Genomic DNA, 144,179 nt, shown 5'->3' with positions numbered 1-144,179 from the left:
AATAGTAAAATGCTGATTGCTTTTGGGTTTCAGAAGACAAAACACCTCCCGGTTTTCACATGATAACTAGAATTCTCAGTAGAATTGAGCCCTTATTAATGGCAGTTGACTAAAGATTATTCTTTTGTGAGCATGCTGTAGAGTGCATTCTGCTTGGCCTACGCCTTGTTCCATTATGGAAGAAGTCTCTTTTCTCATACGATCCTTTGTCACTTCAGTTCACTTTTGCCTTCAAGCCTTTTTTCTGCAGACCCTGCCTGTTGCACATTAGGCTTCACTCTTGACATGCTCAAGTTCTGCCTGATGTTATACTTCTTTAGAGAAGGCTAGCTTTCATAAAATCCATTTCTTTTGTAATCTACCAATGCACCATAACTGCTACTGTCCCCGTTCTCAAATTTTTTGTATATTTCCCTTCTTCCAACTGTGAATTGTAAGTCCACTGGGAATTGAGTATAACTTAACTATTGTACCTATATGACTTGTGTCAATTAATAATCGTATTGATTAAACATAGATTTAGCCATACAATATATGATTATCACCAATTTAGGATACATAAAATATAACCAATGACTGGGAAGCTAAACCTTTCAATATTAGTCACTGAGGGTCTTTGAAAGTGGTCGAGCAGATTGCGTGGTGGACCAGGCCCAGTGGGTTCTATGAAGGCTAGTCTTTTCTAAAGAAGCATATCAACAAGCAGAGCTCGAGAAAGTCAAGAGAGGAGCCTAATGTACTTCAAGGGTCTGCAAGGGAAAAGGCTTGAAGAGACAGTCCTGTGAGGAAAGAAGCTTCTTGTGTGATGGGAAGCAATATAGCACTGAAAGTTTACTACCATCCCTTTCAACCAGGATAGTGAAACAGATTGTGAAATATTAACGGAAATTAGACAGGTTAACAAATGTGTAAACTCTATAATAATGGGAGAATTCAATTACCCTTATAACAATGGGGTGAATGTTTCATCAGGGCCGGTTACGTTTATAGATGCTATAAATAACTGCTTTATAGAACAATTGGTCCTAGAACCAATGAGAAGGTGTGCAATTTAAGATCTACTTCTCAGTCGAATGCAGTATCTGGTGCAAAGGGTATTGGTGGTGAAGCTGCTTTAAATTTGAGATTAATCGCTGGAGGGAAAGAAATAAAAGTATGGCAGTAACATATGACTTATAAAAGGGTGACTGATTAAATGAGGAGACTAGTTAGAAGAAATTAAAAGAAGCAGTTAAAAGGGTTAAACTGCATGAAGCATGTGGATTATTTATATATATTATCTTGAAAGCCCAGATAAAATACATTTCACAATTTAAAAAAAGTCAAAAGAAGAGCAAACATTTCCCATAGTCGCTAAATGGTGCTGTGAAAGAGACTATTTAAAACCAAAAAGGCATTCTTTAAAAAATGGAAAGTAGGACCTAATGAAAAAAATAAGAAGATGCATAAGGAATGGCAAGCTAGATGTAAAACACAAATAAAGCAGGCCAAGAGAGAATTTGAAAAGAAACTTGCCAAGGGGGCAAAATCTATTTATTTATTTATTTATTTAAAAACTTTTATATACCGGTATTAGTATGCATACATCATACCGGTTTACAATGTAACTTTAAAGGTAGAAATTACAATGAACAGGGAGGGCGAACAAGGAGGAGTATACAAAGAGCAGGAGGTGGAGGAATTAAAGCAATAAATAAAAACTGCAACGGACTATTTACAGGAATATACAAGGCGTAGGCAAGATACTTGCAGAAGTCGGTGTACTTAATCAGGGTAGGCTTGTCGGAAGAGCCATGTTTTAAGTTTTTTTCTGAACTTGGCGTAACATGGCTCTAGCCTGAGAGTGGTAGGGAGGGCGTTCCATTGTTTAGTGCCTGCAATGGATAGTGCACGGTCCCTAGTAGAGGAGAGGTGGGCTTTTTTCAAAGGGGGAATGGAGAGGGTGCCTTTGTTGACAGTGCGAGTGGGTCATTCAGTGCGTATAGGACGAAAGGGTTCATCCAACCAATTGGAATTGTGCGAGTGGATGGACTTGTGCACTATGGTTAGAATTTTGAAGAGAATTCGGGATGCGATGGGGAGCCAGTGGAGTTCTTTGAGTATTGGGGTAATGTGATCAGCTTTCCTTGAGTTGGTGATGACCCTGGCGATGGCATTCTGGAGCATTTGTAAGGGCTTGGTGGTGGAGGAGGGTAGGCCAAGGAAGAGGGCATTACAGTAGTCCAGCTTTGAGGAAAGGGTGGCTTGGACGACGGTGCGGAAGTCATGTTAGTGGAGGAGGGGTCTGAGTTTCTTCAGGATGTGAAGCTTGAAGAAACCTTCTTTGAGGATGGAGTTGATCTGTTTTTTGAGATTGAGTTGTTGATCTATGATAACCCCAAGGTCTCTTACTGTGGGTTGGGGTGTTATGACGTTGAAAGCTGGATCGTTGGAGATCGGTGGTTTGGGAGGGAGGTGAGGAGAGATAAGGAGCAGCTCTGTTTTGGAGGAGTTTAGAGTGAGGTGGATGTTGGTGAGGAAGTCATTGATGTTGGCAAGACATGTGTTCCAGAAGGCAAGGGCATCTGAGAGAGAGTTGTGAATGGGAATGACGATTTGAACGTCATCTGCATAGAGGTAGAATTTGAGGCCGAGGTCTGTGAGGAGCTGACATAGAGGTGTGAGATAAATGTTGAAAAGGGTGGAGGAGAGGGAGGAGCCTTGTGGGACACCTTGAGACAAGGGATAGAGTGTGGAGTTGGCGTTTCCTATCTTGACGGAGAACTTTCTGTTAGATAAGTAGGATTTAAACCATAGTAGGGCTAGGCCTGAGATGCCTATTTTGGATAGCCGGTTGATGAGGAGGTTATGGTTGATGGTATCAAAGGCAGCTGAGATGTTGAGTAGGGCGAGGAGGTAACAGTTGCCTCGGTCCATGCCTATGAGTAAGTGGTCCGTGAGGGAGAGCAGGAGGGTTTCTGTATTGAGGTATTTACGGAAGCCGTATTGGGCTGGATGCAGAATGTTGTTGCTTTCTAGATATTCTGTAAGTTATACTGCCATTTCAAGCCACATGTCTCTATATTCAAAGCTATAACTTTTGCATCAAAAATAGTAGCAAACTGTACTTTGAGTTTTTTATATAATCAGGATCATTTTTTTTAACACAAGATGTGATTATTTTTATTCACTAAAGTAGATGAAAGTTTTCAGCCTGACAACTTTCTCAGTCCTGACTTTGGGTTGATTGAAGATCTGTGCAGTCAATATGTCGCTGCAGTCCTCCAAAATATGAACAAGTATGAAATCTTTTGTCACTGTTTTTTGAAAAGCACTTTATCAGACCCTATAGCCTACATAGAAACATGGCAGCAGAAAAAGACCCTAGTTGGCCTAACACTGCCACCTACTACAGATATTATCCTCTTTTCCAATCTTTTCTTCACATCCTCTCATGCATACAATAGCAATGCATATACTCTAGAGTCTAGACGTGTATGTAAAATCTTTCATACATACCTTTCAATCATGCTCCCACAAAGTCTTATAAAATAAATCCCTGGATCATATGTATAGCAAAATACACATTCTCTACAAAAACACATGGATTCCATCAAAATCATACATTGTAGCACTACATGGCACTGCTGTCTACAGTATTATAATCACACCTGCTTTTTCTATATAACTTATACTGCCATTTCAAGCCACATGTCTCTATATTCAAAGCTATAACTTTTGCATCAAAAATAGTAGCAAACTGTACTTATAGTAGAATAAATTATACTACAAAGTAGAAATTTGACTGGCAAAATTAAATTATATATATATATATATATGAATGTTTACATATTTTTCCTCACCATTCTGATCTCCTAGAGGCATGGTGTCTGATTCTTAACCCCGGACTGGGAAGAGCAATGTGGTTGGTTCTTGTTCAGTCTGAAAGATAAAAAAAAAAAAAAAAGAAACACATTAGATATCCAGAGCCAAAGAAAATTACAATTCTCTTATTACTGCTCACTTTCAACCTGCTAGCACACATGACACAAATCAACAATGTATGAGAACCCAAAATTTTGCACAAATAGTTTTAACACAAACAAGCCATCATTTTATCAGAGGATGTCCTCAGTACCCCAGTATGAGTCTGGGAGGATAAGCTGGGGAAAAGCAAGTCTTGCTGGCACACATCTAGCTTGTGTTGTCAGTTAGGCCAAGTGAACCAAAACATGATCTGTGATTTCTTTTCTTGTATGCAAGATTAGCACTACAGAATATTTTAAAAGCACTACATCAATTCTTGTTCATTTGACATGCCTAAACCCCATCCTCTGCTGAAATTTTACAATTAAGAACTGCCATTATCTGTGGTTTTGATTTTCGCTTGGCCTAGCTAGGATGGCTATAAATATTTATGGTATACCTTGATGCCTTTATGAGTGTATCCCCTCTTATGAGCAGTCAATGCATGACCTAGTGGCATGCAATGCTACAGGGTAGCCAATGGGCAGCCTGCACAAAGTGGTAGTTACAAACCAAGCAGCAATGGCAAGATTGCATTGAGCTTCCAAGAAGGCATTGTAGTTTCCTGCATAGAGTGACCATGGTTGAAGTCCACACTTCAATGAGCATGGGGAAGCTTCACTAGTTGTGGTAGCTATGTAGCTTATCAGAAGTAGACCTAGGTGTTGTATATAGTGTTGATCTTGTGAGAATCATTGAAGTGGTGACAAGGCCTGAAATGACCTGCCAGTGGAGGTAGTAGAGGTCAATACTTTAAAATATTTTGGCTACGCTTGGGTCTGTTATGGAGGACAGAGGTTTGAAAGGGGTTGAAAATTCAGATAAAATAGTTGCAGGGTGAGGGGTTGGGGTGGGTGGGGAGCTAGTGTTGAGCAGAGTATGGGAGTATACATGCTCATCTACCCAAAGTGGAAGAATCACAACTGGACTGGCAGGATGTTATTTGCTTCATTTACTAGGTTACTATGTAGGAGATGCAAAACTCTAGTAGGAGAATATTTTACCCAAGGGCAGATTTGGAGAAGCACATTGAAAAAATGCCTGACTAGTTTCTACTTGACCAGACCTATCATCTCTCAGCTGTTTGTGAAGCTGTATGGACTTGACTGCATCTGGAGAAATGGATTAGGTTGAGTCACACTGTGACATCTATTTACTAAAGTGCATTAATGCCTTAATGTGTTAAACGCCTGCTTTGGTATCTAAAATGCATAAAAATGGCATGAACATATTTATTATTTCAATTTATAGTCTGCTCTCTCATAGTTTTGCTCAAAGCAGATAACCTTAAGAATACACAAAATACAGTAACAAATGGTAATAGCAATAAGCATTCAATGACATATATAATGGACATCCTTCAACATAAATAACAGAACATTACTTGAAATAAAATAGCCTCCACTAATATTAATCAACTAATGATAAAGCACATAAAACACATTACATAAATCAAATGTATGTTAATGGTAATGCAAAAAAACCCCTAAAACCCTAATGCAGAAAATATTTTAATGAGCTGCAAAGCACGTCAATGTACGTAAACAGCTCCATGCTATTGCAGAGGAATATTTCCAAATAAATTTCTATGGGCTAAAAGCTTTTTACCTGCACTAATTGTCTGTCTGAAAATTGCCCTCCCTCAATGCAAAGTAAAATTGCACAATGCACCTATTTTTCGCCTCATTAAGAGGAGGCTGTGGCCTGTTTAGGTCAGGGGTGGGAGGAAAAGGGTACCCGTAAATTGCATTTTCTGGAAAGTCCACGTGAAAACGTGAAAAGTTCTACCCGCAGCAGATACGCATGACTGTGCATACACATGGCATGTTTCAGAGTGAAAGGATGTGTGCACTTTTACTTTGAGAATCAGCGCATATTTGTCCCAAGGATGACAGTCTGAAGACTGCTCCCCTAGAGAGAGGAGAAAGATACCCCCTTCAGCACGAGCAGGCGTGCTGTGAATAGATGGCTTGTGTACATTTTCTGTAAACATCTACTTAGAAAAATAAACTCCAAGTCCTCGGGTTCCTAAAACCTGTCTGACAGGGTAGAGTTAAGCGCATCTCCTCTTTCCCCGGGGAAGGTCCAGCTCTTCCCTTTGACCTTGCAGGAAAAAGAACCCAATGCCTGTGCTGAATGCGGTTAGGGGGTTATGTAGTGTGTGTTAGTAATGCACTGCTGCTGTGACTCCCCGTGAGTTGCACAGACTGGCAACCATGAGTCTTCTCAACAGGGAAGGTTCCCATCTTCCTGCTTTTGTGGTTTCCTTCTCTGAAAAAAATAGTGTTTGCTCTGATAACCAAAAAGTACTTTTCAGCTCATGAAGAATAGTTTTTATTGTACATGTCCTATACATATTTGTACCAATAAAAACAAAAATAAACAACACCTTCCATACTGCCGTGGGAAACCTAACCATTCTGGGCCTCAGGCTGTGACAGTGATTCACAGGTAACATGAGCGCAAAAAAATATTTTCCTGAGAAGCCAGGACAAGTTGGGGAGCTGCACTATTAACCTCTGAAGAAACTCATAGCATCAGTGTTGTGTTCAGATGAGTCTCATTTCCAAAGTAATCCATCCTGTGTTTCTTGGAGATGGCCAAGACTAGGGGGGCAGGCAACAGGCGACTTTTTTTCTGAAACTGAGTGAGCAAGGAGAATCAACTTCTGTGCTCGGAATCAAAGGAGTCTGCTGCCTGTGTCTGTGTGTGTGTGTGTGAAACCTGAGCAATTTACCCTCAAAACAAGGACACGACAGCGAGAGGCAAAAAACATGACATGATACACACGTGGCATCAGGGATTTTTTCTCAGAAGGTCTTCTGTATCTCCCAGTGCTTGTCAGATATATGCTTAGAAAAGTGTTTTTTTTTTTCTTCTGCTCAGTTTGCCTGGCTTCTCTGCATCATTGCACCTTCTGACTCTCATTTGCACAGCTGACTTTTCTGAGTCACTCCTGTGCTACCTTGCTGAAGGCTTGCCATGCTAATGAGGCAAGTTTTATTTCACCAGAGAAAGTACATGAGTCATTCTAGAAATACATTGATGCTCAGGAGACAATCAATAACACCAAAGTATACCAGCAGCATGGGAGATTTCCTGTGGTGGTTGGACGGATTGGTAAATATAGAAGTTTTATTTTTTTAAATGCAGTGAAGTTATCCTGCTTTGTTGGCGCGCTGCCTGAGAACAGTGTTTCTCCAGCCGGTCCTGGTTTCCAGGATAGCTACAATAAATATGCAAGAGGTTAGATTAGCATACACAGCTTCTACTGCCTGCGGATCTGTCTCATGCATATTCATTGCAGTTATTTTGAAAACAGGCTGGCTAGAAGGCACTCCAGGACTGGCTTGAGAAAACGTTGCTTTACCACACTATTCTTAGAAGCTCAAAAGTGACTGACCAGTTTTTATATTTCTGCTGCCTCAATGATTGCTAGCTTGCTTTGTTGGGAACACTTCCTCCCAGAGAAGGGGAAAATATTTAAATATTGTGCTAATCTTAAACATGCCAGGATGCAAACACAAGGAAGTTGGGTAGCTGCACCCATTCCTGATCAAAAAGCTGTGAAGTCTTCTTCGGAACCAAGGTGGAGGTTTTTGAGATCCGTCCTTTCGGATGTCTCTGAACAGTCCCTCCTCTGTTTTGGCAGCTTCAAGGGTTGACGCTTTGTACGGATGGGGGGGCTCCTGCTTGCTGTTTCAAACCTGAGCTAAATTCACAGGGTAATTTTGAAAGGAACACGCGTGTGCCCATAAACGCATGTATCGGCAAACGAGCGGAGAGACACTGCAATTTTAAATTGTGCTCACAAATACACCCTTATAATTTAAAGTATCCCTCCCATGCGTATTTCTGCTAGGACTTTAGCGGCTTTTACGTGCGAATGCAGGCGGATTTTAAAACATGCTCGCGTGAGGGAAAAATCAGTTTTTCCAAGTAGTCTACCAGTTTGCCCAGCTCATATCAAGGCCTTCCAGATCCCTCTGTTCTTCATCCTGAAAGCCCCCCACTTGCCCTCGAACCCTCGGGCTGTGCTAAACATCCTAAAACCTGAGATCTCCAGACTTATCAGGACCAGAAGTAAAGTTACGTGGATAACAAGCTGACGCGCGCAATGGGCAGCTTTTTTAAAATGTGGATTATGCACATAAGGTTTAGCCCCACCACGGAACACCCATGTCCCACCCAGTGGCGTACCTAAAGTATTTGGCACCTGTGGTGGATACTTCCTTTGGCACCCCCCCCAGATTCACTTATCTGCCCATCCTCCCCCCCCCAGTGATCTCCAGTTCCTCTCTCCCTCACACAGGCTCCCTGTTTCTCTTGCACACACCCCTGCACACAGGTTCCCTCCATTTCTCTCTCTCATACATACACACCCCTTCTCACAGCTCCCTTTCTCACTCACAAACCTGCACCCCCACTCCCATACACACACAGACATCCTCTGACACACACATAGACACAAACACTCTCTTTCACTTCCTACCTCACTCCCCATCAGAAGCACATCAGCAGTTTCCTCCTTCAGCCCCTGCAACAGACGGGGACTCTTCATTTTTCTTGAGGCGGCACGGGGGCTGGTGCGGATCTACTTCCTGCATCCGCGGTGGGGCGGGTGGGGGGCAGTGCTGTCGCTCTTCCTCCTTATTCGGGCAGTGACTGCATGACCTTTCCTTCTTTCCGCCTGCATGGACCCACCGCTTCCTTTTCCGGGACACGGAGGGTGGGGGGGGGGGGGCGGGAAGAAGAAAAGGGTATGTAGTTGCCAGCTCCAGAGCCGTGGCGCTCTAGGCGGCCACCCACTGCGCCCAGCGGCCTGGAGGCCTCTCTCTTCTAGCTCGAGCGGGATGGGCTCCGTTCGTGGCCGCTGACCTCCTGGCTGTCACCGGCGGTGGGCTGCACCCACGCACCCTCCCCTTATTATGCCACTGGCCCCACCCATGCCCTGCCCCTTTTCTGCCTCTTCTTCTTGACACGTGTAGGGGTATGTACGCACTTACTTCATGGCTTCTTAAAATGCACGTGGCTCGCACGAGGCCCGCATACATGAGCAAGTGGCCATTTTTGCACAAGCAACGCTTTTAAAATTGACCCATCAGAGCACAATTTTCCAAGTCTTTTGAGTGGCTAAATTGTGATTTTTATACATGGAAATTGGCTTTCAGAAAATCCCTCTTTCTCAATACAAATAAAAATGTGCAAGTGGCTCCACAGATACGTACGTACAGGTAGCTGCATTATAGGGATGCATCAGGGGAAGATAATACACCCCCCCCCCCCACTGCCAGCCACAGGATGTGACTACCTACGAGAGCTCTCCTTATCCACAAGTCTTTTTGTCTTCCTCCATCATCTTGGGTAGAAGAGCACAGAAGATCTTCACTTAATTCCCTCCACTATCCACCTTTCCCCATGAAATAATCTAAAGAGCCAGAAATACTGACAGTGCGAAATTTGCTCCCCCATCCCATTTGAAGGCAGCTATTGTGAAGCAGGATAAATGTAATAGATTTTATTTTCTACAGAGCTTAGTTGCTTAAAGCAGCTGTACTAACAAAATCAGTTTTAAAAAATGTATTTGGCTGTTAAAGCTTAAAAGTCAAATCATTAGGATTCACCTTTTTCATTCTTGAGGAGATGTTAGACTAGAGGAATGAAGAGAGGATAAGGTAGAGACATTCAAGGTATAAATAATACACAGTAAGCAAACACTTTTCAGGGGACAGCAAATTCTAGAACAAGAGGTAACAGAATGAAGCTCAAAAAGGTCAATCAAAAGTAACATTCAAAAATATTTCTTCACAGAAAAGGTGGTGGTTGCAAGGAATTACATCAAACATCACCTTGGGAATCATTACCTAATACCCCATCAAATTTTCATCAGAAATATCACATATTTTTTAACTGATGTTTAATACATCAGTTAAAAAATATGTGTTTAATACGTCAGTTGTATTTTAATACATAAGTCCAAAAACACAGACTGTCATATTATAACAATGGATTCACAAATATGATAGTCTGTGTTTTTGGACCCTTGTATTAAAATGTATTAAATGTCAGTTAAAAAATATGTGATATTTCTGATGAAAATTTTATGGGGTATTAGGTAATGATTCCCAAGGAGATGTTTGATGTCTAAATTGGGGGGTAGTGACTCTCGTTGTTGGATGCAAGGAATGGCCACTGAGTGGAAATGGTGGAGGCCAAAACAATAACACAATTCAAGAAAGCATGGGATAAGTTCACAGGAACCTTAGTCATGAAGAAGAGAAGGATAAACCGGAGCTCACCCGAGATTTATGGCATTGTAACAGAAAACAAATTAGGCAGATGGGGGGTAGGGGTGCGCCTCATAGCTAGTGCATTCATTAAAATGCATTTAACACATGCGTTTCGAAATGCCACACACAAAGTTACTTTAAAAATAACACTATTATTATACGTTTTAATTCTGTCGCCAATTTAAGTATGTAAATACTGTGGTAAAAAGCTCATTACAGATTATTGCACTATTTTATTTGCAAAGCGGCAGAAGTAAATTTAACTACATCTTTGGAGATGTAGTTAACTGCTAGCCTGCCGATTGGATTGGCACTCTGTCAGTTAACTAAGTAGTGTCCTGGACTTTTTCTCCAAAAGACTGCATCTTCCCTTGAGTCAAGGATATTCTTCACATTCAGAAGGCAAGGACACCCCATCTCTACTACAAAGGCAAGACAGACCCTCAATTGCCAACTTGCAGAGATCTATAAAAATGTTTATTTCTTTCTACATCTCTTTGATTTCCAGCATGATGTTCTCCTTAGACAGAAACATGGTGGATTGTTCCTCCTCCTAGGGCCCTTAGCTTCTCCTCCAGCCTTCGAAGCATCAGTCACTTGTGATTTCTCCTCTGCTCCCTCCAAGTCTCTTTCTTTCATTTTTTGAATAAGCTCCTTATACTTGTTGGATTCACTTCACTGGCAGCTGCAGTATGGGATGACCTCCTCTCTCCTGAGGCAGCGCAAGACAAACTCCTCTCTCCCACAGCTATCAGTTTCCACTTCCAGGACCTATTCGGAGACTGTGACATTGTGTTATTCCCTCATACTGCTTCTGTTGGTAGAGGCTTCACTTTCTGTAGGAGTGACTGAGTCACTGCTACCTAAGACTTCCATCTCGGTGAAGCTTTCCTGTCGGAGGAGCATTGCTCTCTGCTGCAATAGGCTTCTCGTCTCACCTCAGGTCAACCAAACTGTGGTTCTGATTTTCTTAGGGGAAATCAGTTGGAAAATCAGAAGTTCAAATCCGTGCATGCAAAGGGGCAAAACCAGGACTGTATCAGCTTGCTCAGTTCATCTGGGATAAGGTGGCAACCCTAGCTGCCAGTACGACCACATACTTTACATATTAGGGTATGGTGTAGAGGTTTCATATGAAACCGTGTCTTCCCATTGCAAGACAGAGAACAGAGAGAGCCAGAAAAGAGATAATACAAATATCATCAGAACCTTGCAATTGTCTTAATTTCTTTTCTGTATTTTTCTCCCTTTACCTCTTCATATGTTACTTTGAGTAAAGATGTACAATTTTTTCATGACAGTAAAATGTCGAATGCTGAGAGAACAGGACTGTGCTGTTGTGGGGATGCCTTTGTATCATTTCTGTTAACTTTTTCCTTAGAGGTTTTCATTTTTGGAGAGGGGGGAGGTTAAATCTCACCATTGAACCTATGCATTCTCTGCTACTCTCAATGTGGAATATTCCATTTACAGTTTCAAATTCTTTAATTTCATCTTTCTCATATTCGCTAAGGTGGATCTATTGGGCCCCATTTCCTAAACGTTCTCTGCAGCTCTGTGTCTGTGGTAAAATGCTTTTGGAAACAGGACTGACTGGGTAACTGGTCTAGACCTGCCAAGTATTTATAGACAGTTAGTATATCGTCTTTTATCGCTACCCCCAACCCCATGGAATGTAAACACACATAGACATTCTGATCATTCATTTCAACTTATTTAAATCCAGCAAGGACACTTTGAGCCAGTCTTTTCTTTTAACTTCCAAGTATTCTGTGATTTCTAGTTCTGCATATTGTACTGACAAAGCAAGATGACAAATCCACAAATGCTAACAGATAACAGTCTAAAATAGGGACTGGATCAAAGCATCCCTGATGGATTAGATATGAGTGAGAGTTGTAGTCTTGATTTTTCCTTATATATGTGTAACTCCCCACTCTGATTCTTCCATCGGCAAGGGGGTTCTCTGTGTGGGTGTCTGAGGACCCACACAACTCAGCACACCCCACGGTGTAACTTTGTACATGTATTTCACAGGGGGGTTACAAGCACACCCACACATTTTCAAAGTGCATGTATGTACATGCATCTACTTTGGAATGTCTGGCTATACTCTGTGGGTAAAATGTACCCCCAAACTTTAGCCTATGCGGGCAGTTTGAAAATTAACCTCTATATGTGGATATGTGCATGACATGTTTCTACTGGGAATTGACCATTGTGTATCCTGACGATGCTGCATATGGAAGTGGGGGTCTAGGCCGGGGATGGAATGCCAAGGTGCCAGTGACCATGAGGATGATTTATATCTCTTCAGTCCCGATAGCCCTTGCAGGACTCCTGACGGGCTGGGGCTGTATTTGTTTCTGACTAAGAAGTGAAGGATGCCTCTGATGGCTGCAGGCTTTTGTCACCAGTCTCCAGCTGATGATGTGGAGGTGTGTGTGTGTGAGGGGGGGGGGGGGTGGGGGAAGGCTGATCTCTTTGTGCAGATGACCTCAGCAGGTGCCCTATTTGGACTTTAGGCCCCTGGCCTAGCCCCATTTCCTGGCAAGAAGTGGAAGAAGCCCTCAGCCCAGCCAGGGCTCCTGCTAAGGCCATAGTCCTTGAAGAAAACAAACTTCCTTTGCAGCTACCAGAACCACAGAACTCCACCTGGGCTAGCATCATCAGCCGGGGAGTAGAGGAAAAGTCCTGCTGCTGCTGGATGTGAATCACCAATGGCATATCATCAAAGCGGAGCACCAGAGGGGATTTGCTCCTTTGTGCTATGAAGAGCTCAGATGATTTGATGGCCAGATAATTATAAACTGTTGGATTTTTCTCCTTTTCTGGTATCTGTCTGGCCCAATCTAGTTGCTCAGGGTCAGATCCAGATGTGTACAGTGGGGGACCTCCACACTTACTGTGAAGCAGAATGAGTCAGAGCTCTTCAGTGGCAGCTTGCAAGGATCCATTACTTGGGAAACTGGGACAGAAAACAATAAACATTACATACACAGTTAGATGGTTCTGTTCATCGGTGTTGTGCTGGTATGACCAGATGCAATATGCAGGGAGGAAGACTCAGTTCACTAGTACAGGTTACATCTTATCTAGGTAACCATTACAGTCCCAACCCCTCTGATGCAGGGTCAGGTGGCACAACTGGAGAATGTTAATTCCTTGCTCTTTGGGCTGGAGGATGACCTTCTGCTATCATTCCTCCAGCAATAACTATATCTTTGACCTGTTGAACCTTCTACCATCCCAAGATATGTTTCACCATGAGTTATATCAGCTGTACTCCAACTACTTCTCCTATTGCTACAATCACTGGCAAGGCGGATATGCCTCCAACTATATCTACCATCTCTGGGGCAGATGCAATAAGGTGTATTCAGCAGAGTGCAGCATTTTACCCTCAGTTGTATACAGATGGGGATGGTAACTTTTAAACAGCAGCACAGGCATACAAGCTCGCATGAATGGATGCAGTCATTTTATAACATATGCGCTTATATGCATGCATGTTAAAAAATCGGCTGTATGTGCAGTCATGCACGGAGGCAATCATAGCTGGTAGGTGACAGGTACCAGCTGGCAGAGCACCGAAAAGGAAACAATATAGTGAGGTGCCAGATGCATCGAGGGGAGCTTCAAGCAAATATATTTAGTGCTGAGCCAAACCCTTTCGCCGGTTCTGAAGTATGGAGCATGTCTTTGGTGGGCATCGGTGGTCTTCTTGGCTCTTAGGCCGGCCCACTGAATAAGAAGTTGGGTGCACTCCCACAGATGGCGCAAATCTCGTGCCATCAAGTGGGTGGTGGGAGAGGGCACTTTCAAAGGTAAAGGCAGCGGAGGAAGGGGCTGCCACCCATAGATCAGCAAGAAAGATGAGGATTTGGTGGAGGAGGAGACATGGGAGTTCAAAGCAAATTCTGCCCAAGGCAGTAAGGAAACCCAGTCGATTTGTTGAAGATTGACGTAGCTGTGGAGGAACTGCTTCAAGGACCGGTTGGTCCTCTCCGCTTGACTGTTGGCTTGCGGGTGATATGCTGTCGTAAAGTCCAAGGAGATATTGAACTTCTTGCAGAGAGCCTTCCAGTAGCGGGCAGTGAATTGAGTACCTCAGCCGGAGACTATGTGTTTCGGGAGACTGTGTAGGCGAAAAACATGTTGAACAAAGAGCTATGCCAGCTGTGGAGTGGAGGGAAAACCGGGCAGAGGGACGAAATATGCCATCTTAGAAAAACGATCTACCACAATGCAGATGGCTGTCTTGCCTTTAGAAGGAGGTAAGCCCACAATAAAGTCCGTGGCTATATGCGACTATGGTTCAGAGGGAGCTGGCAATGGTTGTAACAGACCCCAGATGGGGCCTGACTGGGGTTTTTGCTGGGCGCAGACCTGACAGGAGTCTACATAGTCTCGAACATCTGCTCTGACCATGGGCCACCAATAGAATCGCAGGAGCGAGGCCAGGGTGCGAGCTTGCCCTGGGTGCCCCGCAGAGCGGGAGTCATGGGCCCAGTGCAGAATTTTGCTGCGGAGTCTGCGGGGAGCTACCGTCTTCCCTAGAGGCATGGAGAAGGTAGACAACAGAAGGACTGCACCAGATCTATGATATGACGAGGAAGATCGACAATGTCCTCAGGAGTGAATGCAAGGGGGTGACTTGAGACATGAGTCCTGGCAGGGCGCACCCCACTGCGAGAGTTGCGAGGAAGCCCAGTCAAATTGCAGCGAGTGCTTCTTTAACCAAGTTAAGCCGAGAACCACTGGATGGATGGAACAGTCAATAGCATGGAAGGTTATGGTCTCCTCATGAGGGCACCTGTGCGCAGAACAAGTGGAATGGTGGTGTGGGTGACTTTGCACAGTAAGGGCTCTTTGGAGATAGAGGAGAGTACGAGGGGTACTGGAGCGAGGCAAGTGGGAATCTGGACGTGTTGCACAAGCTGTTTAAGGATGAAATTGCCTCCTGACCCGGAATCAACCAAGGCTAGAGTAGAAAAACCATACTAGCAAAAAGAATATTTCAAAATAGCTGACGAATAAAATAGCAATCAATAATTAAAAACTCATATAAAAATTTTCCAGATACTAATAAAATATTACAAAACAGCAGACACATTAAATAACATGCAATAATTAAAATGTATAAAGATTTAAAAAATCCCCTACTCTCTATACCTGGAAACTTTTGATTTCCATATGCCCTGAGATTGTCGTGGATTAGCAGGGGAAAAACAAAGAGGGTTATGGCACACAAACTTTCTTGTCTCTCTCTCATATACACAGCACACACATCTCTAATTCATACCCATGCTCTTTCTCTCACATATACGTTCTCTCTCTCTCTGTCTCACAAATACACACACACACACACACACACACATGTGCTCTCTCACTCACACATATGTTCACATCCACTTTCCCTCTCAATCACAGACACGTGCTCTCAAACAGTCACAAACCCACACATATATGCTCACACATCTCTGCTTTCTCTCTCCACATGCTCACATACATACATCTGTTCTCTCACTTACAAACACATGCTGACACACAGTTTCTCACTTACATACAGACACATGATTACACACACACATGCTCTCTCATTTACACTTATACACCTCTTTCAGTCACATACACTCCCTCTCCAGTGACAGATTTAAGATTTAGTAACCCCTAGGTACTGCTGATGCTGAATTCTACAACCCCTGCTGTTACCTCAACTCCAACTTCCCTTCCTCCCTCCCCCATCCATCAAGGTTGGACAACAGGGATCAGAAGGTAAGTCCCCTAGTTTCCCTTGGCAGCTCAGGGGTAAATCCTTTGGCAAAAATTTAAAAATTCTGAAGAAAATTGGAAACATTTCCATCGTAATGATGTCATTTTATGCAATAATTAAAATAATTTATTTTATTTTTATTGGGTGAAGAAAAGTGATCTCAGGTATCAGAACAGGGATGAGACCTCAGGAATAGGGAGATGAAGGGAGGAGGATCATGAATGGGGTGAGAAGAAAAGGGGAGAAGGATGAGAAGAAAAGAACGAGGGTTGGGAAGAATTGAGACGATTAGGAATCTGAGATGGAGAAGAAGAAGGTGAGGTTTTTTTGGACTGAGGAAGGGGAAGAGGGAGTTGGAAGGGTTTGGGAAGTAGGTTCCAGGATCTGGGAAGAAGGGAGAGGTAGGAAGGAAGGATGGAAGGAAGGGAAGTTCGAGGGTCTGGTTGATATAATCCAAGACCTAGGGAGGAAGGATTTGAAGTGCAGTGGGTGGGGAGGAGAGGAGGGAGGTGTCCCTACCATGTTCGCGTCCAGCATCTCCTTGCCTCCCCTCTCTAACATCCCGTCCAATTTGGCGGCACCAGTCCTGCTCTCCTACCCTTGTTCCCCTCTCTCTCTCACACACACAAACATACGCTCCCCCCCACCCCACTCCCAGCTGATGCCCCTCTCATCCCACCTTCCAATGATCTCTACTCAGCCCTTCCTCATCTCCCCAGAATGATCCCCTTTTGCTCTGCCTGCTACAGGCTGTCCTGTTCCCTGAATGCTGCCTGGAGGAGAGAGGGGCTGGATCAGAAAACATTTGTGGCCTTTGTCGCTGTTCCCTGCGACAAAGGCCACAAATCTTAGCCAGCCTGATGCCCCCCAGATTTCCGCTGCCCTAGAGGCACAGGCCTAGTGTGCCTAGTGACAAATCCAGGCCTGCGTATTCCTCTCTCCCTCATTTCACTTTTTTTCCCCTCCCTCTGGAACTCAGGAGCAGTCTGAAGCAGTCGCAGCCTCCTTCGGGGTGGGTTCGTGCTGACCTTCCTCTGGCCTCCTGCTCCTTCCCGTGGGTGCAGTGAGGAGAAAGCTCCTGATTATATGTCATCTACTTTAGTGATCATGCTTAGGATCTACTTTGTATTTTCTGATACTTGGTTATTAGACTCTGATTTTGTTACTTTGAATCAACTATGTGTGGAACATAGCCCTAGCATTGGGAAGAAAGGTGGTGGTGGATTAAACTTATATTGCGAAAAATTTAGGTGTGGTTAAGATAAACCTATTGGTTATAGAACATTGTGAATTACTTCTTCTGACTTCCCATGTTTGGAGGTCTACTATTGTTTTATTACCTTCCTGGAATGCTGAATATAAATCTCTCACTAATTATAGAACATCTGTACCACTCTGCATTTTGGGTGATTTTAATTTTATAGGAACCTCTTCTTGCTTGAATGCTTGTCAAATTTTATGTACTATGGTAGCTTCAGGCTATAAGTAAGTTGAACATTTAACGATTCATTCAGGTGGAAATATTCTTGATTGCATTTTTATTGAAGAAATTGCTTTGGACAAGAAACTTTTTTCTAGTCTGAAGAATTATATTATTACCTTGGTCTGATCCTTGTTTTATTTACTTTTTCTCCTATTCAGAGTTCAACTGTTCCTGCTTTGGCCTGCCCTTTACAATCAGAGCGCAGTGTGATAGATTTAGCCCCTCTTTCAATTTCAGTGGTCTGATGCTGATTTACTATTTGATCAAAATTCTTCTGAAGAGCTTTTAGATTATTTTAATACTACTGTTGCACCTGTTAAGCCGTACACTGTTCAGAGACGTATTAGATAGCCTCATTTAAAACCCGGTTAAAACGTGCTGAGAAGTGATGGAGAAAATCTGTCAACTCTGAAGATAAAGATGAATATACAAAATTATTGTTTCAATAAAAAGCCATGAGTGATGCCTGTTAAGAGAAATATTATAGCCCATGGTTGCAGTCTGCAGCAAATCATCCTCGAATGCTGTTCACTATAGTTCAAAGAATGACTGCTGCTCCTACACCTACCAGAACATAGTAACATGGTAAATGATGGCAGATAATGACCTAAAGTCCCATCTGATCTGCCCAGCAGCAATTTTATGTGCATTTACCCAAAGTAGATCAAATTCCCACATGGAACCCAACCCCTAGTCCCATTGTGTCCCCTGTAGAGTTGCAATTGCCGCTTCATGCAAGTTTCCCAATGCCATGCCTTTGATGAGGTAGTTACAGAAGCATTAGCTTCATATTTTGTAGAAATAAATTAGAAATTAGTTGTCTACCTAAACTAGTAGCTCCTGAGGTACATTGGGCTAATTTTCATCCAGTCTCTCTCTCCTACTGAGATTCTCAAGATAATTACCATGTTAAAAACCTTCTACTAACGACTTTGATTCTTTCCCTAGCTGGCTAATCATATCTTGCCCAGAGTTATTTATTCCATTTTTTACACAATTTGTTTCTTTTTCTTTGGAAGAAACAATTGTCTAGGCTGTATTTAAAAAAAAAGCTATAATTTATCCCAAGACAAAGAAAGGCTGATCTCAACAGTGTAATTACAGACCAAATTCTAACTAAGCATTTATAGCTAAGGTTTTAGAAAAATAGTGTGAAGCCAGCTTCAGGATGTTTTAGAAGATATGTTACTATTGGATGCTTCTTGATACAAACACTCATGGGACAGAGACTCTATTGTAATCTACTATTGATTACTTATGTCAAGGATTAGATCATGGACAAACTGTTTATTGATAAGGTCAATATTCAAAAGCAATTTAGACAGATAACTAACAAGTTGCCCTTCTAAATGGCAAATGTGGCATTTTCATCCACTTATCTGTCTAAATTACAGTCAGATAACCACTTATCCAGCTATAATTTAGCCATATAAAAAAGAGACATTCCAGGGGCGTTCCCAGGAAGGGATGAGATATCTAGCTAACCTAGCCAAATATTGAGATTATCCGGCCTTGTGAGGCCTGATAACCTTTACTGAACCTGATATCTTCAAAAGTTCTCCATTTAAGCAGTGCTGTCATCAGAAATCGAAAGGTAGAAAATAAAGGGGACAGAGGGCCAGTCCCCTCCCTGCCCCTCAAAATATCATACAAAGGCCCTCTCAGACCGTGGTCTCCTTACCTCCCAAAATCTTTTAACGGCCAAGATGCTCCCTGTCCCGGTTTTTTTTTTTTTTTTAATTGACGTCAGCATGTAAGAGAGGCAACACTGGAAGTGGAAGCCTAATGTAATGTAATTAATGCTTCCAGTGCTGCCTCTATTACAGCAGCGCCGGTGGCCCCAGGAGCGGGGCAGGGGATCCCTTGCTCCCGGCTAGACAAAAGAAGGAACTGGGGGATGGGAGGATCGGGGAAGAAGGGGGGGAGGGAGAGTATCCATGTCAGTTAGCATCCTTGCTGGTGAGTGGGAGGCAAGCTGATATGTCAATTTAAGGAAAAAAAACACACAGGGAGCCTCTGGGACAAGGCCCAAGAGAGCCTTTGTAAGATATTTTGGAGGGAAGGGAGGGAATTGGCTCGCTGGCCTCCTTATTTTCCAGTTTTTGATTTCTGATGACAGTGCTACTTAGTCGGATATCTTTTAGATATACAGTTAAGTGCAATTATCCAGCCACCAAGGCCAGATAACTAAAAATGCCAACCTGGCCACATTCAAACATAGCCAGTTAGTTTTTTTTGTTACCTGGCTATATGGAGCCGGATAAATTCAGGCTGGTATATTCAGTGGGACGTTTATCTCGCTGAATATATGGGACAAGTTAACTGACTATAGTTAGCCGGATAGCTTGTCCACTAACCGGCCTATTGAATATAGACCTCTCTAGATCTATTTATTTACTCACCCAGTTAGTTGAACTTGGAATAGATTTACCTATCCTAAACTGTTTTTTATCATTTTTGTCTGAATGCTACCAGCAAGTTCTTTTCGGCATAACAGTTTCCAGCTGGATAATTTCTGGATTCCCACAAGGGTCCACTTTGTCGGCTACACTTTTTAGTATTAATGTGTTACCATTAACTAAATCGATTGCTGCCTTTGGGGCCGATGCAATATTATTCGCAGAAAGCGGGCACTGACTTTTCAGCGCCCGCTTTCTTAACGCACACATGGCGCCCGCAAGGGAGGGCGCCATGCAATACGCAAATTAGGGGGTCGCGCTAGCAAGGAGGTGCTAGGGTCGCTAGCTCGACTTTAGCACTTCCTTGTTAACGCGACCCCGCGGTTACTGGCAGTCTGCCGGTTATGTACACCGATGCCGATAAACTCAGCGTCGGTTTTCATAACTGCAGTCAGCCGGTTATGAAAACTGATGCCGAGTTTATCAGCGTCGGTATTCATTATTGCAGCCGACCAGTTATGGAAACCAATGCCGAGCATATCGGCGTAGTCTTCAAAGCAGCCGGCAGAGATTTTTTTTTCTTTCTTTTTTTTTACTTTTAAAAAAGTGCAGAAAAGCAGTTTTTTCTGCTTTTCTGTATTTTTTTTCAGTGCGCTCAGCTATTAACGCCTGCTCCAGGCAGGCGTTAATAGCTGAGCGATAAATGTGCGTCTGAGACTCACATTTATTTTTTTGCATTTGGAGTGAATGAGTAATAGCCTCGTTCACATGCATTTGCATGTGATGAGCGCTATCCCATTCACTCCGCATTGGACGCGGGTTAAATAGGCGCTAATCCCCCTATTGCAATAGGGGGTGGATTAGCGCCTATTTAACCTACGTCCAACAGTGGGTTAAACAGTACGTTTGGCTGAGCGCACTGTATTGCATCGGCCCGTTGAGATATAGTATTTTTGTTTATGCAGATGATATTTTATTAATATTATCTGTTAGCCCATCTGATTCTGTTTTTTCTTTAAATATTTGTGAATGTTTAGGAGCAGTTTCTACATGGATGACTGAAAAAAAGCTTGCCCTTAACCTTAACAAGACTGAAGCATTGTCAGTTGTTTTCCTCTTTCGGCTGATCTGACCTATTTTAAATTAGATGATGTAGCAATTCCTATTTTATCTGAAGTGTGTTATTTACGGATAAATTTAGACTCAAATAAAAGCAGTGCTTAGAACCGCCTTTTATATTTTAAAAATGTTCAGATGAGTTAAGCCCTTCTTTCACCATCTTTTTTTTCAAAATGTTGATGAGAAATAGTCTTATCTCATTTAGACTATAATAATCCTCTTTATTTAGGGCTTCCTGTTCTTTAGTTAATACAGAATGCTTCAGCCAGATTAATTACTGGATGTTCACGCTTTGACCATATTAGTTCAAGCTTATTTTCATTGCACTGGCTGCCAGTATCTAGTAGAAAGGAGTATAGCATTGCTTCTATGACTTTTAAAGCTTTATATAATGACGCTCCTCATTTGCATTCTATGCTAGCTGTTCATACTCCTGTTCTTTTTCTGAGATTCGCAAATACATGTGCTTTTGTTGGATCCTCATTTAAAAAGATGAGACTAGCCTAAACTAGAGCTTGATCCAGGACTGGTGCAAGCGGACATGGTGCATTAGGTGGACCTTCGCTCATGGCCCCACTCTCCCCCAACTTACCTATAGGTGGCAGCTCCAGCACAGCACTCCCCCCAACTGGCAGAAGTGGCTACGGTGCAGCGTACGCTGCGGAGCGGGGGAGTGCGGTACAGTCTCAGAGATAGGCAGGACGCTACACCGAGAAGCGGGGAGCGGAATGTCATAACAGAAGTATACAAGGTGCTGCCCCGAGGAGCAGGGGAGCGCGGCTCAGTCCCACGTTCACAATGCGCTGCCCTGAGGAGCGGGGGTGTGGCTTAGTCACAAGCTGTGGCAATGGGCTGCAGAGCGGGGTACACCAGCGCTAGGTCTCCAAGAAGCAGAGCAGTGAGGCAGTGGCCCGCAGAGTGTGGCACACCACGCTGAGTCTCCACAAGGCAGAGTAGATTGGCAATGATCCCAGAGCGGGGTACACTGAAGTAGCGACTCATGGGTAGAGTAGTTCAGCAATGGTCCACAGAGTGGGGTACACTGAAGTAGCATCTCACGGGTAGAGTAGTTCCTGGAGCAACCCCGAGGAGCGGGGGTGATAGCAGACAGTGTCCGAGGCGCTGGGCCCTCTGAGGAGCAGGTACCCGAGAGTTTCTCACACTAGAAGGAGTAGGAACCAGGAACCAGCATCCTTAGTGAGAACAGCAGGATTCAGCAAGGAGGGAACTCGTTGCCAAGTCGATTAGAGCCAGGCCCCGATGAAGCTTAAGAGTCCAGGGCTAGTGACGTCATCAAGGGGAGACGCCGCTGAGGTTCCTGCCCTGGTGTCCATAAAGGAGGGCCATGGAGTGCGAGCACGTGCCTAGGAAGGCCCGGGAGAGACATGGCAGTCACGGTATCCTTGCCACCCTGGGGAGTCCTGGAACGGAGCCATAAGGGTCGGAGGCGGCTAGCCACAGCCATGAGTCTTCCCAGAGGAGAGAGGGCAGCAACACATAAAGTGAGTAATAGCGGTCATAACAGTACCCCTTCTTTTAGGGCCCCTCCCCCCCGGGGGTTTGGGTTTTCTTGGATGTGTGGCGTGAAACTGCCTGATTAAATCCTTGTCAAGGATGTTGGCCGCAGGCTCCCAGCTGTTTTCTTCAGGCCCAAAGCCCTCCCAATAGAGGAGATATTCCTACCTCTTTCCAAGCTTTCTGACGTCCAAGACATCTTGCACCTGATAAGTAACATCCGCTTCTAACGACAGAGGTTGGGGCTCAGGTGGTTTCTTAGAAAAATTGGACAGTACCAGAGGTTTGAGTAACGAGATATGGAAAGCATTATGGATTTTAAGAGATGCAGACAGTCGAACACTGTAGGTAACTGGACAAAGCCAGTGGAGCACGGGAAAAGGCCCAATGTATCTGGGGGCGAAGTGGGCCGATGGTAGTTTTAGACGAATAAAATGAGTGCTGAGCCACACTTTGTCTCCTGGGTTAAATTGCGGAGCTTCTCAATGATGGGCATCATAGAACTTTTTAGATCTTTGGGTGACTTGCTGAAGGAGTTGTTTGGTGTGGTCCCAGAGTTGATGCAACTCCTGCGTGGTAGCCTGCGCCGCTGGGGACGGCACAGACAGTGAGAGCAGGAGAGGAGGCAGCGGCTGGTGTCCATAGACCACCTGAAAGGATGATGACTCAGTGGATGCGGACTGGTGGGAATTTAGAGAAAACTCGGCCCATGGCAGAAGTTCGGACCAATCATTCTGCCGTGAATTTACAAAAGCTCGAAGGAACTGTTTTAAGGTCCTGTTTGTTCTTTCCATCTGACCATTGGCTTGGGGATGATAAGCCAATGTGAGGTCCAAAGAGATTTCAAACTTCTTGCAGAGGGATTTCCAAAACCGGGCGGTGAATTGTACTCCTCGATCAGAGAGAATATGTCTTGGGAGTCTATGGAGGTGCAATATGTGGCGGATGAACAGATTCCCTAGTTCTGGAGCCGAGGGAAGGCCAGGTAACGCCACAAAGTGAGCCATTTTCAAAAATAGGTCCACGGCGACCCAAATCGTATTGTTGCCACTTGAAGGAGGAAGGTCCACAATGAAATCTGTGGCTATGTGCGTCCACGGCTTGCTGAGCGCGGGAAGCGGTTGCATGAGACCCAAAGGATGACCCGTCAGAGGCTTATGACAAGCACATGTGGGGTAAGACTCAACATAAGCTTGTGTGTCCTTCTTCATAGTGGGCCACTAATAGAACCGTTGGAGAGTGGAAAGGGTTCTGCTGTTAAGGAGTTGTGAGCCCAGCGGAGTATCTTTCAATGGCATTGTTGGGGAACTACCGTTTTCCCTGGCGGCACAGTGAACGTGGCTGAAAGGAGGTCTTTGGCTGATCAATGATGTGCCCTGGAATGTCGGGGACATCTTCAGTGACAAAAAGACCGGGAGAGTGCATCAGCACGACAGTTTTATTGGCTGGACGGTATCATAATAGAAAATTAAATCGAGTAAAAAAAAGGGACCTTACGGGCCTGTCGATGATTTAGGCATTGAGCACGGTGCAAATACTTGAGGTTCTTGTGGTCGGTATATACTGTAATCTGATGCTGCGCCCCCTCGAGTGAGGGATGCCATTCCTCGAAAGCCAGTTTAATTGCCAATAGCTCCTTATCCCCAATTGCATAATTATGTTCCACTGCAGAAAAGCATTTTGAGAAAAATGAGCAAGGGTGTAAGGTATGGGTGGCCAAATACTGGCTGAGTACTGCTCCTACGCCGACATCAGAGGTGTTGACCTTGACGATGAAGGGCCATCGGGGGTCTGGGTGGCGCAGTCATGGCTCCTGAAGGAAGGCAGCCTTAAGGTCCTGGAAGGCGATCATGGCCTCGGGCGACCACTGAGATGGATTGGCACCCTTACGAGTCATGGCCGTGAGTGGAGTGGTCAGCATAGCATAGTGATGAATAAATGATCTGTAGTGTTTGGTGAAGCCAAGAAATCTCCGCAGGGCCTTGAGGCCTGTGGGTTGAGGCCAGTTGCTGATACTTTTGGATTTTTGGAGATCCATCCGAAAGCCTTGGCTAGAGACTACATAGCCCAAGAAGGGAATGGACTCTTGTTCAAAAGAGCACTTCTCCAGTTTGGCATACAACTGGTTGTCCTGAAAACGCTGAAGAACACGGCAGACATCCTGGTGATGGCTCTGAAGGTCTTGAGAAAAAACCAAGATGTCATCCAGGTAGACTACGACACATCGGTAGAACATGTCTCTGAAGATCTCATTCATCATATTCTGAAAAACCGCTGGAGCGTTACAGAGGCCAAATGACATCACAAGGTGTTCAAAGTGGCCATCACGCATGTTAAATGCGGTTTTCCATTCATCGCCCTGGCGGAGTCAGACCAAGTTGTAGGCCCCTCTAAGATCTAATTTGGTGAAGATCTTGGCTCCCTGAAGTCTGTCAAAGAGTTCCAAAATTAATGGTAGAGGGTAGCGGTCCTTCAAAGTGATCTCATTTAAGCCAAGGTAGTCATTGCACGGCTGGAGGGAGCTGTCTTTCTTCCCCACAAAGAAAAAGCCTGCTCCAGCGGGAGACTTGGAGGGCCGGATGAAACCCTTGGCTAAATTTTCTCATATATATTCCGACATGGCTTGCGTTTTGGTCAAGGACAATAGGTAAATCCTACCCTGAGGAGGTTCGGTGTTAGGCAGCAAATTTATTGCACATTTGAATGAGTGATGCGGGGGTAGGGTATCCACAGCCTTTTTGGAGAAAGACATTCGCATATGAGGAATACTGCAACAGAAGGTCCGGAAGAGAAGCAGAAGTGGTTAGGCAAGGTACAGGTAATACGACCTCCAAGCATTTGTCATGGCAAGAGCCACCTCACTGAGATAGTTGTAATGTGACCCAATCAAACTGTGGGATATGCAGCTTTAACCACAGCAGTCCTAGGACCATGGGGTGTATAGCTTTATCCAGCACGAGGAATGATTATGGTCTCTATATGTAGAGAGCCGGTACGGAGCTGGATAGGGACTGTGGAGTGAGTAACCTCACCTGGTAGATGTTCGCCATGAATGGAGGAAAGTAGTAAGGGCACTAGGGAGCGGATGGTGGGGATTTGGAGATGTTCCACAAGTTGCCTCAGCATAAAGTTCCCACTGGCCCCAGAGTGCACCAAAGCCAGTGTATGAAACTTTTGAGCGTCAAATTTGATGGAAACTGGCAAGGTTAATGGAGGAGAGGGTGAAGTCAGGCCTAGGAGCAGTCCTCCGGCAGAACCTAGGCCTGGGAGTTTCCCGGACAGACGGGGCATGAAGCTATGGCATATCCGGGTTGGCCACAATACAAGCAGAGCCCTGATTGTTGGCGATGGCGTTTTTCTTTCGAAGAAAGCCTACTTCAACCCATCTGCATAGGTTCTTCTCCTTCTTTATTCTGAGCGGTGTTGGACTTAGGAGAGGGCATACGTCAAATTTGGGGTGCACTCGGGGCCATCCTTCTGGATACTCTAGCCTCTTGAGAAAGTTCTCGAAGGCAGCAATCGATGCGACCAGCAAGGTCTATCAAAGAATCCAGGGATTCAGGAAGTTCCCGGGCCGCTAGTTCATCTTTGATCCTCGGGCTTAGGTTTTCGAGGAAGATAGCATGTAGGCAGTCTGAATTCTAGTGAAGTTCAGATGAAAGGGTCCTGAACTCAATGACATAATCGGTCAAAGACCTGAAGCCTTGTTGGAGATGAAGAAGGGAAGACCCGGATATGGTTTTCCGACCTGGATCATCAAAGATGGAGCGAAATAAGGTGAGAAATCCAGGCAGATCTCGAAGAACTGGGTCTGCTCGCTCCCAGAGGGGTGACGCCCAGGCCAAGGCCTTACCATCCAGGAGTGACAGGATGTCAGTCGTCTTGGTCACATCTGGGAAATATGCAGGTTGTAGGCAAAAGTGCATATTACACTGATTCAGGAAACCCCTGCACATCAGAGGGTCTCCTGAGAAACGTGGGGGTGCTGGCAAGGGCACAGTAGGCCAGAGGATCGGCGTGTGTATAGCAGGGTTAGGTTTGGTAGACGTCGAGATGGAGTCCAACCGGTTACTCAGGTTATTTATGGCTGCTGCCAGAGTTTCCAAGAATTTTTGGTTGCTCAGAAATTCGTTGAGCCAGGCCAGGAATGTCCTGAAGAACCGAGACCTCTGCCAGGTCCAAGGACTTGGCAGCCCATAAGGATTCATAGGTTAGTGGGCCCTTGGCCCAAGGTGAGAGATGGTACCGTCCACGGGGAGGAGCCCCACTGAGCCTCACTGTCGGGAGGCAAGGTCTGAGCAATAGTTGACACAGCCCAGCGAGTACAGGAAGAGCAGGAGATTGGGGTGTGGATGTGGTTGCCAGAATAGGTCCCCCTAGTGGTAGAGTGCTGAACAGGCCCTAAGGAGTGGGGAGTGCTGGGAGGGTAAGAACATAAAAACATAAGAAATTGCCATGCTTGGTCAGACCAAGGGTCCATCAAGCCCAGCATCCTGTTTCCAACAGAGGCCAAACCAGGTCACAAGAACCTGGCAAATACCCAAACACCAAGAAGATCCCATGCTACTGATGCAATTAATAGCAGTGGCTATTAGCTAAGTAAACTTATTAATAGCAGTTAATGGACTTCTCCTGCAAGAACTTATCCAAACCTTTTTTGAACTCAGCTACACTAACTGCACTAATCACATCCTCTGGCAACAAATTCCAGTGCTTAATTGTGTGTTGCGTGAAAAAGAATTTTCTCCAATTAGTCTTAAATGTGCTACATGCTAACTTCATGGAGTGCCCCCTAGTCCTTCTATTATCCAAAAAGAGTAAATAACCGATTCACATTTACCCGTTCTAGACCTCTCATGATTTTAAACACCTCTATCATATCCCCCCTCAGCCATCTTTTCTCCAAGCTGAAAAGTCCTAACCTCTTCAGTCTTTCCTCATAGGGGAGCTGTTCCATTCCCTTTATCATTTTGGTTGCCCTTCTCTGTACCTTCTCCATCGCAACTATATATTTTTTGAGATGCGGCGACCAGAATTGTACACAGTATTCAAGGTGTGGTCTCACCATGGAGCGATACAGAGGCATTATGACATTTTCCGTTTTATTCACCATTCCATTCCTAATAATTCCTAACATTCTGTTTGCTTTTTTGACTGCTGCAGCACACTGAGCGTAGTTCAACAAAATGAGGGCTCCTTGATGTGCCCTCACCATTTCATGCCAGCCTAAGTGCCACCAGAGAGTGTGCTTTCTCAGTATCCACGCCAGTGATCTGGAACTTGTTTCCGGAAGCACTACGGATGGCAGATAGTGCAAAGTCCTTTAAGTCCCTACTAAAAATATGGCTGTTCAGACAACCTTGTTATTAAGTCCGCAGATGATTTTTTTTGTCTTATTTTGTCTTTGTATTGTCTTTGACTATGACTTCTGATTTTATGTAAATGATGTGATTGTAATTATGTACATTGCCTAGGACATGGGGGATCAATAAATTCAAATGAAATATAAAGATAAAGATTTAAAAAAAGGACCATACAGACCAGTGCATTTGGCTAGGGAAGAACTTATATCCAGCCTCAGCCCACCGAGCCCGCAGCTGGTCCATCTATCTCCTCTTCCTAAGGCACAACCACTGGGTCTTCTTCTTGAGATCCTCAAGCTATAGAAATGAATAGGATGAAAAAGTTGAATGTGCACTATAACTGTAACAGGGACTAGCATAATGGTATTTCATAATGTAACCTATTGATGTCTAAAATGGGTAGCATGGCTCTTTGCACTACATTATTGTACATAGAAGTGATGCGATGGCACCTACACCAAAATTATTCCTGCAAGGACAGCCTGCATGAAGGGCCCTAATATCCTAGGACACTATTAAGGCAGCTATGCCATGCAGGTAGTGGGAATATGCATTTTCTTAAAAGGGACAGCTTTGTGGAGTATGAAGAAATATGCAACAGGCCCTAACAATGTATGAAAGTTTATATATAAGTATTACGGACAGAATTGTCCAAAATATAGCACCTGAGTAAATATGTTTCTTTGTCTAATGCTATGCATGTCAAAAAGCATATTTTAATATACAAATAACATTATAAGGGCAAATATAATACTCATTTGATATATTTTGGACAGTTCTGGCACTAATGAGCCCCTGGCACCCCCCATGCAGCACCTATCCACCTCCTGCCACTAAAGGCCCCCCCATCCTAATTCTCCCCCCCACATGCACCACTTACCCCATGTGTGTGGGAGGCTCCTCTGTTGATGGTGGTCACAAGTTCTCACACCATCATGTGGAAGGAGGCAATCCTCATTGGATAACACTAGGGATGCTGAGCCAGTGATGTTCTTAGTGATGAAATTAGGCAGGCATGGAGGAGTGCTTACGAGGGCGACCCCTAGGGTGTGGAGCCACAGACAGAGTCAGCACAGAAAGTATGACGTAGGCTTTCCCAGGACCCGGGGAAGCCTAGGGGTCTCTGGCAGTGCAAGAGAACACAACCCAGAGGAGCGGGGGAGTATGGTACAGTCCCAGAGATAGGCAGGACGATACCCCGAGAAGCGGGGAGCGGAATGTCCTAACAGAAGTATACAAGGCGCTGCCCTGAGGAGTGGGCGATCGCGGCTCAGTCCCAAGTTCACAATGCGCTGCCCCGAGAAGCGGGGGCGTGGCTTAGTCACAAGCAGTGGTAATGGCCCACAGAGCGGGGTACACCAGCGCTAGGTCTCCACGAAGCAGAGCAGTGAGGCAGTGGCTCGCAGTGTGGGGCACACCACGCTGAGTCTCCACAAGGCAGAGTAGAACGGCAAAGGTCCGCAGAGCGGGGTACATCGAAGTAGAGTCTCATGGGTAGAATAGTTCCTGGAGCAACCCCGAGGAGCGGGGGAGCTGGCAGACAACGTCCGAGGCGTAGGGCCGTCCAAGGAGCGGATAGCCAGAGATAGGAGCAGGGCCTCCGAGGAGCAGGTACCCAAGAGTGTCTCACGCCAGGAGGAGCAGGAACCAGGAACCAGCGTCTGTAGCAAGAACAGCAGGATTCAGCAAGGAGGGAACTCATTGCCAAGTCGATTAGAATCAGGCCCCGATGGTGCTTAAGAGACCAGGGCTAGTGATGTCATCAAGGGGAGACGCCCCTGAGGTTCCCGCCCTGGTGTCCTTAAAGGAGGGCCATGGAGTGCGCGCGCTTAGGGAGGTCCGGGAGAAACATGGCGGTCAGTGGCGTCCTCGCCGCCCTAGGGAGTCCTGGAATGGAGCCATGAGGGTCAGAGGGGCTAGCCACAGCCGCAAGTCTTCCCAGAGGAGAGAGGGCAGTGACACACGAATTGAGTAATAGCGGTCATAGCCATCTGCGATCAACGGTCATAACAGAGGGAACCAGAGAATAAAAATTGTATGTAGTCTGTCAATGATTTTGAAAGTTAAGTGGTCCTCTTCATAAAAAGTTTGGGAATCCCTGCTAAAGATTTTTAATCTGCTAATATTTCAAAATAAATTCTGATATTTACCCAGAAAAATGATGTAATTTCTTTCCACTGATTTTCTCCCTTTTTTGTTCTAATTGTAATAAACACTAATAAAGTCCCAGATAAAAAATAAAAATGAAGATCTCTCTATATATCTAGTACACTCGGCACCCTCTCTAACTTCATGCTAGCACATCTGCACCTCCCCAAGGATCAGCTCGAACCCAGCAAATCCAGATCCCCACTCCCCAGCATCAGCAGCCAAGAAAGCAAATAGAATGCTAACAATTCTCAGGAAAGGAATGGAGCACAAAATAGAGAATACCATAATTCCTCTGTATCGTTCCATGGTACGTCCTCATCTTTAGTATTGTGAGCAGTACTGGTCACCACATCTCAAAAAAGATATAGCAGACTTAGAAAAGGTACAGAAAAGGGCGACTGAAATGATAAAGGCAATGGAATGATTCCCCTATGTGGAAAGGCTAAAGAGGTTGGGACTCTTCAGCTTGGAGAAGAGACGGCTGAGGGAGATATGATAGAGGTCTATGAAATAATGAATAGAATGGAACATGTAAACATTGATGGATTGTTTACTCTTTCAAAAAGTATGAAGACTAGGGGACAGAAAATGAAGTTACTAGATGATACATTTAAAACTACAAAAGATAATATTTTTTTACTAAAGGGATAATTAAGCTCTGGAATGTGTTGCCAGGATGTGGTGAAAGTCGTTAGTGTAGTTGCATTTAAAAAAAATTTGGACAAGTTTCTGGAGGAAAAGTCCATGAAACATTATTAAGGTGGAGTTGAAAATATCCACTGCTTATTCCTGGGATAAGCTGCTTGGAATCTATCTACCCCTTGGGATCCTGCCAGGTACTTGTGACCTGGCTTGGCCACGGCTGGAAACAGTTACTGGGCTTGATAGACTGTTGGTCTCACCCACTATGGCAAGTTTTATGTTCTTATGTTCTTACATGTGCCTTTCAGCAGGTAAATTCACTGGTATTTCTTTTGTTGAACCCATGTTAATTAGTTTGTCATACTCATCTGATATTTGCAAACATTCTCAAGCATGCAGATGTGGTTACACTCACGTTGTTTGCTTTGGTTAACATCACAAGCACAGGTGCTAGAGAGTGTGCATTGGTTACTGGCAAAAGTTGCTTCTCTCTATCTACTATCTTTGGGATAGAAACAAAACTGCAATTACCATCTGCCCTAGCTCCAAAGTAGAGGGTAGGAGAACGTAGATTGTTAAATTAAGCATAGATAGAATAATTGATCTGCTCAAAGTCACAGCTGGCTATAGTGATGTGATTTTAATTTACTGTTTGTACAGTTTTAAATGTCAGAGGTTAGAATGTGGAAGAGTGCTTGGAAGGGGTATATGGACTGTTGGGGACCTAGAGCAGATGCATTACCATAAGAGACAGTTGAGAGATAGACATAGATGGGTCAGTTTCAGACTGTTCCTATGTACTTTTTACCTATGGACTATGCATCAATTTTCATTGAGAGAGTACCCAGGTAGTTTCCCTTCGAAGGTTGCCCTGGGTAGAAAATGCCCTCAAACATTTGCATTTGCTTTCTGTGTGGGTACCTTTTCCACAGAAAAGAATGTATTTCAAATTGAAAATGAAATCTCTGCTCATCCTTTGTGTTTCCCTACCTAAATGCAGCCCTGGGAACATCTCTAAATGCAGCTAACGTTATATGCTGTGTGGAGCACTGCATAGATGTCTAGCCATATTGAGGAAAGGCAATTTTCATGTGTAACTGGTTTGAAAACCGTCCTCAGATCAAACTACGATGCATTAGGTAAAATGTGCAGTCACGCTTCTTTTATTAAGATCAGCAGAAGAATTATTCAGTGTAGGCATTGTTCATGAACTTTCACAATCAGAGTTCTATTCTGCCAATATATCTCTGCTTCATGTAGGGAAGGAAGGTCATAGCTGATATCAAGTGGCCTGGGTTGTCAAAAATGCATTTAAACACTATGACAAAGGCATCACGGTCTGAAATCAAGGGGTCCCTGCTTTTCCCAGAGTGGGGATGCCCAAGCCAAAGCCTCCCCAGTCAGTAGTGACATCATGGTATTCCACTTTTGACTTGTGGTCAGTGAAATGGGAAGCCTGCAGAGTAAAGATTATAAAACACTGATTCAGAAAGCCACGACAGGCTTTTGGGTCTCCTTAAAAATGCAGAGGGGTTTTCCACCTGGGGCTCCAAATGCATGCACTCTGCAGCTGCAAGGGGTGTAGGAGCAGAAGGAGGCCCTTGTTGCGATGGTGATCCTGAGACCCCAGCGGAAGGGTTTCAAACTAGCACATTATCTTGCAGCTGCAGGCTCGGTTCTCCCAAGAGTTGGGTCGGCTCCTCCAGGAACTCACCTTGGGCTATCAAAAGCGAAGCCAGCTTAGTGCGGTCTATATTGGCCAGTGAGTTGCTTCAGAAATGAGTGGCCTAGTACCAGAGGAGTCAAATCCAGGCCACCAACAATATAAGCACTTCCGCCTAGGCTAGCCACTGAGAAGTGGGCTTTGACTCTAGCACACACACAGGTCTATCCAGTACCGAGCGGTAGGAAGAGCTGCGTTAGTGCCTGCGGCACCCGCAGTTGCCGCACGCACAGTGCAGCTCACCTACCGCTCGATCCTGAACACTAATTTTATTTAAATGTAAACCGCGTCCGTGAAGCCTTAGGCCCGCGCAACCCATTTTACTGGATAGAGGGCCTATACAGTATCCTGGGTGCGCGGGCCTAAGGCTTCACGCCACGCTGGTATCTGTCATTTCAAATGTCATTTGAAATGACAGATACCAGGAAGTTGGGTCCGATCGGATGCAAAAGTAAGTTGCTTCGCCGCTGTCATCTCTCTCCCCTCCTCCCGAAGCAGGGCGTGAAAAGCAGCCTTGCTCCGGGAGGAGGGGAGAGAGATGACAGCGGCGAAGCCAAAAAAAAAGCGAAAAAAGCAAAAAAAAAACGAAAAAAACAAAAGGTAACCCTGACCTGACCTGACCTGACCCGACCTGGTCCCGGACCCGACCCGACTTACTTTTGCAGCCGTCCGGCCATCTGTAGAAGATATCGTTGTTCCCCTACCTCCCGGGAAGATGGCTGCCAGCACGGGGGAAAGCGGCCCCTGAGCATTCAATTTGCTGCTCAAGACGTGACGTCACGATGTTTGGGGGAAAGCTTGCCACCTACCCTTACCCCTGCCTCTACCGCAGGGGTCAGGGTAGGCGGTAAGTTTGCAGGTTAAACGCGCGACAAACGGCAGGGAAAACTAGCGATAGTCAGGGCGTGGGTTACGGGATGCTAGGGAATAGCTAATTCGCTCGTTTGCATGCAATATGCATGCCGCGTGCGGAAGGGGTTGCCCGGGGAATTTGGGATGCGGTAGGAATAGGTTAAAGGGGATTCGTGATCGCAGGAAGGGCTAACGCGGCCGGAAAGTGAGTAGAGAGCCAGTTAGGGACGGGGAAACCGCGGACGCACTTTACAGGATAGACCTGACAGGAAGTGAGAGGCCTGGAGTAGGGCGAGATGCAGGAAAAAAAAAACCAGGAATTCAGGAACTCAGAGATAAGAACAAGCAGGAGCTCTGAATATAGAATCTGAAAGCAAAGAAGTCTTTCAGATGCAGGAAAGGAGCCAGAATACAAGGACTGGAAGGTAGGACCGAGTTCTGGAAACTGACAGATGAACTGACAGGGTGAAGCAAGGAGTGCTGGGTAGAAGTACTGTCTAGATCAGGGATGGCAAACGCCAGTCCTCGAGGGCCGCAAACAGGCCAGGTTTTCAGGATATCCACAATGAATATGCATGAGAAAGATCTGCATGCACTGTCTCCATTGGATGCAAATCTTTCTCATGCATTCTCATTGTAGATATCCTGAAAACCTGGCCTGTTTGTGGCACTTGAGGACTGGAGTTTGCCATCCCTCGTCTAGATAGTCCCAGATAGCTCACAGCACCACCTGCAGGTCAGAGGAGAATACAATAATGGATCCTTTCAGTTGTCCAATTTTTAGTACCCAAGGCCCATTATGTTTAATAGAATACATCACCTGCATTATGTCTTCTGGCTATTACCATCACATCATGATTATAATAAATTTAATTTTATTTATGTAGAGGTCCATAATCAAAAGCCTTTTAGATGGATAACATAATAGCTATCCTCTAAATGGCTTACCCAAATATATTCAGCTCTTATCCAGCTAAATTCTAGCCAGGTAACTAGTTAATCGGCTAGAATTTAGCCGGATAAAAAAGGGGGTGATCCAGGGAGGGGTTGAGTTATCTAGCTAACCTAGCTGAATATTGGGTATATCCCATTAGGTTAGCTGGATAACTTTAAAACTGCTTCACAATAGGGACGTGCAGGAGAAAAAAATTTGTTTATGGGAGTTTTTTCCCCACAAATTTCAGTTCGTGGATTGTTTGATTCATTTTCATTCATGAGAATTAAAAAAAAAAAAAAGCCAAAAATGGAAAACAAGCTCTCCAGTGGCCTCCCACCCCGGATCCCCCCGGCCCCCACTTACCTGGTTCAGTGGGGCTCTGCTGGCTTCGGCCTAGGCCCAGGCCAAAGCCTCGGACTTACGTAGGCTGAGGGTGCAGTAAGTCACCATGACCTCGGCCTACTCAAGGCTGAGGCTTTGGTCTGACCCAGAGGCCGTGTCCTGACACTGGGGCATTGACATGGATCCAGGCCTGATGCCACAACCTGATCCAGAGGCCAGATCTCAACACCAGGGCCTAGGCCTGCACATAGGCCTGCCACCATGACCCATCCCAGAGGCCAGGTTCTGACACCAAGACCTCAACCCGGACCCAGGCCCAATGCCACAACCAGACCTGGAGGCTGGGTCCTGACACCAGGGCCTAGGCCCTGACCCAGGCCCAATGCCGGGGCTTCAGCCAGGAGACTGGGTCCCAATGCCTGGGCCTCGGTCCAGGTCAGGCCCAGGCCTCAGAGCCTCTTCTTTGGCCTCTTCATCATTGCCATACATCAAAATGGTGCCATCCACTGGGGTGAATGCATGGGAGTTAATTAACTCTGGCGTGACCACAGTGGACGGTGTCATTTGGCTTGCAATTGCCAAAGAATGAAGAGGACAAAGAAGATGCTCAGAGAACTAGGATTCGAGGCCTGGGCCTGACCCTGGACCAAGGCCCAAGCATTGGAATCTGGCCTCCTGAGCAAGGCCCTGGCATAGGACCCGGACTCCAGGCTGGATCATGGCATGAGGCCTGAGTCTGGGCCCTAGCCTAGGCCAAGGCCCCGTTTTCAGGACCTAACCTCTGAGTTGGGTCACGGCGTTGGGCCTGGATCCAGGCCTGTGTCTGAGCCAAGGCCTCAGCGTCAGGACCCAGTCTCCTGGTCGGATTGCGGCTTCGGGCCTAGGCCTAGGTCCCAGTGTCGGGACCCGGCCTTAACTGGATACCCAACAGATAAGATAATTTTTTTGTTGTTTATTTTTTTCGGGGTCTTGGCCAAGGCTTCAGCATTGTGCTTGGGTCTAGGCAGGAGCCTTGCTTTGGGCCTCAGCCTATGCCCTAGGCGAGGTCCCGGCTTCAGGTCTAAACCTAGGCCTGAATCTTTAGTTTAAAAAGAAATGCATGAATAAGATTCATTTCATTTAGGGGGTCCCGGATTCATTTCGGGGCCCCTGAATGAAACAAATTAGCCTTATTTGTCGCATTTTGCAGTTTGTATTAAAGAAAAGCACATCCCTACTTCACAGGAGGTCTAAGTTATCCAGCCTCATGAGGTTGGATAACCCACTACTTACCCAGATATCTTTAGAGATATCCAGTTAAGTAACCCATCTTTGAAAAAAAAAAAAGTTATGGACCTCCCAGCCCTATGACCACCCCCTACCACCACATGAATCTACCCCCCTCTCCCCTCCATGGCACAAGAAGCTGCTGGAAACTTTACAACTTTCAAAAGACATCGCTGCTGGCCCGGCCTTCCTCCCTCCCTTCCCACAAAAGATACTTACCTCCTCTGCTTCCCCCCCAGTCATCCCCTCCACCATGACTGATAACCTCTCAGTCACCCATTAGCTCAAAGAATGGCCCCTTTTCTGCGTGCCAGGATTGGTATTGTCAGCGATCCCAGCCGCTTGCAGCATAACTTAGACTATTACCTACTTGTAGCCGGCTAACTTTAAGCAAGTATGTTCAGTGGGTCGTTTATCCTGCTGAATATAGTGGACAAGTTATCCGGCTACAATTATCCTAAAAGGCCTATTAAAATTTGGCCTCACAGTGGCTTCATTCTAAGCTCAGGCTACAGCAAATCTGTAGGACTGAAATGGTTAAAAATGTGTTTACGCACTTTTTGTTCCACCTCAGTGATGGGACTAATTCAGTTGCTGCATTGAATGGAACATTAGCTGTTAGTGCATTTATGCAAATTTACTCTCCTCCTATGAATGTGCATGTTAATTTCAGCTGCCCATGATTGTGTTGATCATTAGTGCACTGCAAAATGAAAGGAAAACATTGACATGGAAATTGCCCTGAATTGAACCAAGAGATATTGGAAGTAGGTGATGCAATTTGTATGTGGACTGCAGTAGCAGTAATTCATGGTGATTTGATAGATGATGTGCTACATTAAACTGTATTTCTTTAAAATTAATTTAAATCAGCAATAGTTTATAATCCTGTAAGGGTCAGGTTAGGTTATGTCAGGTTGCTGAGAAAGAACTGGGGGGGTGCTCCTCTGTGATGATAAAAGGAACCAGTCCACTGGATCACAATCTACAGACCTCCGGACTGGTGATTCATGATTTTGTTTCTTTGAAGTTCCATCCTGTGGTTCATGATTGAAATTGTGATCTGTGGATTGCGTTGGGGGATTTTATGAGTACTAGCATATAAGCCTATGAAAAATGATGGGAACAAAAGCTCCCTCATGACAACATTTCTCATAAACACTCTTCTGTTTCGCAGCAGTCTTTCTTGGTTTTCTCTGTCAGCAACATCAATTTTCAGGCTCTCCTTATCTCTTGTTCTTGTCAAGGGCACATCCAGCTGTCCATGTGCAAACACTGGTTCCTCTAAAAGTACTCTAACTTCATCAAATGTATGTCCTTGTGATTTATTCAATGTAATCACAAAAGCAGGAATCACAGGAAACGCTTTCCTCTTCAAAAAAAATGGTAAATTTGTTTTGCTTGGTGCTCCACATAGAGAGCTCCTAAAAAGCAACTTATACTACTTTCTTTTAACATGTTCAGCTGCGCTGGATCCCTGTGCAGAGAAAAGGGTGAACCTCTACAGAGAGATGCGTACCCAGAGTTCCATATTCCAAGAGTTTTTCTGGCTAAGCTCGGGACTTAGCTGGAAAAATGGCGGGCTTGAACAATTTCACTGTACTGAGCAGTTCCTATTTATTCGGCTAAGTTTTTACCCAGATAAAACATATCAGATAAATTGAGGGCCTTTCGGAAGCGTTCAGGGGCAGGTCTAGCTTACAGAGTCATTTTTCAAATCGCGTTAGGGCCTTATCGTTGGCGTCAGGGCCCTAATGCCCACGATAACGCCCTAACGCATGTGATAAATAACTCATCGCAAGATGCGAATGCAAATTAAAAAAAGTTAGTCAAATGGGAGGAGTTTGGGAGGAGTAAATGAAAATAAGGGGCGCTTAACATTGAGTGAGATAGTGTGATGCATGCTATCACTGGATTTAATGCTGGAAATAACTACACCATTTTTCCTGGCATTATGATGTGCGTTATGGCCAAAATGGCATTTGTAATAAATATCACAAATCCTGTTTGAGAGGGAGAGGGAGAGGGAGAGAGAGAGAGAGACAGAGAGAGAGAGAGAGAGAGAGTGTACCTCTGGGGTGACACACATATTAGTCATCTTTTTATCTCACTGTAAAAGGGGCCATTCTGAACTCAGGGTGAGGTTTTGGTGGTGGGCTAGGTTTTGGGGGGCAGTTTTACATGCACAGTCAGAGGTACAAACAGCACAGTAGATATCAGTGAAGATTTTATGTGATTTGGAGTGATGAAAGTTATAAAAAGAAGAGATTTGTACAATGTACTCTTGACCTAGCTTCATGCACTCTCTACCTAGCTACTATAAAGCTAGGTCAAGAGTACACTGTACAAATCTCATGTATGTGTAACTTTCATCACTCCAAATCACATAAAATCTTCACTGATGTCTACTGTGCTGTTCATACCTCTGACTGTACATGTAAAACTGCCCCCTAAAACCTAGCATACCAACAAAACCTCACCCTGAGTTACTAGTTGCCCCTTTTACAGTGGTATAAATAGTTTTCTTATATGAGAGCCCTAAGTCTCTCTCTCTCTCTCTCATATCATGTTAAAGTAAACATAGCTATGTGGTATCAGGAATAATACCTTAACCACATCCCTTTTTTAATCGCAGGTGCTATTTTTCGCAATTTTATAGCAAAATGATAAATCTAGGGGTAAGTTGGATATCATTAGGATGTCTGGTCATGTCATAGAGCAGTTCTAAAGATATCCAGGTATGTGTACCTGGATATCTTTAAAACTACCCAGATATATTCAATGTATAGCCCGGCAAATTAAAAATAAAACCTCAAGGACAGCAGGCCTAATCCTCCATCCCCTTCCATCACTCAAAAATATTTTAAAAATCATAGGGAGTAGCACCTGATCCTCCTGCAACCCTTCAAAATAAACATTAAAAGTTGGTGCACGTCACCTTCCCACCAGACTGGCAAACCCTATACTCACCATTATGACTCTAACAACTACGTTAGTAGAGTACCTTACTAACAGGCCGATACAGTACAATGCGCTCCGACGGAGTGCACTGTTAACCCGCGTTTGGACGTGCGTTTTCGACGTGCTAGCTTTACCCCTTATTCAGTAAGGGGTAATAGTGCGTCGAAAACGCGCGTCCAACTCCCCCAAAACTAATAGCGCCCGCAACATGCAAATGCATGTTGATGGCCCTATTAGTTATTCCCACGCGATTCACTAAGTAAAATGTGCAGCCAAACTGCACATTTTACTTTCAGAAATTAGCACCTACCCAAAGGTAGGCGTTAATTTCTGCTGGCACTGGGAAAGTGCACAGAAAACCAGTAAAAACTGCTTTTCTGTGTACCCTCCGACTTAATATCATGGCGATATTAAGTCGGAGGTCCCAAAAGTTAAAAATAATCAATAATAAAAAAATAATAAATTTAAAATCGGCCCGCTGCTCGCGGGTTGAAAACTGGACGCTCAATTTTGCCGGCGTCCGGTTTCCGAACCCATGGCTGTCAGCAGGTTTGAGAACCAACGCTGGCAAAATTGAGCGTCAGCTGTCAAACTCGCTGACAGTCACCGCTCCTGTCCAAAAAGAGGCGCTAGGGACACACTAGTGTCCCTAGCGCCTCTATTTACCGCAGGCCCTAATTTAAATATTTTGATTTAGTGAATTGCGCGCACAGGACATTGGCCTGTGTGCGTGCTGGGAGAGCGGGCGCTCGCCCGCTCTCCCGTGAACTTTACTGTATTGGCCTGCTGCTTTGTTGTTGGACTCTTCTGCTTTCCTGGCATGTCCTTGCAGTTTAAGGGGTTATGCATAGAGCGTGATGGTGAGGATAGTGGTTGATAGTACGGCAATAAGGTGGGAGGGTGGGTGGAAGGGGCATTTGTCTTCAAATATCATGGGGAGGGGGTTTTGGGCTGGCATGGCCTGCAACCTTTTGAGGTTTTATATTGGGGGCGTAGTGGTGGTGGTAGTGGAGGGGTATCAAGTACTATGCACCAACTTTTTAAAACATTTTGTGGGGGTGGAAGAGGATGGAGGCATCAAGCTTTGCTAGACTAGGGAGGCTGTTCTTTTTTTTTTTTTTTAACATATCCGGCTATATTCAGCATATAGCCAGTTAAGTTTAAAGTTATATAAACTTACTCTGATAACTTTATCTGTGTATATTCAGAGGGACGGCCAAAATTCACTGAGTAAAGTTATCTGGATATTCAGTAGGATACTTCTCATGCTTAAAATCTATGGCAAGTTATCATTCTAAATTTAGATAGATATGGACTTTCAAGAGTCCACAAATGTATTATATGATGATTATACTCAGAGTTTAAGATTTATTCCTTATCTCCACATTAAAAAAGCAAATATAATTAGAGACTTCTCACCTTAATAAAACAGAAATGTGAAGAAAGAACAAAATAAAAAGCTACAAGACAAATCACAAGAGAGATTGCTTTCTCTTATCATACTAAAAATGTCATTTATATGACAAATCCAAGACCCAGTGTTCTCTGTATGCATATTCATGAACTAATTGGATACATATTTAGGGGTAGATTTTCAAAGGGGTACGCGCGTACGATACGCGCGTACCCCCCGAAAACCTACCCCAAACCCCCCCTGCGCGCGCCGAGCCTATTTTGCATAGGCTCGGCGGCGCGCGCAAGCCCCGGGATGCATGTAAGTCCCGGGGTTTGCATGGAGGGGCGTGTCGGGGGGCGTGCTGCGAGTGACGTGGCGTTTTGGGGGCATTTTGGGGGCGTTTCGGGGGCGTGGTGCCGGCCAGGTTCGTGGCCAAGGCCTCCGGACCAGCCCCCGGGTTGGGTGATGGCACGCCAGCAGCCCGTTGGCGCGCGCAGATTTACGCCTGCTTTCCGCAGGCGTAAATCTGCCAACAAAGGTAGGGGGGGGGGTGTTTAGATAGGGCCGGGGGGGGTGGGTTAGGGAGGGGAAGGTGAGGGGAGGCGGAAGGAAAGTTCCATCCGAGGCCGCTCCGATTTCGGAGCGGCCTCGGAGGGAACAGGCAGCGCGCGCTGGGCTCGGTGCGCACAGGTTGCACAAATGTGCACCCACTTGCACGCGCCAACCCCGGATTTTATAAGATACGCGCGGCTACGCGCGTATCTTATAAAATCCAGTGTACTTTTGTTCGCTCCTGGTGCACGAACAAAAGTACGCCCGTGCGTACATTTATAAAATCTACCCCTTAGCTTCTAACATTCCAAGAGAACACTATGAAATATTACTCAGTTTGTACCTCTTGGAGACACAGATCTCAAGATTCAGTTTTTGAAAACTTGATGCTTAAGGATATTTCCAAATTAAAATGGGAATTTAACAGCAGCAAGTTGCTTCATACTAATATCTGTGATTTCCAGGGCAAGTGTTAGACATGCTAAGGCCCAGGGCAGAAACAAAATAGTGAGTTAATCCTGGATCCTCTCCCCGAGCCTACTTGAGGCTCATGGGTCTTTGAAAAGGGGCCATTACAGAGGATACTTCCATTGCTAAGTGTCTACTTGCACTGTGCACTTTGACCTCCGCTGCTAACTCTGTCTGCCTTTCCACTGTGTCCTCTCCTGCTGCTTGAAGGAGCTTGCCTGCTCTGACCTTGCTGGGACCATTTCGTGATTTGAGGCCACAGGGCCTTGAAAGGAGCCGGACTACTGGTGTGCCCACCAGTAGAAGTCCTCGGCAAAAAGCCCTGTCCTTTTCCTTGCCCCTACATGAATGGTTATATTGGTTTAGTTGTACTTTTTACTGCTAGATTTATTTTTTTGTGCCGTGAACTGGACTGGGTATACTCCTTATTTGTAGTGGCAAAAGAGGAATAAGAGCATTGGCGATAGTTGCATCCCTGTTATTTGGCATTGGGGTAAAGTACGAGTCTTTCACGAGGAACGAGCATAGATGATTTAAAGAGCATTCTTCCATTTCTCTATACCCCTTCCAACTAATTGTTATTCATCTTCTGATTATAAAGGCAGCTCACCTATGCTTATAGCTTATATTAACATCTGCTTAGTTAAAAAGAAAGCAGACATCATTTTTGCCTTATGAATGGATTTACATATTGATTGTTACAGAAGCTTTGCATTCTGATACTGATTCTGTGATTCTGAATCAATTGTGTCCTAATGGAAATACTTATTTGCAACAAGCTAGGCAGACTAGGAGAGTGGGCAGGGTGATTCTGAGTTATAAAGCCTCCTTAGATCTTTAGTGTAATTTTTCTGATGTGGGGCATGAATGTGAGAGTTTAAACCTAAAAATATATGATTAAACCTTGGCAGTAATTTATTGTTCCCCTGGGCACAATGTGGGGAGAGGGGAGGGATTTATTACTTCTTGTTGTACTTTGGACATTGAGGCGTGGGCCCTTGGTCGCTGCAAGAGATGGCACCTCCCACAGGACGGAGCCCTGAGGGGACTTTCAGCGATAGGCTAGCTCTGAGCAGAGATGGACACAGAGAAGTATAGCTTTTATTATACTGCAATGTAGATGGTGGCCCAAGGAACGGGTAGTGATCCCAGCCAGGAGAGGAGATGTCTGATGGCAATGTTCCATTCAGAGGGCTGCCAGGTGGAAAAGACAGTTCCACAGTCTCACCAGGTCCCGTGAGGAAGAGGGGTTCGGTAGTGGTCCGCGAAGCGGGGTAGGCCGAGAACCCAGGCCTAGATGGAAAGGCCAGTGAGAGTAGATCCGGTAGTGGTCCGCGTTGTGGGGTAGGCTGAAGATCTGAGAAGAGAGGTGAGACAATGCAGAGACAGAACTGGAGTGGTAGTCCTCGCTCTGATACTGGCAGTTGTAGAAGCAGAGATTCCCCTGAGGAGCGGAGGTCCGGGATGAAATAAGGCCCCCAAGGAACGGGTACCTTAGGCATCCTTGAAGGTGGTAGGCAACCCCGGAGGGTAGACAGGAACGAGGCAAGGCCCCCGAGGAGTGGGTACCTTAAGCGTCCTAGCTGGTAGCCGATAATCCAGGAGGGTGTAGAGGAGCGAGGCAAGGCCCCCGAGGAGCGGGTACTTAAGTTGTCCAGGAGCGAGAGTACCCAGAGCGGAGGCATCTGGTAGCGAGGAGAGATCAGCATGGAGGATTCCTTGCTAACTTATATCTGTATTCGTGAACCGAGATTAAATACCAGAGCTTGTGACGTCATGCGGTTCCTGCCTCCGAGGTTCCTGCCATGACACATGTAAAGGACAGGGCTGCGCCCTAGGTGACTCCGGGAGAAAGATGGCAAACACAATCGCCCATGCCAGACTGGGAATGCCGAAGGGGTCGGCGTGGAGAAGCAGAGGCAGCCATCTTCCCAAACTGAACTGAATCAGGTAGAAAAAAGGTGAGCAATAGAGGGCGCAGCCATCTGCGACCGACGGGCGCAACACTTCTTTTTGATATTATAACTTCATTGCATCTTCAAAATGATAAGTTGCTGTTAGTTGATTATTTTAATATTCTCATTGATAGTGGAACAGAAGGTTTCTTACAATAATTGTAAAGAGGTTTGGGAACAATGTTGAGGGGTTATTGATCTTGATGTTTTAAAGAATGAATGGAATAAAAAAGATATCCTAGTTCATGAATCTGTTGCGGTCCTGGCTGCGAGCACCTCGACCAGGCCCTTACCTCCTTGTTCCCGGACCTGCTCCCGCCTCCGGAGCCCTGGCTTGCGGCCTGTTTGGTGGCGCAGCCCTGCTGGGGCTGTGCCGCCGCAAAGGTGCCTGAAGACGCCCTGCTCCTAGGCGCGCGCGCGCACCACTTGGGCACCTTTCTAGCCCGTTTCCCTTCAGTGGTGACTCCGCCCAGTTCCTGACATCAGACGCCGCGGCCTTGATAAGCCGCCGCGGCCATCCAGTCCTTGCAACGGGTTAGTTTCCCGGTTTCCTGTTGCGCTGTGCCACGGAGTGACTCGTTTGGCGTCGTCGCTCCGTTCCTGCTACAGTATCAACGTGGTTCCTGCCTGCCTGTTACAGTACCTGCTTGGTTCCTGCCTGCTTGCTACAGTACATGTTTGGTTTCTGCCTGCCTGCTACAGTACCTGCTAGGTTCCTGTTTTCCTGCTTCAGTTCCTGCCTGGTTCCAGTACCTGAGCCCTGCTACAGTTCCTGCCTGGTTCCAGTACCTGAGTCTTGCTACAGTTCCTGCCTGGTTCCAGAACCCGAACCCAGTTACAGTATTACTACTGTCCTACTCTGGTTCCAGTTACCTGTCCTGATCGACGACTCGCCTAAGTCCCAGCGGCCGGGCCCCTACAGGCTCCTCCCGGGGGGGCTTCGGCTTCCAAGGGTGAAGCCACCTAAGTCCCAGCGGTTGGGCTCCTACCAGCTGGGACCAGCTTCCAGGGTGAAGAGCATCTACATCCCGCCTGTACATCTGCCTCCCGGCCTGCTATTCATTAGAGACATTGCCCATCTATTCCCAGTCTCCGGCAGATCGGCCCAAGGGTCCACTAAACTGAGACTCCCACAACAGATTGCAAGGCCATGGACTCGGCGGATGCACCCGCTCCCTCGGATCTGCCCGGGATGGCCCGGCAGATGCTATAGCACCAGAGCTGCATTGATACTTTGGCAGCCACGGTGGAACGGCTATCCTGGAGTCCTTACCTCCCGCTGGCAGGGTCCTTTTCGGTGACTCAGTTACCGGCACCCTCCCGCTACGCTGGTGATTTAAGGACCTGCCGCGGCTTCCTGAACCAATGTTTTGTATGGTTCTCCCTGTTGCCTCGGCAGTTTCCCTCGGATGCGGTGAAAGTGGCATATATCTTGTCCTTTCTCGATGGGAAAGCCTTAATATGGGCTTCTCCCCTTTGGGAAAACAATGATTCTTCGCTAATGGACTTACAACAGTTCATCACGAACTTTCGCCAGGCCATGGATGAGCCCGCCCGAGTAGCCACGGCTACGTCTGATCTGCTGCAACTTAGTCAGGGGGCTCGCTCCTTGGTAGTTTACGCAATGGAGTTTCGGACTTTAGCCCAGGAAGTAGGTTGGCAAGATGGTAGACTTAAGGCCATCTTCCTGCAAAGTCTCTCCGGATGCATTAAGGATGAGATTGCGGCTCAAGATCTGCCGGAGGACCTCAACACCTTGATTGAGATGGCTGCTTGCATTGACCGCCGCCTACAGCAACGGGCCAAGGAGCAGCGCTCCTCTCGCCACAGTCCGGCTCGTGGGCCGAGACCTGCACCCCCTCCTAAGAGTTCTTGTCCAGACGCTCCCACTTGTGAACCCATGCAGCTGGGATGGGTCCCACTTTCTACTGAAGAAAGACAACGTCGCCGTTCGTTGAAGTTGTGTTTATATTGTGGCCAGAAGAGCCACTTCTTGGCACGCTGCCAGGAGCGTGTGGAAAACGTCAAAGCCTAGGAGGTCGGGAGGAGCTCCTCCTAGGCTGTGCTACAGCTCCTCAATGTACAGTTCCTGTTACTCTGGAATACCCCAGAGGATCTTTTGAGATGATGGCGTTCCTGGATTCCGGAGATGGAGGTAATTTTATCCTGCACGACCTAGTCTCCCAGTTGCGGATTCCTACGCATAGATGGGAGGTCCCGTTACGAATTACCTCTATCCAGGGGACGCTCCTTCCTGGTTCCGTCCAGATGTCCACGGCACCCATTACGGTCCGCACCGGGGCGATCCATTCGGAGGAGATAGCCTTCCTACTGTTGGATAAGGCTGTCCACCCTGTGGTGCTAGGGTTGCCGTGGTTACAGAAACACTCGCCCATGATTCAGTGGGATACCCTACAGATTGTTAAGTGGAGTCCCTTCTGCCTGGCTAATTGTATGAAAGTGCCTAAGACTCCCGCACTTCCTTTGATGCACTCTGCCGTGGGTCCCCCTGCACCTTATGAGGACTTCACGGATGTATTCTCCAAGACCAAGGCGGAGATCCTTCCGCAGCATCGTCCGTATGACTGTGCTATTGACTTGCTACCTGGTACTATGCCCCCCCCAAGGAAGGGTTTATCCCTTATCTATACCTGAGACCCGGGCCATGTCCGAGTACATTGCAGAGAACTTGGCCAAGGGGTTTATCCACTCGTCCAAGTCACCTGCAGGGGCAGGCTTCTTTTTTGTCAGCAAGAAAGATGGCTCACTGAGGCCGTGTATAGACTATCGAGGCCTAAATTCGATTACCAAATGAGATCGCTACCAGCTCCCATTAATCCCGGAGCTCCTTGATCGGCTTCAGGGAGCGAAGATTTTCACAAAGTTGGACTTATGAGGAGCATAAAACTTGGTCAGAATCTGTCCCTGAGATGAGTGGAAGACCGCGTTTAATACCCGAGATGGGCATTACGAGTACCTCGTGATGCCTTTTGGCTTATGTAATGCCCCGGCGGTGTTCCAGCACCTGATGAATGAGGTGTTACGGGACCTTCTGAACACCTGCGTAATTGTTTATCTCGACGACGTGTTAGTCTACTCCCAGGACCTGCCGTCACACCGTCAGCATGTCCGTCAAGTGATCTGATGGAAAGAATTTTACATTCACGACCACGTCCACACAAAGTTCCGTCTTCATTTTTGTTGGATCTCCTCAAGCTGGTGTTTAAAAATTTTTTTAAATTTGATGGGACATTTTTCTTACAGATTCAAGGGGTGGTGATGGGGGCTACAGTCGTCCCCGACATTGCTAACTTGTACGTTGCTCAGTTCGAGGACCATCATTTGTATCCTTCCACGTGGTTTGCTAAAATGTTGCTTTATAAATGATACATAGATGACATTTTTTTCATCTGGTCCTCATCTTTTGAGGATCTTCAGAATTTTTTACAGTGGCTTAATAATTTAAATCCTCATTTACAGTTTACAGCTCACTATGATCAAAGATCTATTTCTTTTCTGGATATATGGGTAATGCGTGAGGGAAACATTATCAGCACGACTTTGTACCGTAAAGATACAGATCGCAATAATTATCTGCGTTATTCCAGTTTCCACCCCGTTAAACTTAAGGAAGGATTACCTATATCTCAATTTCTCCGATTACGGCGTATATGTTCCACCACTGAAGAATTTCGGACACAGGCACTGGACTTGTTTGTGAGATTCTCCCAGAGAGGTTATCCGAGATCCATATTAAAAAGAGCTTTTAAGAGAGCTCTCTTTGCAAATAGATCTTTGCTATTACAGTACCAACAACGTCCATTTTCTCAACAACTAACATGCACTTTAAGATACTCTGCCCAAATCAATGCGGTAATAAATTTGTTTCGTACCCACTGGCAGGTTCTGGCACTGCATGAGGTGTTCCAGACAGGTCCAAGATTTGCATTTTTTAGAGGGCAAAATTTGCGTGATATGGTGGTGCATTCCACCTTTACCTCGATGATAGAACCATCTGGGAGTGGGGGTCACCACATCTGTGGACACTGTGATATGTGTGCCCTTTCATTGACTGGTGAACAGTGGCGGGTCCCCCATTTGAATATGACAGTGGACCTAAGGTCTTTGACAACGTGCGACTCTGAGGGAGTAATATATGTTATCCAATGCCCGTGTAGTTTGGTGTATATGGGTAGAACAAAGAGACGGATCAGAACCAGACTAATAGAGCACAGAAGTTGCTTGAAGACATCTAAGATGGCTGCTCCACTAGTACAGCATTGTACACAACATCAACATGTTTTTTCTGATTTACGGTGGCTGATTGTGGAAAAAGTACAGTTGAGCTGTAGGAGGGGAGATATACAATATTGTTTGAACAGACGCGAACATTATTGGATCTATAAGTTGAAATCGATGGACCCATATGGATTGAATGAAAAGATCAATTGGTACTCCCTGATTTAAATAAAGGATTATGAAGGGTGATTGTGTGAATGATTCTGGGATAGATTTGATGTGAATGTATAATAACAATTTTTTGCGCCGGACTGCTATACGATTCAAAAGAAGACCTGATAGTGGACTAGATAGTCATGAAAGATTGGATTATGACGACCTGGTTGGAAACTTGTTTGAAGATGGTTGACACCTCTCTCTTTTTTGAAGATGGTTGACATCACTTCCAGATTCATGCCGATGTACGACCTGATAGAAGACTAACAGAATGGGGAATAATGAGTTAATACGACCTGATTGGGAACAGGGCTCGACCTAATTGAGAACATCTATACTGCAGGAACTTCCGGTTCGAGTACTTTAAAAGGATTCAGTTGTTGCTGTGTTTGAAAGAAAGGCGAGTCCAAATCGGGACCGCGTCTACATTCATTGGATTAAAATAGCTGCTGGCGATTATGAATGTTTACTTGATGAATGCCCCTTGAATGTCACGGAATAAGCGCGAAGGACTCTTCCTCTGAAGCAGGACCCCGATGGTGGGGGTCCGAAACGCGATCGTGTTGCGCTATGCAGATGAGTATCACTGCTGAATTCGATTTAAATCTATATTGAAGAAGTGACATTGTTGCTATCTGACTCTGATTAGTAGTATCAGACTGTTTGAATTTTGGAGCTTTCATCTGTTGTTTGGAAGAAAATATTCATGATAAAACGTAAAAAAATTACAAAAAAATATATATAAAGTAAAATGGACCTGAGACCATAAAGAGAGTCTGGTTTGAATGCCTTGCCTCTATGAGTAGTGGTCCTACAAAATATATTTCTTGAAGTGAGACAGCTTGAATAAGTTTATATAAAAGAGATACCAGGTATACCATCATTTTTGATACGTTATTATGTATTCTTCATGTATTCGGACAGTGGTGTCCAAAAAGTGGACTTGCTGAGTGGATTGTTCTAGGCTCAGGTTGATGGTGGGGTGTTTATTGAATACTTGGTTGAATTCTTTTAAGTTATTCAAGTGTGTGCATCCAGTAGGGATATGCAGAGGGACCGCATACGTTACTCTTGGTATTTGTATTCATGGGGGAGCAGATACGTTGCATTCGGCAAGGGGGCCCCCGATCCATTCATGCGTTCCATTCTTATTTGTTTCCCAGCTAAAATTTAATTAACTACAACCCCCCACCCTCCTGACCCCCCCCCCAAGACTTGCCAAAACTCCCTGGTGGTCCAGCAGGGGTCTGGGAGCCATCTACTGCACTCACGCCGTCGGCTGCAGGTATTCAAAATGGCGCCGATAGCCTTTGACCTTACTATGTCACAGGGGCTACCAGTGCCATTGGTTGGCCCCTGTCACATGGTAGGAGCAATGGGCGGCTGGTGCCATCTTGTGCTCCTACCATATAGCCAGATACTCTTGCTGTGAGAATGTTGATCTGGAGACAATGGGGTATCCAGGGTTCCCTGGTTTATATATTTTGGGTAATAATAATAAGTACCTGGATGAGGTTCCTGGGGTGGTTCCTGGGGTGTGTCCAGGTTGAGGTTCCTGGGGTGTGTCCAGGTAAATCTGTTGGTGTATTCTAGTGGGGAATCCCTTCAGATGATTGGTAATTCCTTCTGGTATTCTAAAAGGATTCCCTTTGTTCAGAGTGAATTTGGGGCTTCTCCAAGGTGATTATGTGGAATGAAGATGTAGCTGTCAACCCCTGTTGGGTTATACAGCAGGGGAAGCGAAATTTCAGGTGGAGTGCTCTCCCAAGCCCCGAGTAAATAATTGAATTTGTAACAGCTAAGTAGAAGATAACCAGAGGACATTTTACTGAGAACGAGCAAGATCAGGAGGAGAAACTGTGCCTGGCTTGGAGTTCAGTGCAAGGCTGAGAGTGCTTAATAACCTAAAGAACAGGGAGCGAGCCTTCTTAGAGCCTTTTTAAGGACTTTGTGAGTACTGGAAACTAGGGATGTGAATCGTTTTTTGACGATTTAAAATATCGTCCGATATATTTTAAATCGTCAAAAATTGTTAGAACCGCGATACAATAACAATTCCCCCGATTTATCATCAAAAAATCGTAAATCGGGGGAAGGGGGAGGGCGGGAAAACCGGCACACTAAAACAACCCTAAAACCCACCCCGACCCTTTAAAATAAATCCCCCACCCTCCCGAACCCCCCAAAATGCCTTAAATTACCTGGGGTCCAGAGGAAGGGTCCCAGTGTGATCTTTTACTCTCGGACCTCCGGTGCGTTGTAGAAATGGCGCCGGCGCTACCTTTGCCTTGTCATATGACAGGTCAAAGGTAGCGCCTGCGCCATTTTGTTTTTTGTCCCCCGACGTCAGGAGCGTAGGAGATCGCTCCCGGACCCCTGTTGGACCCCCAGGGACTTTTGGTCAGCTTGGGGGGGCCTCCTGACCCCCACAAGACTTGCAAAAAGTCCAGCGGGGGTCCGGGAACGACTTCCTGCACGCGAATCGTTTTTCCGTACGGAAAAACGATTCGCGGTAGGAGATCGCTCCTGGACCCCCGCTGGACCCCCAGGGACTTTTGGCCAGCTTGGGGGGGCCTCCTGACCCCCACAAGACTTGCCAAAAGTCCAGCGGGGGTCCGGAACGACCTCCTGCAGTCGAATCGTGTTGCCGTACGGCTGGCGCCATTTTGCCGGCCGTACGGCACCGGAGGTCCGAGAGTAAAAGATCACACCGGGACCCTTCCTCTAGATCCCAGGTAATTTAAGGCATTTTGGGGGGGTTCGGGAGGGTGGGGGATTTATTTTAAAGGGTCGGGGTGGGTTTTAGGGTTGTTTTAGTGTGCCGGTTTTCCCGCCCTCCCCCTTCCCCTCCCCCTTCCCCTCCCCCCCCCACTGGACCCCAGGTAATTTAAGGCATTTTGGGGGGGTTTGGGAGGGTGGGGGATTTATTTTAAAGGGTCGGGGTGGGTTTTAGGGATGTTTTAGTGTGCCGGTTTTCGATTTACACGATATTTAAAAAACCCAAACTGCGACGATACGATTCCCTCCCCCTCCCAGCCGAAATCGATCGTTAAGACGATCGATCACACGATTCACATCTCTACTGGAAACTGGGACAAAAATATGAAGGTAATACACTGTGTTTTTGGGTCTGGGTATTTGATTTGAGTTTTTTAACATATATATATTCCGCTTTTCAGTACTTCAAAACGGATTACATTTAGTTATTACTCTGTCCCCACCGGGCTTACAATCATCGATAGGAACATAAGAATATAAGAAATTGCCATGCTGGGTCAGACCAAGGGTACATCAAGCCCAGCATCCTGTTTCCAACAGAGGACAAACCAGGCCACAAGAAGCTGGCAATTAACCAAACACTAAGAAGATTCCATGCTACTGATGCAATTACTAGCAGTGGCTATTCCCTAAGTAAACTTGATTAATAGCAGTTAATGGACTTCTCCTCCAAGAACATAGCCAAACCTTTTTTGAACCCAGCTACACTAACTGCACTAACCACATCCTCTGGCAACATATTCCAGAGCTTTATTGCACGTTGAGTGAAAAAGAATTTTCTCCAATTAGTCTTAAATGTGCTACTTGCTAACTTCATGGAATGCCCCCTAGTCCTTTTTTATTCGAAAGTGTAAATAAAAGGGATGCGCAGAAGGAAAACATTTGTTCGATTCATTTTTCATTTCGCTGGGACCCAAATTCGTTGCATTAGTTTCATAGGGGGAAAAACCATTTCGTTGATTAGTTTTATTCATTTTTCCATTAAAGACAATGGGGGAAGTATTTGCAGCCTATTTTTGGCTGCAGAATTGGGATTTCTTTTAATCAATTCTGATGAAACTTCTGGGGAGCAATCATCAGAACGAGAAAAGAGCTCCAAGGTACATAGACTGTGGCAAAGTGGCACCAAAGTGGCATGAATAACCTAAGGCACTATAAAGGGGAAAAGGGGTACCAGGAGTGGCAAGAGTGCTTTAACAGAGATGCAAAGCAGCAGCGAGTGTGTAAAAAACACATCACAGCTTCAAAAGAGAGCACTGATAACAGATGCATGAACCCTCAAAGGCAGCACGACAGGCAAAGCAGCAAGACAAGTGGCATCAACATCGTACAGCACAATGAAGAGGGAACACAGCAAGCAGAAAGAGTGTCAGAAAAAAACACAAGGCGCCGATAAAGGGAGAAAGCAGCAGAAATACTAGCACCAACACACTGAGGAATCATGATAGTGGCAAGAACACCACAAGGAGAAGAGTGAGTTGTCTGGTGTATGGCAGCAAGGCAGAGTGGCAGAAAGTTGATAGGGGCAGAACAAGCTGGCAGAGTGGAGGTAGTCAGGTCCCTGTGGTTTTGATAGGGGCAAGACAGGCTGGCCCTGGGGAGAGTTCCCTTTCCTTTGTGCAGGAAAGGGCTCCCTAGAAAGGGTTGGCCCCTAGAGTGGAGCACGAGCCTGGGCAAGTGTGATGTGTCGACGTGGAGGAGGTTTCCATGTGAATAACGGTTCTGGTTCAACATGAGTCAATGGGTACTAAGAGATAGGCTGGCTACATCCGGGGAGAGTTCCCTTTCCTTTGCGCAGGAAAGAGCTCCCTAGAATGGGTTGGCCCCTAGAGTGGAGCACGAGCCTGGGCAAGTGTGATGTGTCGACGTGGAGGAGGTTTCCATGTGAATAGCAGTTCTGGTTCAACATGAGTCAATGGGTACTAAGAGATAGGCTAGCTACACCCGGGGAGAGTTCCCTTTCCTTTGCGCAGGAAAGGGCTCCCTGGAATGAGTTTGCCCCAAAAGTGTGGTGGTTCCGTTGGCATCTAGTGAATACCCAGAAGCTATTAACTGCTTATGCACTTCAGCTGATGACAAAGGAACTTGAAGAGCTGTCAGAAATAAGAAAACTGCTACTTAAGTCCAAATCTACAATATCAACCTATGTTGACTTTGTACGCTACACAGTGCCTCTGTAAACTATGAGAACACAGAGGATGAACTAGAGTGCAACTACCACCAGTTTTCTGTAGCTAGAAACATTAATGTTGGCACCTAAGAAAGATTTAGGGAAAATGGCCCTTATTACGAAGGTCATGAAAAATATTGAGCATATGAAATATGCAAGCTCCAAACAAACATCTTAAGTCATCTTTTTATGTTCTTACATTCAAATGTTGCAAAACAGGTGTTGGATTTGTGGCATATTGTGGACTCTTGGCCGAAGTGGCGATGACTCCTCCCAAAGTGAGGGGCCCCGTGGGGAACCACAACGATTGGCTATACTCTAGTAAGCAGACACTGAGGAAAGAAAGCTTTATTATACTGCTGTTGAAGAGTTGAATCTTGCCCAAGGAACGGACAGTTCTGTAGACCAGCGATGACACAATAAGCTCAGACAGTCTCTGTAGTTGATGGACTCACCCAGATGTAGCAAAGGTGCGGCAGTGTTCCGCAGCACGGGATAAGCCGAGCACCTGAAGGGTGGAATGAAGAGAGCTGGAGCGTAGTGATACTCACAGAGTAGCAGTGCTGATAACTTCCTTTGGTAGTTGAATGAAGAGAGGGACCTGAGGTCTGAGATGCAGGATACCCTGAGTAAAGTAGGCCCTCGAGGAGCGAGTACCTAGGAGCATTGAGGGTTCCTGAAAGAAAGCAGACAAGACCCCCCGAGGAGCGGGTGTCCTTAAGGTTAGGCAGATTAACCCCGGAGGGCGAGTAGAAGCGAGAGGCCACCGAGGAACGGGTACCCAGAGCTTCCGTAGGAGCGAGATACCCCAGAGGGTAGTGTGGAATCCAAGCGAGCAGCTTAGAAGCGGTCAGAGATGCAAAACCGAAGTCCTTGCTAACTCGTTGAATTGGAGTGGAGCGGAGGTTTAAATACCTGGAGGTACTGACGTCATGCGGTAGGGCCGCCACCGAGGTTCCCGCCATGATATATTAAAAAACGTAAGCAGCGTGCACGCTCGTGCCCTAGGAGGCCTCAGGAAGAAGCATGGCGGACGGGGACGCCCATGCTGTCTCAGAGACACCGAGGGTTTCGGCAAACAGCAGCAGAGGCAGCCATCCTTCCGAGGGAGGAGGAAAAGGGTAAAAGAGAGGTGAGGCAGAGCGGCTGCAGCCGTCTGTGACCGACGGATGCAACAACAGGAAAAAGAATATTCTGTAAAGACGTGATGCACAAATACATGAAACTGAAATTAGAATTACTAGAACTAAACTCAGACAGGCACAGCGTTTGGGGTCAGGCCCTTGTAGTGACGTAAGGGCTGGACAGACAGGGACAGCGTTTGAGGTCAGACCCTTGTAGTGACGTAAGGGCTGGACAGTGGACACTGCAGACAGGCACAGCATTTGAGGTCAGGTCCTTGTAGTGACGTAAGGGCTGGATGGGCAGTCACAGCGTTTGAGGTCAGGCCCTTGTAGTGACGTAAGGCCTGGACAGTGGACAGACAGGCACAGCATTTGAGGTCAGGCCCTTGTATTGATGTAAGGGCTGGACAGACAAGCACAGCATTTGGAGTCAGGCCCTTGTAGTGACGTAAGGGCTGGACGGGCAGTCACAGTGTTTGAGGTCAGGCCCTTGTATTGATGTAAGGGCTGGACAGACAGGCACAGCATTTGGGGTCAGGCCCTTGTAGTGACCTAAGGGCTAGTCAGTGGACAGACAGGCACAGCGGTTGAGGTCAGGATCATGTGCTGATATTATCTGGAGCATATGAGGCAGTTGGAGCTGCTGCAAAGCTTTAAATTGCTTTTATTCATCTTGCCCTTCACAGGGAAAATTTGGAAACCCAAGCAAAGGCATGTTTATTTTCAAAAACACTAGCATTTCCATCAGCTTTGGTGTCAGCCTTGAGCGGTGAGGGCTCATGATATCCCCTGTCATTGAAAATACATGTTCACTGGGCACACTGGTTGGTGGACATGACAGATATCACTGAGCCACTTTGGCTAGGTGTGGCCAACAGTGGACTTGTGTGCCCAATCTGCCAGCGGATCTGTCTGTCTATGGGTTCTGTGAGATACAGTGTCACTGACATTTGTGCTGGTGCCTCCTTTGCTTGCGTGAGCTGAGAGTCCTTCTTGCCAGCTGCTTTCGCTCTAGCCCATTCCAGAACACATGCTTGTTTAAGGGCAACATGGCTTTGGCATACTAAAGTGGAGGAGGAAGTATTAGCTCTCACTGACCCTTGTTTGTACCATTTATGTTCCCGATGGAAAGAGATACTGTTTTATGTTTATTTATGAGACATATGGTGGAGAAATTCTATGGGCAATAGATATGGATTTATCCAGATCTTGCAAAGGAAACCCAAATAAGAAGGCAAGAATTTATTAAATTAAAATCTGAAGCCTTGGTTAGGGGTGCCAAATTCTTTCTAAGTTACCCCGGTAAATGTGAAATTTGGTTTAAAGAACATAGATATGCCTTTTATGAGGTAACCGCTTTACAGGCATTCCTAGATTCTCACCCCCTTAATGCAGAAGTTGGTTAGAGAGCAGAAGTAGAATACAGCTGCTATCTCTGTTTACTGAATTAATCTGTATCTTTTGAATTTCCTTTGGAAAAACTGAATGTTGTGTTTAACTGAAAAGTATTTGTGAGAATTATCATTGTATGTTTATATATCAGTATTCATTATAATTTTGGTATAATTATTGAAAATCCATAAATAAAAAATTTTAAAAAAAAGTTTGGTGTGTGCACATACAGAGGTCTCAGTTGTAGTATACATCAAGACACTGCACCATGCGTCTGTGGGCAGTTTTCCAGACTCACATACGGGCCAATTCAGTAAAGTCCATGGGAGAGCGGGCAAATGCCCGCTCTCCCGGCGTGCGCACAGGCCACTCGCCTGTGCACACGATACAGTATTTAAATGAGGCCCAGCGGTAGAAACGGGCAAAAGGAGCAGCGGCTGTCAGCGGGTTTGACAGCCGACGCTCAATTTTGCCGGCATCGGTTCTCGAGCCCGCTGACAGCCACGAGCTCGGAAACCGGACGCCGGCAAAATTGAGCGTCCGGTTTTCGACCTGACAGCTGCCGGCCGACTTCAAAATTTTTTTTTTTCTTTTACTTGTTTTACTCTTCGGGACCTCCGACTTAATATCGCCATGATATTAAGTCAGAGGTGCACAGAAAAGCAGTTTTTACTGCTTTTCTGTGCACTTTCCCGGTGATCGAAGAAATTAGCGCCTACCTTTGGGTAGGTGCTAATTTCTGAAAGTAAAATGTGCGGCTTGGCTGCACATTTTACTTTCTGAATCACGCGCAATACCTAATAGGGCCATCAACATGCATGTTGAGGGCGCTATTAGGTTCGGCGGATTGGCCGCACGTTTTCCGCCCCTTACTGAAGCCTGAGGCATCATAGGGCAAGCTGGAGTCAGGGCCGGTGGCAATCTAGAAGCAGTGGCAAGCAAGGCTGAAGTCTGGATGAGAAGAGAGGCAATGGAGTAGTCAGGCAATGCAGAGGTCTGGGTCTGAAGAGAGGCAATGGAGTAGTCAGGCAAGGCAGAGGTCTGAGTCTGGAGAGAGGCAATGGAGTAGTCAGGCAATGCAGAGGTCTGGGCTTGGAGAGAGGCAACGGCGTGGTCAGGCAAAGCAGAGGTCCGGGCTTGGAGAGAGTCAACGGCGTGGTGAAGCAAAGCAGAGGTCACGGTCCGAGGAGGCAATCCGAGGGTAGTCTGAGGATCAGGAAAACAGGAACAAGGAAACTGGAAACAGGAGTCAACGAGGATTAGGAACCAGGAGAATCTCTTAAGAGGCAATGAGTACTCAACCAGCAAGGAGACCTGTTGCAAAGGCAATCCTGGGAAGCGGAACCCGGGCTTATATACCAGAGCTCCGCTGACGACATCATCTGGGGCCGCGACTTGGCTCCCACCGTGGGCCCTACTTAAGACACAGTGATGTGCGCGCGCGCTTCTAGGGAGGGGCACGGCGCTGAGTAGCAGTGTGTCTCCGCGGTCCATGCAGAGAGGTCGAGTGCAGAGCACAAGGATCAGTTGCTGAGCCGGAGGCACCAGGGGCAGCTCGAGGATGGAGCCCGCGGCCTTCAGCTGCCAGGGACAAGGGCCCATGCACTGAATTCACTTGAGAGAGGTGAGGGGACCACGCCGCGGGTCTGCCGTGGCCGGCACGAATAACATATGAGGTCTAGAAAAGCTCTTTTGCTTTTGTTTGCAGGACTGGCACCCCGGTGATTGAGTCAATCTTCCAGGTCTGCGGGTGGACCTTTCCCTTCCCAAGGATATTGCTGAGATACTGGTCTTCTTGCCCTCCCAAAAAGCACTTCTTAGGCTTGTCTGTCAGTCTTTTGTCAGGCCTGGAGTTGGCTTAGATGTATATCTCAGTCCGGGCTGAACAACATGATATCATCCAGTAGGCGGCTGCATAGCTTTGATGTGGGTCCAGCATGCAATCAACCAAGTGCTGAAACATTGCAGGGTTACCGTGGAGACCTAAAGGGAGAAAGGTGAACTTGAAGAGTCCACTTGGCATTGAGAATGCAGTCTTTTTCTTTGCTGCTGGCATGAGAGGCACCTGCCAATACCCTTTTGTAAGGTCCAAGGTAGAAATAAATTGGGCTGACCCCAGATGCTCTATCAGCTCATCCACTTGGGGCATCAGGTCTGAATCAAGCTTTGAGACCTCATTGACTTTTTAAAGTCAATGCAAATCTTGATGCTACCTTCTGGCTTCAGCACCAGTACGATGGGTGATGAAATGCCATTGTTAGATTCCTCTATAACTCCTAGTCAGAGCATTTCCTTCACTTTGGCCTCAATGACATGGCATTTGGCCTTGGGAATCTAATATAGCTGCCACTGCATAACAACTCCAGGAGGTAGAATGATGTCATGCTGTACCAGGTGGGTTCAATCTGGTAAGTTCAAGAATATCTCCTTGTTTTGCTCCACTAGCTGCTTTAAGTCAGCTTTCTGTGTGGTGGAGAGTTGCTCTCCAAAAGGAACATGAATTTGGTCCACTTTTGGAAGACCTTTGGGCCAAACTCCTCTTCTCATACCAGACTGCACACCGGTGCAACCCACTTCTTCAGAAGGTTTACATGATAGATTTGAATTTTCTTTCATTTATCTGGCTGGGCTATTTTGTAATCCATGGGCCCTATTTCCTCCAAAACTTCGTAGGGCTTGCCAATGGACTAGCAATTTTCTTTCTGAAGATGGGAGGAGGACAAGGATGTGATTCCCCAGCTGGAATACATTTTGGGCAGTGTGGTGATTGTTAGCTTAGGCTTGGGTAGCCTGAGCCTTCTCTGGGCATAGGAAAGCCACCTCCCCAGCTTTTTTAGGCAATCCTGCACCAGGAGAAAGTAGTAAATTAGGTTCTTTCCAGGGTTCATCTCATCTTCCCAAGTTTTGGGAGCCATGTCCAAGATTCCTCTTGGTCACCTCCCATATAGTAACTAAAGAGGGGAAACCCCATCGAGCTCTGAGTACTTTGCAGATTACAAACAGCACATAGGGTAGCATGAGTCCCAATTCTTGCCATTGGTGTACAGAGTTTTTACCTTGAGCAAGGTATAGAGTTGTTTTATTACCTTAGACACAAACAGGGTCCCCTGATCTATCAGTATTTCCTTGGGCAGCCTAAGTCATGAAAAAACCTCCAATAGGGTGGTCACCATCATCTTGGTCTATATATATTCAATAACAGTACTGCCTCTGGATATGTCATGGCATAGTCAAAGATGACCAGGATGCCCTTATTTCCCCAGGTAGATCTCTCTAGAGGACCCACTAGGTCCTTATCCACCCTCTCAAAATTAGTCATGATAATGGGTATTGGTATGAGAGGTGCCACACATTTGCCTGCAGGTTTTGTGAGTTGGCAGGTAGGGCAAGACTGGCATAACAACTGGACTTATGTAGGCCCGGCCAATAAAACTGTGCCAATGTTTTCTCTTGGGTTTTCTCCTCTCCCAGGTGACACTCTAAAAAGTGGTTGTGGCTAGTTGCAGGACCTTTTGGTGATATGGTTTGGGAACTAGGATATGTTCTATCAATTCCCCCTCCACACTTCCCAGTGTGACTTACTTACTTACTTACTTATTTATTTATTTATTTATTTATTTATTTAACAGCTTTTAATATACCGGTGTTCGTGCGGGCACATCACGCCGGTTTACAATAAACTTGAAAAGGAGGAAAGTTACAAAAAACAGGGGGTGGGTAATGGAGCAGGAGCGAAAAAGGTGGGGGAGAGAGAGGGAGAAGGTAAAGGAGGAAGGATAGCAGCTGAGAAAGTAGAGGAACGTAACAGTATTTACAAGAGTGACTAATTGGCGTGGGTTAAACATAGTAGCTTAATTATAACGGTTAATGAGGAAATATAGTGTATATAAAAGGATATAAGCTTATTTACAGCAGTTATAGCAGGTTATAAAAGATAGCTTATTTAGCATTTAACATGGTAGAGTAGGTCCCCTTTCATTAGAAAATAAGGAGGAATAGGGTCCTTAACTTGTTCTTCAGGGGGTAGCTTTCTGTCCACCCTCTGTATTTGCTCCCTGACCCACTTAAAGAACTCATCCTCCCTCTGGGCCATCTGAAATTTCCGGGTCACCTCAATTTTCCCACTCAACAGGGATGGGTATAAAATTCATGATAGGGTGCTGCTCTTCCCCTGACTCTGACCCTTCCTCCCTGGCTGACCCTGAATTAATAGCATAACTATATTTTTCCTGTTGTTGTTGCCTCTGGGATTTAGGTCTTTGAGTCTTTATGATATAGGTTGGGATCTTCTAAAGTAAAGAATTCTGGAAATGCCAGTTCTTCCATGTGGGGTGAACCCAATGCAAGCTGGTTTTACAGGCTCTCAAACTTCGGACAGTCCCTTCTTATCACCATGGGGTAGGGTAGTCACTTTTATTTGGTTCTGGGTGACTTGGATTATAAGCTGCACATGGCTTGTGGGTTAGGCCGGCCATCACAGTTGGTGATTCAATTATTAGAAATGTAGATAGTAGGGTGGCTGGTGGATGTGAGGACTGCCTGGTAACTTGCCTTCCTGGTGCGAAGGTGGCAGACCTCACGCGCCACCTAGATAGGATTATAGACAGTGCTGGGGAGGAGCCGGCTGTCGTGGTACATGTGGGCTCCAATGACATAGGAAAATGTGGGAGAGAGGTTCTGGAAGCCAAATTTAGGATTTTAGGTAGGAAACTGAAATCCAGATCCTTCAGGGTGGCATTCTCTGAAATGCTTCCTGTTCCACGTGCAGGTCCACAGAGGCAGGCAGAGCTCCAGAGTTTCAATGCGTGGATGAGAGGATGGTGCAGGGAAGGGGGAAGGGGAAAGGGGAGACTTTTCCGAAAAGATGGGCTCCACCTTAACCAGAGTGGAACCAAGCTGCTGGCACTAACTTTCAAAAAGGAGATAGAGCAGCTTTTAAACTAGAACAAGGGGGAGATCCTTGAAGGATACTAATGAAACAGGAGAGTTAGGGCATCCCAACAGTAAGGTTCCAATAAAAACAAATGTAGTCCATGTGCCTATATGTAAAAAATCACCGAAGCTAATGATTTCCAAATTATCCCTAACAACTGAAAAGCAGGTTGTTAATACAAACAAAAAACACACTTTGAAATGTCTGTATGCCAATGCCAAAAATCTAAAAAGTAAGATGGGAGAGTTAGTGTATAGCAGCAAATGATGAGATTGACATAATTGGCATCACAGAGACTTGGTGGAAGGAGGATAACCAATGGGACAGTGCTATATCAGGGTACAAATTATATCGCAATGGTAGGGAGGATCAACTTGGTGGGGGTGTGGCACTTTATGTTCGAGAGGGTATAGAGTCCAACAGGATAAAGATCATACAAAAAACTAAATGCTCAGTAGAATATATATGGGTAGAAATCCCATGTGTGTTGGGTAAGAGTATAGTGATAGGAGTATACTACTGTCCACCTGGACAAAATGGACAGACAGATGATGATATGCTAAGAGAAATCAGGAAAGCTAACTAATTTGGCAGTGCAATAATAATGGGAGATTTCAATTACCCAACTAATAACAGGAAGAGTCAATAATGTCCACCATAACCAAATTCTGACAAAATCAAGGTGAGACCAAATCAATTTCTTAGTGATAGCTACAGAAGGTGTCAGCAAGCCTGACGTTGTGTGACTTAAATCAGGCACCAACCGGTCCTCTCAATCATTCACCTTCTTATATTTTTATTGTGAACAATATTTTTATGAAAATTTTTCTTTTTTCTTAAAAATAGTCCTCCATTGTTCAAATATAGACTCTTAATTTGTTACTTTGATATATAATAGCCCAACACGGCCAGTGTTTCACCCTTAAGCTTCTTCAGGGGCAAATGGAAGGCAATTGTAACAGAGTCTTTATCCCGTTCATCAGGACATCACGTCTCAGCGTCCTCCTCCTGTTTCCGTTTACAAACGCTGAGACGTGATGTCCTGATGAACGGGATAAAGACTCTGTTACAATTGCCTTCCATTTTCCCCTGAAGAAGCTTAAGGGTGAAACACTGGCCGTGTTGGGCTATTATATATCAAAGTAACAAATTAAGAGTCTATATTTGAACGATGGAGGACTATTTTTAAGAAAAAAGAAAAATTTTCATAAAAATATTGTTCAAAATAAAAATATAAGAAGGTGAATGATTGAGAGGACAGGTTGGTGCCTGATTTAAGTCACACAATGTCATGATTGCTGACACCTTCTGTAGCTATCACTAAGAAATTGATTTGGTCTCACCTTGATTTTGTCAGATTTCAATTACCCCAATATTGACTGTGTAAATGTAACATCAGGACTTGCTAGAGACATAAAGTTCCTGGATGTAATAAATGACTGCTTCATGGAGAAATTGGTTCAGGAACCAACAAGAGAGGGAGCTATTTTAGATTTAATTCTTAGTGGAACGCAGGATTTGGTGAGACAGGTAACGTGGTGGGGCCACTTGGCAAAGTGATCATAACATGATCAAATTTAAACTAATAACTGGAAGGGGGACAATAAGTAAATCTACAGCTCTAACACTAAACTTTCAAAAGGAAAACTTTGACAAAATGAGGAAAATAGAAAAAAACTGAAAGGTACAGCTGCAAAGGTTAAAAGTGTTCAACAGGCATGGACATTGTTTAAAAATACAATCCTAGAGGCGCAGCCCATTTGTATTCCACGCATTAAGAAAGGTGGTAGGAAGGCAAAATTATTACCGCCATGGTTAAAAGGTGAGGTGAAAGAGGCTATTTTAGCCAAAAATAATCCTTCAAAAATTGGAAGAAGGATACATCTGAAGAAAATAGGATAAAACATAAGCATTGTCAAGTTAAGTGTAAAACATTGATAAGATAGGCGAAGAGAGAATTTGAACTGAAGTTGGCCGTAGAGGCAAAACTCATAATAAAAACTTTAAAAAATATATCCAAAGCAAGAAACCTGTGAGGGAGTCGGTTGGACCATTAGATGACCGAGGGGTTAAAGGGGCTCTTAGGGAAAATAATGCCATTGCAGAAAGACTAAATGAATACTTTGCTTCCATGTTTACTAATAAAGATGTTGGGGAGATACCAGTTCTGGAGATGGTTTTCAGGGGTGATAAGTCAGACGAACTGAACCAAATCACTGTGAACCTGGAAGATGTAATAGGTCAGATTGACAAACTAAAGAGTAGCAAATCACCTGGACCGGATGGTATGCATCCTAGGGTACTGAAGGAGCTCAAAAATCAAATTTCTGATCTATTAGTTAAAATGTGTAACCTATCATTGAAATCATCCATTGTTCCTGAAGACTGGAGGGTGGCCAATGTAACCCCAATATTTAAAAAGGGCTCCAGGGGCAATCCGGGTAAGTATAGACCAGTGAGCCTGACTTCAGTGCTGGGAAAAATAGTGGAAACTATTATCAAGATCAAAATCGTAGAGCATATAGAAAGACATGGTTTAATGGAACACAGTCAACATGGATTTACCCAAGGGAAGTCTTGCCTAACAAATCTGCTTCATTTATTTGAAGGGGTTAATAAACATGTGGATAAAGGTGAACCGGTAGATGTAGTGTATTTGGATTTTCAGAAGGTGTTTGACAAAGTCCCTCATGAGAGGCTTCTCAGAAAACTAAAAATTCATGGGATAGGAGGTGATGTCCTTTCGTGGATTTCAAACTGGTTAAAAGACAGAAATCAGAGACTAGGATTAAATGGTCAATTTTCTCAGTGGAAAAGGGTAAACAGTGGAGTGCTTCAGGGATCTGTACTTGGACCGGTGCTTTTCAATATATATAAATGATCTGGAAAGGAATACGACGAGTGAGGTTATCAAATTTGCAGATGATACAAAATTATTCAGAGTAGTTAAATCACAAGCGGATTGTGCTACATTACAGGAGGACCTTGTGAAACCGGAAGATTGGGCATCCAAATGGCAGATGAAATTTAATGTGGACAAGTGCACATAGGGAAAAATAACCCTTGCTGTAGTTACATGATGTTAGGTTCCATATTAGGAGCTAACACCCAGGAAAAAGATCTAGGCATCATAGTGGATAATACTATAAATCATTGGCTCAGTGTGCTGCAGCGGTCAAAAAAGCAAACAGAATGTTAGGAATTATTAGGAAGGGAATGGTTAATAAAAAGGAAAATGTCATAATGCCTCTTTATCGCTCCATGGTGAGACCACACCTTGAATACTGTGTACAATTCTGGGCGCCACATCTCAAAAAAGAAATATTTGTGATGGAGAAGGTACAGAGAAAGGCAACCAAAATGATAAAGGGGATGCAACAGCTCCCCTATGAGGAAAGACTGAAGAGGTTAGGGCTGTTCAGCTTGGAGAAGAGATGGCTGAGGGGGAATATGATAGAGGTCTTTAAGATCATGAGAGGTCTTCAACAAGTAAATGTGAATCTGTTAATTACACTTTCAAATAATAGAAGGACTAGGGGGCGTTCCATGAAGATAGCAAGAAGCACATTTAAGACTAATCGGAGAAAATTCTTTTTCACTCAACGTACAATCAAGCTCTGGAATTTGTTGCCAGAGGATGTTGTTAGTGCAGTTAGTGTAGCTGGGTTCAAAAAAGGTTTGGATAAGTTCTTGGAGGATAAGTCCATTAACTGCTATTAATCAAGTTTACTTAGGGAATAGCAACTGCTACTAATTGCATCAGTAGCATCGGATCTTCTTAGTGTTTGGGTAATTGCTATGTTCTTTTGGCCTGGATTGGTCTCTGTTGGAAACAGGATGCTGGGCTTGATGGACCCTTGGTCTGACCCAGCATGGAAATTTCTTATGTTCTTATGTCCCTGTGGATGCACGCCAGGGTCACTGTTTTTCTGTAGCCAAGTCTGGTCCATTTTATTAGCTCTTTTCAAATGAGTGTCTTCATGCTTCCAGAATCTACCAAGGCCTGGGTTGGAAAGCCCTCTACCTCCACAGGAATCAAAAAAGAGGAGACTCCATGGCTGGGAACAACCACGAAATTATAAAACTGTGATGCTATGAAGTTAATGCCCATTGCCTTGTCTCCCCTGAGAGGACAGTCTCTGGTGAAATGGCCTCTTTATCTGCAACTGAAATAAGGCAGACTGGGAATGTTTTGTGGTTGCTGGGGTCTCTGACCCTTAGAGCTTCTATACCCTCTCCCCAGGTGAAATGGTTTCTCCTGTATCCATAGTGAGTCCAGCATGTTCTGGGCCTGTTAGTATGCCTCTGTCACTTCCAATGCCTTTTCAAAGATAAGGTTTGGGTGTTGTCACATGGACTGCTGCATAGGGCATTCTATGGTGTCTAGAAACTGTTCCAGCAGACCTGCTTTGGCCATCTTCACCCTGGTCTTCCCTTCTGGGTGCAGCCACTTCCAAGCGACATCGTTGAGTCTATGGAATATGTTCTTTGGGTTTTTTCCCAGGTTGAAGAACTCCCTGCCAAAATCGCTGTTGGTAGGCTTCTGGGATGAGTCCTGCTCTTTCTAGGGTTGCGGCTTTGACTTCCTGATATGTGGCCCTCCCTTCCAAATTGGTGGTTTGGAAGGCATCTTGACTACTCTCAGTGGATAGATTCCTAGATAGACAGTCTAACTATCTTCTGGCCAGCAAGCTAGTCGAGTTGTACATTCAAAGCTTTTCAGGAAACAATTGGGGTCTTCTCCTTAAGTAGTACCGGTAACAAGGGAGATGGTCTGGTTACAGGGGATTGCACTGCCTGTGCTATATGGGTTAGCACTGTTTGCTGCTGCATAACTTGCTCTTGCAGTGACTGCTGCTAGTCTATTTGCTTTGAACAGTGTTTTTCAGTTGTTGCTGCCCTGCCACTAGGAGCAATACCATCTGCTCTATTATCCCTGCTTTTCCAACTGCCTCCAAACTGTGTATCACTCCAGGTGAAGGAAAAGAACAACAACCTGCTAGCCTGTCCAGCCCTTACTTACTGCTTGAACCCTGACTGCACAGGCAGGGCTAGCCCCCTTGGCGTGTTGTAACTTGGGCTTGGCGAGTGAAACCATGAGGCCCCAAGAGAAAAAAATATTCTATAGTTGTTTTTTTCTGCTGCAGCTGAGAGCTTCTATCTGCTTTCTGCTTAGACAAGAAGGTCCCACTACTGCTACCATATGCGGTAGCTGGGAGTGGTCTTGGCTTGAGAACAGCCACAAAGTTTTAATTACTGAAGGGAAAAAAGTATATAAACCAAAGGTTGCTTACCTCAGCAGTCCTTACATGCAGCTCTGAAAATATTAAACATACTTTGTCTATCTGTATGCCGGCTTCCTGCCTGTACCCTGGGGCCTCTCTAACCCTTCTGGGCCCTGACTCCTTATAGTATGGTGAGGGAATCCTCCCTTCACCCAGAATCCCTTTTGGGTTTGGTTTTTAAGGAGGAGCGGGCCAGATAGCTGTCGCTGGTCCCTTAAGGTGTTCTGAGGGAGTTTCTTATACACTCCCTCACATTTGCTTATTGGAGAGAGAAAGATCTTTATCTCTGTGTCACCATGAGAAAACAACAGACCAGTAGAAAAATGCTACTCAGGATTTAAATAATGGCCTTTACAGTAGCAAAAATCTGAAAATAAAGGAATTCAGTTTAGATCGTTCAGGAAAGGAAAGAAAAATGCAAACAGGAAAATCATTTACTGTTACTTTCACTGGTTCCGAACAACAATTTAACAAAAAAAAAATTGATCAAATGTTAGGGGTTAAACTCAGCAGAATTTCAGCAATTTGTTCAACTTCATCTGCATTTTGTAACTTATTACTTTTAAAATGCTAAAATGTTCTAGTTGTTTTATGAAACCATTTGGAAATAAATGCATCATTTGGCACGTCTCAAACTGCAGTTTGCAAGTAAAGCCCCTTGGGTATTTCCAAAGGGAAATCAATGTTAAATAAACACTGGATAATAACAATTATTAAACTTCTGACTCATTCGTTCTTGGTTATGATTTGAATTCCCCTGATGCAAGCTGTGTCACGATTCGCACTGAATTTTGCCAAGAACTTGATGTTTCCAGTTGTTTCATTGCGTGCGTAAAAAGGGTTATTTCCATGTATCAAGGTAAGTGTTTTGTAACCACTGGAAATGGAAGAGGTTGGCTCAGGATTTCAGAAATGAACAGGACATTTTCAGAATAAGAACAGGAACCCTCCCTCTAAGCCATGGAAACACGATAACTTTTAACTGAGGCTTCAAAGCCTCAGCTGGGGACTGCCAGGCTATGCTGCTCTGATGAGTTTGTTTCTATCCTATTATATCATATTTTGCTTTTCTTGGATTGGCCAGAGCCTTGTAACAGTGCAACCACTTATTATTCTGCATACAGTGAACTAGAAACAGATGAGCATTTTCTTTCCAGAATAATAATAGTAATGGGATTTCAAAGATGAGGTTATGCATCAATCCTTTTTGTATTCACATTCTTTCATCTCCCACTGCACCCCCAGCATTTTCCCCAGCCTGAACAAGGTACTCATGCCCCAGTGTTCCTTCGTATCAACAGGATAAAACATTAGATACTGGTACTGGCTACTTTTCAAAATTGTTCTTTTTTTTTTTTACGATTAATAAAGCAAAGAGTTCTTTTCATTTGTGCACCCCAGGCTCCATTGCCGATCTGCTTCTTTTAGAAGGATGAGTCTGAGGCCTCCTCTAAGGCATGCACAGGCTGGTTAAAGATGTTAATTGAGAGGATGGCCAACACCCTTCCATCACTCAAATGGAGACAGAAAGGGATTGAATCTACAGCATGCATGGGATCTACAGCCAGAAGTAATTTCTGAATCATAGTTATCGTGGCAAGACACTGCACTCCAATTAACTGAATAGACACATTCTTAGAAATGTGATCTTTCTTTCTCTTTCTAAAGTAAAATGGCTGGCGTGTTGGGTATGTCATAAGACTGCTAAAGCTATGAACTAAAGAACAAAAGAACAAAAGAAAAAGTGGTGCTGCTGGGCGGAGACTTAGAAAAAGTGCTTTTACAAAACAAAATTCTGACAAAGGAATTCTCTAATGCTTGCATAATTGCATGAAGGTTGGGACCATGTGCAAAATGGTATTTTGCTTGGCAATAGAAAGTTTTAGATAAAATGGTGATACTAAATAGAAAGTAAATAGCTGGGTTGATGCCAGCAGGCTACAATTATCCAGAAACCAAGTGGTCGGAGTTAGCAGGTTGATAGTGGTCAGGTGCTGACCAGCAAGGTGACAAGGAGAAAACAAAAGGAGGATAAATAAAAAACAACCCAGTGACACAGCAGACAGTGGGTTAGCTAAGGGGTATATTTTCTAAGGCTATCGCAGGCGAAAAGTCTCTTTTCGCGTGCATAGCTTGCCAGGGGCGGAGTTGGGGCAGTGAGGATGCAGACACGGTGCTATCTTTGCTGGCGGTGTTAAGGTAAGACACGTTATCGCCACCAGTAGCGTGCCCAATAGCGCCACCTTTCACGGTGGCGCTATTGGGTGCGAAAGCCAGCAGCCATCAGCAATAACACCGGCTTTCGCAGGCCCGCTCCCCCCTTCACTCCCCCACCTCCTATTATCGCCGGGATTCACCATTCTCTGCGAGAATGGAAAGTCCCGGCCTAAATGTTCATTTTTGCACCCCACATTTGTACCAGGAAGCTAAAAACTCTCTGGAAGCTGAGTTGGAACCCAACAGGTTGGTGATGGCAGGGTACCGTTCCACAAAATCACAGGGATCTAGGAAGCTGGATATTTGGGCAACAACCTCATGAGTTTTGGCATCTGCTAGATTTTTACAAAGCTTGGTGGTAAGACTTTGAGGTGGTGAGAGAGGGCTGTGTGTTGGATTAAGCATGGGATCATGTATGCTCATCTACAGTAGCTGTAATGGTGGAGAATCAGTGAGAGAGAAAACAGAAACTAAATGGGGTAAGTGGTAATATCTTACTAGTGATCAAGCTTCTACACTTTGTAGCTGGAATACTGTATATTAGAGATGGTTCGGGCTTTGTTTTCGGCCTGCCGCAGGAAATGTTGTATTTCCCGTGGTTCGGGCTTTTGAAATTCGGGAGACCCAAATTTTGGGTTAGTGCGTGCTAACTCCCATTAGTGCGCGCTAACTCCTGTTAGTGCGCGCTAACATTTTAATGTTAGCGTGCACTCCCATTAGTGCACACTAATGGGGAGTCAGCGTACTAACTCCCATTAGTGTGCACTAACCTGAAAACTGAATTTTCCCAAGATTTCAGGAAAATTTTCCCAAGATTTCAGGAAAATTTGGTTCAGTTTTCGGGTTCCCCGAACCAGGACGAATTATGCAATTTTGTTGAAATTATCTAATTCGTCCTAAACGATTGCACATCCCTACTGTATATCCCAACAATGTGGACAGGAGTAACAGGACAGACTGGATGCCACACTTATTCTTTTCTGCTATCATCTAATATTTTACTATGCAAATCAAGGCAAGATTTCATAATGAAATTGCAATCCATGTGAAGGCAGTTTTAGCAGACACACAGAATGAGAATAAATCTCTAGAAAATAAGGCTCACAGAAGCCAAAATTCAAAGGCATTTAGCCATATAACTTACAAGTTATCTGGGAAAATGCTGACTTTTTGAATATAGGGGCACTTATCCATATACAGTTTAGCTGGATAAGTCATTATCCAGCTAAGATTTAGATAATGTTAGAGGCATTTTGAGGGTGTTCCGGGGTGGAGCTGCAATAGCCAAATAAGTTAATCAGCTCTGTCCAGATGCGAGTGGCAGGAGTTTTCAGTTATCCTTGGTAAGTTACCAGCATGGTGGTCAAAGCAATACTGTGAACACTAGACTGGCAGCTTACGTGACCAGTGTGGCTGTCAAAGGAATACAAAATATGCCAGGAACTGGATACAAGATCTGAGTTCTTGGACCACTGTCAAAGTTTGAGGATAGATGGGGTGGTGTTTGGAAGGTGGAGTGGGAAAGGTTGAGTGTAAGGAAGGGAATGGAAATAAAGATTTTAGCAGGGGTGGGAGAGGAGGAGAAGGAAATGTTTAGAAATTTCTACAGCGCAGAGGTGCTATCAAGATTTGTTTGTTTTTTTTTTATTTGAGAGCGGGAGGTGGTGGAAGTCATATTGGGCTTAGAGGCCTGCAACTTTATTTAGAGTTTTGGGGGGCTCATTGATCTTTGAAGTGTGGATGGATCAGGCCACAATGACCATGCACAAGCTTTTAATACAATTTTAAACATATTCTTTGAATATCATCAATTCCCAAATAACTTTGGAATCTAACCAGCGATGTTCAAATCTAGACGATTAGATGGCAAGTTATCCGGGTAGTTTTTTTCAGATCTCTGTGGGGTAGATTTTAAAAGAAGCGCGATCAGCCTACTTTTGCTTGCGCATCAGACTCAAGCAAAAGTACGCTGGATTTTAGTAGATACGCGCGGAGCCGCGCGTATCCACTAAAATCCTGGATCGGCGCGCGCAAGGCTATCGATTTTGTATAGCCTGCGCGCGCCGAGCCGCGCTGCCTCCCCCCGTTCCCTCCAAGGCCGCTCCGAAATTGGAGCGGCCTCGGAGGGAACTTTCCTTTGCCCTTCCCTCACCTTACCCTCCCTTCCCCTACCTAACCCACCTGCCCGGCCCTGTCTAAACCCCCCCCTTACCTTTGTCGGGGGATTTACGCCTCCCTCTGGGAGGCGTAAATCCCCGCGCGCCAGCGGGCCTCCTGTGCGCCGGGCCGCGACCTGGGGGTGGGTACGGAGGGCGCGGCCACGCCCCCGGGCCGTAGCCACGCCCCCGTATCCGCCCCCAAAACGCTGCCGACACGCCCCCGAAACGCCGTGACGACCGGGCCCGCCCCCCGACATGCCCCCGACACGCCCCCCTCTGAGAACCCCGGGACTTACGCGAGTCCCGGGGCTCTGCGCGCGCCGGGAGGCCTATGTAAAATAGGCTTCCCGGCGCGCAGGGCCCTGCTCGCGTAAATCCGCCCGGTTTTGGGCGGATTTACGCGAGCAGGGCTCTGAAAATCCACCCCTATATGTGGGAATATTCAACAAGATGTTTATCCTGCTGAATATCCCTGTTAACTTTTCCAGTTAACTAGCTTGATAAGTTAGCTGTTGGAGGTTTCTTTAAATATTGACTCCTTTGAATTCATATTGGGGCGGATTTTAAAAGGCGCGCGAATAGCCTACTTTTGTTTGCGCTCCAGGCGCAAATAAAAGTAGGCTGGATTTTAGTAGATACGCGCGGAGCCGCGCGTATCTGCTAAAATCCTGGATCGGCGCGCGCAAGGCTATGGATTTTGTATAGCCGGCGCGCGCCGAGCCGCGCAGCCTACCCCCGTTCCCTCCAAGGCCGCTCCGAAATCGGAGCGGCCTCGGAGGGAACTTTCCTTTGCCCTCCCCTCACCTTCCCCTCCCTTCCCCTACCTAACCCACCCGCCCGGCCCTGTCTAAACCCCCCCCCTTACCTTTGTCGGGGGATTTACGCCTCCCTCTGGGAGGCGTAAATCCCCGCGCGCCAGTGGGCCTCCTGCACGCCGGGCCGCGACCTGGGGGCGGGTACGGAGGGCGCGGCCACGCCCCCGGACCGCCCCGGGCCGTAGCCACGCCCCGTATCCGCCCCCAAAACGCTGCCGACACGCCCCCGAAACGCCCCCGACATGCCCCCCTCGGAGAACCCCGGGACTTACGCGAGTCCCGGGGCTCTGCGCGCGCCGGGAGGCCTATGTAAAATAGGCTTCCCGGCGCGCAGGGCCCTGCTCGCGTAAATCCGCCCGGTTTTGGGCGGATTTACGCGAGCAGGGCTCTGAAAATCCGCCCCTTGGTGTAGGGAGACCTGTTGCTGAGGCAAGGAAGGGTTGAGCCTGTGATATCATCAATGGGTGCTGTGGGAGATTTCCTGCCACAGGCTCTTTTACTTATGTGCCATCGAGCACATGCACACCTAGGAAAGCTTGGCAGGAAGGCGGTGGCATTCTGCTGCGGAGAGCATTGGCAGCAGAAAGAGAAAGAGAGCTGGTGGTGTCCTGATGGATGGTCTGGACCCGGAGGTGAGTACGTCAGTCCCCGGGAGGAGCCCGCAGACTGTCAAACATAACAGTGTTATAGGACAGCATTAAAGAAAGTGTTTGTTGCCATCTAATAGTGTTTTCAATGGGATAGAAGTCACAAAAAATAAAAAGCTAAGTTTAACTCCCAAAGGAAAAAAATGAGATTATTTGATCCAAAGCTTTTCTTATTTCATTTTGAAGCCTTAGGAAAAGTTTTCACTGAACAGGGCAATAAGAAGCCTACTTACTATCAACTACTATCAGCATTCTAGTTTTTAGTTGATGATATTATTTTGCTATCTTATACACCTGTACGTTGTAGCATTTTTTATAACTAACTCCTGTACAAACTACCTATGTAGAGGTGTTAGATGCAGATATGTTTTCTTTACTTTATAATAGACTAAAACACTAGTTTGATTTATTACTCATTGCAACATTTTATGCTATTATTCTTCAATAGAAAATCTACGTTGGATTGATGGAATACAGATCTTCAAAAGGCAAACTAATGTACTCCTTTTATGCCTGTTGCAGGGTTAGAGATTCAATAAGTCCATCTCTTTTCTTCTTCCCTTGGACTAAAGTTGCTCATGAACGCACCAACTTTTATGTGATCATTATCTGATCCTGGAGGGTATAATAAATGAAAGATTGAACTGATGAACATTCTCATCAGTAGATTTTTGTAGGGCTGCTCGTCAATGAGTCTTTTTACTGCCTATTGTGCTGCAATGGCATTCTTATGTGCTACAGGATTCAGAAAATTAAATGCAAAAGCATTAACCTTTTAATCTCAATATAGAGGAAAGAATAATAATGCCCCCCAGCAAGTACATCTATAAAGAAATAAAAACCATTTAAAATTATAAGTACCAACAAGAGAGCAGGTGGTCAGTTCTGCTGTCTCAGGCTGTGTAAACAATAAAGTTCCCAAGATTATATAGCACAGCTGACTAAGGGGTTTATGTACTGATGGTCATTAGCACGGTGCCTCGGTTAAACACACATTGACATGCATTAACGTTAATATTAGCTAACATCTATATGTAAAGCTACCTCAAAGTGTGCTATTTGCATGCATGTGAGGACTGCCACCATTCCCCTGACAATATTACTAACACACATACAAACTAAAAAAACAAAAGCAAATAATCTAAATCAACTCATATACAGTCCAGTGTTAATAACTAAGTGGCAATGTGGCCTAACTAACCCACCAAAGTTAACTGTACCTCAGGAGCTATAGATAACCTTGGTGGAGACGATCTGTATTAATGTGTGGCCGAACCCTCACCATCACCCTCTGCTGAAAGATCAGGATCTCTGGGATCCCTAAATACTAGCCCCCTATGATATAGCAAAAACCCTCTGGGTCGTGTTTCTCCCTCCCCCCCCCCCCCCACCACAACAAATGAGCCTCTCGGGGAATGGGGGCGTTCATGCCTTTCAGGGAACTGGGATGTCTCTCCTGGGTGCAAGTTCAAGATTCCTGCTATGCTGGTTGGGGGGATGGTGCTGGGGGCAAGGGGCTGGAAAAGGGCCACGTTTATTTTGGCAGATTCAGGGGAGAGGAAATCCCCCATAGTAACACATTCTTTCACTTTGGGCTGATCAGTAGGGGTGTGAATGGAAAAAAACAAACCCTTTAGTTTTATGCTATTTCATTTTGTTTGTCATTTTGTGTCACTTCATTCATTTTGTTTCACAAGTTATGCCACTTATTTCATTATGTTGTTTGTTGTGTATCCATCCATTTTTGACTATAACATTGGGGTTTTCCATCCAAGTTTTATGAAACGTGCAGGCAGATATCAACGGCAGAGGCAATACTACTCCAAGGCATTATTAAGGGGCAAAGTATCATGAACAGTGTTTCAGGATATGTTTGATCCCTAATAATTAAATCACAAGCGGATTGTGATAAATTGCAGGAGGTACCTTGTGAGACTGGAAAATTGGGCATCCAAATGGCAGATGAAATTTAATGTGGACAAGTGCAAGGTGATGCACATAGGGAAAAATAACCCAAGCTGTAGTTGCACAATGATAGGTTCCATATTAGGTGCTACCACCCAAGAAAGAGATCTAAGTGTCATACTGGATAATACTTTGAAATCATCAGCTCAGTGTGCTGTGGCAGTCAAATAAGCAAACAGAATGTTAGGAATTATTAGGAAGGGAATGGTAAATAAAACGAGGTGTTAGGATCCCCGAACGTGTTAGACCGCAACCGGGTACCCTCACCTGGGCGGTCAGGTGGCCCATTCCTGCTTCCCTTGTGCTGCCTCCTGCTGCCGACGCCAACCGCCGCAGCAGCGGCCTGCTCTCAAGGTGTCCCCACATGCCACCAATGCCGAGCTCGGCGCTCGGCTCCCTAGGTGTGAGCACCTCTGCAGTGAATTTAAAGGGCCAGCAGCGGGAAAGTTCCCTCCGGCCTGCGTTGATGACGTCAGGCAAGGTGGGTATATATATACCCTGCCCTGCCACCACCACTTCACCTCAGCAATGGGTCCTACTCATCCTTGAGTGCAAATTGTCTGCGTTCCTGATCCCTGCCTAGATTCCAGCATTCCTGCCTTGCCTCCTGTTCCTGATTCCTGGTTCCAGCATTCCTGTTCCTTGTTTCCAGTCCCTGCCTTGCTCTTCGTCCCTATGGAGTGATCTTCTGGTTCTGACGCTGCTTTGCCTTACTCTGCTTGACCTCCATCTGCCCTGACCTTCTGCCTGACCTCTCGACTCCGCTTGTGTTATGCCTGTCAGTCGCAGACGGCTGTGACTACCCAGGCTCACCTCTTTCTTTCTGCATTGTCGATTCTGGGAAGAATGGCAGCCTCCGCTAACCACTGCCAACCAGCCCGGCATCCCCGGGACAGTGTAGGCACTCCCGACCGCCATCTTGTTTCCGGAATCACCTAGTCGTGCGTGCGCAAGGGCCACCTTTGTACATGTCATGGCGGGAACCTTGGGGGTGTCCCCTCCGGATGGTCAACCCGCTACGGTACTTAAACTGACTGGCCCTATGCTTCACGAGTTAGCAAGGAGTTCTATCATTGCTGAATCCACTCTATTCTTGGACTTCCAGTTCCTGTTCCTACTTAGCATTCCGGGGCCCTTCTACGTTCCTGGCTATCCACTCCTCGGAGGACCTTCCTGCCTTGGACCGCTGCCTCTCCTGCTTCTCGGGACACTCTCCTGGAGCCACCTCCTGTGAGTTCTTTACTACGAACCTCTACGACATCTTCCCTACTGAAGATTCTCTGCGGTGTACCCCATGCCTCAGGCCACTACTGTGTCTTCCTCAGTAGGAGTCGCTCCAGTATACCTGCACTGCAGGTTGGTGCCTCATCCACTACAGTATCTTCTTCGAGTTCCTGCACCTCAGACTTCCTCATCATCATCACCTCTGAACAGACAACCCTGTCGTACCCCACTCCGCGGGCCACTACTGGATCTACACGTCTGAGGTATTGTTACACTTCAGAAGGGATTTCCTGGCATACCACACTCTGCGGGCCACTACTGGATCCCCACATCGGAGGCATCACCCTGGGTATATCTCTCTGCTCAGAACTGTACTTTTATTGTATCTCCCACTCCGCAGGCTCTGCTTTCCTTCATTCATAATAGAGTCTCCATCTTTAGCTGTGTCCTACGCCACTGAGACCGTGCCTACCGACGGTGAGGCCCACAGGGCTCCTCCCTGTGGGCACGGACACCTCTCACCTTGGCCCAGGGTTCACATTCTTACAAAAACATAACAGCTTGTTTGCTGCCTGTCCCGACCCTGGTTCCGCTTGTCTGCTGCCTGCCTCAAACCCTGGTTCATCCAACACTGCTTCAGCTACATCTTCTAGTTCCACGCCTTGAGAGACCCGTGCCTAAGTCCTGCCAGCCCCGGTACCCAAGGGCTCAACCTGTGGGGAACGAGGGCTTGTATAGCTGAAGGTCCATTTGGGTCTTCCTTGCCTGTACCGCCTCCAGACGATGAGGACCAACAGGGGCCCTCTCCAGGTGTTAGCAACAACCTCATCTTGGCTCAAGAGTCCACCTTTCCCAAGAGGAGGATGTCATAATGCCTCTGTATCGCTCCATGGTGAGACTGCATTTTGAATACTGTGACCATTCTAGTCTTTCCATCTCCAGAAAGATATACTTGTGATGGAGAAGGTACAGAAAAGGGCAACCAAAATGATAAAGGGGATGGAACTGCTCCCCTATGAGGAAAGACTAAGGAGGTTAGGGCTGTTCAGCTTGGAGAAGAGGTGGCTGAGGGGGGATATGATAGAGGTCTTTAAAATCATGAGGTCTAGAATGGGTAAATGTGAATCAGTTATTTTACTCTTTCAGATAATAGAAGAGCTAGGGGGCACTCCATGAAGTTAGCATGTAGCACATTTAAAACTAATCAGAGAAATTTCTTTTTCACTCAATGCACAATTAAACTCTGGAATTTGTTGCCAGGGGATGTGTTAGTGCAGTTAGTATAGCTTGGTTTAAAAAAGGTTTAGATAAGTTCTTGGAGGAGATGTTCATTACCTGCTATTAATCAAGTTGACTTAGAAAATAGCCACTGCTATTACTAGCATCAGTAGCGTGGGATATACTTGGTTTCTGGGTATTTGACAGGTACTTGTAGCCTGGATTGGCCACTGTTGGATACAGGATACTGGTCTTGATGTACCCTTGGTCTGACCCAGTATGGCAATTTCTTATGTTCTTAAATGTTACATTAGGAAGAGGTATACTTGAAGATACTAGATGGCCAGATGAAGGCTGAACCAAAGCTGATAAAACCATGCATAACTGGAGAGGCATCTAGGTATGCAGCTGTAGCATGCCTTTCTACATGGATATTAAGGAGAAAGGCATGGAACAAAAACACCAGAGCAGGGATACAGGGCTAGATGAAGAACAGTCACACTGGAGCAAACTGCAGAGCTGAATGCAAGTCAGGAACAAGGACAGATGAGCAGAGATTCCAGATGATGTATCCCAGGAACCTCTTGATGGTGTGCCTCTCTTACTCTCACCAATCAGGGCACACCCTGTGCTGAACCAATGGGATCTTCCAATGGTGCGTCTCCACCTGGCAACTGAAAGGTAAATATTCCCTGTCCTTTCAGTGCCTCTGTATATCCTGTGGCTCCTCTTTAGTTTCCTGGCCTCTGCCATCTATGGCCAGTAGTGCAAATCTCATCATCCCTGTGAGCCCCCCCCCCCCCTCCCACCCTACCCCTACTGGCCTCTCCTGGGGCTTCAGGATCTGATTTATTCAAAGATTCTTGGTGGAAGCATCTGAGTATGTTATGCATATGTATGTTCCTAACCAGCTCTCATCTGCGGTCTTCTGGATTATATGCCTTCCAGTCTTCCTGTTAATATAATTGTCCTCTAATGTACCTGAAGCCCAGAATCTGCTTGATAAGGAATTCTTGAAGTCTCTTGAGCAGGTCACTCTTCCAGAAAGAAAGCCCTTGTGTTCAGGCCCCCTAGAGGGAAAGTTCCTAAAGTCAGGCAGCCTACAGAGTGAAAGTCTCTGGGGGGGGGGGGGGGGGGTGTTGAGGAATTGGAGCCAGATTGACTTGGAATGGAGGCTGTGGCATCAGCAAAACTGGACTTCGGCATGGCAACGCCTCAGGCATCATCTAGACTTGGATATGGCAATGCTTCTGAAATCAGAGTTTTTGAGGGGTTTCTCATCGCTTCTTGGTCCCTGCGCATACATTATATATAAAATGCTTTGAACTTCAGTTCAGACAAGGAGTGAATTCTTCTAGATGGAACCTCCACCCCTGTATGCAAATCTATTAGGCAATTATGAACTCTGTGAGGGGGTAATTTGTCTGCAGCCACTTGTCAAACATGTCTCAAAATTCTGAGTATTTCTCAGGTGAAGGTCCCACCTCCACATATGTTCCATTTGAATTAAGAATTGAGAAAATTATCTTCACTTCTGTAAAAAGGTCAAGGAGTGGATCAAGCATTTCCTAATTGATAGTCTATGGTGGATCTGGTTTAGAGTTTTAAAAATGTTATTGTATATTTATTAGTATTGATATTTTAGGGCCTTATTTTCCAAGGCTATCGCAGGCGTGCGCTACCTTCGCAAGCTATCGTAGGCTTGCGCTGTTAGCGCAAGCTTGCGCTACCTACATCGAGGCAGAGTTGGCCCCAGAAGAGGAGGAGTTGGGGCATCACCGGGGCCGACTCTGCGACGACGGCACGGACGGTGAAAAGGTAAGGGCCTTTTCGCGTCCTATTTCACGCCCAATAGCACCACCTTTCACGGTGGTGCTATTGGGTGCGAAACCGGCAGCGATCGCAGTGTAGTGGTGCGATCGCTACTGGCTAGCACAGGGCCGCCCCCCCGTTTCAACCCCCCACCCCCATTAGTGCAATTTTCTAAAGTATCGCAGGCCTGCGATACTTTAGAAAATGAGGCCCTTAGTGTTGGTAACATGTTTTTATTGTACTCTGTCTTGATTTGATAGGAAAAGCAGGGTAATCAAATTGTAATAAATAAATATATTTAACACCTGAATACCTGCATGATCTTTTCTGCCTCATTGTCCTTCTGTGCTAAATTGGAAGGACAATTCTGTTGGCAGAAGGTTGGAGGTGAAGGTCTTCTGGTGCATGTTTCACTGAATGTGTACAGATCATGATGTTCCAGTAATCTATTTGTTTATTTTTCTTCCATTTGATATCTCATCACAACCTCGCAGCCCTGAGCGAATTACAACGCACATTTTGCTGATGTCAAACTTGGTGGTAGAAGACCAGGAATGATTGGGAATTGCTCTTGTCTCTTTGGAGGAGGACCTCCACAGAACAGTTACATGGGGACTGGGGAGAAGAGGGCTCTAGACCTGGCACTAGCTTCCTGGCCCAGGGGTGAGAGGGCTGAGGGAGCCCTTGGAGGCCCCAGCTGGAACTGTCTTAGCCCAGCCCTGAAATACCCTGTCCCTGTCCCTGTCCCCTGCTCCTGCTCCCGAGAGGCCCCTGGGATCTGAAGAATCAAGGGGGGGGGGGGGTAGACCTGGTTTCTTTTTCTATTTTTAATAAAATGTATATTTCAGTTTGGAAAATGAACTGAACAGAAACAAACATCCGATGAACAGAAAAATGAATATCCTCGCTCCCCAAACCCTAAACAAAATGAAAAAACGAACCAAAAATATTTGCTATGCACATCTCTAGTATGTGTGCTACTGAAACTGCACGTAACTTTACCACAATTAAAGAGGGTAATTTCCAGTCAGACCATTTCCCTGGGTAAATACCTATTTACACTAATAAACGCCTTTGAAAATTATCCTCATTATGCATAGCTCACTAGTTCATGCCTTAAAATGCACATTAAACTTTATTGCATAGGCCCCTTTATTATACATTTGTTCATATTGTGGGAATACTTAATTACTCATTTACATAAAAAAATTAACATATTTTCTTCCACTGCATGGTAAACTTCATGGCATGTACGCTCCACTATCTGAAAGCAAATTGGTGCAATAATCATTAGGGCATAAGCAAGGTATATATTTTGCTCTTTAGGTCTTTTTTCCATGCGATAATGATGTTATCATGCTTCAATAGATAGACCCCTGAAAGACGTTTGCTAGAAAGTCTTGTCAGACCAATCCCACGGGTTACTATGACTTACAGAAACAAAACCTGCACAATAGGACTGCAGCATCCCAACTCTCCTAGCATGTTCATTTTTCATGAGAAATAAGTAAATAACAACTGCGTGATGTCATCTGCAAAGAGGTTACTGATTAGTGGCAAGGGCTGTTCTTTTATGTAGAGGAGCAAATTGTGTTTTACATTTTCCTGACTAGGTAACAACAGCCATGGTTACTGCATGGAGTTTACTTTTGACGGATGCAAGTAATGATGGGTATACCCAACAGATACAAGCTCAGTGTAAGATTATAAAAGAAAAAGGCCAGAGGTCACCTACAGGGGATGTCCTGAGGAAGTGCCATGGGAGGAATAGTCTAGATTTTGGCATGATCTGCATGCAGTGTTTTCCTTTCAACTGTTTGGAGTCAGGGGATGAGACACTACTAATGATAGTCAAATAATTGCTTTTTGGAATGCCAGAGAACTTGCTGCATAAAAGGGTTTTCTCCCATATTGTGCTTACAATGACAAAAAAAACCATCTTTTTTTTCATACATCACGGCTAACACCATACATTTCTTTCCTGCTGGTGTTATTTCTTTTTTTTTTTTTTCTTTAGAAGATTCATGGCAAAAGCTGTCTCAGCAGCATCACCAACCATTCTGCAGTAAATTCCACACATCATCTTTTGCTGATAGCTATTCAATGAAGTCTGTCGTGATGCTGCTGATCCATTTCATTCTCAATTCGGTTACAAGGATTTTTTTTGACACTGTATGGCCAATGCACTAAAGTTAGTGTGCATACTAAGGCTATTGAGCATGCAACATATCTCCCCATGCTATGCATTAATGGTTTAGAGTTTAGGGATGACAGTGGGTACATGCTAAGAATAAGCTTGCCCTCCATGCAAATTAAACAATATCATATGCAAATGAGGCTTTAATGTGCATGAAAAAATAGTGTGGTTGCTCCACATGCTTTTTAACACACACTCACTAAGACCTAAAATTTACCACCTGCCTTGGACCAGATGTTAAATTTTTAGTGTGCAAACTGTTACGCAAAATCCCCCTTGCAAACTGGCTCAGAATGAAAGGACTGGTATGCAGGGAGGATTTTATCTTCTCCAGTCCCTGACACAAATAGCAAGGAGCTTGTTGGCTCCAGGTTAAACCACACCTCAGCAGCTTTTAGTCCCACCTGGAACCCCTCAGCATCAAGTAACCTCCCTGCATCCTTCAGTAACCCCTGAAATCCCTCCCAGATTCAAATAAAACACCCCCCGCCTCCCAGCAGAATATGCCCCATCCAAAACCCCCAGGAATAAAATATCCCTTTGCTTCTTCCCATCTCACCTGACAGCAGTCATGAAAATGGCACTAGTTGACATTGCACTGTACTATGCTCCACACTGTACTATCCTCCCAACATAAACCCCACTGCACGGAAAGGGTGGCGGATGCATGGAATACCCTCCCAGAAGAGGTGGCGAAGTCGAGAAAGGGAATGGAATTCAAAAGGGCATGGGGCAAACACAGAGGGTCCCTGCTGGCTAGAGACTGGAAATGAAGAAATTGGGTAACTTTTCTATTGCACCTAACTTTTACTTTGCTGCTTGGGGGAGTGGCAGCTGCTACTACCCTTAACAGAAGGCTAGGGGGTGGCCTGTATGGAGCGCCAGCTGCTGCCACCCCAATAACACAAATAAATAAATAAACTTGCCGGGCAGTCTGGATGGACCTTTCTTGGTCTATATCTGCTATCATTCACTGTTACTATGTTACTATGTTACTATGTTCTTGCTTAAAACTCCTGAAGAATGGGAAAGCCTACTAGGGGAGGGGGTTTGTTTCTTGATGCTGGGGGAGAGGATTTTGGGAAGTAGGCACAATGAGGAGGCAGGTGTTTACCTTAATGGTAAGGGGGTTTCAGGTGGACAGAAGGCTGCTGAAGAAGGGAGTGACTTGATGTTGGGAGGAAAGGGTTCCCAGTGAATGTGTGTGAGTGTGTGTGTGTGTGAGTGTGTGTGTGTGTGTGTGTGTGTGTGTAGGAACATTGTGAGGGCTTAAGATGCTGGGGAGAGATTACTTGATGCTGAGATGCTACTGGTTGGGGTGCATTGTTAATGCTGGGATGATTCCAGGTTATGGGGAAGGGTTATTTCTTGCTGAAGAGTTGGAAAGGCTGCTGGGAGTTACTAGGTACTGGGACATTACTTGATGCTGTGGGGCTTCTGAGTGGGGGGGGGGGCAAGACTGTCAAGGAGGTTTGCTTGATGCCTGGGAGGGGGCTTCCAGGTGGGATGAAGGCCGCTGCTGAATTAATTGATGCTTGAGGGTTCTTGATGTTGGGGGGGGGGGGGGGGGAGGTGGTTCTGGGTCAGGGATCAAGTCTGCCATGTGTGTGTGTGTGTGTGTGATACTTGCTGGAGTTGTGTTCCTGATGGGTGGAGTCTGTCAGTTTGTTCCTTGATGCCATTGCCAAGGATGGTTACGGGTAGGGGAGAAGTCTGCGACAGGGGGCATACTGGGGCTTCCAAGCCCCTGGTTACATGTGTAAGGGTGGGAAAAGATGAAATGCCCTGTGCCACCTGGCCCTTTCACTTTGACTTAGTACTAGGGATGTGAATCGTGTCCTCGATCGTCTTAACGATCGATTTCGGCTGGGAGGGGGAGGGAATCGTATTGTTGCCGTTTGGGGGGGTAAAATATCGTGAAAAATCGTGAAAAATCGTGAAAAATCTAAAAATCTAAAAATTGCAAAACCGGCACATTAAAACCCCCTAAAACCCACCCCCGACCCTTTAAATTAAATCCCCCACCCTCCCGAACCCCCCCCAAATGACTTAAATAACCTGCGGGTCCAGCGGCGGTCCGGAACGGCAGCGGTCCGGAACGGGCTCCTGCTCCTCAATCTTGTTGTCTTCAGCCGGCGCCATTTTCCAAAATGGCGGCGAAAAATGGCGGCGGCCATAGACGAACACGATTGGACGGCAGGAGGTCCTTCCGGACCCCCGCTGGACTTTTGGCAAGTCTCGTGGGGGTCAGGAGGCCCCCCACAAGCTGGCCAAAAGTTCCTGGAGGTCCAGCGGGGGTCAGGGAGCGATTTCCCACCGCGAATCGTTTTCGTACGGAAAATGGCACCGGCCATACGCGTATGGCCGGCGCCATTTTCCGTACGGAAAATGGCGCCGGCAGGAGATCGACTGCAGGAGGTCGTTCAGCGAGGGTTCCGGCGCCTCGCTGAACGACCTCCTGCAGTCGATCTCCAGGAACTTTTGGCCAGCTTGTTGGGGGGGCCTCCTGACCCCCACGAGACTTGCCAAAAGTCCAGCGGGGGTCCGGAAGGACCTCCTGCCGTCCAATCGTGTTCGTCTATGGCCGCCGCCATTTTTCGCCGCCATTTTGGAAAATGGCGCCGGCTGAAGACAACAAGATTGAGGAGCAGGAGCCCGTTCCGGACCGCTGCCGTTCCGGACCGCCGCTGGACCCGCAGGTTATTTAACTCATTTGGGGGGGGTTCGGGAGGGTGGGGGATTTAATTTAAAGGGTCGGGGGTGGGTTTTAGGGGGTTTTTGTGTGCCGGCTCACGATTCTAACGATTTATAACGATAAATCGTTAGAATCTCTATTGTATTGTGTTCCATAACGGTTTAAGACGATATTAAAATTATCGGACGATAATTTTAATCGTCCTAAAACGATTCACATCCCTACTTAGTACAGGGGATTTCGATATGCAGCATAAACACACTGCACTTTTAGGTTTAGCAAGAGCACTCATTTTTCACTCCTGCTTAGTGGGTATGCATAAACATTTGGTGCCTTCCAAGCTTTCCTAATGCTAGTTTTAGTACATAGGCCCCAGTGCATGTTAAAAAACCTAGCTTGCCCTTTCATTGTGGACAATCCTGCCATTCTGCAGGCTGCTGCTGAGGCGGCTGAGTGGTGTCCATTCTGTTGGGCTGAAGATTGCAGCTTATTTTTAAAAAGAGTAACATTTTTCTATGTAACCCTCCCCTTTCATGGGGTGTAGCAAATTTAGGATGTCACAAAGTTCCCCAGGCTGCTCTTTTATGTCCCAGACCTCTCCTTTATTCATATCTGCCTTGCAAGAGGCCCTGGAGACTCTGGGTGGGGGGCAGTATTAACCTTCTGGGCCCCCTTGCTCAGTCATGGACACAGTTATTAAATTCACACTCATCCCACTCTTTAGGACCAGTGGTCAGTAGTATTTTTGAGTAGGAAGCATGTTTACTGGGAAGTCAGGTAATAACCACAGAGTCCAAGAATGGTGTTCAAAGAACATTTACCTAAAGTTTGAAAATAAGAATCGACGTCAGTATGGAAAAAAATTAGGAACAAACAGCATCAGAAAAATCATAATAAAAAAAGCAATAGACTCTTTGTCCATGGTAAATCCCCTAGTTGTTCTTCTCTCAACTGAACCCATGTCCAACTCTAGAATTTCTTCCCCTTGAAGGGTAGGATAACCTCTCTCAAGTTCCAGCATGAAACAAGGGCTGGAAAGATGACAAAACCCCTTTAAAAAAAAATAGATCTTCCAAAACAGATGACTCCAACAGTCACTTTCAAGAACCTCAAAAGTCCCCTAATCTTCACAATCTCCAACTTCTGCCCTTCAAGATTTCATCAGTTTGCCCTTCTCTCTGGAAATGGGTTCAATCCAAAAACCTCAGAAAGATCTTCCTAAACTCCAAGACTTTCACAGTCTCCACTCTCCTTGATCAATCCTTGGGAAGAAAAGATCAACTACACCGCAAACTCCTCACCCTCTCCAGTACCTCCTGACTCTGGTTCTGAGCATTGCTCCAGGGGCAATTTATACCCCGAGGCCACGGCCCACTAAAAGGTGGGGTAGAAACAAGGGGAGGACCCCCAAAATGCAAAAACCTGTAGATGAATAAAAGGGCAAAATATTGGTGGCAGGCAAAGCCTGGTCACCTCTATTTTCACCAACATATGTACTTGATATTATTCCCAATAAGCACAAATTTGAAGACCTTTTTTCTATACTATTCTCTGCCATGGTAGATATCAAGGAAGATGGGAGCAGGATTAAATATTGCAGAAGAGGATGAGCAGATGATGATCTGAGCTCGCGCGCAGCTTTCTGGTCCTGTTTTAAAGCTCTTATTTCAAAGTATTTAGGGGTTTGTTGACTTTTTTCAATAGACTATGCAAGAATATTTTAAAGCAAGTTACGAAAACGAAGAGGAGAAGAAAACATTATGCTTTATGCTTTTTTTCTTTCTCCTGAGATATATTGGGATTCTGTAGCACTGCTCTCATCTATGTAGATTTCAAGTCTTTTATTGATGTCAGTTTAATTAACCATTTTGAGATTAAAGATATTAATTATACCCATGTGTGCTATACTTGTTTTCCGTCTTATACTGTGCTAATTTTTGTGCCTCAGACAGCAATACTGAATGAGATATGGGTGTTTTTTGTGATCAGTTCCTGGATTTGTTTTATTTTATTTTACATAAAAAATCTCTATGTCAGATCCAAGATGGCAATTGTTTAACTGCTGCTATGGGAGTCGGCATTTTTCTTCTGTTTTATTACTCATGCTGAAGCACAGGGGAAAGACTATGATGTTCCCTGTAGCTCCCCAAATGTCATCCATATAGTGGCCACTTCCGTTGAATCAGAGGATCAATCTTCTTGGAGAAATTTGCTGGGGGAAGAATTACCAGCGAGTTCTCTAGAGCCTGATGTGTCAGGGCACAGAATTAAAGATCCCTCCACTTCTGCCTGCCTTGGAAGATACGTCTGGGTACAATGCAGTTGGATGACATCAGTGGTCAAGTCCCGGTAGGGGGTGAGCATTGCCGGAGAAGCTGGAACATGTAGCATTCAGCAAGGAATGCAGTCTACAGATCCTGAAGGTTTGGAGTTAGAATGGAAGGCAGATTGGCAACAGTCTATGGTCAAATGAAGTCTCCTTGGACAGGAAACCCTTCTTCTTTTGCACAGTAACAATAGGCCTCCCCTTTTTCGGCTGAAGCTCAAAAGACCTTTGGGAAGCTATTGTAAATCTTCAAAAATGTCTCTCAGATCAGAATTTACAACTTTTTTGGTTAGTTTCATGATTCTCTTATTAATAGGATTTTGGAGACTGAGGTTACAGCTTGTAAGAAGCAATTAGATATTCTGGAAACTAGGATTGAGAAAAATTCTGAGAGCAAAGTTCATTTAGTGACTGATGACATTAATTTACATAATAGTGGAGAAACTGGAGATAATTGTGAGACATTGTACATTACATTTTATGAATTTTCATAAAATGGCAATGGTTTCTCTTTTGGATAGGCTTAAAAGATATCTTTTTGAAATCTGAAAAAATCCTGGAGAATTCCCACCCTCCAATATCCAGAGTTTATTACCTTTCATCTTAAAAAAAAAAAAAAGAAGCAGGGGATCCTTTACAGATCCCTCTGCTTTCCTTAGATTCTTTGGATTTAATTGACGCATGGGATAAAACTGAGGAGAAAGAAATTTTACCTACAGCTTTAATTGAGGACTTTGTTCTTGACCCTAGTAGGGATTGGATATTTGGATTTCTGTGCGGTGGTTGTATAGTTTTGGATTAATTTCCATGCAAATACGTTATTAAGAATCAGAATCAACTCAGTTGACTTTGATTTTGAGCACTAGGCCTGTTGATGCCGCCCTGTCATTTCATCACCACTTCCTTCATCCATTTCTGTGTATGCTTCAGATCATATCCACTAGTAGTTATTTATTGATCTAATAACAGCTAAATCTTTGTTGTTTTATTTAGGTTTTTTTTCCCTATTTTTTTTTTAATTGGATATTTTTTTCTTTTATGGGCTGGTATGCACTGGGATCTAATTTTTTCCTTATTTGTGTACTATTGTATTATACAGTTGAGGGCAAATTTAAACCCCTCCCCCCGCACGTAAAATCTGGGGGTTACACGTACGGCTGGGCCTTGTGCGTGCCACCTGCATTTTAGAAGGGGCCTGGCCGCGTGTAACCCCTGTTACACGCATAAGAGCCAGGCCACGCAAAAGAGGCAGTCCGGGGGCAGGGAGGGACGGTCCAGGGGCTGGGGAGGGGTGGAGCTGGAGGTGGCCGATATAGTGGCCATTTGCCGCTGTGCCGGGGGATCACGCGCTGGCAGCCTGCAGGCACGCGCAACTTACGCCAGCTCAGGAGCTGGCATAAGCTCTTAAACAAAGAAAAAAAAAAGGTAGGATTTTGTAACGGTCGGGGAAGACAGGGGAAGAGGGAGGGAGTATGGGCAGGGGGTAGGGAACTGGGAAAGGCCATGATGCATCGCCGCGCGAATTTTGCAAAACTGTCTCCCCTCTTGTGTGCGCCACGCGCACATACGGTGCACATACGTGCGTGGATTACAAAATCTGGCGCATGTGCTTGCGGCCCGCTGATTTCATAACATGCGCATGCGCATGTTATAAAATTAGCGCGTCCATGTGTGCGTGCCGGGTATCATGCGCACATGGACACGCGCATGCACCTATTAAAATCTACCCTTTGATTTCTAACAAGATTTATTTCATGGTAAATTGTTATAAATAAAGAATGAAGAAAAGAAGCTCTTTTGTAGGAAACTTAAAACTGATTTTAATCCATCATTTGGAACCCCACCCCACGGAGTGACACACACACACACATACACACACACACACACTTCCTCTGTGTCTCTCTCACAATTCAAACATGCTTCTTCTAACTCTCACCCACACACATGCTTCCTTTTTCTCTAACACATATGCTTCCTCACTATCACACACTAACACAGGCACCCTCTCATACACACACACACACACACAGACACCCTCACATGCACAGAAACCGTCACATACACACAGGCACCCTCTCATACACTCATACGTGCACACACACACACTCACACCCTCTCATACATTCCTACACACACACACACACACACACGCACCCTCTCAAACATACGCACACATACAGACACCCTCACATGCTCAGACACCATCACATACAGACAGGCACCCTCTCATACACACATACACACACACACACACACACCCTCTCATACACAGGCACTCACTCTCACAGGGCCAATCTCTCGCTCTATCACACACATTTTGGATCTCTTCTTCGGCTGCTGGCTGTGGTGCAGAGCAGGGCCTCCATCTTCTGCTGGCTCCAAGGAAAGGCTGGCGGCAGGGCCTCTTCTTCTGCTGCCGACTCCGGAGAAAGGCCGATGGCAACACAGGGCCTCGCTTTGGCTGGCGGGGTGTAGCAACCCTGCCAGCATGATACTTCTCCGCGCCACCGCGTGACCACGGCATTGGCAGCCTTCCCCCTGTTATCACCCGGGGACTGCCCCCTCGCCCCTCCCCCCTTAATATGCCTCTGAGGCAGAATAGGAACCGTGATGAAAAGGGCACCTCCTTCACTATTCTTGCTGCCTCCTCTGTCAAGCACCACTTAGCGTGAGTAGCAGTGTCTCACTGAACCTGTCTGCTTAAAGATACAGGGGCCCAAGAGCTGGTGGCATTTGAAGCACTATAAAATAGAATTGCTAGCAGTCCCTTTCTGTGCCTTTAAGGGGATGATTTGATCTGATGCTGCTGCTCAGGCAGAGTGGTGCTTGAAAGATAGAGCTGCAGAGACGGAGAAGGAGGAAGCATCCCTTTCACCATGCTCCTGCATCTATGGGCTGCCTACAAGGTAAATCAGGGAGTGTTTGGATATGATTTATTTGATTACAAAAAAAAAACCTCATGGAAAATAATGATCACTTTGGGGCGGATTTTCAGAGCCCTGCTCGCCTAAATCCACCTAAATCCGGGCGGATTTAGGCGAGCAGGGCCCTGCGCGCCGGTGCGCCTATGTTCAATAGGCCTACCGGCGCGCGCAGACCCCGGGACTCGCGTAAGTCCCGGGGTTTGGCGAGGGGGGCGTGTCGGGGGCGGGCCCAGTCGGCGCGGCGTTTTGGGGGCGGGCCCGGGGGCGTGGTTACGGCCCGGGGCAGTCCGGGGGCATGGCCACGCCCTCCGTACCCGCCCCCAGGTTGCGTCCCGGCGCGCTAGCGGCCCGCTGGCGCGCGGGGATTTACGTCTCCCTCCGGGAGGCGTAAATCCCCCGACAAAGGTAAGGGGGGGTTTAGACAGGGCCGGGCGGGTGGGTTAGGTAGGGGAAGGGAGGGGAAGGTGAGGGGAGGGCAAAAGAAAGTTCCCTCCGAGGCCGCTCCGATTTCGGAGCGGCCTCGGAGGGAATGGGGGTAGGCTGCGCGGCTCGGCGCGCGCCGGCTATTCAGAATCGATAGCCTTGCGCGCGCCGATCCAGGATTTTAGCGGATACGCGCGGCTACACGCGAATCTACTAAAATCCTGCGTACTTTTGCTGGCGCCTGATGCGCCAGCAAAAGTACGCCAATTCGCGCGGTTTGAAAATCTACCCCTTTATATATTGTTTTGCATATTCAGTTACTTGATTTATGAATTTGTTTAATTCTACTGGTCTTGATTCCTAGAATGTGTGTGGGTTAGTGCTAGCCAGTAGCCAAGAGAGGTGGCAGTTCCAATTGCTTTAGAGTAGCATAGACATTCTAAGACTTACTGTTTGCATGGAAAGAATTAGTTTGTACATATTGGGGTAGATTTTCAAACCGCGCGAATTGGCGTACTTTTGCTGGCGCATCAGGCGCCAGCAAAAGTACGCGGGATTTTAGTAGATATGCGCGTAGCCGCGCGTATCCGCTAAAATCCTGGATCGGCGCGCGCAAGGCTATCGATTCTGTATAGCCGGCGCGCGCCGAGCCGCGCAGCCTACCCCCGTTCCCTCCGAGGCCGCTCCGAAATCGGAGCGGCCTCGGAGGGAACTTTCTTTTGCCCTCCCCTCACCTTACCCTCCCTTCCCCTACCTAACCCACCCGCCCGGCCCTGTCTAAACCCCCCCCTTACCTTTGTCGGGGGATTTACGCCTCCCGGAGGGAGACGTAAATCCCCGCGTGCCAGCGGGCCGCTAGCACGCCGGGACGCGACCTGGGGGCGGGTACGGAGGGCGCGGCCACGCCCCCGGACCGCCCCGGGCCGTATCCACGCCCCCGGGCCAGCCCCCAAAACGCTGCCGACACGCCCCCAAAACGCCGCGCCGACCGGGCCCTCCCCCCGACACGCCCCCGACACGTCCCCCTCGCCAAACCCCGGGACATACGCGAGTCCCGGGGTCTGCGCGCGCCGGTAGGCCTATTGAACATAGGCGCACCGGCGCGCAGGGCCCTGCTCGCCTAAATCTGGGCGGATTTAGGCGGATTTAGGCGAGCAGGGCTCTGAAAATCCGCCCCATTGGGAACTGTATCTTAAGGGTTTATTCATAAAATGTCAAGTCCCATCAGTGAGTCTCATGGAGGAGTAGATCTGCCAGTTGATCATTCCCTGTTAAAGTTTATCTGTTGAATAAGTGATTTCAACAGGTTAGAAGTGGTAATCTTGGACCTGGTACTAGTGCATGAAAAGCACAAACGTTTTATAACAACAGGTTCCTCAGGAGCTGAAAATAAATGCACATACACAGTCTCCACTTGCCATATAACTATGTGATCAATTAAAATATCCTTCCTGTTTCTTTACAGTCCTGACATCACTGACAAGTTGCAGAATGACTGAATTTACTCTGTGTGGCTCCTTAGAAAGGGCCCTGTCCCCACAGGGCTTTCAATCTAAGTTTTTGTACCTGAGGCAATAGAGGGTGAAATAACTTGTCCAAGGTCACAAAGAGCAGCAGTAGGATCTGAACCCTGCCTTTCCAGGTTCATACCTCACTGTGCTAACCGCTAGGTTCCTCACCCACTCCGCCTTATGAAGAATGTCCTAATTCCAAGAAGCCAAGTCATCACCTCTTTGCCCTCTCAAAAAACACAAGTCACATTCTAGTCTATGCTATTCTGATATTTATTGTACTGCCTTCCTCAAGAAGACCCAAAGCAGTTTGCAACATATAAAACAATACAGTATAATAAATACAATAGCAATAAATACAATAAAAATATCATAATTCAATACAAATTAAAACCCCTGCTCTAACACACCCTGTCCTCTCCAACAATACCATCCATATCCAGGCACTATACCTAGAACCTCTTGCATTTAAGTTTGGATTTCTTTGCCCTATTAGTATGTGATGATAATCTACAGGGTAAAGTCAGTTAACATACCTGAGTTTAAAACAGGTTTGGACAAGTTCCTGGAGGAAAAGTCCATAACCATTATTAACCAGGTAGACTTGAGGAAAGCCACTACTTATCCATGGGCGAAAGCAACATGGAATCTATCTACTATCTGGGATCCTGCTAGGTATTTGTGACCTGGATTGACCACTGTTGGAAACAAGATGTAGGGCTTCATGGATCCCTGGTCTGACACTGTATGACAAGTTCTTATGTTCTTAGGAGAATAAAGGATGAAGTAGAAATCTATACAGAAAGAGGACAATCTTAGACACAATGGATTCTACCTCAATGGTAAGTATTTCTGATTGCTTCTCTGCCATGGGTTGAAGTTTCTGCTTTTGCTTTCCAGGGCGTGGAATGGGATTCCTGTCCTATTTCTGGATTGGTTAAGATGTGCCATGCCTGGGGTTTTTCACTGGAGAGGAGGAGTGGTGTCCTTTTACTTATATTTCATTTTACAATTATGTTCTTTTTTTCTATAGTTCAAAGAGTCAAGGAAAGGGAACTGAATGATTGAAGAAATGGTCAGACTATTTTTAAAGGATGACAGCAGTGATTCATTGGTTGAGGGTTATTCCAATCATGATGGTCCAGACTTTCCAGGGGGTGATGACTGCTCTGAACCTGAAGACTACATTTCCCATGAAATGCTCAACAGCATTAGCTGGACAAGTCTGAATATTGCCAGTTATCCAGTTTAAAGTTAGCTGGATAAGTAGCTAGGCTCCAGAACACCTCTGTCCAGCCCAACACTTAGCAGGCTATTTAGCCAGATAAATAGCTATCCAGTTAAGTGGCGGCTGCCGAATGCAGCCAACTATTGAAACACTGCCACTTAGCCAGATAAGTCCAAACCTATCTAGCTAAATGGCACTGAATATAGATCTCTATGTTACTTTATAATAGGTGAATGTTAATATAGTGCAACACAAATGGCATACACAGCTGAAACAAATTTCCATAAACTCCAGTGTAACTTTGTGATGATACTGCTACTGTTTACTATTTTAAATTCTGACTCCATTTGTTGGGATGCTAGTAGTACGGGTCTAGTAGTCCTGTTGGTTCTGGAGAAAGCTGGAACCTTAATAACTAGCTCGTAATAGCACTTTAAGGACCAACACAAAGATGTTGCAATACCTGATCTTTCAAGACCATTCCAGAACAGGAAGAAGAAAGGTCTTGTGTGGTCTCAGAAGTTCATATGCTATATTTTTGGATTATTGTTAGGTTGATCCAATAAAGGGCATCGTGCCCTGCACAGTACCTTTATGTTGTCAGAAATATGATCAGAATTCTCTTATGTAAAAAAGAAAATGACCAGCTAAGAGTGAAACTAGTGTTGTGTTCTAATGTTTACCAAGGTAGAGTACGGCTGACTGACTCACTAACTTTTTCTTATTTTTTGCTCCTGCTAATCTAGGTGCTTTCCACATAAGAAAGCGACTTTACTCGACCCTGTTGACCAACTTTACAATGTGGCTTTTGTGTACTGTTGGAATGGAACAATGCATACTGTAAATATTTGAACGAAAGGTGTGGGAGTGAAATGTTTGTACCTGCTATCACTGTTTTTATCTCCTTTGGCTTTATAACCACTCATTGTAAAGTCATAGAAAGGATTGCTTGGCATTGGCATGATGTTGTGTAAGAAGATTTCTGCTCATTTAGTGCATCAGGTGATCTGGCTTCCTTTGCACTGATAAGAATTTCATAACATTTTTCCAACAACTGAATTTATTTTTATTTAAAATCGCTAGTACTTTAAAAATAACCCCAAAGACCACCCAACTCACCTTCATTTTCAAGAAGATACTTCAGAAGTAGTCTTATGTTTTCTGACACCCTTCAACATCATAGACATCTACAGCATCACTTTTACTAATGGAGAACTGTAATTTACAGTTGTGCTCATAGGTTTTCACACCCCTGGCAGAATTTGTAAGATGTGTAGCATTTTAAGAAAACATGAGTGATCAGACAAAACATGTCTGTTATTTTTAATATGCTTCAGATTAAACAATTATGCATCACATAATAGCACAATCATTAAACAAACCATTGCAATAAAGGAAATAATAAAATGGTCCTGTTCAAAAGTTTACATACCTTTGAATGTTTGGGCTGATAATATACACAAGTTGACACACACAGGTTGAGAGGCAATGCAGGGTAGGTATCCATGTCTGTACCTAGTTTGATTGTAATTAGTGTCTGTGTATAAATAATCAATGAGTTTCTTGGATCTTGGTACATTTCACCCAGGGCGGCACTCACTTTGGTGGTTACTGAAGCATGGGGGAAGCAAAAGAACTGTCAAAGGATCTGTGAGCAAAATAGTTCAACTTTATAAATCAGGATAAAGATATAAAATTATATTCAAAGATTTGAAAATGCCAATCAGTACTGTTCAAACTCTGAACAAGAAGTGGAAAATTGTGAGTTCTGTTAATACCAAGCTATGGTCAAGTAGGCCAAGAAAGATTTCAGACACAACTGGCATGAAAATTTGTCGGGATGCAAAGAAAAACCTACAAAGTAACTTCTACTGAAATATAGGATTCTCTGAAACAAAATGGTGTGGGTATTTCAGCATGCACAATAAGGAGATACTTGAACAATAATGGGCTGCATGGTAGAGTTTCCAGATAAAAGCCATTGCTGCACCAATGGCACAAAAACAGCGCACTTACAATATATCAAACAGCACCTAGAGACGCCTCAAAACTTCTGGAACAAAGTAATTTGGAGTAATGAGACCAAAATAGAACTTTATGGTCACAACCACAAATGCTATGTTTGGAGAGGAATCAGCAAGGCCTATGAAGAGAAGCACACCATCCCTACCGTGAAGCATGGAGGTGGATGTTTTGGGAGGGTGTAAGCTACAGCGGCACAGGGAATTTAGTCAAAATTGTTAGCAGGTTGGATGCGGCATCTTATCATAAAATATTGGAGGGGAATTTGCATTAATCAGCCAGGAAGCTGCCCATGGGGTACACTTGGAGTTTCCAACATGATAATGATCCAAAACATAAGGCCAAGTTGACCCTTCTATGGCTGCAGCAGAAGAAAGTGAAGGTTCTGGAGTGGCCGTCACAGTCTCCTGACCTCATCACTGAGCCACTTTGGGGAGAACTCAAACATGCAGTTCATGCTAGACAACCAAATAATTTACAGAATCTGGAGGCTTTTTGCCAAGAGGAATGGGCAACTTTACCACTTGAGGATATAAAGGGCTTCATTCACAGCTATCACAAAAGACTGCAAGCCCTCATTGATGCAAAAGTGGGCAATACACAATATCAAGAACCAACAGTTGAATTTTAAAAGCCCTACGTGCACTAAAGCTGGGAAATACGTGTGTGCATTGGCCCAGCGCATGCGCCATGAGGTTTTAAGAGACACCCGGGTACGTGTGTAAAATGTATTTCAGAAAAGGGGTGGGGTGTGGGTGTGGTCTGGATGGGGCATGGGTGGGGCATAGGTATTCCAGGAAATATGAATGAAACCAGTGCGTATTTATGTACACCAGTGTGAACCGGGGTCCCCATCTGCGTAACTTTACTTCTGCTATGGATGGCGTGTAAGTCATGAAACAAAAAAGTCTAGGCTAGTCAGCGGGGTTTTAAGGGTTGGGGCTAATAGGATAAAAGGGAGGCAAGTTAGCTAGGGGGTTTAGGAAGTCCTCTCCTTTACTGGGGCAAACTGGGAATGAGCTGGAGAACCAAGGAATTGCGTTGGAATGCGTACCTACTAAAATCCCCCCCACTTATGTGATCGAAGTGGCATTTACACGCACATGAGCACATCAATATAAAATTGTGCGCACATGTATATGCATATAGACCATTTTATAACAGGTGTGCATATACGTGTGTATGCTATAAAATCACCACGTCCACGTGCGCGAAGCGGCAAACACGCGCACATGTGCTCCCGCATGCGGGTCTTAAAATTCACCTTTAAAAGGGTATGCAAACTTTTGAACTGGAGCATTTTATTATTTCCCTTATTGCTATGGTTTGTTTAATGATTGTGCTACTCTGTGATGCATAATTATTGAAACTGAAATGCATTAAAAATAACAGACGTGTTTTCTCTGATCACTCACGTTGTCTTAAAATGCTACACATCTTATAAATTCTGCCAGGGGTATGTGAACATTTGAGCAGAACTGTATTTAATTCAAAAAATATATTTTCTCTGCATCCATGACTCAGCACGTCAGAAACCCCCTTGCCACCCATTTCTTCAGCAAGACCCTGCTGTCAACACTCACACAGTGGCTACCTGATGCACTCAGTCAGATGCTTGGAGAACAGTCTGCTCCACTCAGATCAAAGCCCCAAATTATAGACAAGCTTTATTTTCTTCAGATGATGTGCAGAGCTGTACTCCCAACTCTCAACTCCATTTTTGAGTCAGCTGCTATAAGTTGGAGTATTCATTTAGGGCCAGATTTGAAAATTCTCAAAAATATGCAAATAATTGCTAGAGACCTTTTTTTAAAACAGAGACAGGAAAGTTTTGTAAAATGAAAATCACTGTTGTGCAAGGAATTGTCATATTGTGCCAGACATTTTCACATATGCTTGGCCAGATTTAATATTCTGGGTATGCACAGGGCAAAAATAAAATGCAAAAAGTATGCAAGTCAGTTGCAAAACAAATGGTTGAATTAGTCAACCAGTATACTGCATTAACTTTCATGAGGCTGCTATTACAAAAATATCTGAGCACTTTAATATAGAAAACTAATTTTAAGAATGTAAGAAGTCCATATTCAGCGTCACTTAGCGGGTTAAGTGGTGGGTGGGGTGGAGGCTTAACTGGGAGGAGTTGAGTTAGCCAGATAAGTTATCTCACCTGTCCTAAAATTAGCCAGATAAAGTTATCTGGTTAACTTTTTGATAGCCGGGTATATTCAACAGCTTGGCCATGCCACTGACTAAGTTAGCCGGATACATTTATTTAGAGCTGACCTCCGCTATGACCAGGCTTAGCTGGGTAGCACAGAATGTGAGAAAAGCAGAGCTACCTGGCTAAATTTAAGCCCCATCCCAGAACACCCTACGTTGCCTCTTATTTATCTGGTAATGACTTACCCTATTAGATTTATTTATTTATTTATTTATTTATTTTTAATTTTTATATACCGGAATTCCTGTATGCAATACAAATCAATCCGGTTTACATGTAACAAAAAGGTTGCCCTGGTCTGGGAGGTTAGACCGGGGTTTTTTACATATCTATTCAGTAGATCATATCTATTCAGTGGGACAAACTTGGGGTTTGTCCGGCTAAGTCAGAGACTTATGCAGCAAACATTAACAATGGTTCTGGCCTTGGTCTACTGGTGCCATTTCCAATAGTGACAATGGCAGGGTAAGAGCAACTGGGGTTCACTTCTACTCCATGAAGACATTTTCAATTAGAAGGTAAAAGGCTAAGAGTCTGAGGTTGGTGGGAGGCCTGGCAGTGCTTTTTTTCTGTCTGCAAACTAGACATTTGTAACCCCGGGCCCCTTGCTGGGTTACCAGTAAGGCCTGCGATCATATAAAGGAAGGCAGTTAAAGAAAAATAATTGGGGGAGGGGAGGGGATCCATTCATTTGACAGCCCCCCCCTCCCCCCATCACAGAGCTGTAGTGGATATCCCCTGTAAGAGGTTTTAGAGCAGGGCTCTGGGGGCAGTCTTAGTTGGAATTCAGAGAGGAAGGTTGGACTTTTCTTGAGTTACATTTTGGGCTTACCTGGGGCCTTGGAAGCCATTTGAGATCCTCCAGAGTGGGTTTGGGCTCTCCTGCTGTGCTCTCCTGCAGAGGTATAAGGAATATTTTGGATTTTGGACGCTTTTCGTGGTAAGAGTCCTGCTGAACACCCGGGCCTTTCCGAGTCACAGGGATTGGGGAACCTTGTGTTGAAGACACCCACGGATAGGGAAGACCTGCCCATCCGAGGTGGTGACCAGGTGTATCCAGTGTTATTTTCTTTTCGGGGACAGAAGAAGTTGTATTTCCAAGACCTGGGAGGAAGCATTTTCTTCCCCTCTTCCTACCCATCAGTGAACCTATGAAGTCCATCCAGGATCCCTTCCACCAGGGACCCTCCTCAAGATCAAGGACATCTGTGAGTAAAAAATCACCTGTAATTGGAGGACACCCATTTGGAGTCTTCACAACACCCTGGGGAAAGAGAGAGAAAAACTCACTCTCTGTGTAAAGACAGATTTTTGACACCTGGGAAAGGTTTCCTGCTCACTTAACCAAAAGGAGCCACTGATTAGCCTAATCCAGGAGAGTGGTTGGATTCCCGGCCTTTTCAAAGATTCTTGCACAGACAGAGAACATAGAACTTTGCAAACCAAGAGAGAGATTATAGAGAAAGCTGTGGAGCTGGAAAATCATATTTATTGTGCCACCTACCCAGAGTTGTTTACAGTAAAGTAGCACCTTTGGACACTAATCCAGTGGACCCTGCATCTTATTTGGGGACACAGCACCCAGAGTATAAAGATTCACCTCACCCAGGGAATTCAAGAGAGGAAGTCAGTCACCCCGCACTGGGACCTGTCAAGAAGAATTCACAACTTGGGAGTCAAAGAGAAGAAGAGCTAAGCCCTACCCATGCTGGACTTGCACACTAGTTTACTTTGATTTTATTTTATTTAATTTCATTTGTTTGTATTTTATTTTTAATTTTCAAGAAATGAAATAAACAACAAATGGAATAAAAAACTGAAAAAAATAAAATGGAAAACAACAAAATGAAAAATATGTCTGTGTACACTGCTAAAAAGCTTCCATTTCCCCTATGTACCTGGATTTATCTGGTTCCAGTAATTTATTACTAGTTCTCCCTATCATCAATCACTGTTTTCTGACTGGCTCTATGCTATGGCTTTCCAGAACTACCACTCCCACCAACCTCCTGTCTGATGTAATTTCACTTTCTTGGCTTAGGGCTACCTGTCTCTTTTCACACGCTGCCCTATACAGCTCAGCTGAAAAAGTTTTCCAAATCCTGTGGTTACTTCTGTCTGTGTGAGGTGCTTGAGGTTCATGTCGGTGGGGAGTCAGCAGCTTCCCTGCACTCACCTGAGTTCAGTGTTTGTGTAGGGCAGTGTCTTACCTCCTCAGGTCTCCCAAGAACTCCTCTGACCTGCCTGAATTTATGCAGCCAGTCGCGGTGATGTTGACGTCGGTGGGGAGGAGTCAGCAGCTTCCCTGCACCTGCCTGAGTTCAGTGTCTGTGTGGAGTAGAGATGAGCTTCGTTTTTTTCTACCGGGTCGTTTTTTGAGTCGGATGCTTCGGGGTAAAGTTCGTTTTTCCTCGGTTAGTTTTTTGGAAAAACGAACAAAAAACTAAACGGGGAAAAACGAAATGGGCCCAAAAAACAACTCGGGAAAACGAAGCTCAAAAAAACCCACCCCAAGCATTAAAATTTACTTTAATACATGTCTGTGTGGAGTAGAGATGAGCTTCGTTTTTTTATCCCGTTTCAAAAGCCCATAAGCGAACCTTTACAACGCTGGGAATCTTGCCTCACCACTATAAACGCTTTGTTATCTGAGCTCCACCTAGCTCTAAATACATCCAAAACAGAATTACTCGTCATCTCTAATCAGCCTGAACGTTTTACTCTCCCCATACGACAGAACATTCCACAGAACACAACCACAGTCCTCTCCCAGCCCCAGTTTGTAAGAGACCTAGGCGTCCTCATAGATCAACATCTAAACTTTAAACCCCACATCAAAGCTCTTCTAAAGGGAGGTTTCTATAAACTAAACATCCTAAAAAAACTTAAACCCCTCCTCCACACACACGATTTCCGGACAGTCATACAGACCACCATGCTCACGAAACTAGACTATTGTAACTCCCTGCTACTAGGACTCCCTGCCACCACCACCAAACCCCTGCAGATTCTACAAAATTCCATGGCTAGAATTATAACCAGCACTCGGAAAAGGGACCACATCACCCCCATCCTTAAGGACCTGCATTGGCTGCCCATCTCCTTCCGCTCACAATACAAAACCCTCACCATCCTTCACAGCTCCCTACATAAATACAACCACACCTGGCTCGATGAAATGCCTCATTACCGCTCCTCTGACCGCCCCACAAGAACTACCCGTACAGGCACTCTCCACACCCCATCCCTCAAATCAGCACATTCATCTCATACCAGAGGGAGAGCGTTCTCCATCGCTGGCCCCACCCTCTGGAACTCCCTCCCCACCCTCCTACGCCAAGAGACATCACTCCAAAATTTCAAGAAAGGAGTCAAGACATGGCTTTTCCGACAGGCCTACCCCGACACAAACCAAACTTAAATCTCTCCTCCTCAGCCCCTCCATCAGCCCTTCCCTGCTCGACCATCTCCCCCCTGCTCCCCCTCCAGCCAACCCACCCCTACCCTCCTTCCCTCCTAACTCTCCCAATGACCCTCCGCCTATTGGCCGCCCCCCTTCCCATTAGTCTACCACTTACCCTTACCCATCCAATCTCCTTTAAATAATCTCTTTCCGAGCGAATTCCCGAGAGAATTCCATCGCCTAGTTAATACTGCAGTCACTCAACTCTTCATTATTTCCCTCTTAAGTTAATGAAACCCGTACGTAAGCTACTGGTATCTTTTCTTAAGTTATTGACTCCTATGCATTTTTTCATCTGTACATAGTTTTCCCTCCATTCTTATTTAATTTGTTTTTTACTTCATCCTCCTTCTACCTTGTCCCCTTCCCCTTCTCATCCCCTCATATTGTTAACTGTTACTGTTACTTATTATTATTATTATTAATATTGTTACTGTTATACTGTATTTTCCACCTGAGTTCATTGTAAACCGGCATGATGTGCTTCACGAATGTCGGTAAATAAAAGTTAATAAATAAATAAATAAATAAATAAATAAATAAATACAACGCCCCCCCCCCCACCATCCCGATCCCTCCCCAAGACTTACTAACATCCCTTGTGGTCCAGCGGGGTCCCGTGAGTGATTTCTCCCTCCGTGCCATTGGGCTATCTGGCCTGCCTCGCATCAAAATGGCCCTGATAGCCTTTGACCTACTATGTCACAGGGGCTACCGGTGCCATTGGTCAGCCCCTGTCACATAGTAGGAGCAATGGATGGCCGGCACCATTTTGATTACTGGCAGCCGACGGCGAGATCGCTCCCAGACCCCCGCAGGACCACCAGGGACTTTTGGAAAGTCAGGAGGGTCCCCCAAGACTTGCCAAAAGTCCCTGGTGGTCCAGCGGTGGTCCGGGAGTGATCTCCTGCACTCGGGCCGTCGGCTGCCAGTAATCAAAATGGCGCCGATAGCCTTTGCCCTTACTATGTCACAGGGGCTACCAGTGCCATTGGTCAGCTCCTGTCACATGGTAGGATCACAAGATGGCGCTGATGGCCATGTGACAGGGGCTGACCAATGGCACCGGTAGCCCCTGTGACATAGTAGGTCAAAGGTTATCGGCACCATTTTGATGCTAGGCAGGCCCGAAAGCCCTCGCAGGACCCCGCTGCACCACGAGGGATGTTAGTAAGTCTTGGGGAGGGATCGGGATGGTGGGGGGGGGGTTGTATTACAGTACATTTTAATGCTTGGGGTGGTTCTTTATTTAAAAAAATAAAATGTGCCCCTCCCCCCATACAAACCCGAAAAACTAATTTTCCTCATAGTTCGGGGAAAATCAGTTTCGGGATTCGGGGACCCCGACCCATGACGAATTAGGCAATTTCATTGAAATTGCCTAATTCGTGATAAACGAAGCACATCTCTAGTGTGGAGTAACATCTCGCCTCCTCAGGTTTCCCCCTCTGTCCCAGTTCTGGTATCGCTTCTGGGTCAAGCAGTAGTTGTTCCTTCCTCACACTTGTGGCTTGGACCCTCCAGAGACTTTCTTACTCCATGAGTTCTTTCCTCAGTTATTGGCCCCTTTCAGAAGCCAAATACTCACTTTTATACTAGTCATAAAACTTCAACCATTGGTCCACTTTCATGCTTGCCACTCACACACAACACACAACACACAACACACAACACACAACACACCTTCACTGGGGCTGTCCAAGAACATTATCTTGAATTTTCCCAGTTCAAGAAATGGGATAAATTTGTAACCTTTATAAAAAAAAACACCACACTCTGGACATCCCCTTGGAAGAAGAGCCACCCACTAAGTATCCTTCCACCAAAATCCTTTGCTCATGCTTACCCAGACCACAATCTTCCTAATTGTAAAGTACCTCAATCTACATTTTTAAACTTTAAAACACTGTAAACATCCTCCCATGGACCACCGTTTTTTATCTCCACTGGGGCCAGCCCCAGCCTTCCTGGTTGCACCTCAGTCTGGCCTCAATAGTTGCGGATGGATGCTGCCATGACCCGACACTCTGCAGAGATGGAAGAATGCCTTCACACTCAGTCCCACTTCCCTAGGGGCATGTGCACACTGACATCCCTTCTCTTAAAGGGCCAGTGGTGAGAATTCAGCTAGGGCACACCCTTATGACATTACTAGTGGGGCAGTACTTACAGCTCTCTCCTGCACTCCACAGATGCCTTGGCAATGGGTCAGCTCTTCCTGGATTAGTGTATTGTGTGCAGTCCTGCCCTCATTCCTGTTTTCTGCCTCCAGCCTTCGCTGTGGTCTCCTGAGTCTGTGTCTTCTGTCGGTGGTTCCCATCATCTGTGGTCAGTTCCTCTCATCTGTCTTCGGTGTCTCCTCATATCCCTGTGGTCCTCATCCTTCTCCTCATCATCTTCATTGTGGATTGATCTTCTGGCTTTGACTCTGACTGGACCCTGACCTTGCTTCTTACTGCCTGCCTCGACCATTGCCTGGACACTGACCTTGCTTCTCGCCGCCTACTTCCAATCATGGCTTGGAGACCGCACCTTGAATACTGTGTACAATTCTGGTCGCCGCATTTCAAAAAAGATATAATTGCGATGGAGAAGGTACAGAGAAGGACAACCAAAATGATAAGGGGAATGGAACAGTTCCCCTATGAGGAAAGACTAAAGAGGTTAGGACTTTTCAGCTTGGAGAAGAGACAGCTGAAGGGGGATATGATAGAGGTGTTTAAAATCATGAGAGGTCTAGAACGGGTAGATGTGAATCGGTTATTTACTCTTTCAGATAATAGAAAGACTAGGGTGCACTCCATGAAGTTAGCATGTGGCACATTTAAAACTAGTCGGAGAAAGTTCTTTTTCACTCAATGCACAATTAAACTCTGGAATTTGTTGCCAGAGGATGTGGTTAGTGCAATTAGTATAGCTGTGTTTAAAAAAAGAATTGGATAAGTTCTTGGAAGAGTCCATTACCTGCTATTAATTAAGTTGACTTAGAAAATAGCCACTGCTATTATTACTAGCAACAGTAACATGGAATAGACAGTTTTTGGGTACTTGCCAGGTTCTTAAGGCCTGGATTGGCCACTGTTGGAAACAGGATGCTGGGCTTGATGGACCCTTGGTCTGACCCAGCATTGCATGTTCTTATGTTCTTATGTTGCTGTGCTCTGCTTGCCTTGATCTCCACTTGACCCTGGTCCTGCAGATCTCTCAGCATTCTGGCCAGCAGCACTTCCCGCCTGCCTGGACTTCCACCACTGCAGATGCCCCCACCTGACCAGCCAGCCCTCAGCACCCGAGTGTTCATCCAAAGGGGAATGTGTAGGCTGGTATTGGTGAAGCTCCAGTTGGGCCTCTGCTTCCTCCAGCTCTGCCTGCCAATACTGGGGATCTGTGGAGCTCCTCCCCACAGGTAGCACCAACTTCCCCTCAGTCCAGGGGTCCACAACTGCTACAATAAGTCTATTTAAACATAAAAATACAGGATCAGTGCACCATTTAGTGGCACCTGTGCCACATCTACGAAGCAGCATCTCCAGTGAACATATATTTACTCCTGACAGCGGCAGGAAAGGATACATTCCTATCAGCTGCAGCAAAGCTATTGTGTTGCTTCTAGTTTTCTCTTGCATTCTTCTCTGCTCCCACCTTTTCTCTTTAACTATTTCATCTTTTATTTCTTCTGCTTTCTCTTCCCCCACAGGGTTTTCCTTCTCTGCCTTTTCTGAAAGTGTTACCTTGATTCAATTCTCCCCACCTCCCTCTTTTTGTGGCCCCTGATTCGTTCTCTTCTCCTTTCCCCTTTGCTCTTTGTTCTCTACTCCTGTGAGTTCACTTGTGTCTCGTGCTTGCCCAGTGACCATTTTTTCTGTTTTTTTAATGACCATCTCTCTTAGATGTGGACTTTCAACTTGTTAGGCCCCTCATGTGTGCCTCATTTCCTCCCATCCTTCCTCTTGCCTTCTGCAAACTGAAGTTCTACAATAGAAGCATTTAATCACTCATCATGGACAATAAACAAACAATACAACAATTATGGATTGGACCTTTTCCCCTACTTGAAAAAGGCAATAAAATTAAAGCGTTGAAACCTTTCTGCTTATCCATGAACAGGGTTAATATAATAATAATCTCAGTTATATAGAATGCATTTTGTGCTTATGAGGCTTCACTAGAGGAAACAAGTTTTAATTATATGTTTTAGGAACTTGAAGATGTCTTTCCAGTTTTTTTTTTAAGTTTTGTGATTGCTTTTAAAATAATTTAATCAATTAGGCTATACATTTGTTCTTCAGATGTTTAAACACCGCAGTACCATATTCATGATAGACATTCATAAGCTTTATGCAAAAGAACTCTCCATACTAAGTACTTAAATGTGTCAGGTGGATAGGGCTAGGATTCTTTCACATGACTTGCCTACTCTTCAGCTGAGAATTGTCTAAAGACGGTGTTATTATCACATTAGTTGAGAGCTAAATTCTTTTTTTATATGGTGGGCTGAGCATAATTGTTCCTTGTAATAGAATTTGAAGGTATAATTTGCAAGACACACAGATCAAGGATGACAAAATAATGGAAAAAATAATTCAAACCTTGTGGGTTACACTGCTTCAATACTTGTTTCTAATTTGTGACAAACATAGATCTTCATGTTTACTAATTAAACTTTCAGGGTTTTCTAATTTCAAATCTAGGGAAAACATTATTTCTTTTTTATGCTTCCCAACATGAGGGATGTGCAGAAGAAAAAAATGTGTTCATTCATTCGGTTTGTTGGGACCCATATTTATTTCATTAGTTTCAATATGAATTTTTTTTTTCATTTATTCATTTCATTTGTTTTCCATTAAAACCTATGGGGGAAGTATTACAGTCTATTACAGTGATTTTATTTTTTATCAATTCTAATGAAACTTGTGAGAAGAAATCATCAGAAGGTGGAAAGAACTGCAAAATATTTACAGTGTGGCAAATGGCATCAAAAGTGGCATAAATAGTAGCCTAAGACTCCACAAAGGGGTACCAGGCTTACAGGACTGGTGGGAGTTCTGTAAGGCAATGTGAGAATGCAAAGAAGCAGCAAGAGGAGGAAAAACACCTCAAGGTGTAAAAGAGGGTGCCAGCCCAGCAATAATGTCATGAACACTTGATGGCATCACGAGAGGCAAAGTGGCTCCAAAAGTGGCATCAGCACCCTATGGCACCTTGACGGAGGAATGAAGCAGAAAATATGGCCAGAAAAAATCCCAAGGCACAAATAAATGGACCAAGAATCAGAAAGAGTGGTATCAAGATTGCAAAAGCATAGGAGAGGTGCACTGCACAGCAGCACCCCAGATTGGCAAGGAAACCTCAAAGTATAAGAGCTGGAGTATGCCAGGAAGGTAGCGTGGTAGAAAAAAAGCAAAGAATCCCAAGGTGTAAAATCTGCACATGGCAGCAGGGCCAAGCAGCACAAGGATGAGGGGATGTAGCACTAAGGCAGAGTGGAATGGGAGATGTCAGTCATTCCATTGGAGCATATACAGGCAACTATATTGGGGGATGCCTCTTCCTGATGAAGTATTTTATTTATTTATTTATTTAGCTTTTTTTTTTTTTTATATACCGAGGTATAGCAGAAATTGCCTTCACTCTGGTTTACATTTACAACAACCTGTTACATTTAAAGCATTTAACAGAAAAAACAGAAACTGGTATAGAACAATAACTTAATACCAATCAAGACTCTGCACCTGGCTGCACCTGGCTGATCCAGCAATCCACTAGAATATGTTTGTGTCACGGAGTAAGCCACACACATCATAGGTAGGTAGGTACCCAAGTGCACAATGCAGTAGATCTGCAAGCGGACCATGAAATCAGTTACAGTTCATGAAGTGGTGTGGCAAGTGTGCAAAAGAATGGCTAGCCCTGGCAAGAGCAAGAGAGTAGTGTGGTTATTGAAGTGTGGCCCAACTGGCGGTGTTGGGACTCATCATTGTTGTGTTGTGGCCCTTAGATTTGGTGTTCTGAACAGGGAGGAAGCATCTGTGTGGTTGTTGAATTGTGTCCCAATTGCGCTGTTGGGGACACAGCAAGACTTGGCTTTGGTCTGTTTTGGCCCTTGGTTTGGCTTTTCAGGCCTGGAAGGCAGCAGCATTGTGGTTGCTGAAGTGTGGCCCAACTGGCAGTGTTGAGGACAAAGCAGGACTCAGCATTGGTGTGTTTTGGTTTTGGATTGGCTTTTCCAGTCTAGAAGGCAGCAACAGTGTGGTTGTTGAAGTGTGGCTCAACTGGCAGTGTTGGGGCACAGCAAGACTCAGCATTGTGATTTTTTAGCCCTTGGATTGGCTTTTAGGGCCAGGCATCCAGCCTCCTTCTGGTTGGGTCGACGCTAATTTCTTAGAGTAAAATGTGCGGTTTGGCTGCACATTTTACTTACTGGATCCCGCGCGCATACCTAATAGGGCCATCAACATGCATTTGCATGTTGAGGGCGCTATTAGGTGCCGCGGGTGGGCCGCGTGTTTTCCTCCCCTTACTGAATAAGGGGTAAGGGAAAACACGCGTCCAGAGCAGGCTGACAGTGCGCTCCGACGGAGCACACTTTACTGTATCGACCTGATAGTCACATATGTTTCAGAATGTGCGAATATTTTGCACTGCAATGAAATGAGTACATTTTCAATAGAGTTATGTGCATAAAATGAGCATATATATATATGCATGTAAGTAGCTTGTATTCATGTACATGCTATTTCATAAACATCATAAGTAAGCACATATTTTCGGTTTTGCATATACATTTACCTGCACAAAAAAAGGGGTGGTCTAGAAGTGTTCTGGGGCAGGGCTAAGAGATAGACATGGAAGTTGCTATTTTATAAGAGATGTACATTAATGCATTAGGTAACTCATTCACACAACTTTACACCTGCTAATTATATAGAGCAACTGATCAGACCCATCTCTTGTCTGCTAATTTTGGGTCAGAAAGCTGGGTGAACTGGAAGGAATTCAGGGTGAAGTACTAGGAGATTCTCAGTGATCTAGAGATAGAGTGGATGAACTGGCTGAGCTAATGGCAAACTGGTGATTTCAAATACATGCACATATTTCAAAATATACCTACTTCTGCATATAAATCAGGGCTTTATGTGTATATGTTATATCTTTTATTGTGTGTAAAATATACATGCAGATGTTTACAAAATAGAGAAAATTTGTGCTTTCATTGCATTGCAAAATATTCAAGCATACTAAAGCATATGCACATATTGTTATGCCCGTTGGTCTCAGATGGCTACAACTACTAATGCTCACCTCTTTCTTTGCTGCATTGTCATCCATTGGAAGAATGGCGGCCTCCGTCAACCACCGCCGACCAGCCTGGCATTCCGGGGACGGCGTGGGCGCTGCCGACTGCCATCCTGTTCCAGGAATTACTTAGGCGTGTGCTGGCAGGGCCACCTGTGTACACGTCATGGCGGGAACCTCGGGGACGTCCCCTCTGGATGATGTCACTCATCTCTTGTACTTAAGCTGGCTGACCCTTCTTGCTGAATTCCGGTTCCAGATTCTACGTTGGGCGTGAGACACTCTGGGTACCCGTTCCTCGGGGGCCCTACTTCGCCTCTGGTCATCCTCTCCTTGGAGGATCTTTTGCCTTGGACTATCTGTCCTGCTCCCCAGGACATCTCCTGGAACTACTTCCTGTGAGTACCTATTCTATGGACTACTACTACCAAGCCTCGTTGTGGGATCCTCTACGGTGTACCCCGTGCCTTGGGCCACTACTGCTTCATCCCAGAAGAAACCACTCTGGTATACCCTGCCTGCAGGTTATTACTGCACCACCCCTACAGGAACCTCATCGGGGTTCCTGCACCTCGGATTACCTTCTCATTACCACCACTGAGACACATCTCTGGCGTACCCTGCTCCGCGGGCCACTACCGGATCTGCACATCTGAGGTATTTCTACACTACTGCAAGACTTCCTGGCGTACCCCACTCTGCGGGCCACTACTGGATCTTCACAACAAGAGGTATCATCCTTGGGTATACCCCTCTGCTCAGAACTATATTTATACTGCACCTCCCGCTCTGCGGGCTGTGCCTTTTTCTTCTCTTAATAAAGACTCTATTCCACAGCTGTGTCTGACACCACTGAGACCATGCCTACCAACGGTGAGGCTCACAGGGCTCCTCCCTGTGGGTGGAGACACCTATCAGCTCGGCCCAGGGTTCACACTTTTACAAGCCATAACACATATGTTGGGGTCCGATATACATGTATTTTATAATCTGCACAGATTGATAAGCGCAGATTATAAAATACTATAGAAGATCCCACCCTGCCCCTCCCCACCCCTTTAGTAAAGCCCCGGGACTTATGTGTGTCACTGGGCCTTTATAAAATAGGCCCAGCGTGCATAGGGCTTTTAAAATCAGTCCCTAAGAGAACAGGGAATTTAAGGCATCCCAGTAGAGAGGTTGCAATAAATGATAATGTGGACCAGGTGCCTTTAAATAAACAGCAGACAGAACAGAAAGATTCCTAATTACCCCTATTAACTGATAAGCAGGTTGTTAATACCAACATAAACATTCTTTGAAATGTCTGTATACAAATGCTAGAAATCTAAAAAATAAAATGGAAGCGTTAGAGTGTTAGGCACTGGATGAAGAGATTGATAAAACTGGCATGTGAGAAACCTGGTGGAAGGAGGATAACCAATAGGGCACTGTAATACCAGGGAACAAATTATATGAAAATGATAGGATGGATCAAAATTGGTGCAAGGGGTAGTACTATATTATAAGAGGGAATTGAGTCAAACAGGATACCAGTTCTTCAGGAAACAAAATGCAATGTTGAATCTTTATGGATAGGAATTACAGATAAAAAAGGAAACAAATTAGTAATGGGGGTGTATTACTGTCCACTTGGCCAGAATGAACAACAATGAGACGCTAAAAGAAATTAGGGAAGCTAACAAAATCAGCAGCACAGACATAATGGATGATTTCAATTACCCCAGTATTGACTGGGTGACTGTCACTTCAGGACATTCTAGAGAGTTAAAGTTCCTAGATGAAATAAATGACTGTTTCATGGAGCAGCTGGTACTAGAGGTGTGCATCCGTTTTCCACATATTTGTAATCCGCAACTTATTTTGTTATTTTGTCCTATCTGTTAAATACGTGGGGAGGCGAAACGCATCACGACTCCCCACGTATTAAACAGATTTCTGTTTTATTCGGCCTCCTAAATAAAAATTTAAAATCCCCCACCCTCCTGACCCCCCCAAGACTTACCAAAACTCCCTGGTGGTCCAGCGGCGAGTCCAAAAGCCATCTCTGCATTCTCACACCCACGTCTGCCGGTTTTATCATGACGCCGATAGCCTGTGTCACAGGGGCTACCGGTGCCATTGGTCAGTCCCTGTCACATGGTCACCGGCGCCATCTTGTGCTCCTACCATGTGACAGGGGCTGACCAATGGCATCAGTAGCCCCTGTGACATAGTATGGGCAAAGGCTATCAGCGCCATTTTGAGTCCTGGCATCGGACGGCAGGTCGCTCCGGGACACCCGTTGGACCCACAGGGACTTTTGGCCAGCTTGGGGGGCCTCCTGACCCCCACAAGACTTGCCAAAAGTCCAGCGGGGGTCCGGGAGCGACCTCGTGCACGCCGGCCATCCGATGCCAATACTCAAAATGGCGCCGATCGCCTTTGCCCTCACTATGTCACACATAGTGAGGGCAAAGGCGATCGGCGCCATTTTGAGACGCAAAGGGCAAAGGCGATTGCCTTTGCCCTTTCATGCGGAAGTATGGAGAATTCCATAAGTTGCCCCGTGACATAGTGAGGGCAAAGGCGATCGGCGCCATTTTGAGTATTGGCATCGGATGGACAGCGTGCACGAGGTCGCTCCCGGACCCCCGCTGGACTTTTGGCAAGTCTTGTGGGGGTCAGGAGGCCCCCCCAAGCTGGCCAAAAGTCCCTGTGGGTCCAACGGGGGTCCCGGAGCGATCTGCCGTCCGATGCTAGGACTCAAAATGGCGCCTATAGCCTTTGCCCATACTATGTCACAGGGGCTACTGGTGCCATTGGTCAGCCCCTGTCACATGGTAGGAGCACAAGATGGCACCGGTGACCATGTGACAGGGGCTGACCAATGGCACCGGTAGCCCCTGTGACAAAGGCTATCGGCGCCATGATGAAAAACCAGCACCGAGGGTGTGAGTGAGTTCCTGGACCCCCCGCTGAACCACCAGGGAGTTTTGGTAAGTCTTGGGGGGGTCAGGAGGGTGGGGGGTTGTAGTTAATTTTAATTTTAGCTGGGACAGGAATTTAACTCGCCGTAGTAACGTATTGACAGATCGGCAACTTATGGAATTCTCCATACTTCCGCATGAAACGGAATTGACCCCCCACGAATACGTATCACGAATGCAACGAAAACTTTTTGGCTGCACATCCCTAGCTGGTTCAAAAACTAACAAGAGCAGAGCAGAAACTATTTTAGATCTAGTCCTTAGTGGAACATGGGATTTGGTGCAAGAGGTAACAGTGTTGGACTACTTGGCAATTGTGATCACAACATGATCAAATTTGACCTAATAACTGGAGGGAGGACACTAAAGAAATCTATAGTGACAACATTTAACTTTCAGAAGGGTAATTATGATAAAATGAGGAAAATAATAAGGAAAAAACTTAAAGGAACAGCTGAAAAGTTAATAGTTTACATCAGGCATGGACATTGTTTAAAAGTACCATCTTGGAATCCCAGACCAGATGTGTTCCATGCATTAGAAAAGATGGATGGAAGGCTAAACAATTACCGACATGGTTAAAAGGTGAGGTGAATGAGGCTATAATAGCTAAAAGAACACCTTTCAAGAAATGAAAAAAAGATCCAAATGAAGAAAATAGGAAATGGCATAAGCACTGGCAAGTTATATGCAAAGCATTGATAAGGAAGGCAAAGAGAGAATTTGAAAAGAAGCTTGCCATGGAAGCAAAAACGCATAATAAAAATGTTTTCAGGTATATATGAAATAAAATGCCTGGAAGGGAGTCAAAGATGATCAAAGGGCAAAAGGAGCACTTAGGGATGAAAAAGCCATAGCAGAAAGACTAAATTAATTCTTTGCTTTGGTATTTACTGAGGATGATGTAAGAGAGATACCCATGCCAAATACCCAGCAGAACTGAAATAAATCTCAGTTTACCTGGAAGATGTACTAGAGCAAATTGACAAACTAAAGAGTAGCAAATCACTTGGGCCTTATGGTATACATCCCAGAGTGCTGAAAGAACAGAAAAATGAAATTGCAGACCTGATATTAGTAATTTGTAGACTGTCAATAAAATTGTCTATAGTACCGGAAGATTGGAGAGTTGCCAATGTAATGTCGGTTTTTTTTTTTTTATAAAGGGTCAAGGGATGATCCTGGAAACTACTACAGACCAGTGAGTTTGACATCTGTATCATGCAAAATGGTAGAAACTATTATAAAGAGCAAAACTGCTGAACCGAAAAAAAGGCAGAGTTTCATGGGACAAAGCCAACATGGATTTAGCCAAGGGAAATCTTACCTTAGCAATCTGCTACATTTTTTTGAGAGTATAAATAAACGTGGATAAAGGTGAGCCAGTTGATATAGTGTATCTGAATTTCCAGAAAGCATTTGACAAAGTCCTTCATGAGAGACTTCTTAGGAAATGAAAAAGTCATGGGATAGGTGGCAGCATCCTATTGTGGATTGGGAACTGGTTAAAAAGATAGAAAACAGAGAGTAGGCTAAATAATGAATTTTCCCAGGGGAGAAAGGTGAGTAGTGGAGTACCTAGGGATCTGAGTTGAGACCACTGCTTTTTAATATATTTATAAATGACCTGGAAATGGGAACAGTGAGTGAGATGATTGAATTTGCTGATGACACAAAATTATTTGAAGTTGTTAAATTCCAAGAGGATTGTGAAAATTTGCAAGAGGACCTTGCAAAACCAGGAGACTGAGCATGCAAATGGGAATTGAAATTTGATGAGGTCAAAAACAAAATGATGCACCTAGGCAAGAGTAACTCAAAATTATAATTACACATTTGGAGTCACCATTCAGGAAAAGGATCTAGGTATCATTGTTGATAATACATTGACATCTTCTGCTCCATAAGCAGCAGCAGCAGCCAAGAAAGCAAAGGGAATGCTAGGAATTAGGAACGGAATGGAGAATAAAAGAGAATATCATAATGCCTGTGTATTGTTGAATGGTGCAACCTCATTTTGAGTACTGTGTGCAGTTCTGGTCACCATATTTCAAAAAAGAATAATGCAGAATAAGAAAAGTTACAGAGAAGGGCGATCAAGATGATAAAGGGGACAGGCTAAAGATGTTAGGACTCTTCAGCCTGGAGAAGAGATGGCTAAGGGGAGATATGATAAAGGCCTATAAAATAACGAGTGGCGTAGAACCATTAAATGTTAATTGCTTGTTTATTCTTTCAAAGAGTACAAAGACTAGGGGACACACTAGATGATACATTTAAAAATAATAAGATAATTTTTTTTTTTTACTCAATGCATTATTAAGATCTTGAATTTGTTGCCAGAGGATGTGATGAAAACTATTAGTGTAGCTGCATTTCAAAAAGGTTTGGACAAGTTTCTAAGGGGAAAATCCGTAAACCATTATTAAGGTGAAGTTGCAGAAATCCATTTCTTATCTCTGAAATAAGCAACATGGAATCTATCTATCCCTTGGGATCTTGCCAGGTACTTGTGATCTGGTTTGGCCACTGTATGGCAAATCTTATGTACAAGCTACTTATGTGCTAATTTTTTACATTTAACTCCTTTGAAAATGTATTCATTTGTGTTTATGTTTAAAATAAAGAAAAAAACCAATGAACACTCTTATTCTAGTTAGAAGATAGGGCTGGGGCTTCCTGCCACTGGGATTTGATCTTCTGGATAACTTGGACAGTGAGGAGGCCTGGTCCTGGCAGTAGAATCAGAAAGGTACCTCTGGTACTTTCTTTTCAATATGGTGGAAAATACCGTATATATTTTTTTATTACCTTTCTTGTATGTTAGCATGATTGTATGTGTGTGTCTGTCCATTGGTGTGAATGAATGTCCTGTTTGTTTATAGTGTATGTTTGTTTGACAGCATGGCTTCTTGGTCAGTTTAATGCATGTGAGTCTGGCTGCAATGTCCTACATTCACATTGATTGTCTTTTGATATACTGTAAATTACACATGCTCATAGTGAAGCGTGTCAGCTGTGTATTCTGTTTTTTGAGGGGCTGCTCAGTCCTTTTGTGGTATATTGGAGTTCATAATAATTGATTATGCCGTTATTTTATTTTAGCTAGTATACATCCAATAGATTTTGTGTGCACCTGAATTTGTACATGTAAGTTAAACAAAGGTATGCACATGACCGTGTGTACATTTACATTGAAGTGTCTGCAGATTCACTATATTTCTTTGGAATTTAAGAAAAAAATTAAATATTATGGGACCGATATTCAGCCGTGGAGCAGAAAATTAAGTTAGTCAGATATAGGGCCTCATTTTCTAAAGTATCGCAGGCCTGCGATACTTTAGAAAATCACGCTAATGGGGGGGCGAGGGGTCGAAACAGGTGGGCAGTACTTCGCTAGCCGGCAGTGATCGCACCGCCGCAGTGCGATTGCTGCAGGTTTCGCACCCAATAGTGTCACCGTGAAAGGTGGCACTATTGGGCGCGAAATAGGACGCGAAAAGGCTCCTTACCTTTTCACCATCCGCACCTTCTTCGCGGATCGGCCCCGGTGACGCCCCTACTCCTCCTCTTCTGGGGCCGACTCCGCCCCGATGACACTAGCACACGTTTGCGCTAACAGCGCAGGCTTGCGCTGATAGCGCAAGCGTGCGCTAGTGTTGGAAAATGAGGCCCATAGCTATCTGGCCAGCTTAACGGGGATATCTGAAAGTTAGCCAAACTTTAGGACAGCCCTAACTTATACAACTAACTCTACTCCGCTCGGAAACGCCTCCTGTCCGCCCCTGGAATGCCCCTGACTTATGCGGCTAAATTCTAGCCGCAGAAGCTTTGAATATAGCTGGGAGACCTTTAAATGGATAACTTTTCATTTATCCATCTAAAAGGCTTTTGAATATTGACCTCTTCGATTCTAATGTCTCCCTTCATTTGTAAGTAATGTAATTATCCTAGAACTTGATATATTATTTTCTTTTTGTATCTAGGCTGACTGTCATAACAGAAGTGGTTTTCTGAGTGTATACCACTGTATTGTGCTGATGGATCAGAAATGTGAGAGGCACTGTGATGCAAATGCTATCGTCACTCAATTAGTAAGATGGTCAATTAGCGCACACCATTTGTATTTTAACCAATTGACTTCTGAAGATGGCACACAAGAAACTGATTGTTTAGCTGTTCAGCATCTGTTTATCAGTAAGCCATAAGGTATTTATAATTTTGGAGGATCAAATACACTTCGGAACTAAAACTTAGGCACAGAAAGAGAGAGATTTATGAGCTCCTCTTACTTGAAATGTCTTACTGTGGTTATTGAAAACATTAGCCTAGCTGTCTCAGAAAAGTAAGGAAATATTGCATGAGTCATTAATTATTACCACTTGCATGCGAATTGCTAAACCCTGTAGCTTAATAGTGTCTGCGAGTGTGGTTTGTAATTGCATGAATGGCACAAAACGAGCATGCCAAAGTTGTTCTTAAAAAGCTATGCCAGGAAGTCCCTACTAAGGAAAATAAAACAAAAATAAACAATACACTCAGGAGGCCTATTCATTACATTGTACCAGTCTTAGAGGCATTTTGGCCATTCAGCATTTGGCACTACATGCAGGAAATTCCTTCTTGGGCTACACAAATCAATAAAGTGATCTCATGAGCATCAACATACATTATGTTCCTTCTCTTTTTTTACTTACTTATTTTAGACTTAGAGTGAATCAGTATTACTTGGATTTGAGTAGTGGCAACCTGGTGAACTGCGACTCTTTCATGAACTATGGGCTCAATTTATTGAAATTCAGGCCATGGAAAAATTTCTGGCAGAAAGGCAGTCATTGACTTTGACAAATTAAAACAGTCAAATCTTATCTTAAACAAAATTGTGGCTCAGAGGCTCTGCATGTCTAAGGAAGATTGAATAAATGCCCTTCCAGGCTTTTATATTGGGTTTTGCACCAATTCTTAATGGGAAAATTCACACATACTTTTCCTTTGAAAATTGTCCAGGGGAATAAATACTCGCAGAGGTTAGAACCTGCCTTTTTGTGCATAATTTTTCCTTGAAAACTCTGTGCATACAGGTGAATTTTCAAAGTAATAACATATTACCATACAAATTTTCAAAATCCATTTACGTATGTTAAGTGCATTTTGTTGCATCAGAGGTGGACCCTTGGGCAGAGGTAGGGTTGACACAATCCGTAGGTAGGGGCCTATGGGTCCCCACCATTGGCAGGCGGAGTGGGCTGATGAATGGAGGCCAGCTGGCGCTTCACCAATACCAGCCCTCGTTCCCCGTGGGTTGAGCCTTTGGGTGCCGGGGCCGGCTGGACTTAGGTGGGCCTCCATATGTCATCGTCGATGAAGAGATCAGCCCAGAGACAGCTGGAGAGCGATGGTACCATCTCATACTGGACGAGGTAGTGTCCCGGAGACTCGGGCGCCAAAGGAACAAAGTCAGACAGGGGGTGCCCGAGCAAAAGCAGGCCGAAGCCTGAATAGGCCAAGCCAGGAGGTAGGCTGAAGAGGCGTCATGGAACAAGCTTGAGTCAGGGCTGCCGGCAATCTGGAAGTAGTGGCAAGCAAAGCTGAGTTCTGATCATGGAGATAGTCAAACGTAGTCAGGCAATGCAGAGGTCTGGGTCTGGAGAGAGGCAACAACATAGTCAGGCAATGCAGAGATCTGGGTCTGGAGAGATGCAATGACGTAGTCAGGCAATGCAGAGGTCTGGGTCTGGAGAGAGGCAATGGAGTAGTTGGGCAATGCAGAGGTCTGGGTCTGGAGAGAGGCAACGGAGTAGTCAGGCAATGAAGAGCTCTGGGTCTGGAGAGAGGCAATGATGTAGTCAGGCAATGCAGAGGTCTGGGTCTGGAGAGAGGCAATGGAGTAGTTGGGCAATGCAGAGGTCTGGGTCTGGAGAGAAGCAACGATGTAGTCAGGCAATGCAGAGGTCGGGGTCCGGAGAGAGTCAACGGCATGGTCAGGCAATGCAGATGTTGCGCTGAAGGTGGACGCTTGGACCGAGGCCGGGTTGATGCTACCCTGTAGGAGGGATCCTATGGGTTCCCACCATCGGCAGGTGGAGTGGGCTGGAGGACAGAGGCCAACTGGCGCTTAACCAATACCAGCCCTGGTTCCCTGTGGGTTGAGCCTTTGGGTACCGGGGTCGGCTGGACTTAGGTGGGCCTCTGTAGGTTGTTGTTGATGGAAGAACAGGGAGGTCAGCCCTGAGGCTGCAACGGTGAAATGAAGGAGTCCCAGAGACCCGGGTGCCAATAGAAGCAATGTCAGACAGGGGGCACCCGAGCAAGAACAGGCCGAAGCCTGAGTAGGCCAAGTCCAGAATGTAGACTGAAAAGGCATTGTAGAACAAACCAGAGTCAGGGCCAGTGCAGAGGTCGAGGCTCAGAGAAGATCAGAAGCGTAGTCAGGCAATGCAGAGGTTATGGCTCGGAGAGGATCAGAGGCGTAGTCAGGCAATGCAGAGGTCATGGCTCGGAGAGGATCAGAGGCGTAGTCAGGCAATGCAGAGGTCGTGGCTCGGAGAGGATCAGAGGCGTAGTCAGGCAATGCAGAGGTTGTGGCTCGAAGAGGATCAGAGTCGTAGTCAGGAAATGCAGAGGTCGAGGCTCGGAGAGGATTGGAGGCATAGTCAGGCAATGCAGAGGTTGAATCCAGGAGACAAACGGAGAAAGGGCAGGAAATCAGGAACACGGAGAATCACCAAAGGCAACGAGTAGCAAGAAGACCTGTTGCGAAGGCAACTAGCAAAAGGCTAGGCCCGGCCTTATATACTCGGCCCCATGACATCACTGCAAGAAGGGCCAGCAGCCTTAACGTACCACGGGCCCTTTAAATATTCTGGTAAGGCACGCGTGCGTGCCTAGGGAGCCAAGCCTGCACAGGAAGTGACCGCGGCGGCGGCCCTGCTGGGCCGCAAAGCTGCCAACAGCAGACAGGGCCACCGCAAGGAAGGCAGCATTGGGGATGCTCCCTCCACGTTGGAGAGGGACCAGAGCCTTTCCTTGGGCAGGCAATGAGAGGTGAGGAAGGCCGGTCACGGGTACCGTGGCCGGCCGACGTAACAGCAGAGGTCCAGGCTTGGAGAGAGTCAACGGCATGGTCAGGCAAAACTGAGGTCTGGGCTTAGAGTCAATGGCGTGGTTAGGCAAAGCAGATTCAAAGTCCGTGTAGGCAATCCAAGGAAAAGTGAAGAGCAAGAACGTAGGAGCAAAGGAATCAGGAACCAGGATCAGCGAGGAACAGGAACACGGGAGTGAGACGAATCTCTCAGGAGGCAACGAGTACTCGACTAGCGAGGAGACCTGTTGCAAAGGCAAAGCTAGGGAGCGGAGCCCGGGCTTAAGTACTGGTGCTCCACTGATGTCATCATCCTGGGCCGTGGCTCGATTCCTGCTGCGGGCCCTACTTAAGTTTCAGTGATGCGCATGCCTAGGGAGGGGCGTGTTGCCGAGTAGCAGCGTCTCTCCGAGGGCCATGTGGAGCAGTGGAAGTGATAGCTGGACTGGGAAAGCAGGGTCTGTAGCTGAGCCGGAGGTACCAGGGGTGGCCCGAGGATGGAGCTGGTGGCCTACCACCACCAGGGATGAGGAACCAGGCACTGCAGTTACTGCAGAGAGGTGAGGGGGCCATGCTGCGGGTCTGCTGCGGACGGCACGCATAATACTTTTAACGTGGGTAAAACCTATGGACAATTCAATGGCATACATTGTAGCAATTTTCAAAAGACCAATTACACGGGTAATGTTCACTTACATGTGTAAAACCTAGATTTAAGTGTGTAAATGCTTTTGAAAATCAGGCCATTAGTGGTGAAAATGTAAAACTATTTTCATTATTTAATTCCTCACTTTATCCCCATCCGTAAGCATACCACCACTCAAAGTGGGTAAAAGTACATGTATCGTATAATGTACTTACTGTTACCTATATAGAGAGTGGATATTTTTCAGAAAGCCCTTTTACTTGGGTAAGTAGCCATCTACATAGAGTAATGGCATTTGAAAATTGCTCTCTGAATTGTGTAATACATAGAGGGCCAGATTTTTAAACTTATGTGCGGGCGTACATTTGTTCGCGCAACCCGGCGCGAACAAATCTACGCCCGATTTTATAACATGTGTGTGCTGCCGCGCGCATGTTATAAAATCCAGGGTCGGCGTGCGCAAGGGTTTGCACACATGTGCACCTTGCACGCGCCGAGCCCAAGGGGAGTCCCGATGGCTTTCCCCGTTTCCTCCAAGGCTGCTCTGAAATCGGAGCGGCCTTGGAGGGAACTTTTCTCCGGCCCCCCCCCCCCCCCCACCTTCCCCTCCCTTCCCCTATCTAACCCACCCTCCAGCCCTAACTAAATCCCCCCTAACTTTGTTGAAAAAGTAACGCCTGCCCGAGGCAGGCGTAACTTGCATGTGTCGGCTCACCATCCCCCTGCACAGGCCGCTGTGCCGGAGGATTCTGCCTCGCCCCTGAACTGCCGCCACCCCCAGCCACACCCCCAAACTGCCGCCACGCCCCTGGCCCTGCCCCCAGATTGCTCATTTTTGAAAGCCCCGGGATATACGCGCGTCCCGGGGCTTGCGCGCGCCGCCGAGCCTATGCAAGTTAGGCTCGGTGCACGCAGGGGCAGGCAGGGGCAGCTTTTTGGGGGTTACGCGTGTATGCCTTTGAAAATCTGCCCCAGACAGTGCAAACTTGTAATGCCTATATCAAGGAAAAAGGGATGAAAGGATATTTTGCAGTTCTACCTACCCGATTCATATAGCTCAAAAAATACCTTAAAATGTTGCATTTGGTGGTCCCCAGGCTTCTCCCACAAACTGCTGCTCTTACCTCTCGGGCCAGGTCTAGAGCATCATTCCCTGATGCTGCTAAGTCCCCTCACTTTCCAGTATGGTGGGACGCCGCGTCTCAATGCAGCAGGATGCTGCTGATGTTTTTTACATCTGGACGTGGCCGCTGATCGCCTAGGATGCTCCTAAGATGCATGCGTGCACCCTTTAAAGGGCTCATGGTGCCCCTTAATGACATCACTCTGCTAGGCCCCCCAAAATCTCTCCTGTTCACCTCTTCCTTTCCTTGGCAACAGATCTCTCTACTTATTAGTATTGCAAGTTGCTCCAGTGTCTTCAGTTCCTATGGTCCTTGTCCTTGCCTTCAGTTCTTCAGTTCTAGCGTCCTTGTCTTCAGTTCTCCAGGTTCAGCAACCTTCTCTTCAGTTCCTTAGTTATTTTCGTCTTCTCGCTTCCTGCCTGTTTTTCTCCTCATCCTCCTGCCCTGCCTATCCTTCCCTCCTTCCCTTTGGATGGATCCCTGGTGTTGACCTTGGCCTGACTTCTGGATTCTCTTGACTGCCATCTACCACTGACCACTGCCTGTCCCTGTATACTTCCGACTGCCACTGATCACTGTCTGTCGCTGGATACTTCTGACCGTCACCTGCCACCAGCCACTGCCTGCTAATGGACTCACTTGATCTGCATCCACTCTGATCAAGTGACCTCAATGGATCTCTCCTCTGTCACCTCCTGCCGAAGACCTGCTGGCCCTGGCACCCAAAGGCTCAACTCAAAGGGATCGTGGGCTGGTAAAGGTGAAGCTCCAGTTGGGCCTCTTGCCTCATCCGGGTCTGCCTGCCAATGGTGGGGACCTGCAGGACTCCCCCTGCATATTGCATCAATGCCACCTCAGCCTAAGAGTCCACAAAATCAACATAAAAATAGTATTTGGTGCATTTCACTTGTAAATGCATAGTTGTAGATTCATTCCTTTTGATTTTGGCCATATGGAGGTGACTAGCAGCTGAATATCAGGAGGTCAGTATTGAAATCCTGGCTGGCTAAGCAACATAGCTGGATAACACTTAGGATAACACCGGATAAGTGACTTATATGTCTGTCTAGTGGCCACTGAACCTGAGTGGATATTCAGCGACCACTAGATAATTAGTCCTACTTATCCGGCTATCCACCATTTGACTATTGGGCTCCAGGATTTTGCCAAACATTTGCTGTGATAGAAAGGAATATTGGGCAGCTATCTAGGCTGTTTTGAAACATTCTAAAAGACATCTGGAAAGGCTGAAAAAAGAAAGAGGGTGCAGGAAGTGAAACCTGTTTATATTTTTATTTTTGGGCCTTGCTCCCAATTCTGCTTCCACCGCCCTAAATTCATGACTTCCATTCATATTTTGAGGCCTATAGTCCAATTAGTTTTACCTCAGTTCAAAGTAGGAGTAAGTTAATACAACTTTCTGCGTGCCTGTAGAGCTTTTAATATTTGCTAGGAAAGGAAAAACGAGGATTTGTTTTTTTTCTTTTCTTTTCTTCCCATGGAAAATTACTCTTCCTTTTGCTCTAGCTAAGGCAAACAACTTGACAAACAGGAAAGACAGAAACAGCACATGCCTTTCCATTGCATGCAACAAAGGATCAGGGGCAAAGCACAGAAAAGACGCACAACCACAGCATACACACACACCAGATACAATGCTGTGTTTGAATTGGACTAAAGGACACATAAATAATTGTACAGGTGTCACCCCAGCCTGTCAGACAGAGACAGACAGCATATGAAAAGACACTAGCAGACATGCACATCCGACTCCATGAGAGGCAACAGTAGGCATTAGGGATGTGCAGACAAAAAGTTTATGTTCATAAGTCCATAAGTCGAAAAGGGGGGTCAATTTCGGTCAATATGGGCATATGGAGAATTCCATAAGTTGAGTCTATGTCCATACGTGCACTGGTTCCCTAAATAAAAATTTAAACCCCTCACCCTCCTTAATCCCCCCCCAAGACTTACCAAAATTCCCTGGTGGTCCAGCGGGGAGTCAGGAAGCCATTCCTCTATTCCTTTGCGAGGAGCACGTGACGTCCGCGTCACGTCGGAGTGACGCGGCTGTCACGTGTTCCACCGCGGTTCCGCTCCCAGACCCCTCGTTGGACACAAACTGAACTTTTGGCCAGCTTGGGGGGGCCTCCTGACCTCCCCAAGCTATGTTGAATAAGTTGGAAATCCGATCGTTTTCGCCTCATCACTTTTTTAAGTTAAAAAAAAAAAAAAAGTAGCGTTTTACATATAAGTTCAAAACGAATGCACACCCCTAGTAGGCATGTACAGAGAAATACTCACAGGGTGGATCTGCTTACCAGAGCTGGCTCTCTTAGCTCTTGTACTTCTGAGGGCCCCCCATGCTTATCGAGGCACCTTTTACCCCTTCAGTCTCCCAGTAGGCAGGAGATTGGTTGACCTGCAGTTAATCTCAACCGAGGGCAGCGATTTCTCAGGACCTTGTTATAAAAGCATCTAAAAACTGAAAGAAACCCATTAGTGAATGTACTAATTATAAAGCCAAGTATTCGTTTACAGAAAAGATTCAATCTCATTTTAGGGGCACAAATGAAATGCTCAACCACGTGGGTGGATCCTACCCTTATGACTCAGAAAAACAGAAGACAAGACATGCCAGACTTCCTGGAGTTAGCGGGAAGACCCAGCAGAAGTAGTCTTCCTTATTCCAGTACTGATCCCGCAGCACCAGCTGAAGGAATGTGGGTGGGCATTGGCTAAAGTGGCATCTGAGCTGCTGTTTGCCATGTTTGGCTTTCAGTTAGGCTATAAACATGAGCAAGCGATGTCTGCATTTTTATATTGTGTCCAGTGGCTCATTAGAAGTATATAAAGGGTCTAGGCATGTTTGTAGGCACAGCTTAGAGGCATCCTATGCTGTCTGGTGAACCTTAGCTGTTGGAGTGAGAGAAGGGGCAAGAAGAAAGAATATCGATGTTAAACACAGGTGGTAAAGTTGGGGGCATATACTGAAAGTTAATATGGACCTCTACCATTGCATGGCTCAAATACGTTTGTGCACAGCAGCAGCAGCCAAGGAATAAAGGAAAAAAGGAAAAATCAAGGTTTGAGCAGAGCCAATAATCCAAACTACAAACTGGCATAAGAAAAACAGATTCCTTACAACTTTAAAGAAAATATTCTGAGTGTACAAGAGGAGGAACCACAACAGAAACTCCATTAATTCCCTCCATTCTAACCACACACATCCCCAGAAACACTTATTCCTCCAAAAATATATATGCATCTTTTAGTCACTTACTGCTGCTTTTGCTGCAATATGTTTGATTTGGACTGCTGATCTAGCTGCACAGCTCCCATTAGTTCCCATGGAAGCAGTTTTGAAAAATAAATGAGATCTCATGACCAAACTTGCTTCTCTTACTCTATCAGATACTGTAACATTACCTCCAAATTTTATCTGTATCCCTCTGTTTTCAAATGCAGTATTCCACATGAAAGTCACTCTTTCAGGGCCAGCAGCTTTTTTGGGCTTGATCTGGCTGCACTAACATTTTACTAAATTCCTCGGTCCACCTATCAACTTGCATTAATCTAACAATAACACCATCTTTTTGCCCTAATGTAGATCTTTTTCTTTTTATTGACAACTTTAGATGCACCTCTCTTATATAATTATTAGTAATATCTCCTATATTCTTACTTGCACTTTTCATACTTTCTATATGCATGCAAACCCTTTTTCATATTTCTATCACTTATCTTTCCTGACACACAGCACAAATCCATATATCTAGGGATATCAGATTTGTAGGGAGCTTAAAAGAAACAGGAATTTTCAAAGAGTTTAGATGCATAACTTAGGCCTAGATTAACTTGAGGTAAGGTTTTGGTGGTAATCTAGCATTTTGGGGCCAGTTTTACATGCACAGTGAGACGTACGAATAGCACAGTACACATCAGTGAAGATTTGATATGATTTTGAGTGAGGAAAGTCATACAAAGATGAGATTTCTACAATGTTCTCTCGCCCTAGCTTGATAGTACCCTGGCAGACAATGCATCAAGCTAGGACGAGAGAACATTTTTCTGTGACTTTCCTCACTCAAAATCACATCAAATATTCACTGATGTGTACTGTGTGGTTCGTACACCTCACTGTGCATGTAAAACTGGCCCTAAAACCTTAGACAACCACCAAAACCTGAAAAATTGACAAACGTTGCGTGCATAAATTTAGAAGCCTATTTTCATTAGTCACCAAAATTTAGATTTCTAAAAGATGGATGGCTACAGGGATGGAATCAGAGCAGTGAAAAAAATTAGGTGTTTAACACTGATTTTCATCACGAGGCACTTACTAACTTAGGTGTTTTCCCCTAGAATAGGAAAATACTGCAGTTACTAAACTAGGACACAGCATGACATTTTCCAAGGGCAAAATAATGTGGGAAAAATACCATGAATTAGTAGGCCCTCAAATGCCAAGCAATGGTGTCACCTTTGCTTGAAGCTGCCATCTTTTTAAAGGCCAGAGTGGCCCAAAAGACCTCTTCAATGTGTGGAACCCCCTAGGGTCTTGTGAGCCCCCCCTAGGGGTGGCCCAGTGCCAGATTTAAAAAAATGAAACATAAATATGTGTGGCAAAGGCCCCTTCTTTCCAACCCTAGCTATTGGTAAAAAAAATAGGGAAAAATTACCCATGCTATAGTCACACAATGTTAGGTTCCATATTAGGTGCTACCACCCAAGAAAGAGATCTAAGCGTCATAGTGGATAACACATTGAAATCGTCGGTTCAGTGTGCTGCGGCAGTCAAAAAAGCAAACAGAATGTTGGGAATTATTAGAAAGGAAATGGTGAATAAAACGGAAAATGTCATAATGTCTCTGTATCACTCCATGGTGAGACCGCACCTTGAATACTGTGTACAATTCTGGTCGCCGCATTTCAAAAAAGATATAATTGTGATGGAGAAGGTACAGAGAAGGGCGACCAAAATGATAAGGGGAATGGAACAGCTCCCCTATGAGGAAAGACTAAAGAGGTTAGGACTGTTCAGCTTGGAGAAGAGACGGCTGACGGGGGATAAGATAGAGGTGTTTAAAATCATGAGAGGTCTAGAACGAGTAGAAGTGAATCGGTTATTTACTCTTTCAGATAATAGAAAGACTAGGGGGCACTCAATGAAGTTAGCATGAGGCACATTTAAAACTAATCGAAGAAAGTTCTTTTTCACTCAATGCACAATTAAACTCTGGAATTTGTTGCCAGAGGATGTGGTTAGTGCAGTTAGTATAGCTGTGTTGAAAAAAGGATTGGATAAGTTCTTGGAGGAGAAGTCCATTACCTGCTATTAAGTTCATCTAGAGAATAGTCACTTCCATTAGCAATGGTAACATGGAATAGACTTAGTTTTTGGGTACTTGCCAGGTTCTTATGGCCTGGATTGGCCACTGTTGGAAACAGGATGCTGGGCTTGATGGACCCTTGGTCTGACCCAGCATGGCAGTTCTTATGTTCTTAACAATCCCCTCCCGGGCTCTAAACTCTCTCATAGGCATCAGGATCCCCCCCCATAGGCACTAGGATCCCCTCACCCTAGCCCAACACTCCCATTCATACCTTCCTACCCCTGGTGGCTAGAGGGGCCTGGAATAGGCTCTGGGCCTTGCACCATGTGAGTCAAAATGGCAGTGGTTGACTACATTTCAACTTATTCTCCTATCACATGATGAAATATGGCTGGCTGGTGCCATTCTAACTCTACAGTGCTGGGCTTGGAGTCTATAGTAGAGCTCTGGGCTCAAGAAAATTAAGACATGGCTGGAAGGGGTTGGGCTAGGATGGGGGGGGGGGGTCTGGGTGCCTACAGGGGGTTTGGAGGCCAGAAGAATCAGAAAGGATTCTTTTTTTTTTTTTTTTTAAATCAGGCACTGTGGTTGCCTCTAGGGGTGACAGAGGGATGGGATGGGGGGTCTCACAAAACTTCCAGGGGGGTTTCCATACATTGAGGGGGTTCCACATAGTGGAGAAGCGATATTCTTCAGGCCATTCTGACCCTTTATCTGGCAGCCCTGGGAGCATTAGGACCTATGTTAGCATCCCAGTACTCCCAAGGAAGATTAGCTTTATCTCTGAAGTTGTAGCTAACTTTTATTAAAGTAATGCAGTTTACAAATTTTCAGGCAAGCTATGTTATTTTACTTACATAAAATTGCCTGGTAATGAGCTGCTTTGCATGTATTTGCAAAGCATTTGCATGCAAAGCAGCTCATTACCATAATTTCATTATTGGGGTAAATTGCTCATTACCATAATTTCATTATTGGGGTAAAACAACACATGGTATTTAAAATATCATATGTTATTGCTACCTCAAGGCATTTACTGAGCAGTAAATGCATCACGTGACTTAGTAAATAACCCCCTTAGGCTCCTAATCTAGAAAAATGAATTGGAAATCTGAATCTAGGTCACTATGTATACTTTATTTACTTATTGTATATTAATTTATTTAGATTTATATCCTATTTCTATCACAAAACATATCTAAATTCATCTGAACATATCCCTAAATTTAGTTCCCTAAAGCTTAGAAACCTAAGTGAAGTGATGAACATTTGATTAAATTTGATCCCATATACTAAAGGTGTCGAGCTCCGGTCCTGAAGAGCCACAAACAGGCCTCATTTTCAGGATAGCCACAATGAATATGCATGAGATAGATCTGCATGCACTGCCTCCAGTGTATGCATTTAATCAGTCAATAACATAGGCAGGATCACTCACACTACATACACAGGTCTATGAAGTCCTAAGTGCAGCATTTTTAAATTTTGCATGAGCAAGAGGCATTGCTGCTTTATCTATTTGTGGCATACTTTTCTTATTTAAGTTGAACCCTTCCTTTCAGCTGGCTGAGCTGCTAAGTTGTGCATTGTTTTCCAGCATCAGTTGTAATAGTCCTGGTAAAAACCTGAATTCTTCGCAGGCTGTGACATTTTTTAATGGACCAGACTAACAGAAATACATTTGTTTTCAAGACCACACTGGTCTCCACCTCAGAAAAGAAGAAATTGTGTTTATTTAAAAAGTTTTCCTTATCTTTGTGCTTCCAGTGTGTGGCTAAGGAGACTCTAAGGACTGAGAAGATCCCCTTCAATCTGCCTACGACCTATTAAACACACTCAAGACTTTTAAAGTGAAATGATGTACTTTCAATATGAATAATCATCACATGTACATAGAAGAGTCAGCAGTCTATTTAATTTTCCAGCATTTTAGAGAGGGAAAAGGGACAACTAGCCTGAGAATTGGCAGGACAACGAATATGGAAAAACAAGGAACAGACAAGAAAAGAGCAGATGCTTGCATTTTGCCTCCCCATAATAGTCTTCTCTTTATAAAAACTGGGTGTCACCTTGGGATATATCAGTTTGAAAGAATTTGCTGAAAACAGTCCAGTTGTATAGTCAGTAGTCTCTAAAGTCACTGACTCTGGTAAAAGGAGCTCTAACTGGATAGGAGATGATGTCATCCTCCAAAGCTTTTGCTTCAGTAACAGGATCAATGACACAGTGTGTTTATGTGCAGGCTGCAAATGGGTGGGAAGGGGGAGGGGGGGAGAGGAACACTGGCTTTGAACCCAAATTAGCCAGCTGTGTCTTCCACACCATTAGTGCCGCTGGATCAGTATTGAGAAAACAAAATATCATTGGATCCTCTAAGGCTGCAGCTGTCAGGCAAAGCCCTGGACTTCCTGAGAAAGCTTAAGATGAAGCCATAGTTCAAGGAAAGCTTGGCCTCTTCAGTAGGAAGTCGTGAGGGAAAAATTCTCCCATTATCATTGTTATTATTTCTTGTATTATTATTATTACGTTAATATTAGTAGTGCTGCATTTGTTTTTGGTAGGATGGTGATAGCAAAGAAGGTGTAGCATTTCCATTTGGGAAGTTTTCATTTCAGGATTAAATACACTGAATTAATTTACCAATATAATCTAACAATGACCTTCCTGAAAATATGCAGAGGGTTTTGGAGCACAGTGAGCTCAATCCTGCCAAATTCAGGAGGCATATAAGTGGGAACATATCCATAGAAATTCTGGGTTTGGATTTTTTTTTTTTTCTGCTCGGGCTCACAAAAAGTATCTGCTTACTGTTCACACAAAAATATTCCGGCCATGAAGAGGAAGTGACTTCCTTCCCTATTTCATCTATGCCCCCAACTGTTAGCTGATCAGCCATTGTAGAGATATTTTGCCAAATTCCTAGGATCCACTTGCTTGCTGCCAACTTGCCTTTCACACAAATACATTTAATCTTGCTGAAGTATATCAGTTTCGGTATATTTATACCTTCCCCATCAAATATGCTTTTCTTAAGGAAACTAACCGTGTTCTTTCATATATAAGCATTTGCTCCTCTTAATTAGTTCAGCGTGTGTTTGCAATACAGTATAGAGGGTACAGTTTTCTGTTAACACTGCACACATTTCCATATTATTTATTACAATAAAGGTCCATGAGATATAATACAGATCCTTTGGGGCAAGTGCAACTTTCGAGTACTGAGGTCATGATGGGATTAGCTACAACAATATGCATTGGGGCCGATGCTATATTAAATGCGGAAAGCGGGCGCTGACTTTTCAGCACCCGCTTTCTTAACTTGTGCATGGCACCTGCAAGGGGGGCGCCATGCTATAAACAAATTAGGGGGTCGTGCTAGCAAGGAGATGCTAGGGTCGCTTGTGCGACCTTAGCGCCTCCTTGCTAAACACAACCCCGCTGCGGCTGCCGGTTACGAAAACTGACGGCGGTCTTCATAACTCGGTGGTCTGCCGAGGTATTTGTTTTCTTAAGTAAAAAAAAAAAAAAGTACAGAAAAGCAGTTTTTTTCTGCTTTTCTACATTTCTTTTACATGCGCTTAGCTATTAATGCCTTCTCCAGGCAGGCATTAATATCTGAGAGCTAAATATGCGTCTGAGACCCACACTCTCTTTTTTGAATGCGTAGTGAATGAGTAATAGCCTCATTCACAAGCATTTACATGTGATGAGCGCTATCTCATTCACTCCAGATGCGCATTAAATAGGCGCTAATCCCCCTATTGCATTAGGGGGTGGATTAGCGCCTATTTAACCTGCGTCGGAGTGCGGGTTATACAGTGCGCTCGGCTGAGTGCACTGTATTGCATCGGCCCCATTGTTTGCACAAAAGGACATTGTTCATGAATTTTTCATGCTAAACCATGGATGGGCAAGTTAAAAATGACAGTGATGAGTTAAGAATTTTCAAACTTTGATCCTGATCTACTTAGGCTTTTTTACCATTCTGTGTCCATATTAAAAAAAACCAAACAAAAACTATAAATCAGACCTTTCACGAGTAAGATATAAAAAATACACTGCAATTGCTTTTCATGTGCAACTTAAGGGGGTTATTTTCTAACCCTATCGCACACGTAAGTTCAGAAATAAAAAAAACTACTAAAGGTAGTTGTAGCGGTCACGGTGAAGGGAGCGCTAGGGGGCGCTCCCCATTGCCAGATTAGGGATGTGTGCCCTTGTGGTGAGACGTCCCAGCTGGGAAGACTGGAGGCCTGACCCTCTACCGGACCTGCACGCTTCCGTGAAATCACCAACATAATGGTGGTCTCTGAATGGTCCTCCGACCATTCCAAGCCCTTCCGGCTAGCCACTGGGTAGCAGCTTGAAGCAGCAGGCTGGACAGAGGTCATGGCTGGACGGAGACGTGACAAGGTAAATGAAGACTCAAGGCGTGGCGAGGAAGACAAAGACTCAGGCATTGAGGCAAGACATGGAGGGACAAGGCAAGGTTAAAAACCTATGATTCAAAGTCTGGAACCTCCAGGCAGGCAATGTCCTCTCTAGCGCCTACTCAGCCCATCCGGGCTGGTCACGGACCACACGAGAAGGCATCAAGCTAAGGACATCAAAGCAAGGCAGATATCGAACATCAAGAACAAGGTAGGTCAGACAAGGGAAGAGATGACTCCATGGCACCATCGGATTGAAAGGCCCACCAGCGCCCTACCCACCCCAGCGGGGGTGGTCGCGGACCACTGGGCCACTATGCGCCCTACTCAACTCAAATGGCTGCTTGTGGACCACGAGGGATGGGTCAGAACAGAGCTGAGGACATCTGGACAAAGACACCAGGAACAGATGAGCATCAGGACATCAGGAATGGACGGGCATCAAGACATCAGGAATGGACGGGCATCAGGACATCAGGAACAGATGGGCATCAGGACATCAGGAATGGAACATCAAAGAAAGATCTGGAACGACTTGAAGACATGGACATCAAGGAGCATCAAAGACATTTAGTGCAGAGACCAGGATACAGAAAAAAAGAGGAATTCCATGAAGAAGACATCCAGGCAGGAGCGGAGAGCAGGAAAGCCTATGAAGACTAGCTCCATGAGGACAGCTCCAAGGAGGAACTTACTCCTTGTGAAGGCGATGAAGGAATGACTTGAAGAGCCTTTTGTAGGCAGAAGAGGCGGATCCAGAAAATGAGGTCAGACGTGTACCACTCCTTCACTGGCCCTTTAAAGCCAGCAGAGAGGTGCGGCCCCGTGCCTAAGGAGGAAGTAGGAGAGGTGCAGGACCCTGGATAGTGGTCCTGCTGAAGAGAAGGAGCCGGAGCTAGGCCTCTAGGCAGGCCCGGTGCTGGAGGTGGCGTACAGCCACAGGAAGACCTCTGGGGCGGCTCACGCTGCAGGAGAAGCCGGGGCTGAAGGCCCTCTTCCCACTAAGTGCCCAAGGTAGGGTTGGTGGCCTATGGGCCACATGGGAATGCTGTCAGTGGCCTCCGGCCACGCAGGGGAAGTGTCGGCGGCCTCCTGGCCGCATGGAGATGCTGACAGTGGCTCCTGCCACAGGTAGAAAGCTTCGGCGGCCTCCGGGCCATGGGAGGAGAATCGGCATGGCTCCGTGCCGTAAGGGAGAACCCCGGCGCGGCTCCTGCCACGAGGGGTCACATCAGCGGCCTCTGGGCCACGCAGAAAGTTGTAGCATGGCTCCAGCCACAAGGAAGTGTCCCGGCGCAGCTCCAGCCACAAGGAAGTGCCTCGGCGCAGCTCCTGGCGCGCCGGCAAGATGGAGGCCTCCTGCCGCTGAAGAGCAGGCCTCCAAGCCTGCGGGACGATAGTGGCCACCAGGGCGTGAAGGAAGTGCCCCGATGCAGCTCCTGCCTCGCCGGCACGATGGCGACCTCCTGTCGCTGCAGGGAACCTTGGCACAGCTCCTGCCATGCCGGGAGGATGACCTTGGGGTTCAGGTCAGCTCGGCCAAAAAGGTAAGAGCCCTCCCGTGGCTCTGGCCATGGGGGGATCGCAACAGTAGTGCATTCAAAATGGTTGCAGATGAGAGGGGAAGAGGGAGGGAGGGTAGGTAGGGGGGAAGGAAAGTTCCCTCCCAGTCTGCTCCTTAATTGGAAGCGTGCACGCATTTTTTAAAAATCTACCCTTAAGTGCATCACTTTACACTTTTCCAAATTAAATTTCATTTGCCATTTTCATGCTCAGTCTCCCAGTTTTGCAAGGTCCTCTTGTAATGTCTCACAATCCTCTTGTGATTTAACAACTTTGAATAATTTTGTGTCATCGCCAAATTTGATCATCTCACGTTGTTCCCATTTCCAGGTCATTTATAAATATAAACATATTAAAAAGCAGTGGTCCCAGAACAGATCCCTGGGTCACTTCACTATTCACCTTTCTCCATTGGGAAAATTTACCATGTAGCCCTACTCTCTGTTTTCTATCTTTTAGCCAGTTCCCAATCCACAATAGGGTATTGCCAAATAATACTATGACTTTTTAATTTCCTAAGAAATCTCTCATGAGGGCTTTCTGGAAATCCAGATATAGTATATCAACTGGCTCACCTTTATTCACATGTTTATTTACACCCTCAAAAAAATATAGATAATTTGTGAGGCAAGACGTCTCTTGGCTAAATCCATAGTGGCTTTGTCCTATTAAACTATGCTTATCTATATGTTTAGCAATTTTGTTCTTTATGATAGTTTATACCATTTTCCCTGGCACAGACTTACTGGTCTATAGTTTCCTGGATCACCCCTTGATCCCTTTTTTAAAAATTGGCATAGACAATGTTACTAATAGTTTACAAATTTCCAAAAGTAGGTCCGCAATTTTATTTTTCTGTTCTTTCAGCACTCTGGGATGTATACCATCTGGTCCAGGTGATTTGCTACTCTTTATTTTGTCAATTTGCCCTAGTTCATCTTCCAGGGTCACTGAAATTTGTTTCATTTACTTTGAATTATCACCTTTGAATATCATTTCCGGTATGGTTATCTCTCTTACATCTTCTTCAGTGAAGACCAAAGCTAAGAATTAATTTAGTCTCTCTGCTATGGTTTTGTCATTCCTAAGTGCCCCTTTACTCATTCATCATATAATGGCCCAACTGACTTCTTCGCAGGCTTTTTATCTCAAATGTACCTGAAAAAGTTTGTATTATGAGTTTTTGCTTCCACAGCAAGCTTCTTTTCAAATTCTCTCTTTGCTTTCCTAATCAATGGTTTGCATCTGACTTACCAATTCTTATCCTGTTTCCTGTTTTCTTCATTCAGATTCTTTTTTTATTTCTTGAAAGATGTTCTTTTAAATATTATAGCTTCTCTCACCTCACCTTACCATGCTGGTAGTCATTTCACCTTCCTTCCACCTTTTCTAATGTGTGGAATACATCTGGGCTGGGCTTTCAAGATATATTTAAACATCATCCTAAACTCCTGACTTTTGTGGTTGCTCCTTTCAGTTTTTTCCTAACCATTTTCCTCATTTTATCATAGTCACCTTTTTGAATGTTAAATGCTGCCGCAGTAGATTTCTTTAGTGTCCTCCTCCAGTTATTAAGTCAGATTCGAAGTTAGTCAGCTAACAGGGACATTTATCATTTTGCAAAAGGGCCTTAACGCTAGGTTAAGGCCCTAATGCACATGATAACGACGTAATGAGTGTGGTAAATAGCGCAATGTGTATTAGTATACAAATTTCACATTTGGCATGCAAGTGGAAGGAGTTTGGTTTGGGTGGGGTTAATGGTAATGAGCAACTTCTAATGTCAAATGTGATAGAGTAATGCACAGCAATGTGGGTCTTAACACTGTTTATTTATTTATTTATCGAGTTTTACATACCGTCATTCGGTTTTGCCATCATAACGGTTTACAAGTTTCGATGGATGAGATGTTAAGAGGTTAGGATGGGCATTAACATCGATTTTCATATTGGTTAACAAGTTTTCAATGGACAAAGTGTTAGAAGGTTAGTAGATGCATTGACATCATACAGCATTCATTTATACATACATTTATATATACACCTTTTTTCTGTGCATTGTGCCTTTTTTTCTGTGTGTTGTACAGCTAGGTAGAGAGTGCATCATGCTAGGTAGAGAGTACATTGTACAAATCACCTCCTCTTTTACCTTTTATCATTCCAAGTTGCAGAAAATCTTTACTTATGACACCTTTGCTGTTCGTACCTCTGACTGGATAGCTAAAACAGCCCCCCAGAACCTACCCCACCACCCAAACCATAGTACCTCCTCTTACAGTGGTATAAGAACATAAGAAAGTAAGAACATAAGAAATTGCCATACTGGGTCAGACCAAGGGTCCATCAAGCCCAGCATCCTGACTCCAATCCTGGCTACAAGTACCCGGCAAGTACCAAAACACTAAGTACGTCCCATGCTATTGATGCCAGTAATAACAGTGGCTATTCTCTAAGACAACTTGATTAATAACATTTAATGGACACATCCTCCAAGAACTTATCCAAACCTTTTTTTAACCCAGCTACACTAACTGCACTAACCACATCCTATAAATAGTAGTGTGACACATTGGCCCCTATAGAGGTGCTCTCTCTCTCGCGCAAAAAAATCTTTTCAGTCAGTATCGCGCCTGCAGTGGATTACTCAGCATGTGATGCGAACAATAACATGGGTACAATAAATGTATCGCGAGTTGTGGAAAATACCTATGCGATGCAGGAGAAGGAACATTAGCCTAACCATGCCCCATTTTTTATCATGGGCACTATTTCCACTATATTTATAGCATTTTGATTAATCAAGGGGTAAGTCTGTTCAGGTCAAAATGCTGTCCTAAAGTTAGCTGGATAAAGTTAGCCAGCTAACTAACAGGGCCATTTATCAACTCGCATTATGCACACTAATGCATGGTGCGATGCAAATTTTTAAAAGGGGAGGAATTGGGGAAGAGTTGGGGGTGGGATTTCCACAAAAATGGGCTGGCTTTGCAAAGCCATAACGCACAATATCGTACAGTTTTAATGCCAAAAATAACCACACCTTTTTCAATTGTGTTACCCAGGTTGAAAGTTCATCAAGCTAGGTTGAGAGAACATTGTACAAGTTTCATTGTTGTGTGAGTTTCCTCACCCCGAATTACATCATATCTTCACAAGAGTGTACTGTTCCATTTGTATGAAACACTCTGCATGTAAAAATGACCCCTAACCACTACACTACTATTAAAGCCTCACCCTCTCTGATGAAATGAGCTCTTTTCCTATCACATGCAATATTTACTGCAGATTGATAATTTTTATCTGGCTAATTTTGCTATTTGGATAGTGGATGAATTTGGATCTCATGCTGTATATCTTCGATATCCAACCTAGAAAAATGGACAAAACCCTGACAAACATATAATCACCATCTCGTGACCACCATATCAATGGAGGACATTACTTATAACTCAGCAGTGTGCATGGAAAGAATTTTTGATTTAGTTTGGTTTCCTGTTTTGTTCAGGTTGTATGGTTCAGATGAGAAGCTCATTCATTTTATTCAGGTCATTCATTTCCATTAAAGTCAATGGGGGAAGCAATGAATCCTATTTTGACTTTAACTTTGGGATTTTCCATTCGAGTTTTATGAAGCTTGCTAGCAAATACCAGCAGCAGAGGCAAAAATATCCAAAGACACAAAGCATGGCACAAATACCCCATGGCACCAAAAGAGATATAAAGGGTACAAACAGTGGCATGAACACTTCAAGCCACTGTGAGAGACAAAGCTACACAACTAGTGGCATGAACATCCAAAAGTAAGGGCAAAATAGCTCAAACAGTAGCATGAATATTCCAAGGCACAGCTTAAGGGGTATGGCAGGAAGAAGAGGGGCATGAACGAGTATGGCAGCAAGCACAATGGCATCAGCTGTTACGCTTCTGGTCGTGGGTCCCGTGACCGGGCCCTTACCAGGCCACCCGGCAAAACAGCGGCAGTCCCCGATGCTCTTCGGGCCTTGACAAGGCCTTCTCCACGGCGGTGTGTCAATTAGGGAGATACCGCCAAGCTCTGTGCAATAGCCCTGCCCCCTAGGTGCGCGCGCTCGCAATGAAGGAGAATTTAAAGGGACAGTGGCGGGAAACCTTGGCCAGCCCCCGGGATGATGTCAGATGCCGGCAGGGTATTTAAACCCAGCTCCTGCCTCAGAACATCGCCATGCAACAAGATTCACTCCTGGGAGTCTTCTAGTTGCTGATCCTGCCTTTGTTCCTGATCCAGCCTTGCCCTGATTCTCCCGCCTGATTTCCTGACTTCAGTACGTCCTTGAGTATTCCTATCTGCTGCCAGCCCTGACCTTTGGACCGTCCACTTGTCCATTTGGGTCACTGTGGACCAATGTTCCAAGATGGCCCACTTTGTCCCACTATCCAAACTTCCTTCCGCACCAGAGTTCGCCCAACTCTTCACACAATACATCTTCCGAGCTCATGGGTTGCCTCTGCATATCGTTTCTGACAGAGGTCCACAATTCACAGCGGGATACTGGAGAGCTCTGTGCAAAAAATTTGGGGTCCAATTGGATCTCACCTCTACATTTCATCCCCAGAGTAATGGACAAGCAGAACATACTAATCATTCCCTAAAGACTTTCCTTCGAACCTTCATAGCAGAAAAACAGGACAATTGGGTGTCCCTGCTACCAAGGGCTAAATTCTCTTATAATAATCATACCCATTTGTCCACAGGAAAATCTCCATTCCAGCTGGTGTATGGAAAGCAATCCAAGCTACCTTTACCACTCCCAGTAATGGTACCATCACCGGCAGCCCAAATGTCAGCTCACCTGCTTCACGCTCTCTGGAACTCTATTCAAGTGAAACTCCAGCATATGGCTGCTACAGCTAAAAGATTTGCCAACCAACATCACCGTCCAGCCCCGGTGTTTCTGCCAGGAGACAAGGTTTGGCTAAGCACCAAGAATATTCATCTTCATCTACCTTCTAGGTGCTTGGCACCTAAATTCTTCAGACCATTCAGAGTGGCTGAGAGAGTGGGTGCAGTGTCCTATCACTTACGTCTTCCCACTACCTTAAGAATTCATAACGTATTCCACGTTTCTCTACTCAAGCCTGTGATTCTTTCCAAATTTCATCGCAAAACACCTCATTCATTTGAGATACCTGCAGCATCGGAGACTATTTACCAAGTACGTGAGGTACTGGATGTGCGCTTCCATCACCGTCGGTGGGAGTATTTACTGTCTTGGGAGGGATGTGGTCCTGAGGACAATACATGGGAACCAGCCAGCAACATTTTGGACAAGTCTTTCCTGCATCAATTTCATCTGGATCATCCTGGTAAGCTCGGACTTCCGAGGAGGGGACGTAAGAGGGGGGGGTACTGTTATGCTCCCAGTAGCGGGTCCCGCGTCTGGGCCCTTACCTCCTCCAGGCCACCCGGCGAAACAGCGGCAGTCCCTGACGCTCTTTGGGCCTTGACAGGCCTTCTCCGTGGCAGCGTCTCCACGAAGAAGATGCCGCCGAGTTCCATGCGATAGCCCTGCCCCCTAGCCGCGCGCGCAATGAAGGAGAATTTAAAGGGACAGTGGTGGGAAACCTCGGCCAGCCCCGGGGATGATGTCAGACGCCGGCAGGGTATTTAAACCCAGCTCCTGCCTCAGAACATCGCCTTGCAACAAGATTCACTCCTGGGAGTATTCTAGTTGCTTCCTTTGTAACTGATAGGGATGTGAATCGTTTTTTGATGATTTAAAACAATCGTCAGATATATTTTAAATCTTCAAAAATCGTTAGAGCCGCGAAACAATAACAATTCCCCCGATTTATCGTCAAAAATCGTAAATCGGGGGAGGGGGAGGGCGGGAAAACCGGCACACCAAAACAACCCTAAAACCCACCCCGACCCTTTAAAAGAAATCCCCCACCCTCCCAAACCCCCCCAAAATGTTTTAAATTACCTGGGGTCCAGTGGGGGGGGTCCCGGCACGATCTCCCGCTCTCGGGCCATGGCTGCGTTAAGAGAAATGGTGCCGGTGGCCCTTTGCCCTTACCATATGACAGGGCAAAGGTAGCGCCAGCGCCATTTTGGTTCCTGTGACCCGACGTCACGAATGCAGGAGATCGCTCCCAGACCCCCGCTGGACCCCCAGGGACTTTTGGCCAGCTTGGGGGGGCCTCCTGACCCCCATAAGACTTGCCAAAAGTCCAGCGGGGGTCCGGGAGCGACCTTCTGCACTCGGGCCGATTTGCCAATATTCAAAATGGCGCCGGCGCTACCTTTGCTCTCACTATGTCGACATAGTGAGGGCAAAATGGCGCCGGCGCTACCTTTGCCCTCACTTTGTCGACATAGTGAGGGCAAAATGGCGCCGGCGCCATTTTGAATATTGGCAAAAGGTTTAGATAAGTTCTTGGAGGAGAAGTCCATTAACGGCTATTAGTCAAGTTTACTTAGGGAATAGCCAGTGGCCACTGCTATTAATTGCATCAGTAGCATGGAATCTTCTTAGTGTTTGGGTAATTGCCAGGTTCTTGTGGCCTGGTTTTGGCCTCTGTTGGAAACAGGATGCTGGGCTTGATGGACCCTTGGTCTGACCCAGCATGGCAATTTCTTATGTTTTTATGTTCTTATGAGTTGACGATTTTAAAGTATTATCCACTATGATACCTAGATCTAATATGGAACCTAACATTGTGTAACTACAGCAAGAGTTATTTTTCCCTATATGCAACACCTTGCACTTGTCCACATTAAATTTCATCTGCCTTTTGGATGCCCAATCTTCCAGTCTTGCAAGGTCCTCCTGTAATGTATCAAAATCTGCTTGTGATTTAACTACTCTGAATAATTTTGTATCATCTGCAAATTTGATAACCTCACTCATCGTATTCCTTTCCAGATCATTTATATATATATTGAAAAGCACCGGTCCAAGTACAGATCCCTGAGGCACTCCAATGTTTACCCTTTTGCACTGAGAAAATTGACCATTTAAACCTACTCGATGTTTCCTGTCTTTTAACCAGTTTGTAATCCACGAAAGGACATCACCTCCTATCCCATAACGTTTTAGTTTTCTTAGAAGCCTCTCATGAGGGACTTTGTCAAATGCCTTCTGAAAATCCAAATACACTACATTTACCGGTTCACCTTTATCCACATGTTTATTAACACAGATGAAAGGGAAGAACACAGACAGACACTATCATCAGGAATATAAAGCATTCTTGCAAACTGTGAAAGATGTTTAGGTTGGGGTGTAAAACAATGCGCATGTTTTTGAAAATGTCAGGCAATCATGTTATTATATCACCCTCCCCACCACCTGCACGAAAATAGTAGGTACAAAATATGTGAGAAATTGTAGCACACATGCCTTACACTAATTTTTACAGAGAAACTGCTCCCTGCCTGCTTTGGAAAGCAGTTGTGATTTTAGATGCATAGTAATGACAGCAAAACAAAACTTTTGAAATCACCCGCCTACCCATTAAAACTATATAAAATAAATGAAATAGGAGGTAAATGAAGCCAGTGAGTACTTTTCGTAGACCATGAAGTAGAGGTAAAACGTCCACTGCACAGAGCACATGATTATTCATCAGGCACATTCCAGCCATAGGGATAATGTTAAAGTATTTCACATTCTAAATGCCAACTTGGGAGACACTTGGATTTAGTAACAGATGTGAAAAGTACACTGCATATACTGCATATACATACTTGCTTTGTCTCACACACGAATTCTTTCTACCACACACTTGCAAACCTCTTTTTTCACATGCTTACTTTCACACACACATGCACACACACTCAAGCTATCTTGTGCCCACGCATTTTATCCAACACGCTCATTTGTCTATTGTGTCATTCAGTTTTCTGCTGCTTTTCCATATCCAATTGTGTTTACCTTGCATGCCTGTTATTGCTGGTGTCTAAAGCCAAAGAAACAAAGTGGTTTACCTAATGCCCCCATAGCCTTTGATCCCATTTATCAGGGTGACAGAAACACTGAGGAGCAACAGATCAAAGGAGCAGTCAGTACTTGCAGATGAAAATATATTCATATGCTCCTTTTCACATGCTACTCAAACAAATTATTGTTTGCTGAAGCCTAAATACTGGTCAAGATGAGGCTCTTTGAATCGGCTTTTGGCATCAACCGGTGACAGAGCCACCACTATGCTCAGTATACATAACCATAAACTGTATCATATTACCTATGCCAAAGCTGCTTTTGCATTGAGGATATGTTGACATAAACCTCACTAATATTTCGCATATAGCCCCTATACTACACGATACCTATACTACACTGCACTATTTAGATGTTTATCTCCTTTACTGGGAGATGCCTCAAGCTGTGGGAGTGTTCTCACATGTGTTATATTGCATATATCGTGCGATATATACAATGTTTTGCATCTCCCCACCAATGTTCCCTCCCCTATTACAATGACCATCTTTGCAAGCGATTTGCATGCATGATTAATGAAAATGCATGTAAAGAAGGTCATGTATTGGCAATCCTATGAAAATATTTTATCACGGCCAACTGAGAAGGTGGTCAGACACAATGAAATAAAAACACTTCTTGGAAAAATGTTAAATGTGAGGCAGAAGGCCTGGGACCCTAACATGGGTCCCAAGGCCTTCTGCCTCACATTTAAAGCACCTCACATTTAAAGCAGCAGCAAACAATAAAAAAGAAATCCCGCAAAGAGGGAAGGTTGAACGGGAGTCAGTGCTGGCCCCTGTCTCAACCCGGGGCTACCACTCGAGACAGCCCTGACTCCCCCAAATTAAAAAAAGTGAACATATAGTCAGTCACACGGCAATAGCCTCTCACCACCTTCCCCCACCAAAGAACAACCATACAATCATGGTGCCAGCTCCCCACCCCCCTACATCCCCAAGACCAATCATACAATCATGGCCCTGACCCCTCCCTGAGCTAAAAAGATAAAATTTAGGGTCCTGGCCCCCTTCCCATTCCCACCTACTACCCCTACAAGTCCAAATTAGACCTTCGAACTCCTGGCACCACACCCTACCTCCCTCTCGCCTGCCCCCCCCCCCCCCCAAAATTGAAATCCAAATTGGGGCTCCCATGGTGGGGCCAGGTGTACGCTCACACCCAACCTGGTTGGCACCATTCTCCAAAATGGCGCCAACCTGACTTTGCTACAGCCAAGTGATTGGGGTAAGGTCTGGGGACTGAACCAAGGCCAAGTGGCTGGCAATCCACCTCTTGGATAATTATTTAGCTGGATAAATAATTATCAAGCTAAACAGAGGCCAATGAATGTGCTGAATATTCAAACACTACCACTTAGCTGGATAAGTCTGAACTTACCCAGCTAAGTGGTGCTGAATATCGGGCTCGAAATGTACAAGACATCAGTGGGGACATTGTTTTTCATGCCACATTTGCAAACAACTTGTCAGCAAGGCAAACATGCCTAGCACACACCTTAGCACCTCTGCAGTTCAAATGCATATGTAACCCCCCTTTCCTTGGTGGTCACCTTCCGAGACTACAGAGGGAGGTGACTGCCACTGCTGCAGCACTGGAATTGGATAAGGTCTGCCAGGGATTGGTAATGGGGCCCAGACTGACCCTGGGAGGCCCAGGGGAATATTTACCCACAGGTCAACATAGTCCAGTGTCCACACTGGTGTTGGTTCCAAAATGAATTTTATTTGTAAATCCAAACGACAGACAGCAGACAAAAATTGCAGAATCCTGAACTGAATTGTGGGATACAGTCCAACAGGAAATGAAACAGATTCAATAATTCTCACTCTTCTCTGAGCAGGAGGAATCCTACTCACCCAATACTTCAGCCCCAGGGCCTTAGGGGGCAACATCATACTAGGTAGGCAGCTCATTTACTGGAGCTTTCCCAGACAAAGATTGTGCCCTTTTTCTTAATAGGGTGTCCTCTCTCTGGTGGGCTCCTAGAAATCTTCAAGCTTTTCTCCAACTTGGAATCTGCCTTGTTCCTTGCTGCAGGATCTTTGCACACCTCCCAAGCCCTGACTCTTCTCACCCAACACCCAACAGATGCCTGGGACATCTTATATAGACTCTCCCTAAAACCAACCCATTCCCCGTGGAGGGAAGGCACCTCTTCTCCTGCATTACATGGCCCTTTGCAGCAGCAGCAGCAGCTCTCCTCATCCCCCTTGTACCCCCCACCCCCACCCCTTGATAAAGGAGACTTCTAGATTGCAAGAGCTCTGACCTTACACAGAACTCACTGGCCTCTCATTGAACTCTCATTAAGCCTGAAGAACAGGAACCTTCCAGAAACCTTCTAGAAGCATATAGCGACCCTAGATAGGGTTACACATATGACGTATAACCATAAACATATGTGACCAATGCATGTAAAGAATACTACTGCTACTACTACTACTGCCAACAGCTTTTTTCTGTTCCCTTCCCCCTTCTTTTCATGCTAGCTATTTTTATAAGTGATGATAGCTCCTGCCACTGACCAATAAACAGGGCTTTACAAAATGTCACCTGTGCTTCTCTACCTAAGACTGAAATATTTGGGCACCAAAGCTTTTTCCACTCTTGGCTTTGCCGCACTGTGTTTTTTGCCTCATGCCCGCTGCCTGCTGCTCTCTCTCACTTATGTGCTGATGCACCTGGTCTATTGCTCGACGGTCCTCTGTCATTGCTGTTGCCAGTCATTTTGCTGCACTTTACTATCTTGTTCTCTCTCATCATTTGGTGGTATTTGCCATGGCGCAATGTCCAGCACCTGTGACTGTTCAGCTTGATCTCCTGCCTGCTACTGATGCTGTGGAAATTTACTTTGAGAAATCTGTTAGGTTGGAAAAAAATCAAGGTTCCATTTTATTTTTTAATTTGCAATTTTGAAGATTTATATAAAGCGCACCAAAATATGCCCTTCTGCTAGAGGACAAGTGCAACCCATACATCTATTAATCATTTTTTTAATGAGCTTCTTGGATCGGACCTAGTTGGCCTTAGCCACATCATGAAATATATTCAAATTCTCTGTCTTTCTTCTGAAGCACAAATCAAGTCAGCAGACAAAATGTAATTGATACCTAACTATCTGACTAAGGGCCGTATTTTAAGAATTATGCGCGGGCGTAGATTTGCGTGCACAACCCAGCACGCACAAATCTACGCCTGATTTTATAACATGCGCACGCAGCCACGCGCATGTTATAAAATCCAGGGTCAGCGCGTGCAAGGGGGTGCACAATTGTGCAACTTGCACGCGCCGAGCCGTGTAGCCTTCCTCCGTTCCCTCGGAGGGAACTTTCCTTCCGCCTCCCCCCACCTTCCCCTCCCTTACCCTACTTAACCTGTCCCCCAGCCCTACCTAAAACCCCCCCTTACCTTTAACTTCTAAGTTGCGACTGCCTCCGGACAGGCGTAGGTTGTGCGCGCCAGCCGCCAGCCGGCCTGCAATCCCAGGCACAGCAGCAAATGGCCGCTGTGCCTGGAGGCTCTGGCCCTGCCCCGCCCATGCCCCACCCCCTTTTTCAAGCCCCGGGACATATGCGCATCCAGGGGCTTGCGCGCGTCGCCGGTCCTATGCAAAATAGGCTCAGCATGCGACGGAGGGTTTTAAAAGGGTTACATGCGTATATTACGCGCGTAACCCTTTTAAAATCCGCCCCTGATTGTATTCAGTAGGTCTAGTTTTTGAGAGCGCCTTATCTTTATCAGGTCACTGCAGAATGAGCAATTTTCTTATTGTTTGCCCTTTTATTCTTGTCTTTCCTCAGTTTTATAGGTACGTAATATACACTGCAAATGGCTGCTATACTTTCTGCTGGAAGTTATAAAGCTCCTGGAAGTGCATTTCAACCATTTCCACTCCTGAGAACTTTCACAGCTTGATTTATGATGTAAATAGAACTGCATGCTTTACATTTTTGTGCAATATTGCAAAAGTAGAGGAGCTGCTCTGCAATCTGTAAATTCCTATTCTTCTACAGATAAACACAATAAGCCATTGAATGTTTTAGTGTTATACTTGGGCTGTTTGCAGATTTTATAGCTGATGTTTCAGGCACAGGATGTCATTAGACAATTAGGTCAAAGAAGCTGCAGGAAGAAGCAGAGATCCAGACCCCTTAATAGCAAGAAAGTGTTAATTATGCACATCAAGTTATTATGCTCAGCAGAGAGGGAAAACTGTAAGTCAAATTGGAAGAAATTTAATGTATTCTTGCTGGAAAAGTTATCAGAGTGTCACCTAGAAACATGGGGGATAGAAATGGGGCAATATTTGGAAAGGTGTTTGGGGAGGATGTGCACAGAAAAATTTGTATTTCAGTTTGTTAGTTTGTTTTGTATCCCTCCATAATTTGTTTTGTTGGTTTTGAATGAAAACAAATTTTGTTTGTTTCTTGCCATTTGTTCATTTCCCCTTGAAGTAAATGTGGGGTACTGAATCCTATTATGAGCTCCAAACCTTGGATTATCTGTTCAGGTTTAGTGAAACCTTTAGGCAGGTATCAGCAGCAGAGGGAAAGGCACTCCAAGGCACCAAGAGTAGAGAAAAGTGGTACCAAGAGAGGCACGGTGACAGGGCAAAGCAGCCCAAACCGAGGCATCAACTTCCCATGGCACCATGAGAGCTACAAAGCAGCACCAAGAGTGGCAAGGACAACCCGAGGCTCCAAGAGAAGCAAGGTGCACCAACACCCGTGGCATGAACATCCCAAGCGACCAGGAGAGCTGCAGCCAGTGTGTCAGGCATTAGTGCATGGCATGACCTTTGATCAGTAAGTACCATAAGGGAATTTGAAAGAGCAGAGGCAGAAACACCAAAGGCACCAAGAGAGGCTTGGATTAGTGGGCGTGCTGGTGTTTAAAACCATAAAAAATAGGTAAAGAACAATGCAACAGGAGGTGCGGCATCAATGCCCAAGGGTTTGTAAGAGGGGGACAGCATAGCCCAGACAGAGGCATGAACACCCGATTATACCAAAGGTGGAGTAACTGGCACAAAGAACAGTGGCATGAGCGCCACAGTGATCAGTGAGGGGGCAAAACAGCAGCAGTGGTGACATGAATATCCCAAGGCACCTAAAGTGAAGCAAAGGTCACCAGTACTAGTAGCATGAACACCACAAGGCACCTACAGAGGAGCAATACCAACAACAGGGGGCATGAACACCACAAGGCACCTAAAGAGGATGAAAGGGTGCCAACAGTAGCACAAGGTACCTACACAGCAACAAAGTGGCAGCAGCAGGAATAGTGGGGTGAAGACCTCAAGGCACAGGGAGAGGGGTAAAGCAGCAGCAACAGCAGTGGCACTGCCTATGGAAACAGGTTTGTCTGTTTACAAGTAATGCTAATACGTGTTTTCCTCTTACTGCTCCCATACATACACCAGTATGGAGGCTATCACACACACACATATTCACACAGGCAGAGACTGCAGTGCACACAGTTAGGTCCACTCTCTTGTTCAAAAGCGTGACGCTCTGCTGGACTGCCAGTGCCTACCCGAGTAAGTGGCTGATAGTGGTACTGCTTTTTTCCCCAGAGATGATAACACAGTTTGTGGAAAAATAATATACCACAATAGTTTCATGAACACCACAAGGCACCAGAGAAGAGGAAAGGGCACCAACAATAGTGGCATGAACACCATAATACTTAGTGAGAGGAATGAAGCGCCAGCAACAGTGGCATGAATTCCTTAAGGCTTAGAGTGCAGGTCATGACAAATAGAACAGTGGCATCAAAACTCCCAATGCGTAGAGTATGGGATATGGCAAAAAGCACAGTGGCATCAACTGCCCCCCCCCCCCCCCCCCCCCCAAGGCATAGGCACAGAGTATGTCAAGAAACACAGTGGTATCAAAATTCCCAAGAGTCAGAATGAGGAATATGCAAACAGCACAGTGGCATCAAAATCCAAAGGCATTGTGAGAGGGCCAAAGGGCACCTCAGGCATGAACAGCTCAGGATACCAAAAAAGCAGTAAAGCAGCACCAACAGTGGCCTGAGTACCACAAGGCACAGTAAAGGGGCAAAATGGTAGCAATAGTGGAAGGAATTCTGCAAGGCACCATGAGATGGCAAGAAGCAGAATATGCAGAAACAGTGGCAGACTAACACATCAAAGTGCAGAACTAGGTGAGAGACAGGGTTAGAGGAAAAAGTTGTAACTGTGTTCCTTTTTGCATATTTTTCTAGTAACAAAACACCCGAGTATAACCTAAAGAGAAGCAGGTGGGAGAACTAGGCCTGGATCCTAGAGTGGTATGAGAAAACAGCATGGTGGAAAGAGGTGGGATGAGAGGAGAAACTTGTAATGTTTTTTTCTTTTTCACATTTTTTTCTTTTGGGTACCAAACATCTGAGAATAACCACAGTAGGCCTTGACTTTAAAGTTGTCTTTCATTGCATCAGCAGGAAGGGGGAAGGCCATCAGACTCAGCAGACCCAAGCAAAGCATCAGCTGGGAACAAGTCAAGGTGCAAGGGGAATTAATATGCCAATCTCCAAACTTGAACACAAAGGGAATGAGTTCCTGAGGGTTGGAGTTACCGTAACTATCACAATCTAAGGTTAAACACTGGGAGGTAGATATTCAAAAGCCATTTAGATGGCAAAGTTATCCATCTAAATGGCAGGCTTTGGTATATGCAGCCTCTTACCCAGCTAGATTTTAGTTGCATAGTTCATTATCCAGCTAAAGTCTATTCGAATAAAAAGTAGGAGTTCCGGGGGCCTACATAGCTGGATAAATAGCGATATTCAAACTTATTCAGCCAAGGTATCCAGCTAACTTTAGACCGTCTTTTGAGCAGGTCTAAAGTTAGCTGGTTATTTTATCCAGCTAACTTTAAACTTTAAATTCATGGCCACACCACTGAATTTCACAGCTAAGATAGCCAGATACGTCTTACTTACTTAGCTGGCTATGTCTGAATATGGACCTCTGGATGTTTAGAAAATGATAATGTACTTTTCATCTATAGTACACTATTGTATCTGAGGTCCCGTTAGAGGCGTGATGCTTGGAATCAAAGAGTTTCAAGAAATTCCTTTTCTTTTAATGTCTCATTTGTCTAGATATTATAGCAGTGCATATACTTAATATTTATTTTATTTATTTATTTTTAGATTTTTATATACCGGTGTTCCTGTATTAAAATACAGATCACATCGGTTTACATTGAAACATAAAAATTACGCCAAGAGGCGGTACATATAACAAGGTTATAGAACTTGGAAAACATGGAAAACAGGTTCGAAAAATAACATTGAGAAAATTGTATAGTCTCTTTGAGAAACCAAATCATAAAA

The sequence above is a fragment of the Rhinatrema bivittatum genome, chromosome 3 (genome assembly GCF_901001135.1).
Source record: "Rhinatrema bivittatum chromosome 3, aRhiBiv1.1, whole genome shotgun sequence".
Lineage (NCBI taxonomy): Eukaryota > Metazoa > Chordata > Amphibia > Gymnophiona > Rhinatrematidae > Rhinatrema > Rhinatrema bivittatum.
Note: the sequence above shows the minus strand (reverse complement) of the source record.